The sequence below is a fragment of the Numenius arquata genome, chromosome 14 (assembly GCF_964106895.1).
Source record: "Numenius arquata chromosome 14, bNumArq3.hap1.1, whole genome shotgun sequence".
NCBI classification, from domain to species: domain Eukaryota; kingdom Metazoa; phylum Chordata; class Aves; order Charadriiformes; family Scolopacidae; genus Numenius; species Numenius arquata.
The window spans coordinates 9,319,088-9,462,932 of record NC_133589.1 but is presented as its reverse complement, the minus strand read 5'-3'; the positions used below and the strand labels follow the sequence as shown (position 1 = coordinate 9,462,932).

General features: G+C 47.3%; 4 protein-coding genes across 5 annotated transcripts; all 4 read right to left on the bottom strand.

Annotated features, from left to right (window-relative positions):
* Window positions 1-30,068: 30,068 nt before the first annotated feature.
* SYT17 (synaptotagmin 17) lies at window positions 30,069-82,289 on the bottom strand. 2 transcript variants are annotated; one of them, XM_074158525.1, is made up of 11 exons: window positions 82,240-82,254; window positions 78,806-78,823; window positions 77,244-77,392; window positions 71,981-72,129; window positions 70,932-71,551; window positions 60,270-60,390; window positions 59,319-59,474; window positions 32,911-33,076; window positions 32,321-32,414; window positions 31,428-31,559; window positions 30,069-30,149 (listed from the first exon to the last, which is right to left on the bottom strand). In XM_074158525.1, the coding sequence occupies exons 1-11, from the start codon at window positions 82,252-82,254 to the stop codon at window positions 30,069-30,071; spliced, it is 1,701 nt and encodes a 566-aa protein (XP_074014626.1). The 2 variants fall into 2 exon arrangements, with proteins under 2 accessions (XP_074014626.1, XP_074014627.1); XM_074158526.1 differs by lacking the exons at window positions 30,069-30,149; window positions 31,428-31,559; window positions 32,321-32,414; window positions 32,911-33,076 and adding an exon at window positions 43,081-44,259 and having other exon boundaries at window positions 82,240-82,289.
* A 16,346-nt stretch (window positions 82,290-98,635) lies between these two features.
* On the bottom strand, window positions 98,636-100,150 carry ITPRIPL2 (ITPRIP like 2; the record flags this gene model as incomplete). Its single annotated transcript, XM_074158751.1, has 1 exon — window positions 98,636-100,150. A coding segment is annotated over one exon (1,515 nt), but the record flags the coding sequence as incomplete, so codon positions are not given.
* A 19,696-nt stretch (window positions 100,151-119,846) lies between these two features.
* On the bottom strand, window positions 119,847-123,813 carry COQ7 (coenzyme Q7, hydroxylase). Its single transcript, XM_074158353.1, has 6 exons — window positions 123,705-123,813; window positions 123,326-123,525; window positions 122,815-122,929; window positions 122,565-122,704; window positions 121,533-121,601; window positions 119,847-120,810 (listed from the first exon to the last, which is right to left on the bottom strand). The coding sequence occupies exons 1-6, from the start codon at window positions 123,769-123,771 to the stop codon at window positions 120,733-120,735; spliced, it is 669 nt and encodes a 222-aa protein (XP_074014454.1). The 5' UTR covers window positions 123,772-123,813; the 3' UTR covers window positions 119,847-120,732.
* Window positions 123,814-124,415: 602 nt separating this feature from the next.
* Window positions 124,416-140,256, bottom strand: TMC7 (transmembrane channel like 7). Its single transcript, XM_074158497.1, has 16 exons — window positions 140,205-140,256; window positions 139,723-139,972; window positions 137,049-137,197; window positions 136,529-136,696; window positions 136,260-136,345; window positions 135,565-135,710; window positions 134,791-134,938; window positions 133,165-133,335; window positions 131,575-131,732; window positions 130,551-130,668; window positions 129,996-130,093; window positions 129,502-129,685; window positions 128,539-128,669; window positions 128,119-128,274; window positions 126,698-126,776; window positions 124,416-125,572 (listed from the first exon to the last, which is right to left on the bottom strand). Exons 1-16 carry the CDS (start codon window positions 140,254-140,256, stop codon window positions 125,513-125,515), a joined length of 2,154 nt encoding a protein of 717 aa, XP_074014598.1. The 3' UTR covers window positions 124,416-125,512.
* Between the last annotated feature and the right edge of the window lie 3,589 nt (window positions 140,257-143,845).

Sequence of the window (143,845 nt, the reverse complement as noted above, 5' to 3'; positions counted from 1 at the left end):
AAGTTTGGGGATGTGCCCTGTCACAGAAAGACCTCAAACTTGAATAGCTTCTGATAAGACATTGAGAGATGTGACATGAAAAACTGAGTTGGAAAGCAAACAAGCAGAAGTGAGTCAGTACGCTGCCTGTCAAATATAGAAATGTTTTTGAAACTGATGATAGCTGAAAGTAAAAAAATACATATTTTTTTTACAGATGCAATCAACAAAGGAGTTCCTACCTGGCACAAATTTGTTGCAGCAGTAGAATAACCCCAGGGTTGAACCAGGACCTGGGAGCTTTCAGATGGTGACTTGGCAGACAACAAGAATTTCTTCTCCTCCCTAAAAAAAGTTGGGCGCACAGCGATGCACACCCCCAGGACCACTCCTCATGCCACAGGCTCTCAGCGCTGGCCAGCCTGGGGATCTTACTCCTATTGAACTCCCCTGATTCAGCTCCTCTGCCATGTATTTGTCACCTTCCCTTACCTTTACCTGATTCTAGCTCTCCCTGTAGGAAGTTGTCCTCTGTTCCCTGCTCACTACCTGCAGCTGAGACTCAGGTCCTGATGGATACAGGTGGGACTAGTGTTATAACGAAGCCAGATGCCCTTGTCTCTGTTGGGGGTGGGCTTGCAGGGCAAAACTCTGGCTGTGCTGAGACAATTCAGGAATAATTCAGTGGAAAGAGATTTAAAGAACACATTTAGGAAATATTGAAATAAAATGGCTGTGCTATTATTTTACCTGTCTCTTCTAGAAAGCTTTCCTGACTCACTGTGTTTCTGTGGGTTTAAAAGCCAAGTCCTCCTTTTTCACCTCCTAGAACACCTCCTCAGTACCTTTTGTGAGGTGGCAGGGATGAGAATGTCTGGAGTCTCCCTCTGATGGGAAGAAAATAAAATAATGAGATACTGTTAGAGCTCACCTGACTGCCTTCTGCGGGACAGATGGGAAAATCACATCTCCCTACGTAACCCTTTTTTGTAAAGCATGATACCAATATCCCACAACATGTGCATGTGATAAGGGAAGAGCAGGAGAAGACTGTGAAGGCTTTAGCTTTATATTTAGTTTCCCAAGGTCAGGGCACCCATGTCCCTATGTCCGCCCTGGCCAGGGCAGTGCCGGTCTGTGCTGGCACACGAAATGGGGCAGTCGGTCTCAGAGAGGAAAACAAAGCCAGTGATGAAACCTTTAACCAGCTTCTTTTGGTTCTAAAATGGAGTTGAGGCAAAGTTAGACTGTACCTCTCCTGTCACTGTCTCATGTCCCTGCTGTCACCCCAGCACACAGCGTGTTTGGCCCAGCTCCTCCATCCGGACTGACTCCAGCTCGTGGGTGTAAGACCTGAACCCATAGTTTTCCCCAATCCGTGGGGAAAGCCAGCAGGCTGGAAGGGCACTGGAACACCCCACTCTTCCCACACAGGGACAGTGCATCCCACTGCCCATCAGGCACACCGAACCAACAGGGTGTGCAATACAAATATTGGTGCTGGCAGCACTTGGACAGGCATAGAAAAGGCCTGCACCCACCATCCTCCCCACCCTGCCCCACAGCCTGTCCAGGCAGAGGAGGGGGAACAGGGGCTGTCAAGGGACAGGCTTCTATATATCACGATCTGGACAGCATAACCTAACTTCTCTCTTCTGAGAAGGGCTCACCACTTTCACAGCTCCTCACTTTTCTCCTTTTCTTGTCTCTAAGTCTTCCTTCATCAGCTTTTCCTAACTTTCTCAACTTCCATCTCCTTCACACAGCCTCAAACATACAAACCAAGACTTTCTCACCTTCTTTTTATTTAGACCTTTTCCACTTTGTGGTTTTTTCCTCATCTCCCCCTCTTTCTTCTCACATCTCTTCTTTTCCACTCTCACCCAGATATTGTGCCCTGGTCTTGTTCTCAGATGCAGTCCATGACCCTATAAGTTAAGACATTAGGCAAATACATTTCCAGAAACACCTCCAACCACTTGAAAGCAGCAATTGGTCAACAGCCTGGGGAAAGCTTGCCACCAGCCAGCCGGTTCCTCTGCTGGTTGCCACCCACAGATACTATTACAGACTGAGAGGGTGATCCTAAACCTGGATTTATGTTTCTTTTGATGCCAGGAAGTCCAGATGAGGCTGTCACCCCCATCCCACCATGTGGGGCAGATGCTGTTACATCTGTGGGGTGCTGGGGTCCCCACAATCCCTCCTCCCACTCGGCTGCAGCTCCTGCAGAAACCAGCATGAAGGGGGGTTCCATTCTGCCATGCCCATGCAATTCTTACTATCATCAGCAGATGGCCAAATATTACCACACATTCATAACATTTACACCAAAAAGGCCGCATAATTGAGTAGAAAACGCCTTTCCTTGCCAGAAGCATTTATTTATAAAATGGCATATGTACACTTGGCATTTACCTTTCTATATGCAATATTACCAAATGCATGACAAATGTTAACACTCATTTCCTATCCCACACTTGACATGCTTGCCAAAGTAAAGAGCATTAAGCAAACAAGTAGTAAGCTAAAGCTCTGCCCTAACACACCTAAATATTATTTCTTATTTCAAATTTATTTTACGACAAAGAAGAAAACCCCAAGGTCTAGACCTGGCTGCGCTGAAGTCAGTGTTTGCAGCAGCTGGCGGCAGGTGGCAGAGCGAAGGTGCTGTCGCATAGAGCGGGAGGCAATTGGAATTTGAATGCAGAAAGTGTTTCATTAAAAACCAAAAAAAAAAAAAAAAAAGCCCAGTGAGGGGTTGTTTTGGCAAATGCACAGTTTTATAGTTTTATCTAGTTTGAAGAAAAGCACACAGATCTGCTCTCACGCTGCCTCACAAGGATGGAGGGGCTTTAACGTTGCATGATGTCTGAAAATAATCAATATGGGCACAAGCGCTAACATGACTAATAGGAGCAAAAAGCCAAGGAATAACCTTTCTAGCATCACCTCGGGGCATGCCTGTGCAGACAGTTGGGCGCACGACTGGGCTGATTCAGCTGGGACACGTGCCAGGCACTGAAAATGAGCCGGCTGTAGCTGCAGAGGAGCAGGAGCACAGGCACAGCAGTACCCAACTCTCCATCGTCTTTTTGGGACTACAGCAGAAACACACACCCGCGTTTTGCTGCTTTGGCCAGGACTCCTAGGCCATTGCTGCTGTTGTCTGGCAGATCCACCTCTCCAGGGGCTGGTCAAGGAAAAACAGCTTAGTAACTGGCTTTGCATCCTTTACTGTACATCAGTTAAACAGGACAAAGGGAGAGAAAACAGCTCCATCACTCAAGCGTGCTTCAAGAGAACAGTTTTCCTGAAATGCTGAGTTTCCAGTAGCTCAGGAATTGCCATTTAATCTTTAAGTGGTTAAAGATTACTCTAGGGCACCAACCATAACCAGACTGAAATGCCCCCTCTGTTATACAGTACTGTATTTTACTTTTCCTCAAACTGTTTGAGCTCTGTTCCAGCTTCTCAGCTAGCTGGGTGGTAATATTGGCCACTGGGAAGGCTTTTGGTGTCACTGTCACCTGCAGGAAACAGATAACTGCCCCATACCCACACCCCACTTAATTCTTGGCTGACATTTATCAAGACCAGTGTTACCAGTGGCCTGTAACTCTCAGTTACACGAAGGATGTAGGATAGCTTTCTAAAAATGCACGAGCTGTGGGCCAAGCTGGCAAAGGTGGCGGAATTCATGCTGGATTTCTGCCTTTCATGTTAAATCATTAAGACTACAGGTATGCACTCAGCACTTTCATGCTGGCAGCCAGTGCTCCCACCTCTTATCCCTGCCCACAGCCTAGGAGGTACGTGGAGATGCTCCAGATAAGATCCTGGGCATAAAACACACAGCAGCAAACTCTCCAGCTTAAATGGGGAGTGATGTTCAGAGATCACTTCCCTTAAGCAGGAATCTGATCCCTGCTGTAGGTTCTGTCTCACAAACAGCATTGCTCCTGAAATAGCATCTGTCCTTGCAATGACACATCCCTCCCTGATAACCAGGCAGAGGAGATCCCAGACCTCTGTTCCCTCCCTCAGCTGCCCAGACCAAGCACCTTCCCACCCAGACAGCCCTCCCCACACACGCGCTGCCTTCCCCTTCCCAATACCTCCTTTGCCTGTGCTCAGAGACCTGTGGCTCTGCATCACTGCTCTCCAGCTTGGATGCAGTCCCAGACATATCCAGTCATACATGATGAGGAGATGCAGGAACAGGAGCTCCAGCATGTCCCTAAGAGTCTTGGGGAGACAGCACTAGGATGTGCCCCAGGAGGAACATGCAGCCTCAGCCTGATTTTTCAGGTTTATTAGATTATGCCCAATTTTCCACTTTGTGCAATCTCCAGTTTTGCTCCATGTCCACATGCAAGCTTTTGATCACTCTTGAGGAATATTATTTGCACTATCCTGGAATTTAAAAAGGATTAAAGGTGCTAATGAGAGGCTGCTGCCCCCAGCTGGGACCCTGCTGAGGAAGTTCTTGTTCTACAACAGCTCAAAAGAGAGAGCACTGAGGGCCTGCCCAGAGTCAAGTGTGGCATTAAGGTGGTAGATGCTACTCTGCAGTCCCTTTCCACCAATCCACAAAAGCCCCTGTCTTTGCCACCTAATCTCCAAGACCTGTCTGCCCCTTTATGGAGACTCCTTGGGGCAGGCACTTGGCTGAGCTGGGCTGGCTGTCCCTCTGCACCATGGCCATGCCAAAGAGGCAGTGTCCAACACCATCACTGAGCAAGACCATCCCTGAGCAGAGCCTGAAGGACAACTTTGCTGTCTAAATAACCTCTTGTAGTAACTCCTAGGAGGATCTGCAATACTCTGACTGTTGGAAGGTTGCTGTGGTCTCCATGTGCAGACATCACATCGCCAGTGGCTGGGACAGTCTTAAGATTGTGCATCAGCTTGGGCTCCTGCCATTTTGGAAACCAGTTCCTAAAAGTCCTTGTTGTGTATTGTGCTTGTACCTACAGTAACTCATTTCAGGATCTTACAACTTTAAAAGGAGCCTGTCCGGGCATGGAGACTTAAAGGAATTTTTTCTTCAGCTTAACGTATTTATAGAGTTAGCTGTGGCTCAGCAATCTGATTTAATCAATTTGAGCAGATATAATTTAAGTATCAAACTTTTCAATTTGAGAAAATAACTCCCTTTGTCTTCTGAGAGCCCTATTATAACTGAGGGTATCACTGACTTTACGACAAACATAATTCCGCTCTCAGACACCAGCAATCCGGGTAGGCACTTTTAGAAACACACAACTCTATATATGTCAGAGCAAACAGATCATCTGAAAGTAAAATGGCTCACCAAAGAATAAACAAAGCATCCTGCTAATCTTTTGTGTACTGAGTTTTCTTGGCTATGGGCTGGGGACTTCCACAGAGGCTATTTTGAGCCCGAGCCCCTTTTTTGATGCCTGTTCCCAGACAGAGCAAACCCAGAGGGAAGGGGCCAGCTGTGCCGGAGGGGTGAGCCCAGGACAGGGGATGCAGGTAGCCCCCCAAGGCCGGTGGGGGCTCTCACCACCATACGCAGGGGAGATCAGCCCCATGTGCCCAAGAGCTGCTAGGTTTTTGGGTGGAAACCACAAGGTAATCTCCACACATGTGCATTAATAACCGCCCGCTCCCACCCTAATCACGCCAGCCGTGAGGCGGCTGCTAAGCAACTAAACCCCAGCGAGGAGGCACTTTTGAGATAATGCTAAAAATAGTCCCCAGCAGGCGAGACGGTGCGAGCAGCCATAGTGGGTGACGTCAAGTTTCTTACTGCTGCCCTCCCTGCCATGGCTTGCAGACGCCTTCGATGACCGGGTGAGTTCCTCTGAGCTTCCCTGGGGATCAGCATCACAGCACGGACCAGCACTGCTGGCAGTCCCCGACATGCTGCTTCTGTGCATCCAGCCCCAGCCTGCACCTGAAGCTGGGCACAGCCCCCGGCAGCATCCCTGGCCACCAGCCATTTGGGGTGGCTGCAGAGCATCGGGATGGCCTTCCCCTGCCCTGCCCACACTGGATCTGATGTAGGACACCTGATGTAGGAAGGAATGGAAAGAGGCCCCTGAGCAAACCTAGTGTTAAAAGGAGCAATTTGATTGAACTAATGAAGTCAACTGGAAACAACAAATAACATCTACGACTTTGGTGTAAACGAGAGGCAGAGCACGCGTGTCCCTGTGTCTTTCCAGTCTGTTGTTCTCGGAAGTTGAAATAACTTTTGTAGCCAGTCTGTACCAAACTCAGTTTGCATCTGTCTTTACACAGGGGTGGAAGAGAAAATAAGCCAAAACACAGGACAAGGTACTCATATCCGCTATGCAGCAGTGTTTGAGTTTCTGGGTCCAGAAGAGAGAGGAGCGGCAGGAGGCAGCCTTGTGTTTTACCTGTTTGGCCCCTAGCACATTGCCCTCTTCTCCCCACTGGCTCAGTCCTGCCCAAATTGGGCCACTACACCTTTTTTTTGGAGGCACAGTGCAAACCACACCAGGGAACTGATCCCATACAAGAATCACCTCCCTTCTGTGCTGGTTTCTTTCATTTTATAGTCCTGGAATGGTGGCTGAAGTCAGCACAGCTGCCTCATGTGACCACCTCTCAGGCACTTCTTTTGGCAGCAAGAGATGCCCTGAGCACCCCCTTCCTCCATGAGCAGCAGCTGGTCTCCACCTCCCTTAACCACATCAGGGAGATTATCAGGCTGAAAAGAGTCCCCTGACCCTCCTTTCCCCAGGTCTGCTCACACTGAGCCCTGTGCTGGCCACCCTGGGTCCCAGCAGGGCTGGGGTGCAACACAGATGCCTGCTCCTCCCAAGAGCTGTGGGCAGGGAGGGGTGCATTAGTCACAGGCGTTGATCAACAGCCTTCTCCTCCTTGCAACACCAGCTGCAGGAACAGGAAAGTCCAGGCAGGTGCCACCCCACACTTAAGGATGACTGTTGCTTTAAATAATGCATCTGATAGATGTGTTTTACTGCTCGAAATACCACTTTCTTTTAAGACGGGGGCCCAAGATCACAGGGAATTGATAAACAAAGCTGCTTGAGCAGAAAATGTGGATGCCCCATCCCTGGAAGTGTTCAAGGCCAGGCTGGATGGCGCTTTGAGCAACCTGGTCTAATGGGAGGTGTCCCTGCCCATGGCAGGGGGCTTAGAACTCAATGATCTTCAAGGTCCCTTCCAACTCTAACCATTCTATGATTCTGTGAAAATCAGCAGCAAGAGCCTCCCCTGTTCAAACCAGTAGAGGAGCACCCCAGCAATCAGCAGGACCCCACGCCGTCCACACAGGGGTGTCCCTGGGGGCTGGGGCAAGATTAACTCAGTGTCTCTGGTAACCCAGGCAAGCACCTTTACTGCACTTTCTCCTACCTCATCTCTTCCTCTGGTAAAGCAACATAAAGTCCCTAGCGCAGAGGTCTGCAAGGCTGGTATCAGGTCTCACAGCACTTCCCTTGGAGGTGCTTCCCTTCTTCCCTTACACTGCTGTTGATGACCCCGGGGTGCAGCTCTCACGGCAGGTGATGTGTTTCCACCTGCAGCCCATACACAATGTTGTGAATCGCCTCCTTTGGTTAGCCAGAATAAGCCCCAGGAGAAGGGAGCAAGGTCTGAAGAACAGCAGGTGACTCCCAGCTGGCACTGATCCACTCGCTCTTTCTAGGACTTTCCTTCCTGCACACAAAACCGTACTCAAGCTAGAAAACAAAGCTTCAAGTTCACTGCGGAGGAAATGGCCTCTCTGCAGCTGGGGAGAGGGCCATAAATTTCCTGGTGAGCGTAAGTGGGGATGTGGGTGCACATATGTCTTCCAAATACTAATGTCATTTTCAGTGGGAGTAAAAGCTAATTGATCTTTAGCATGCAGCACTTAATTTCAATGTCTTTTGTACATCAACACTACTAGTGAAACAAATACCAGATTTTACCAAAATGAGTATGTGTCAACATATTGATGACTCACATGCCCAGTTGCAAAGGGGGACTCTGAATTACTCAGAAGGATTCTGCTTCAGCACTTTCTATCCAGCGATGATAGAAATAACCCGGCTGGAAATCCTGGTGTGTCCCGGGTCTTTCTTGCTCTTGCCCTGAAGCTAAGGTCTCAGTGCATTTGGAAAGAGGTTTCCAAGTGAGAAATACCATACACGTCAGCTGCACACGTGCGGCATTGAAAATTTCAAGGCAGCGGCCACCACTAAACCTTTCTACAAACCCAAATGGAGAAGGGTCAGCCAAATCAGGATGCCTGTAAACTTTTTACAGCCGGCTTTTTGTTACCCTTTCCAGGCCATCCCTGCTGCTAAAGCACGCCGACGGTGTGACAGCCCGACGAGCACTGGGAAAGCAGAGCTGCCTGGAGCACACGGATGCCCAGCCTGCCACAGCTCCACATACACTTGATGCTCCTCTTTATGGCTTACTTTGAATTATCATTAAAAAACTGAGGGTTTGATACCTTACAGCTGTGAAGTATAAAGACAGATCTTTAGAGATATCTTGCACCATAAACGTACTTGCCTGTGCTGGCCTATAACTAGGTGATAAATGAAGCCCAAGACACTTGAAAGAGCTTCTTAATCTTTGAAAAGCAAACCAAAGCCAATAGTCCTTTGTAGTTTTATTGTACCATCCATCCAGTTTCTTTTGCTCTGCTTCCAAAAGTGTTTGTGGCAGATGGGCAGTCTCCAGTTTCCAGCCTGGCGGGGTTTGCTGGTGGGGTTCGTTGCACGGCTCCACAGGCAGAAGCACCAGCACTGCTGAGGAGGAGTGGGGTAAGGAGTGAGGAACCAGCTTCAGCTGCCCTACAGAAAAAGGGATGTAGGGGGACAGCCTCAGATTCAGTGAGAGGTGCCCAGACCCTCGAGGCATCTCCTTTCCTAACTGCGGTCCCTTGCCGCTGCAAAGACTCTCCCAGGCACCACAGCCATGAATGCTCTTTTCCAACAGGTATTACAGCATCCCAAGCCACCTCTGAACTGTCTGAGCACCAGTAACTCTCAGCAAAACCTTCATCAGTTCTGGATTTTCTGGTTTCTGTTCCAAATCACCTTCTCCTGCCACAGCCCTGGCTCATCCTGGGAAGCAAAAGGGTTTCTTCTGGTCTAGTCTCCTATCCCTGTTTCAAGGAATACAGGAAGAGATCCGAGTTTTCCACTTGTGGGATGTTTTTCAAAAAATGGCTCAAGGAAGCAGTGAGTTGGCTGAATCCAGGCTTTTGCCTGCATCCTTTGAACCAGAACCTTTCAACCATTGGGGCATGTTCAAGTCCTCAGTGGGTGAAAGAGAAAGGAATACTTCTGGGATGAGTGGTCTGTGTGCTTCTTAGTAAAAGGCATTAGGAGGCAATTGAATATGAATTTTCAGTTGAAAAGGGCCAGTCTGAGGATCTCAGCTGTTCAGGAGCTGCAACTTAAATCAGCTGGGACCTCCACTACCCCACCGAGTTATCCCCACCGAGTTATCCCCACCATGCTGGCCTCAGACCTCACCAGGTTTGCAAGCCTTTTTCCTCAAGGCCAATTCTGACAAAACATCAAATCCAAACCAGAAAATTCAGGTTGACCTTAAACTTCTACTAGACACCACTCCGCGGGCCGTCTCTCATCTCCTGGGAAATCTCTTTGCAGAGCTTTGGCGACTCTCACAAGTCCCAGACATCCACCCCCAACCTACAGCCATCCACAACTCTCTGTGGAACCTAAATCCAGCTGATGAAGAAGACCTACCACCATCACAACCCCACAGTGAGGTGGGAGGATGCTGCAAAACCAAGAGCCTGTTGCTGTGCTTTATTTTCCCCCAAGGCTCCACCATGAAATCTTCTCAATAATGTTTTTATGGCTCTATCAATCTTATTTAAACTTCAGTACAAATAAATTGCAGCACATTCACAGTCCCATCACAGCGCTCTGACTCACCCAGTCCCAGCAGACATCATATATTAAATTAATTTTGAAATGTATTCCAAAGAAATTGTTTCAGCTTCTTCAGCTAAGAACTCCCCATGCTGAACGTTAGGGCAAAGCATTGCAGGATATCTAATAGGAGGACTTTAATTAGCTGGTGATTAGCCTCATTAGGACTCAGCTCATGAATAATGTAAGCCACCCTCTCCCTTGGCTCAGGGGAGAAAACTCTTACACTGACCTCAGGAAAATGCAGCCTTGATCTGGTATTTCCTTCTCCAGGATGTAGATCCTTTGTCAGACACAGGGATGAATTCTGCAGTTCATTACACCTGGATAACTCTAATAAATTAAATGATCTTCAGATTTACTCTGGCATCACTCAGAGCAGAGTTAAGCCCACAGACTAAAATGCTTACCAACTAGGTGGAAAAAAATGCCTTTTCCAGCTGTTAATTTCTGTGCCATCCATTGCACGCAACTTCAGATACTCACATGGGAAACGTACAAGACAGAGGAAATTAGGGCCTGGGGTAACCAGCCCACCTGCTTAAGACAAAACTTTCTGTACTGCTGGCTCAGACCTGTGTCGCTTATTAAAAACATTCAGGCTTTTATTTTCCAGCTAGCTCTGGCCCTTGTGGACCACTGCCACCATACAGCAAGGTGCAAGCTCCTGTTCTCTCTGGGCTCATCTTCTGGTCCCATCCTTGATGTGTAATTCAGGGTCCTGTGGGATGCAAAAAAAAAACCCAAACAAAAAATAAACAAATTAAAAAAAGCCAACACAAACCCAGTGTTTTACCCCACTTTGCTTTGCTTTAGCAGCAAGCGAGGCTGTGTGCAGTGTCACCCCAGAGACCGTGGGTGGGAACCCACCTTCCCACAGAGCCGGGGGGATTGATGAGCTGCAGCGCTGCAACAGCACAGAGATGCCCAAGTGCCAAATATGCTTCCAAATAGCAAAAAGAAAAAAAAAAGTGTGCTGAAACCGAATTACCATTTGACTTACTGGCTGACAAGATAATTAGTTGTCCCACACAGCTAATTAGCAAATTCCTGAGGCTGTAGTAACCATCAGACCAAAAGCATACCAAACTCCTTGCTAATTCAGCCTTGCTGCATGTCTCCTCTTATTATGCATCCTTATCTCCTCTGAGCAATGCCTGTGCGGGAATAGGAAACACCTTCCTATTTAACTGCCTGTGCTCTGGAGTGGTTTCCAATCAGTGGACATCAAAATCAGCTTTGGATGCAGAAATCCGGTTAATCTAATCTGCCTGACTGGTTGATTAGTATCTGTGAGGTTGGTGTTAAAGGAAGGATGCCTTCGGAGACCAGCCCAGGCTGACTGCTAACAGCGGTGATTATGCAGGCTCACGCTTTCCCCATCCCATCACTTTGCACTCAGGGAGCTGCCCGGCAGCAGAGGAGCTTGTCTTCTCCCCAAAGCCTGAGCAAAGCAGCTGGGGCTTTTGCAGGGCAAAGCCCAGGCTGAGGCTTTCCTTCTAAATCACATCAGGCTGCTCAGCAAAAGCTGCTCAGTGACATCCATGTCCTGCAGCTTTCCTGGAGAAATCCAGTTCTTCCCCAGTCCCTGACAGTATGCATGTGCAGAACAGGAGGAGAGGGCTTGTGTGGCCCATGCAGCCCTGGCACTGCCCCAGGATGCCTGCTCTGCCCTGCCCAGCACCACGCTGGCCCTTCTGGAGCCACCAGCCAGGAGGTTTTGGGGTGGGCAGTGGTGGATTTGGCAGGGGAGGTGATGAGTGGTGCCTCTTACACACAGAGCTGTGGGGCCCCCCAGCACTGATCCCCACCCCGCATTTCCACGTGGGGAAGGAGTTGGACCTCACCAACCTTGCACCAGCTTTGTGCGGGTGGGGAGCCCCAGTGACCGGTTTGGGGACATGCCCTGGAGGTATCCTGAATTCATACTGGGCCAGGACACCAAGGTGCCAAACTCCCCTTTCCCACCTGGCATCCTGGTCTCCATGGGACAGGCACTCAGCTGCATGGACCAAAATGGTGCTGTGTCCCCGCTGGCCCTGGCTCCTCTTCACTTAAATCATCGCTGAGCCAGGGTAGGGTAGGGGAACCACTGGGCTTGCATCTGCAGGGATGCTCTGGCCACAGCAGTGGTGGCATAGGGGAGGCCAAAGAGCAAGTAGCAGAGAAGGAGGCTAAACCCAGACCTTTGCTTTGCTGCCCTTTGCAGGGTTCCATATCACTGTCACAATGATACCAGGACACTCACACCCTCAGGGGGCTGCATCTGCAGGATTTGCCAGGCAGGAGCCCTGGGCCACTTGTCTTGTGGCTCCTCGTCCCCAGCACCCACCGGGACGGACTCTGCCCAATCTTTCGCAGTCTCCCATCCCACCGTGGGAGTGGGGTTTCGCTTCTCTGGGTGCTGAAAATAAAATGTAGGGTCTCAGTCTCCTGAAAACACATTTCAGTTGAGCAGTCGTCATTTTGGTGCCGAGGTTGGCCGGGATCAGTCCCGCTCCTGTCAGCGGCAGAGGAAAGCAGGGGGTTTGGGCAGCCTGCGCTATGAACCGCTGCGAACACCATGGCAGCTGATACCGTCTGCCGTGATGACTCACCACTGTTGATTTGGGCAGAGGCAAGAAAAACAGCCTGAAATGCGCCAGTTCAACATTCATATTCTCAGCGAGGGCTATTAGCTCAAAGCAGGTCCCCATCATCCGTCCCTCCCCCCTCACCTTCTTTCAGTGCAGCATCACTGAAATTTATTTTTCTATATTGGAAAAGTGATATATTGACAGCCTTATATTTGGGAAAGCAGCTTATGTCACTGCCAGAGATGTCACATTCAAATGGATCACATCTACATCTACAAAATACCCGGCACAGTTTGACCCTCTAATCTCCCCAGGCAATTTTTATTTCTTTTTTCAAGGCTGCTCAAATATTGGCTTTATCACCATGGGAAGGACAGAGCAAATGCTCATGATAGCGTTTCAGGGCTATTTTTGTGGGGCTGTTCTCCCAAAAGCATTCACCCCAAAAGAGATGTTTAAATCGGAGTGAGCCCCAGGGGAGGTATTCCAGCCCAATGCTGCGCAGCTGCAGCCAGAACCACAGACGTGATGGAGCTGAACCAAGTGCCAATGGCTGGTGCTTCCCAGCCAGGGAAGGGATCACACAGCTCAAAGGAACCTCACTGGGGTTCAAAACATGGCATGTGGGTGGCAGCTCAGGTCCAGCCTCGCGTGGGAAGCAAGCTGTCAGGTCACATTTCCAATGTCCAGTCACAGCAGCCACAAGTATTCACTTCTATCTTTCCAATAATTTCCATTTTCTTTTCCTTTTCAAAGGCAAAAGACCATAGGTGAGCTGTTTGGAGCCGCACAAATGAAAAAGAAAGGCTGCTGCACAGACAGCTAACCTCTACAGCTGATGGTGCCCTGGAACTGTTAAAGCATAACCCATTTTCTTTGAGAGAAATCACACTGGTGAATTTTGTGGTGATGGATGGATGGATGGATGGATGGGTGAAATGAGTCATGCTTAGCTCTGGATGGTGCTCACCAGAGAGGGACCAGATATACTACTTTCTAAAGTTCATTTCTGAAACCTATTGTGCTTAGTGGTAGTACTTACTATTCAATCCTGGGCAACACACACAGAGTAAACGCTGTATAGAAAATAGAGTGCTCACTTGTTTGCTGATTGTAAACTCAAATTTTAAACCCAGGAAAGTCCTAATTACATGGCTTCAGATATTGCAGTGTGCCACTGAAGCAAATAGATAAGCCTGAGACATTCCATCATTCAATAATTAATTGTCAAATTTACAGACAATCTGTATCTATGTTGGGTTGAAACGCTACAAAGAGACACTTAATCGAGCATTTTGGTTGGAAGAGAGGGATGCTGGTGTCCCACAACACGGTAGGCTTGCCATTTGGATGCTCAGCTTGGGCTGTCAGGAGCCACCATAGTGTCCCTTTGGTCTCTTATTTCCAGGAACACAGTAACAGGAATGATACATGGTAGTGGGAATAATGGTAAAGAATACACACAACAAAATAACATAGTGCAGAAACAACATTTTCCCATGCAACACAAGTTGCCATAGGACCCCTCTATAATTCCTCTCCTGATTTGCATAGCCAAAAGATGGCAGCACTCTCTCACATATGTGCTGCTGCAAAAGATCCCCTCTCCCTACAAGTGCATACAAACGCCTATAACTAATCCGGCCGCGATGCGCATCGGAGGGACATTTTCCTGTCTCTCCTGCTGTAGCACACAACCAGACTAACAGCCATGGGGCTGCGGTGGTGGCCACGCAGGTTGTGAGCGTGCAGGGCAGGGACGATGCTGCTGCCTGCATATGACACCAGCCTTGTCCCCGCCAAGCCCTGCCACGCATGGGAGACACGGCAGTAATCATTTCACACATGCCTGGTTGTTCCCATCAACGCTGTATGGATGCTGGGCTGTCCATCCAGGCATTTGCTAGGTGCCAGTGGGAGGACTTGTTCTTTGTCTTCCGAGTGTTGTTTGGGGGAGGGAAAAAAAAAAGGAATAGCATCCTTTGCCAAATTTTGCATCTGGAATAAGCCTTCCCGTGTTGCCCCACCTGGTACAGCTCCCAGCTGTCCCCTGTGCGCACCCTCCTCTAGTTCAAGCGCGCTGGCATCGCTCGAGTAGAGAAACTCAGAGAAAACATTCAGTCTTGATTTTTGCCTTTCACAAGATAATAAATCCACCATGTGATTCCATCCACTTGCTGGGGTTTTTTTTCCCCTACCCTGCACCTATTTCTTGTCTGACTTTGCTGAGCTCATTTTAGTGCACCCCCCAGGAGCCTGCTGTGCCCTGATCCCTGAGAAGACTCCGTTCCTGTGGGATCCTGCCAGGCTGTTGCCGCTGCCTAGGATCGCAGCCATCCCTCCTTCGTTCCTGGTGCTTTGCAAACAAAAGAACCTGAGGTTTGCTTTCAATAAATCTGATGCAAAGATTTGCTTTATAATCCCTGTGAAAACAGAAGGAGGTAAGAGGGATGGAGAGCTGCAGAGAAATTCAAGTTTGCAGAGCAGATGACGGCATTTGCACATGGGGAAAAGCTGGAGGTGACAGTCCCTCCCCACTGTGGGTGACATGGGTGTCTGCACCCAGAGGAAGCCACTTGATATCAAGAAGCCCATCGGCAACGGGGCATAATGGCGCAACAGGAGCCGTGCTGTGTTAGGATAATCACATCTTCAGTGCATTAAGGTCGAAGTCAGGGCTGAGTGTTTCCAGCCCCACGGGGGCCCGTCCGGCAGATCCAGAGAGCCTGCAGCAGGGAAGCTACCCCAGCTCTGGGAGTTGTCTTGTGCCAAATTATGGAGAAAAAGCTTCATTTCTCTGGGCGTGATCTCCCCAATATGCCATGCTGCATCCAGGGTGGATAGAAACAGCGGAAACGCTGCAGCTGCTTGGCACTGCCTGCTCTAACAGGGGACCCCACTGCAGCCTTGGGCCCAGCTCCCTGCTGGTTTTCTCCTTCCCATGGGGACCTGGCTGGTGTTTGCTCTGACACCAAGCGAGGCCACTGCAGGAGCTCCAACCTGACCTGCCCCTGGCACTTACAGCCAAATCCCTCATGCACGTCCTGTTTCAGCCACAATGCTGTCACCTCAGAAGTAGTAACAGTGAAAGGTGTCACTCTGGGAGCTGGAGAAGGAAAATACATTCTAATTATGACACATTTTTACAAAGAAGAACCTCTGAGGTGAATCATGTCTGCTCTGGTGGTAGCATCAGCCAGAGATGCTCCTTTGCTGGGCTTTTGGGAAGACCTGCAGCTCCTCTCCATCACCCCAGGGAGCTTCTGGCTCAGGTTTCCATGGCAGACACCCCACTGCCACCAGTATGGGAAATTTGGGCAGAGAATTAGGGACAGAATTGATTAATGACTGCATTCATTAGAAGCAACAAGGTGGTCTCACCTTCAAAGGCTGCCCGCTGTGCCACAGCCTCCTCGGCTGTCACGGGGGGGGGACCCACAAGCTGACAGCACCTTCCCACGTGGCACCCACCTCCTCCAGCAGCCTTCAGGAGCCAGCTATGATGGGATATGTTTCTTGGGGCTCTTTGCTTAATGAAAATGCATCAAATGTTTTCCTTAGTGTGGAAAACTTGCCATGCACCAGCTGCTCACTAAGCCGGACTGCTCTCTGTCCCCTGCTCTGCCAGGGCATTACTGCTCCAGCTGCCGCTCCGGCACAAGTACCCAGAGCAAGGCACGCTAAGAGCCTGGATCCCATCTTTACAAAACAAGGAATCTGGAATTTGGACCAACTGTAAATAAAACCTGACAGAAAGCATACTAAGCGTGCTTTTTTTAGTGTTTTCTCCTTGTTTTCCTGCAGATGCGATGAGTTTCCATTACAGCGCTCCCCAGGCCGTGGGGGCAGACGCCCTGTCTGCAGCTCCCATGCAGTCATATCCTTTCCCCTCCTTTTTCTTGGTATTTTCCATGCTGTCCGAGCAGCCCCCGGGGCTGGACACTGCCCAAGGCCAGCATCTGTGCACTACCCCTGCGGGTGCTGCTGTCCCCCTCGGGGCAAGCAGAGCTGATGCTCTCCTTTCAGGTTGCCCACCCAGAGCCCGCAGGGGTGCACAGCCCGGTCACCCCTGTGTCACCCAGGCAAACCTCACCATGCGGTAACCTTGAGGTAACCCTGCTGCAACAAGGAGTACCCATCGACCTGGGAAGAAAGACATCTCTAGCAGCAGGGCAGCCTCTGAGACACCTAGAAGCTGCTTTTGGCAGCATGTAAAATATCTCAGCCCCACCGATTTGGGTCTTCCTCAAAAGTCCCTGTGCTGGTCCAGCACTGGCAGGAGTGACAAGGATGCAGCCAGCACTGCCTTACCCCTGCAAAGCCAAGGGGAGCCCGGCGATTCCACCCAGGCTGAATTTGGCCCGCAGACCCAGTGTGACCTCAGCAGCATCGCCAGGGGACAAGTGGCAATAAACATTACAGCGACCAGCCATGGAAATAGGATCTTCATCATCTCTCTTGCAAAGCGCAGAGCATAACATCTCCTAGATTTGCTTATGCTGGCAGGCATTTCATTTTGTCTCTGGTGGTACTCGAGGATGCCTTGTCTGGGTTAATGGAAAAAACAAACACCCAGAGCCATTTGGAAATTACATGTTCAAAATGAGCATAATAGAAAAACAAGAGCGCAATATTGTTTGCGTATTTGCAGATGTGCTGCGAGGAGCAGAGTGAGCATTACCGCAGTACCCATCCATAACATCCTCCGGGCTCCTCCGATCCCCAGCTTGTGCTGAGGAGTTCAAAGCGGAGTGCGGAGCTGCTTTCCTAGGGAAGAGGACCAACAGACCTAATCTCCACAGGTTGTTTATAAGCAATAGAAACTGCTTCCCTCGGATCACAGAGCACCATTGCTGCAACCCCAGGCATTGAGCAGTGTTTCAGGCTTTGCAGAGCAGCTCTCCACGGGGAGGCAAGTGGCACTGGGTGAACCGACTATCACAGGAGACACCATGTCATGCCTGGGACAACCCACACTTCACCCCAGCTGATGAGCACCGTGCCCTGGGCACAAGGACACCACTGATAACTACGGGCTCCGCACGAGCTCAGCTGCCTGGGGAGAAAGAAAGTCCAAGCAGGAAAAATTGTTATCCATGGTGGCAATCAATAACCTTCAAGAAAAGCCAGAGGCCAGTGGCAGTCATGGCTTAATAATAGTGATTTTAGGCTTTATTTTTAAACTGCTTATTTAGTATTGCAGAAGGCATTTTATGATGAAAATAGGGAACTTTCTCAGCATGGCATATGGGAGCTGTGCTGTTTTGTACCCTGGGCATCACCAGGGAAGTCAGTGAAGGGGCAAAAAGTAAATCAATGCAGAATTTGACTCCATGAAAAATCTGCCATTAGCAGAGAGCTTAGTTCCCCAAATCAGCTAGCAGGGACAAACCATTTAACTAAAATAAATCACTGCAAGGGCAATTCCAAGAACTGGGGAGGAAACTGCTTTTGTTCTTCAATCACCAATTCCACACTGACAATTGCGCTGCATCCTTTTGGTCTTACTCACTGGTACTCCCTGTTTCACAGGGATTTTTCACTTTAGGCATTTCCCTATGCAGAATGACCAATTGTTTTTATTTTGCATGTACTTACCTCTCTCTTCTTGAAAGATCCTGCTCACATATTAGTTTTCGGTTTGTTTTCCTCATCCCTGCTCTGCTGTAGCTCATGGTTTTGTTGTATCTCTGGTTGCAATTTCTCACCTGGGACATCTTATCCAAATCACACCTATTTGTTTTACTCCAGCTAGAAAACTAGTCCCTCAGCAGCAACTAATCCTTGTATGAAATGGTGAACCATTACCATTCCCACCACCCGGGAAGTCCTTGCTGTAAATCAGCTTTCTGCACCCTCGCTGCACCAGCAGGGCAGGTACCTGCCACAGCCCTGCCCTCATCTCCTCTTCGTAGTGTCCAGCTGTAGCGTCGTATTTTATCTTATCTTGGTGCCCTCCCTTAGCAAAAAGATGCCACTAGGCCAAATTCAGGTCACATAACAATTCGGATTATGGTAAAGGAATTGGAAAGTAAATCAGCCCTACCTATTTTTCCTGGCCCTGCGGGGCTGGTTGGAGGTGATAATAGGAAAAAAACAACCAACCCACCCTTTACTTTAAAAAAAGAGCAAAATGAAACAAAATAAACCACAAAAAATGACAAGCAACCAACCAAACATACAAAAAGAAACACATCAAGTATGGGGTGAAATTCAGGGTCAGGTTTAGCACCAACTTCCACACTTGGTTTCTCAGACCCGCAGAGACCAGGGAGGGGAAGCAGATTTTGTCAAAACTGCTGTAATCCACATAGTCCTGAATTAGGACATTTCAGAGTCAGCATTGCATCAAAAGGCTTGGTGAAGTTTTGAAAGCTGAGGCTTATACAGAGGGAAGCTTGCTGCCTCAGTGGGATTTTCCTCTCCCAAACTATGACAACCCATGAAATAAGGGCAGTAGCTAGATTTCCACCCATCTGAGGGACACCCCCCAGCACTGTGGTCTGTCTCAAACACCAACAAAGCCCATGGGATTTCAACTGCCATTGGACTAGACCTTGCACAGGACCAGGGATGCTTCGAGTCCAACCCTGCTCTTTCAGGGTTACCTTTGCAGCCTGACCCCAACCCCACATCATCACCCTGAATGGCAATATATTATAGATGATGACAAGATCCAAGCTGGAGATGGCCTTATCTCAGCGCTGGGAGCCGTGATTCATCCCCTGAGGCCTATAGCACGTAGAACATATGGCAAAGCTTTTTTAGAAATCCGGGATGGAGAGAGGGAGAGACAGCACATGCCAAACTAGGTAGTGTGGTAGCTTGTCTGGTAACAAAGTCAGCATGTGGCTGCAGATCGACTCCTGTATCCCTCTATGCCTGGAAGTGACACATGGACCCCAGGAAAGCCACCACAGCTGCTCTCCAGCCCAGCATCCCACCCTCCTGCTGTCTCACCCGTGTGAGCTGCACTACTGGGGCTCAGTCTGTTTGATTTTGTGATGGTAAATCCAAGACAGAAGATAGCAATAGCAAACTGCATATCTTTTGGCAAATTCAAAGAGATCAGATTCCACTTTGCAAAAAATATTTGAGTGGCTTCTTCTCCCATCCTGCATGGTCTCACTTCTCCTGAAATGCCAAGAGGCAGATTTAGCCCAAACTACAGACAGACTGTAGTTTCAACCACACAAATGTAAATCTAGAAGCAATTCCCCTGCCATTGATGGCGTTGTTCTGGATTCAGTCCAGCACACTAAAAATGAGAATCTGGCCTAGGACACAGGCAGGGACAGATGAATTATCAATATATCGTGTCCTCCATTTCCTCTTTTTTTGAAGCAATTCAAGAACAATCTACCCTTGTTAGACCTCTTAGCAGCTTCTTCTGGGGACTGTGTTTGCAACATGTACAGCTCTGGGTCAGCATCGCCACCGTGGCACCTAGGCAAGCTCAAATGCAAAGTCAACATAAGATATCAGGCTGAGCCAAATCCCATTTAAATGGAACCGTGTTGGATTCAGGACTAAACCATTTAAAGAAAATCACAAAAAATGCATCCAGGAGTACAGAAGTTCAGTAAGTCATTGGTGATGGCTGAAACTAACCATGCGGTTGTGGAAGTGGCACTTAGTTAGCATTCTTATCGCTGGGTCACACACTGATTGCTCAAAATCATATTCAAAAAGTAGCCAGAGGAAATCATACTGCTGCCAGAGATTGCTAGGGATGCAGCAGAGATGTGCTGCACTATCTGCATGATGATTGCAATACAACAGCCTACAACAGCCTCAGCCTTTTCAAGGAGACACAGCCTTGTGACAGCAGAGCCCTGGGCAGAGTGAGCGGCCACCCCCAACCCAGCACAGCTCTCACCTGAAGCAGGGCCTGGAGAAACTGCCAGAGAACAAGCAGATTGGATTCCTGATATATTGGGCCGAGATTTGATCCCTGAAGCATGTGAGGTAAAACTTGTTATCCAGTTCTGCAGCTCTGCCTGGGACTCCCGGCACTGACTTTCCCAGGGTGATGAGAAATAAACTAATTTATTTCTCAATCTCTTTCCCATCTTTTATTCAAATCCAACATCACTTTCTGTCTGATGAAGCTGCGTGTGAGATCACCTCTGCTGAGGTCAGATCTCACAACACATACAGACCTTCACCATGCTGGAGGGGACAAAAGAGACCAGCAACAAACATGAGCTGCCCCCGGAAATCTAGCCCTTGAGTTCCCAGAAGCAATGAAGAGATGAGCCAGGATGCAGCTGGGATGGATTCTTGGCAGACCCCAACACGCTCCCAGGCAGGTGCCGACTGATTTGGCTCCCAGGGCTCCATGTCTGGCTCCCTTGTCACCTACTTTAGAGACCTCTTGCACATGTCAGAGTTTCTGCTGCCATCCCACAGCTCCCCCCAGATCAGAAAACAGGTCAGTCCCCAACACGTCCAAGCTGCTTGGTGACATTTCAGGGAGCCTGAGCAAGCACCATCGCTAAATCCACTAGATGACTGTTTGCCCACCAAATCGGTGGGGCTTTAAGCACACGTTGAGAGCCTCAGGGCAGACAGGCACATGTGCAAAGCCTCCATTTAAAATGAAAAAGCCTCTAAAGTGAGTGGCTAAGCTACAGGTTAAATTTAAATTATGTGGCTCCAGCTCCCATGTACAACCTCCCCAATGCGTGGAAGCTTTGCACACCCAAATGCTCGGCTGCAAGACAGGGAGGGCTGAGACACGGCCAGGCTCTGCCCCCACACAAGCCCAGCTCCAAAATCAGCAAGGACCTATTATTTTCATCAGGTTTCATCAGATCTGCAATAATAGGCATGGGATCGGGGGAAAAAAAAAAAAAAGAAAAAAAAAAAAAAAGCTGAGCTCAGTGTGCAAAACTAATATTAATCAGGGGATGTCTCGGTCTCCCAGCAGAGCCGAGCCACACAAATAACTGCTCATCCACAGGGCCAATCCCCAAATCCCCATAAACAGAATTACCCCCAAACCTGTAAATATACTTGGTGCTGCCAAAAACCTTATTGATTATAGGGCTTTTTTTGCTATAAGCTGTTCTCAGCAGAGTGTGGAGCGCTTGTCCTTCAGCTCACCCAGCTAATCAGGCTAACGAGGCACTACGCACCTCAACTTCCTATGGTATATAATCAGCCTGAAATTAGGTTTTAGTGTAAATCTTACCAAACAAATCGCTTGAAACTTCAAGATGATGTAATTGAGCTCTTAGGCAGAAGAAATGTCTGTGGGTGAGGTCTTAGTGCTGGTTACTCCACACAGGGTGGGAGAAAGGGAGAGCGAAGTGTGGAACACGCAGAGGATGTGTATGTGTGTTTGTACATAAAACGGCTATGATCTAATAGTAATGCAACACATAAATATATGTGTGTGTATTTATACATGATTAAACATGTATATATAATGAATATATATGTATGTGTATACGGTTAAATGTTTTCACTAGGATTGCTGGAGGCGGCACGTTTGCAGGATGCTCCAGAGAAGTTTTGAATATGCAGCCCAGGGGAAACCAACAAATGGAAAATAGTAGGAACATAATCCTCATTCAACTTGCATTTGGTACCCCTAAATTAATGTATCTGCTAGACTAGGAAGGTATTGTTTAAAGTCACACTTCAGGTGGTTTTTTGGAGGCAGAAGCTCCACAAATGTAAGGGAAAATATATTTCCACTTGTAAATAAAAGTACAGTTATAAAACAAGCACACTGCCTCCATCTGAGGTGAGGTTCAGACAGCTCAGACGGTGCATTTGGCCTCTTCAAAAAGAAACTCGAGTCTGTTCTCCTCCCTTAGGACTCTGCATTTCCCCTTGTAGGGGGCATCTCTCACAAGGGTTCATTTTCTCCAACAGCTTAACAAGATCTGTGTGAAAGAAAGAGCAGGGCTTTTGCACATGCTGCCCTGGCAGCCCAGATGCAGGGGTGATGGTCACTCTCTCTCTGAGCTGCAACTCCATGATCATTCTGCACATGAAGAATAACCACCCCCCACCCCGTCCTCTTCTGCTTCTCTTTTGCAAGACATGCCATCTGGGGAGGGATGCCCTTCCCCTGCTTATGAGAAGAATTTCAACAAATTTCTAATAAGGAAAAAGTGTTAAGCATGTTGTATCTAAAAATGCCCACAAAACAAGCAATATAACCTTTAAAAATACATAGATACTAGATCCGTTGCACTAGGGTGCAGCCATTTGGCATATGCCATTAATTGTGTAGGTTCCCTTAGCGAGTGCAGACAAGACTGCTGCCACTGCTGGAAAATTCAGACATAACCCCCAAATGGCATATTAATAATGAGATCTTTCAGAGGAGGATCCATGACTCATCCAAGAAGAAAAATGGGTCATTCACTGCACCGAGCCGTCTGAACAAAACAGCAGCTTTTTTTGGGGTTGCTCAGTTTAAACCAGAAAAATGGAGACAGTAATGCAAGAGAGGATGTGGTGGCTGTAGCTGCCAGATAACATGAGCAGCGAGAGTCAGCTCTGGCATTATAAAGTTAAAAACCTCACCCTGACAGGCATTTTGTGCCTTGTATGGTTGCACGCTAAAACCAAGAGTGGAAGAAATTGTGAGCATCCTTCAACACTGCCTCACCCCGCTCCACCCAAAGCCACAAACTCACCAGTCCTTCCCCAAAAGTCACGTCTCAGAGGTACCCCGGGTTGAAGGGACCAAACCCACCAGCGCCAGGATGCTTCGTCAGCCTGATGGCTGTTGCCCCAGAAGTTGTCCCCACAAGGGACAACCCTGCAGATGCAGGGAGCACCCGGGGGCCAGGGTAACATGCAATGAAGGATGAATTTAGTGTAGATGCAGAATACACCCCAAAATATCAAATCTGAGCAAGGATTTTTGGTGTGCTGCCTACGTTACTGCCAGAGCGGTAGCCTCTCCGTGTTACCTGTGTGGTTATGGGGCACAAGGTAATAAATAATGCTGAAATCCCAATCAGGCCAGGTGTGCACAGGAGATTGGAGGGATAACATGCAAAGTGACATGCAGCATCCCTGGACACCTACAGCAGGTCGCTTGATAGAGTTAATGCAGAAAAAAGGGCAGGTTACAAAGCTGGCATTTAAGATTTCATTAGAGCTGTTAATCTTATTGCTATTACCAAATTATAATCACTTTCACAGCCAAGCTAAATCCAGGGTAACTATCCATATTAGATGAATACATTCATCATTTGCATTCAGCTTTTACTTTGTATCACGACTTTTGTGTGATGCTTTGGAGATTAATAAAGACCATGGCCCATTCTTGCGAGTGCTTGTCCTTCACACTGATGAAATACCACATTTAATTGCTTTAACTCTCACTTCTGCCATTTCCTTCCCCTCCCTCTGCCTGTGACCTTCATGTTCGGTGGCTGCTGGGTGCAACCCATGGAGAAGGTTCGCTGTGATGGAGGAGATGAGGTCCAGCAGCCCCCATGCTCCACATAGGCACCAGTAGCAAGACCGATGAGCAGACCAGGAACCTGTGAAGGTGTTACATCCTCAAGCAGACAAGCTGCACAAAACAACTTCTATCTGCAGACCTGCCATGATGTCCTGCCTCCTAATTTAATTATCTCAACAAGGGAAAAGAGGAATTAGTGGCAAGTGGATTTTTGCTGTTAAACAAATACTTGACAACAAACGCCAAGCTCTTAAACCACCACTGGATTGTGGGTCAATTGACTTTCAGAAACTCACAGCCATTGAGTCTAAACAGCATCCAAATCAAAATTAATGCTGTCTTCAGTATATAAAAAAAAAAGAACCCTTCTCTATCGTCTTCTAAGAACCACTCCTGAAAATTCAAGCCACCCTGCAGCACCGTCCTTTCCTGGTGCTCCGCAGTGAGTGCTGGCTTTGCAATACCAAAAATTAGTAAGCATTTAATCTAAGCTGGCTTTTTCCCAAACCTCAAAGCTTCCATGCACTCTGGAAGCAGAAGGGGGTGGTTACTCCTCCAGGAGCAGGATGGCAGCCCCCCATTGCGGCCAGTGGGAGCCACTCCCAGGGCCCCTCCAGCCCCACTGCTCTCCCCTCCTCTCCCGATCACACAGGGAGAAGGTGACTCCTCAAACCACCTTTGAGTTAAACCTCCTCGCCTTCCTATCCTGCAGCAGATTTCTGAGCACAGTCAAAAGAGGATATTTTATTTGAGTCCCCTCCATGCTGAGAAGGCACAAGAAGAAAGCTTCTTCTGCAAGCCTTCCCCACTCCTGTCCCCTTCCAGGGCAAGTCTCTCAGATTCTGTTATCCCAAGCAACCACACAAGTACAGGTGGATGTCAGAGGGGATGAGCAGAGCAAGCACACACTTCCTAGGCAGGGGTTATGTTACTGGGTTTCTGCAGGAGGGATGCAGCCATAACACACAGCGCACTAGAGCAAAGTTCCCATTCAGAAATCTCTTTAATAACAGCACCAGTCACTCCCGTACAGCCCTGACAGAAAAATGCTCTGTCAGCCCCCTGACAAAGAGCTTCACAAACGATGCAATCAACAGCCCAGCATAATTTTCAAGAAATACAAATGAGCAAATATCTAGTTGCCATGGTAACCCTGAGAGCTGGACTAGACTTTTTTTGCAGATTACCAAATACAGCTACGTTTTGCCCACACAGCAGGAGCATGGCACCCGGGACCTCACTCAGGGATGGCAACCAGGTGCTGCTGAGGAGTAATCTGCCCAAAGCCCCTCCATCCTGGCTAACCAACTGCAGGGGATTCACACTCACGGTGCCAGCTGTGATTCATTTCTCTCTCACGTCACCTGCGCTTCAGCTCCGTGGCCTTCAAGGCTGACCGGTTTTACGAGCAGAAACCACAGCGGGAGTTGATCTCTCGTTAGATCTGCGCTTTACGGCTGATCAGCAGTGTCTCTGACAATATGCACCCAGGAATGAAAGTTTCCAGCCAAGTTACCAAGCCCCTGCGAAGCAAAAGTAGTTAATAAAAACCCCAGCCATCCTTTGGAGGTGGCTGTGCCCCAGAGCCCTGTGCCAAAGGGGGACAGGGCTGCTGACCCGCAGACCACCGCTCCCCATCAAGGCAGTTTTTGTGGGAAGACAGGAAATCCTTGGCCACAAAACACAGGGAGGCTTTTTGGGGTACCAATAAGGAGCAACCAACAGCAAAATGGGCCCTGGTGCTGGCAAAGCAGCCCCTGTGCTAAGCCAGCCCTGTCCCCGCATCCCCCCGGCTGGAGGAGCCCTGGCAGCAACAAGCCTCTCCCGGAGGAAAACCAGCCCTGCTTGAAGATTCACTCAGCTTTTGCAATTAATTAAGGTGCCATCACACACCAGCAACTTGCACGGTTTATAAATCCACCTTTGCTCAATTCTCTGGCCCTTCTCTCGATGGCCGTCTCAGCCAGCCCCTGCCCGCCCCGGTGCTGTCCCTAAATGAGGGCTCTTCACCCGCTGAGTGAGAGCCAGTCCCCATGCTGAGGAGAGATATTTGTCTTTCAATTCTGCAGAATCGGGTGCTGGACATTTAACAACAGCCAGCACACCTCACATTTCAAACCACCCAATATTTATAATGATAAAACACAATGGATTAGTCAATAATGATTAATTCACCACTCCTAACTGTACATACGCATCTAAGCTCATGTTTAAAACATTTAGGGAGGTTATGTGATTAGCATGCTAATTATTTACAAAAGGCTGTGTATTTTAGGATTATAATTACCCAAGGTTAGTTTGGCATACAACTCTTGGCTCGAATTTGGTCCAGAAGTTATATTTTTGCTATCCTATGTCTAAGTCAGCAGCTCAGAACATGTAAGACACATTGCCTTGTTTCACAAGGTTAGGTACTTTCCTTGATGCCTCAACCATGTCCCAGCCAAAACTTCTTGATAAACTTTTGGCTTTGTTCTTTCCACATCACGAGGGACAGCTCAGCTCAGCTGTGCCCAGAAGGAGATGCATTTCCCAGCAGGTTTGTTCCTGCTGGCTCCCACCGTCCCGCTCATTCCCTGGCAGCGTCAGGGAGCAGCTGGTGTGAGGTGGGATGGGACCTCCCCCCGCAGAACAGGAGGAACATCTCAGTTAAACCAATATCCGCTGGGACCCACACTGCATGGGGCCAAATCCTGCTTGCCTTCCTTATGTCCTGCTGCTCCGTCTCTCCCTGCAGCACAGGTTTGGGATGCACCAAAGCTTGGGGTTTAATGCTAACACCACCACATAGATAGGTAACGTCATTTATCTTATGTTTTTGTGGTTTGGAGGCTTTTTTGATGATGGACCTCACAGCCACAAACACTAAATCTATAATTTACTCACTGAGCTGCTGGAAGCCTTTTTTTTGGCCCTGAGATATTTTTATTCCCTGTCAAAGGGCACCGCTCTGCAGCATCCTCGCCCCGGGGCAGGAGCTGCTCTGCTAGGCAGGCAATTAAAACCAAGGGAAACCAGGGTGGGGGGAAGGAGATACACAAGAAAAAGCCCACAATTCAGCTGTGCAGGCCTTATCCTCCCAGTTGTTTTCAGGGGAAAAAAATCTTACCGAATTAATAGAGGAAAGGACAGCTCTCAGGCCAGCCCATCATCATCGCCAGGAAAATCATTGCCAGACAACCCAGCAAAGCTGCTGACAGCACAGCGCTTGGCTTCCCAGCTCCCTTCCCAGGACATCCAGCAACGTATTGCAGGAAATAAGGAATAGTAACAGGGGAAAAAAAGGAATCAAAAGACATCCAAGGTGCAGGCAGGCCCATCTCTCCTGCCTTCCATGCCAAGGCCACTCTGCCCAGGGCTGAGGGCAATGTTTTCTCTACAGACCAAGAAATGGGTTATCAGAGGGTAAGGAATTTGTCAGCAAGAAACACTTATTTTTGTCCACTCCCAGGCTACATCACACACTGTTCATGCTTACCCAACTTTCACGCGTTACAAAGGAAGATGTTCAGCTCCTAAAAATCTCAGGGACATAAAAGGATCCTGGGGCACCAGTCGCTTGCAAGTGGTGTGCAGGAGAGGTGTGGGAGAGTCCTGCCGCTGCCAGGTTTCCCACTGCCTGCACCATATGGCAAGGCAGGACAAAGAACTTCAAGGTAACAGGGGAGTTAAGGGTTATGGGACAACGACTACGGAAAAATAAAATAAAAAACTTCAGCCTGGAGAGCTGTAGCTTCTCCCGGCCACCCAAAGCCCAGGACCATCTGTGCCAAGGGAAAGGGCACGTCCAATCTTCCACCAAGCACTGACCTCGCCAGGTCCACTAAAAGTTCATTAGGGAGGTGAAAACGCCTGTTGTTTTCTGAATTTTATTTGATTACTGTGAAACAGAAGACACTGGCAAGGAGAGAGGGTTGTTTTACAAGTAAGGATCCTGGAGCCTGGGGAGAAAGCCAGGGCGAGTTTCAAAACAAAGCCCCTGTTAACTTTGGTCCCGACTTTCAGGTCACGTATGTTCAGTTCTTTTTACCTGGAAATGAAGATGTTAATTGGAGCTGACAGCTTTCATAGGTTTCCCCATTAGCAATATTTTTAGTCACAGTAGGGCCCAAGTCTTCAAACGCTTTCCCAAGGGAAGGATTTAACCTTTCTTTTGAAACATCTCATGCCACTCGCAGGGAAAAAAAGAGAGGTTTTTTTGCTCGAGGTGTACCGAGCCCCAGCCATGAGGAATCCCGCCTCCTCTGAACAGGGGACACGGGAGGAGCGGGGAAAAGAAACTGGGGAGAGGCAGCCTGGATCCCAGAGCAGAGCCTGGCACTGTGCGGCAGCATCGCCCAGCGGGGTGCCCACCCTCTGCCCCCCCAACCCTCCCCATCTGGGTGATGGACTCTGGGCATGGCCAAGCCCAAGGGGGCTCTGTGGGGTGTGCTGGCTCCCATCCCCCTTGGTGCAGCTCATCTCCAGCGCTGTGACGGGACCACGCCACAGGAGCCAGGAGTCAGACACATGTCCCGTGCCACCCAGCTGCCCGGCACTGCTGTCCTTGTGCCAACAGCAAGCACAGGACACATCCATGGATGGCTTCTAGGGCAGCAATCAAAATGGTTCCAAAAGCTCTTTTTCTGCCACAGATCAGATCCTACACATCAACATTTTGTTAGCTTGTTGGATCCAAGAACTTTTTTTTATTTTAACAGCTGGTTTCTATGCATAGGGTTATCATCTGTATTCTTGTTTTCAGATGAAGCAAAAGCCTCGAGAAACCACATTCAACACTGTCTCTTGCCCAGGACTGAAAATTATGCAACTTGCTTAGTTTCCATGTAAATATGAATAGTGTATATATATTAAAAAATCATTAAAAATAATATATACTTATTTATATGAATTATTCATTTTTATATATTATATCAAAAATATTTTTATATAAATACACAATCAGAGATTTCCTTATTGTAGAAGCCTGCTCCAACACACCTGTTCCACTTACAACACCACTGTTACCCCCACCAACTTTTGCAGTTTCTCTCCAACTGGAAATGTATTTTAGCTGAAAGCGGTGCTGACACATGAAGAAGTGATTTGACACTCCCAGGAGAGCCTCAGTTATTTACCTCATTGTATCCAGTGTAATTGCTCTGGAAAGTCTTCGTTCTGAAATTTTATGTCTCTAAGATGGTGACATCAATGGAGACCAGACGATTTTATGAAGATACCTTTACTCATCTTTGCAGGCAGCAGCTGAGACAGAGCAGCCCAGGGCTGTCCCGGCTGCTTTGGTGCCGTGAGATCCCAGGGCTTTGCCAGAGCAGGGACAAAAGGGACACATCGTTCCCGAGAGAGGGCAAGGGGCCGGATGGGGAGACAGCCCCCTCTGCACGAGGCTTCTTGCAAAGCCACCTGGATGCCGCAGGGCTGTGTGGGACCGGGCAAGGGGCAGGGGGACCACTCTGCAGGGACCACTGGATATACTGCATTTGGCTGGGTCCAGTAGTGCCCTTGCAGCTGTGACTCCTGAAGGAGAAGCACATTTTTGCCCTGATAGCACTGCCCTTCCCTTGGGCACTGGCACCACAGCCCCACTTGCACCCAGGTCTCACAAATTCCTCCACATGTGAGGAGGAGGGTCCTGTTTCCCACTGAGCTTCCCCAACAAGGCACACAGGGGCTGCCACAACTACACACACATCCCCAAAACCTATTTATCTGGTAGATAAAAGTACCTCTGTGGTGCCAGCACAGAACAGGAGGACATCAGCAACAGCTGCAGGAAAGAGCATCATCCTGCTGGGATACAGGAGCCTGCACCAAGAGCTGCAAGCTCTCCCCACCCAGGAGAGGTTTGTGAGGGTGGGCTGACCCTCAGCTGGTGTGCATCAGACCTTCACCCACCTTCCTTTTAACTCCCTCAGCCCAAAGCACCCAGGGCCAAGCCCTGCTTGCCTGTGGATGCTGCAAAGCCATGGGGCACCAAGTGGCCCCATATGCCTCATGCATGATGTATGTGGCTGATGAGGGACAAGTGAACAGCAGGGTGCACAATCAGTCTGCCCTGGGGACCCCAACAGACAGACAGCATCAATAAAATAAACTTTCCCAGGATCCGCTTCCCCCCTAATACAGAGCAGATTGGGGTAAAACCAGCTCCTTTCACACAAGACCCCCATGTCCCCAGGGAGTCACTGCTACTCGAGCACTAGAGAGATGCAGGACCCTCCACATACTGTTTGCCGTTTATTGTAGCAGAGAGAAGAATAACACACACAAGAGGTATTTTGCATAACTTAACAGAAAATAACACTTCTCCACTCTTCGTGGATCAATGAGCAAAATCATTTCCTATACACGGCTATTTTTTTGTGCTAACGGTTTGGTGTATTGATAAAATCATGGGTTTCCTCTAATATGCTGCAATAGTTGATTTGAAATCCAAAGCTCAGGCTTGGGGGGCTCCTTTGATGTTTAACACAGCTCTCATGGCCCGTGGGGAGCGTGAGTGCCAGGTTCCTGCAGTGCTCCCAGGAGGGATTTTCACAGCCGAGGTCTGGCTGGGGATGCCGAGCAGCTCCACGGCTCTTGCTGCCCGTACCACATCCCGGCTGCTCTTCCCTGGCACAGCTGGAGAGGTGACCCAAAATGAGGGGGATGCAGGCAGCACCGGCAGCCTCAGTCCAGGGCCAGTGAGGGGATCTTGCACACAAAGGGGAAGGATCTGCCACAGGCGTTGTCATTCCAAGAGCGCAGCGCTATGTCCCAAAAAAACAAGGCATTAGCCAAAAAAGACATGAGGAGGTAACTATGCACCACCCTCGGGACTGGGACCTCCTGCTGTTGCAGGAGGCTTTCCCTGGATGTGCTCCCATTTGGACTGCTCCCAGCCATGCCCCCGCCCAGCATCCCCATCCCCATCCTGGGGATGCTGGTGGGAACACCTGGCTCTGGCTCGAACACTGGAGCAGGAAGGCAGCTGCAAATGCAGCCCCATACCACACAAAATATCTCCAGGTCGCAGGTGGATGGGGCATTTAGGTATGTCCACAAGATCTGGATACACCTGACTAGTCTCACTGGCAATGAGGATATGAGGTGAGCACAAGCAGGGTCTTCCCCACTTCAGCAAGATGCCTCTGGACAAAGTGAGGGAGGGGAAAGCTGGCAAACTGAGGGGTCTTTCCATGGGCTGCATGTGTGTGGGGAAATCAGAAAGTTTGACCTTTGGCTAAATTCAGTAATTCTTCAAAGTGGGTGATGCTCCCCTCCTGCAACTGCTATGGGAGAGGGAGATGGGCTGGGAGCAGAGGGAAGGTGAGTGTGTGTGTGTATGTACGCAGTGAAAGAGAAAACACATCCCTTCTCTGCAAAGGAAAAAGAAAATAATAATAAAAAATTAAAATGCAAATCCCCAGCCTGCCAGCAACCTCTTCAGAAAAGCACAAGCCGCAGTGGATTGAATTTATTGACATGCAAATAAGAGTTAAGGTGCCCTGGCCGCCCAGCGCGGCACTCACCGCTGCTGTGCCTGTACCAGATCTGCACGCAGTCCTCCTCCTCCGGGATGGAGTGGATCCCGTCGTCGGGCTGGCTGCCGTCCCAGTAGTGGTAGTCATAGGAGGAGCCGTCTGTCCACTCGAAGTGACCCTCCTGGAGTGGGACAAGCAGAGAACGGCAACGATTGCAGAGCTGCGTTTGCAGGGGGGGGTCCTGCTCCCATGCAGATCCCATCCCTGTCCCCATCCCTGGTGCCACACAGCCCAGGGACACAGGATGAGACTGTTACCGCTCAGCAAAGGCCAAACAGCACATTTGGGTTGTACAGCTGAAAACTTACCTTGGAAAGCCCCAGCATGCGCAGTATTCGCACCGGGGGAAGCCCAGAAATTAAACTCATATTTTTTACCACACCCACCCAGTTCTATGTTCCTTTTTCTTTTCCATTCCTTTCCCAATATCTACAAAAAAATTTGCTGGCATGGGACTGTTCTCCTGATGGTCTTAATTCTTCTGTTACATATTAGACTATATATTTCCAACGTCAGCTTTGAAAAGTTGCAGAATATCACAAGAAAACAATGAAACTTAGTGATTTTTGACATTGGAGATGTTTTCAGTTTATTTGCTCTTCTTGGACCAGCAGTACAATACTCTTTCTACTAATCAATTAGTAAAATATGATGTGAAAAATTAGTAATTATTAATCTATTAATTCTAGTAACACTTTGGAAAGCAGACTGGAGCGGATGAAATAACAACTTTCCCTCATGTGCTGCACAACAGACCCTGCGCCACCACTCAATTAATGGGGCTATAGAGTGAAGAAGAAAACCAAGTGGCTTTCCAGGGGGAAAACACAGGGAAGTGAATTTTTAAAAGCAATTTCCTGTGTGATTTCGGGGAGCTCTCACCTGCCGCAGGTCGTTGAGCCCCGTCCAGATGTCGGTGGGGATGCCCGGCACGCGACTGTTGACCAGGTCATACACAAAGACGTTTTCTTCCCAGCTGGCAAAACAGAGCAATACGGAGCCGCTGAGGGGGTATGGCAGGCAAATGGTCAGGCATGTCCCTCAGCAGTCACCCTGTGGCATGGCCAAATGGGTCGCCCTCTTCTAATTGCTGTTGATTACTTTCCCAGGTCTGTGCAAGGGGGGCATAGTGTAGGCAAGAGGTGTGTAGTGTAGAGCTGGGGAAGAAGGAGCAGGGGAAAAAGCCCATGTAATCACATTATATTTCTATCCCTTTTTCAAGAGTAAAAAATGCAGTTTTGGGGAACTGAGGGAACGCTACATCAGTTTTCCTGCCAGAAAAGGCAAGTTTTATGTTGCCTTTGTGTGCCCAGTGCATCAGACCTGCTCTTGCTGCTGCAGAGGGATGGTTAGGCTGGGACAGAAACCTGCAGCTGGCACAGAGGCTGTGCTGTGGGAATGGGACTTCGTCCCCATCTTCCTTCTTCCCCAGGCCGTGTCAGGGTGGGATGACAAGTGTCTGCGCTCCTCACCTGTGGATGGAGGCCAGCTTGGCTGATCTGATGCCAATGGAGAACTCGGCGCAATAGAGATCAGCTTCAGCCCAGGTTTTGTTGATGGGGAAGTACCGGTAGCAATGGCCTTCGTACTCAGTCCAGAAGAGAGGGCAGGAGTAGGCATGGACAGGCTCGGGCATGGCTGGGGGCAGAGCAGAGGACATCCAGCACAAAGGACAAAGCGACACGGCCAAGGTGGCGGTACCTAGCCCTGTTCCCCCCCTCACCCAGGCGAATAACCACCAAACACTTACACGGAAAAAACAATTGCTGCAGAAGCCCTGCAAAAGTTTGCAAAAGCCAGTTCTGCAAAAGCCAAAACAAATTTAGCAAAAACGATGGGTTTCTTGGTTTTAGCATCTGTCTAAATCAGGAGGGACATGTCAAGCCAGTTTGACATCATTTTAGGCAGATGGTGCTTAAAATAAATGTGCTGGCTTTTGCTATACCGGGGGAGCTGAGATAAGGGCTCCTCTCACCCCTGTCAGGCACTACCAGAGCCACTACGTTGGGACAGGAGGTGACAGCCGGGGGCTGCAGGGTCAGGGCCACTCTCTGCCCTTTTGCCCCCTCTTCCCTCTGACCAAACCCCCTCGCTGTCCCTCCTGTCCCCAGGCCTGGATGCGGCCGTGCACGTTCGCATGCGTTGGATTTTGGCCCCATAAATGGCTGGGCGAGGCGTGTGCCGCCGGCAGCGGTGCCAGCCTATCTGCCTCCCGACGCCAGATAAGAGCTGGGGCCCGTGGGGCTGAGCCTCCTCCCTCGCCACTTTTCAGCACAGCAGGGAAGTTACCCCAAAAGAGGCCATTCTGGGGGCAGGACGAATTTCTGGAGCCTTTGCGGTTTCCGCTGTGTAAATACCGCAGCAGCATTAACCCTTCCCTCCGACCTCCTCCACGTCACACTCCCCCCATCGCACGTGGGGAGGGTGCAGCACATATACACCACACATCACGCAACATGAACACACGTACAACCCCCAAATCTTGTGGTACGTACACTTAACTCTCTTAGTCACTGGTTTTTGAGCCTTAGGGAATTGCCAGCTCCCCCAGAAGCAGTTCCCACATCCCTGTGGGGTCCTGCCAGCGGGGAGGTGAGCAGGACAGGGGGAGCAGGGGGTTATGGCAGACATCAGATGCCATGAAGCTATCCAAGCAGGTAAGAGGCTCAAGGCCAGAGAGATCAGGGTGGTGCCTGACCCAGGGTCTCCGGTGTCAAGGGGCTGGGGGGAAATGGCTTTCCCCAAGGGTGGCAAAGCCCTGCCAGCAGCAGTGCGGGACATGGGAGTGGCAAGGGCAGCAGGAGCGTGGGGAAAAGGAAAGGTGAAGTGAATTCCAAGCAGATTCGGGAGCGTTTGTGGAGCTTAATCCTTCCCTGCCCCAGCAGCTCCGGGTGATAATTTTGTATTTCATCAGCTCTTGCCACGTGGGGATCTCTGAGTGTTTTGCAAAAGCTGGCCAGCCAACCTCCAGGTCCCTCCTGTCACATACCCCTTGCAGCTGACAAACCACAAATGCAAAGAGCCCTTTTTTCCTCCTGAGCAAGGCACGGAGGCCAAGCTGACCACCAAGCCCCATGGGGCTGCCACCCCATCACCCCACCTCAGGACCCCTGACTGCTCCCTCCAGAGGAGCCATGGCTGGGAGCAGCTCTGCACCCCACAGCAACAAACCCACCAAGAGCACCAAGGGGCTCTCCCACCCTCATCAGTGCTAGTTATGGGCTGCGGAGGGAAAAAGATAAGGGGCGCCGGACTGGGAATGAGAGCAACAGCTTTATGGGAGGTGACCAAACCACAGCCAGCTCAGTGGCAATGCAGGGTTCAGCTCTCTGTTTCACACCCAGCCATCCTTACGTTGGGAAAAACTTTAGAATAGCCTTAAAAAAAAATTGCAAATTGTTGCTATTATAACAATAGAGCAGAAGGACTGGGAGCCAAACCCTTCTCCCTGCGTGGCACCAGCCAGGGGTCCCTGTCCCCAACAAAAGCGAAGCAGAGCAAGGGCAGAGAGTCAAACCCATGGGACAAGGCTTTGACTTCACCACCAGGTCATGGATCTGGCATGTCCCCCCGCCCCTTTCAGGACAGGGCTGGGATCTGGTTCCAGCTCACGCTGACTCCAGGTTGCTGCTCCCTCCTGCCGAGGGCACCCCGGGGGTCTGTGGCAGATGGGCACTGGCGGCTCCCCCAGCAACTGGGATTTTATTATAGAAGCTGTGAAGCACCTTGACAAACTCTTCACCTCTAGCTGCATGGTGGCAAAATTCACAGGACTAACCCAGCAGCATCCCCAGCAAATGGGCCCCTTCACTCCTGAGTGCTAATTGCAGCAGGGCGTCTCAGTGCCCTGGCTCCAAGCCGTGTCCGCCAGCACCCTGATCGCCCAGGAAAATCACCCTGGTTTTGTTCAGAGCAGCCAAAACTGAGTCAGAGATGGAGACAGTCCTTCTTTGTTATTCCACACTGCTTCCCATTAGGTAGCATTAATTTGATGAGCTTCAGTGAACCAGAGGTGCCTGAAGGAATTTAAGGTTAAACATACCGAAAAGGAAAATATGGGAGGTCAGCCTTTAATTAGCATCTTTTCTGTTAGGTCAGGATCAGAGGCTTTGGCAGTCTCTTTGGAGGAGAACTATTGCTCCCAGTTTTACACGCAGGAACAACTTGGGGTGCTGCTTTTATCTGAGGTCTTTGGGGGCTATTTTTAGCAGAAAGGCTATAAGAAATTGGATGTATGTTTGTAAGTATATGAGCCCACTCATGGCCCTATAGGAGAACCCCATAACCCAAGCCAGCAGCTGCTGATGGTATTTTGATCTAAAAAGGGTCAGGGGAAGCATTTTGGGGCTATTTAGACCAGATCCTCACTTCTAAGCACCCTAGCAAAACATCACCCCCAGCTGCATCAGCTCCTCCACACAGGGCAGAGGCAGCACAGCCACTGCCCGCAGGACAGGGGCTCCTGCCAACCCCAAGTCATTTCATCTGTTTGTCCCCAAATACCTGGTCAAAAATGATGGCAAGAATCCTTCCTCTTTTTTGCTTATTTACAGTGCAGGAGTTTTAAGGTCAGGGCCATGTTTTAACACAGCACCAGCAAAATAAATGTCCAGATTTGGTTGACAATAAAATTCATATCAGGCAGATGTTACTAACTCAGAACAGCTGGAAAACAAGAATTTTTAGTCAGGAAAAGTTTTGCACTGCCTGGATTTGTTTCTGTGCCAACAAAACCGGTGCCTTTTTATTTATGTACTAGCTGAGACCTACTGCAGAACCTCCAGGAAAATCACTTGTCAAAATCTTGCAGAAGCTGGCACTAATCTACCAAAAGTTTCACTGCCCCAAGTGGCCACTTTCCAAGTAGAAATAATTAATTGAGAAAACCCCAGCCAGTTCCACGAGTTGTTTTTTTTTTATTCCAGGATGCTACTGAAAAAGATGAAATACCAACTGCGTGACTCCCACAGACTCAGGCAGTGAAGAGCAGGTTTTTTTCCTGACCAGCTTTATCCCAAGGTGCAATGCTGCCTCACCTCCAGCGATCCGCAGATTTGAGGTACAAGGTTTGGGGCTAGGACAAGGTTGGAAAGAGGTGCCTGTGCAAAGAAGACTCCTGGGGGAACTGCAGCTCCATCAAAGGGCTTTGGACAGCAGATCAGATCAAGTCAGTGCTGGCAGCAGATGCTCTTCTTGCTGCAGAGCATCGAAGGGCTCCGTTCCGTCAACAGCTGATGACTCACCAAAAAGCTTAGAGACGTTAGGAGACACCTCACTGAAAGGCATGGTCTTGAAAGACCCCTCCTTGGCACATCCATAAGCTAATGCTGCCGTCTGACCTGAAAAAGCAAGTGAACCTCTTCAGCTCTTGGCAAGCAGCAGGGTTTGGAGGGTGTCCATCAATGCCCAGGAGGTTTGTCTGAAGTTGGTGCCAACGGAGAAGAGCTGAGGAGATCCCCATCATGTGCAAAGCTGGGTTCTTCCCAGGGCGGAGCTGCCAGCAGAGCCACTCCGCTGGTATCCGGGGGCTGCGATGTCAGGACCGAGGGCTGGGAAGTGTTCCCCAGCCAGCAGTCAGAACTGGGGCTCAGGACAAGCATCCTGCTGCTCACCAACACAGAGTCACCTCTTACCAGCTTGGGGCAATGGGGAAGACCAGAGCAGCATGGCTTTACCCTGCCTTGGCACTGCTGGGGCGGTGGGCAGTTATAGGGGATGAGTGAGACAACAGGGCTGGGACAGGGGAGCCCCAGGACCCTCCAGGACGGCTTCAGCAGAAGCAGCCTGCAGTGAGACTGGAGGATTCAAAGTGCCAGCTGAGCCAGACATCCATCCCACCACAGCCTCCACACATCCGCCAGCCCATATCCTCTTTAATGAATTAATCCCCCCCAAAAAAAAGCATTAAAAAGGAGGTTTGGTGGGCAAGAGCACGTAGCAGGAGTTGAGACAGTGCTACTGTGTGATGCTGAGCTGCCTCAGATCACCCATGGCTTTAAGACCACGTCCTTAAGCCCCGACACCACAGTCATTATGGACAAACAATCTCACCTTCGTGTGATGTGCAATATTTATCTTTCATTAACAGGTGAAAAAGTCTCATGCTTAGCACCCACCTTCAAATAAAGCAGATGGCAGGAGGGTTTTCAATCTGTGTGTCTGGGGGACGTACGGAGCTGGAGGGGATGGTATCCACTGGTGGACATAAAGCTGATTTAATAACTGGGCAGTATTTTACACAGTCCGATGGGATTTTTAAAGCACGCTACAGATTTCCAAGTAAAATTTTAAACACCAGTTGAAGCACGTTGCAAGTGACATCCCTTCCCAAGAGGGCTTTGCTTTTCTAAGTCCTGAGACAAAAACCAAGCTGGTTTTGCAGCTTCAAGTCTTCTGCCACATACGTTTGGAGTCATGAGGCTACGGCAGACGCCAGCAGCAGCCCTCCTGCAGCCGGCACTAACAGATAGGAGTTATCTTGCAGGGGTTTTTTTTCCTCCTTAATTAGTTTTGGCGAAGCTCCCACAGAGTAGGTGTCTGGCAGGAAAGCTGGGCTTGTATCCTCTTTCTCATGAACTCACTGAACAGGAGGAGCAGTGAAAAGCAGTGAAAGGAGTCCCTTTCTGCTTACATTCCCATACAAATCTAACTCGGAGCAGCGACTCCCGCCCGCGCCAGCCCCATGAAAAAGTTTGCAAGGACTTAAGTGACATAAAGCAGCTGCCATCACCAATAGCTCAGAAGAAAAAAGGGGGAGGGAGGGGAATAAAGGGGAATCACTTACTTGTGGCCACTTTTCACATGCAGTGTGAATAAATAAATGAGGGGCCACAGTGGCCCCCTCGCCTCCTGCCTGTCCTGCCAGGCTGTGTGGTTGCAGTCCTGCACAGCTCAAGCATGTGCCTCTAGGCAGTTATTTCTGCCCACTGCCCCTGCCATCCATGCCGGACCCACGGGAGGGATGGCTGAAGGTCCATGGCATGGTGCCACCCGAGCGCACGTTGCCGAAGAAGAAAGCTCAGCCTTATACACAGAGACAAAGCCAGAGCAGAGACAGCTTCGACATCCCAGGAGAGAGAGACTGGGGCTGCTCTGGGCACATCCCCCCAGATGAAGAAGAGAGTTGATTTTGAGGAAAATCAGAGATTTCTGGAGCAGCCGGAGAAAGGGAAGAGCCAGCTGCCGACCCTGCAGGAGGTCCACGCTCTCCTCTCCCTGCTAAAGCCGCTGCCGTTTAAGGTTACCTTTACCCCAAGTCGCAATCAAGTGCTTTTCACTCACCTTGGCTGATCTTTATGTTTGTCTGGGGGAAAGCCTGGGCAGCGAACACCGCCGTGGAGAGGAGCACACACACATCCCAGCCGGTGCCCATCGCCAGGGAGGGAGGACAGGGCGCTCCTCCGGCTCCGCGAGCAGCCGGTGGCTGGGGTCACTGCTCGGTCCGGGACCTCCCGGCTGTGCCACGGAGACTGCCGGCGCGGAGGTGGATATAGGCACTGTGCTGCTCCCTCCCCCAAATGCAGCGGCTCTCCCATCCCAGCGACACACGCCTCCCCACCCTGCCAGCTGAGCCCAGGCACGCTCATTGCTTCCCACCCCAGGGGACCCATGCCCAGACCTTTGCCCAGGGCCTGGCTCGGGGGGGTGCACGTCTCCTCCCAGGGAGCCTTGTGACACGATGGAGGCTGCAGGCGAGCAGGAAAACCCCTTATCTACCCCCTCCAGTTGCTTTCTGAGCATTATTTTGTATCCCCAGTTTAGCACTGCCCAACTGCCCTGTGCCAGCTGCCTTGCCCCGCAAGGATGCTGGCAGACCTTGGAGTGCCTGAAAAACGTGCCTCTTTTGCCTGCTATGCAAGGGCAGCAGCCCTTCAAACACGAGGCAGAGTTAGCAGCTGGAAGGTGAGGGCTGTGTTGACACAGCCCATGCAGTGGTGTGGGCACCCCAGGAAGGGCACCCCGGGAAAGGCTGGCTGCAGCTGGGGGAGGCAGGGGAAGAGAGTCCCCAGGGCTGCAGGGGTGCTCTGCCTTGTTCCAGGCTTTGTGCAGCCTGTAATTGGGGTTTAACCCATTACTGCCCCATTCAGTGCTTTAACCAGGCAGAGGCAATGCTTTGACACACTAAAACAGCCTGGAAGAGCCACCAGCTGTGCCAGGGGGTCTGAGGCTGTTTCAGGAACTCACGCGATGCTCATCTGCCGGGTCTGTGCTGGGTCCATGCAGTCCTGTAACAGCAGAAAACCTTCAGCATCGGGCAGCAGTTAATATCATTAAGGGTCAATATTATCTAGCACATCTCCTTTCTGTGGTCAAAAACTTCTTGGACATGCACTTTTTAAAAAATATTTAAAAGATTTTTTAAAATATTATATAGAGTCCTTTCCTAGCTGTTGCCCTGGTAGGGAAACAGTATAGGCACAAATACCATGACATTTTTGTGGTCCTGCTCCATTTCTAATTTATGCCTTGAATCAGCATTGAATGAACTGCTTGGGAACAAAGCCAATGCTATTCCCTTTTTATTTTTAGCTACAGACTAAAATCTTCAGTGTTTTCTGGGACTTTGGTTGGGATGACCCCTGTTTTTATAGGCAAGACCCAGATAGAAACAATTTGGGGTGACAGCTTTCAGTATAGCAAAGTATCCAGACTTACTCCAGAGACAGTAGCTCATTCGATCAACTTTCATATATTGGTTTCTTTACATTAAATAAAACCTTTTCAGAAAACTCCCCTCTCCCTTTCATTTGCAGTTCCATACATTGGTCTGAAACTATATGGCTCAAGGAAAAGTCTATTGCTATATCAGACTACTAAAAATGAAGGAATTCAAGAGTATCAGAAGCCAAGGCATGCCTTCTCCCTTCTTAACTGTGCACCAGCCCCAGATAAAGCCAGTGTTACAAGCAATTATCAGCAAACTATGGAACAAAACTCTTGGAGCATATTAATCTACTCCCAAAGCACAAACGTTTATGCTGAAAGAGAGAGCAGAGATCCAGAATAACTTTAATCCTGTTTCTAACGACAGACCTGCCGCAGCAGCATCCCCCCCAGCGCAGGCAGGAGCACCCAGCCCCCCCATGCTGCCCCCCGAGCTGGCGGCTCCGTGCCCGCACGGCAGCTGGGCACCAGCTTTTCTCCCAGCACTGGGAAAGTACACACATGTCGTGCACACAGAGCTGGCTGGAGCTCCAGCACTTCGGGTTACCTTCCCATTTCACAAAGCACAAGATGTGCTTTACCTGCAGGATGCAGCCCCAGGAGCACAGCCACGACTCGTTTATTCACTCCTTCTGCTCCTCTCCCTCCCCAGGCTGTTTTCTGATTGCCCTTCAGGTCAGTAGCTCCTCAGTCTGCTTCAATCCTGCTTTTATTGACCTTTCCTCGGGGTTCCCTCACCAGTTTTTGACAGTGTATGTACATGACCACCCCCTCTTCTGGGAAACAGAGACTGCATGGATCCAAGGACAGACTTCATGGGCAAGAGTGCCTTGTGTTAACATTTCATCCCCAGTGCTGGACCAAAGTACGTGGCAGGTCTCAGGTCAGCTTCAGTGGATGCCCAGATCTCATGCTGCTTCCATGTGGAAGAACGTTAATGTTGATGGCAGCAACTGCTGAAACCACAGCCCCTCATCTGAGCCTTTTCAAGTTACAGGAGGAGACTGGCCTCCTACAGTGCGTGTTTGCCCAGGACACCCTGTGGGCTCCCTCTCCACTGTGATTTATTGATGAGACAAACCAGGAGGAAGCCAGGGAACAGAGATTTGCTATCGACCTCACTGTGGGACAGAGGAGGAATTTTACCTTACAGAGAGGCAGGTTAGAATTGAAACCTGCCGTCCACAACATGCTCGGAAAGCAGATGCCCATGGACAGCCCTGCGGCAACTGCTGTCCCCATGGCTTTGTGCTGCTAACCTACACCAGCTGTGCTGGAGGGCAGCAGGGAGCTACCTGCAGAGATCAGTAAAACACAAAAGCATTCATCAGGGGACAGCGTGCATGACCACCCCAGGGGTAAGCTCCTACCTGTGTTCACCCCCAGCCACAGCAACCGGGCGATGGTTTGGTAACAAGGTCCCTGAGGCCTTTTTTGCCATCCTCTATCCAAGACCACGCAGTGCTCGCTCCGGGAGCAGGGTGTCTGCGCTCTCCCTCTCCCCCAGCTGCTAAGAGGTGGCTTCTGAATGAAGAGAGGAGACAACATCTCTGTAGCCTCCTCATATGTTTTGCATTTCCTCCTCCACGATGGCAGGGTCACTGTATCGGACTTGGCTGTTGTGTGGAGAACATGCACAGGGATGCTCGGAGCGCAGAAGGGAACAAAACACCCACAACACAATGTAAACCAGAACAGGTCCCAGACTGAATGTGTGTTGCAGGGACGCTGGTATCAGAGTTACAACACAGACCTTCATACTAGGGTGCAAATACCCCAGATCGCAGCAAGGACTATTGATCAACATTTACCCAAACACTCAGTCTTTTTTTCTTTTTAAGACTCACCTGTCCCTAATTGTAGTAGCCAAACGACAAACAGAGGTGAAATGGATACATACATGTATTGTTTTCTTTTTTAAAAAATATTAGAAGCACAGGAGGTAACAGGAGTTTATTCTGGTCAGCATTTGATGAAGAGGGGAGGGAGACGGCTGCTGCCAGCCCCACCGTGTGGCAGCTCCAGAGGGGCATCACTCTGACCTCCAGTTTCAGAGCAGCCACAAGTGAAGGCAAAGCTTCCTGCAGCATCCAGCCCCAAGTCCCTGCCCCAAACATCCTCTATTTTGCTCAAGGCAACTCTTCAGTGAAACAGGACTTTGCTCTGAGCCAGGGCAGGTGGAGAGCACGTTGTCTTGCTCCTCTCCCAAGCAGCTGATGGGGACCCTGGGGACCGGCATGGCTGTGGGAAGGCTCTGCACCATGGGGTGAATGGAGGGGGAGTGGGCCATGGGCACAGGCCACTGCAGGGGCCACAGGCTACTGCCCAGCCATTCTGCAGGTGACTGAGGGAGCAGGATACGGTCCGAGGCTGGGGCCCTGCCCCACCTCCTCTGCTTGGTCACAGCAGCACTGATGTGGCGGCAGAGCCGGCCCATCAGTAACACCCCGAGGGTTCCCAGCCCAACACAGATAAACATGGCTGGAGACAGAACTGATCCTTCCTTCTCCAAAATGAAGACATGGAAAGGCAAGTCATGAGCCAGGCCCAGCTCTCTTCAGGGTGATGTCCTCCTTGTTTGATTTCTCCAACGGGCTGTAGGCAAGACACAGATTTTTATGCAGTCTCAATGTTGATAAATAGAACAATAAAAAATAATAATAATAATAATTTGAGGCCCACTCCTGCAAAGAGTGAAGACCCAGAGCCCGGTGCAGAGATTTGTCTGACCTGCAGCGCGTTGCTTGTCTTCTATAGAGATGGGAAGCACGCATAGCCAGACCAACACACTTGGCTTGCTCTCCCAACCGATCTCCATCAGCAAGTCCCCAGTTTCTATGAAATTACTCCTGGTTCATCTGCAGTGAGTAACAAGGGGGTAAACGCCAACATTTTGGCTTTCGTTGTGCCATAAACATAACTGATAGACCTCAACACAAAGCCGAATTCTGCTACCAAGTACCACCCCAGTCTACGTGGCACAATTAAATAGAATTTTATTTTCAATAAATATACAATCTGCATCATACCAGACAATATGCTGTGAAAAAATAAAATGTACAGAAGCAACCAACAGGACAGCTTGACCGTAGCTAAGTTCACTTGGTGACCTGGAAAACTACCTGGGTTAACACACACAACACAGAAACAGCCACGGCAGTCTGTGAGAGAATTAAAATTGTGTATTTTGGGTCTTCTGAACTGCAAAAGTCCCCACAGCAGGTTTCTTTTGCACAACACACGTTTGAAAAGACATGAGCCGGCTTTCCTGGTACAAATGCTATTGGAAATGTTTACTTTGCTATATCATCACTGTATCTACTTGACGCACACAGACTGCTATCAAGAGTGGCAGGTCTCACCACTGACGTGACATCGGATCCGTTTGACGCGGGGCTGCACGGCCACACGTGCCCCAGCACACAAATGCACGCATACGTACTAACAGGAGCTTAATTCTGTTAAAACTAGTACAAGGACAAAACTGGAGTCAGAATCGATTTTCACCACAGGTTCTACCGTTTAAAAAAATATTCTAGCCTAATTACCACGTTCACCAACGAGAGCACATGGGTACTTATATCTCCAAGACGATGAGCCATGGATTTGGACTGGAAGGACAGCAGAGGCAACTCCCAACTCTTCCGCCCACTCAACGCTTCCCGCGGCACCTCCACATGCAGCCCACGCCACCCGGGATGCAAACAGTCGAGTGGGACCAGGTGTGAGCAGCGTGAGGTCCGGCCGGCCGGGCCACTGGTGGCCCCAGGGGAACGGCCAGGACCCGGTGGGACATGGTTCGCAGAGGCCAGTGCGGCCAGTTGGGTGCCGGCAGCCGCTTCAATCCAACGGAGCTGCTGTGGGGTGTCTGTAGGGTGTGAGGTGGGGTGTTTCTATCGGTGGTTTATTTTTTTTTATCCTCGTCCGCCTGCTTGGTCTGGCTGCTGTTAGTCCTCCACCTCATGTCACCTCCAAGGACGCCGGAGAGACGCGGTCGCACTCCTCCCGGGACCGGAGGCTGTGCCACTGCTCCACGGCCGTCCGGTGTGCGTTGAGCATCCGGCGCCAGTGGTTGGACTCGGGGGCGCCCGTCGAGTACTGCCCGATCACGATCCTCCCAATGAAGTCATTGCTGCTCTTCACGTTGTGCCCGTACACTGGGGAGAGCAGAAATAGAGACCAGTCAAGGCAAAAGCATCCCTCGTCCACCCAGAGTCCTGCCTCTGGAGAGCCAAACGTCCTGCCCATGCCCCAGCACGCAGCACGCCAGATGCCAGCATTTTTGGCAGATAACTCACCACCTCAGAAACATTATAGGCCGAATCAGGAGTTTGGAAGGAATGAGATAAGCTATACTACAGATTGAAATACAACGCAAATAAACAGGACACAAATCCACAGTTATCATGGTATTTAGCAAGAAGAGGTAAAGTAGAATCATAGAATGGTTTCGGTTTGAAGGGACCTTGAAGATCATCTTGTTCAACGCCTCTGTCATGGGCAGGGACACCTTCCACAAGACCAGGTTGCTCAAAGCCCCGTCCAACCTGGCCTTGAAGCAGAACTACCTTGTGTAAAGAAATGCCAAGTGCTCTGCTGGGGCATCATGAAATGGTGAATGCAGCCAAGCAGCCCACACCAACATCTCAAACTGTCCTCCTCCAAATGCAAACGTTCATGCGCTGTTCCAGTGCTAACCGATAGCCTTCCCAACGTGGAGACAGGAATCACACATGTACAGGCTGTCAGCAGGATGTTTATACAAAAACAATTTGCCATAATTATTGCTGCAGCTCCTTGTTAAAGTCCAGGAAAGCAACTGAGGGAGAGACATCAACCCAACACCCTGTCCTTTGGATTAGCCCAGTCTCCTGGAACAAAAGACCACAGACAGCAGCAAACTCTAATGATGGGCCTGATCCCAGGAAAGGCCACACGCTGCTGCCAGACAGCAGCAAAAGCACTTTGTGTTCTGCAAACTGAAGCCCTGCCTCAGCTCATTAGAAAGTTGAACAAAAAGTCTGTGCAAGCTGAAGCCTGAATATCCACGGCCACCAGTTGGAATATTAAGGATTAAAAAATCTCCTCAGGAAAGAGAGGGATTTTTAAGAACAAATGTCTGCAGGGGCTCCAAATCCACCCAGTTGAAAGGGGAAGCGCAGGCTGGTGTGGAGCCGTGAGGCTGGCATGGAGCCGAGCGCTGCTGCCACTGCCCTGCCAGCGGTACCAGCTCTCCGGGGATGTGGGAAACCAGTGCCGGCAGCAAAGCCACCCTTGGGATCCCTGGTGGCAGCACCACCCGATGCCACGCACACCTTTCCAGGGAGGCAGGACACCGAGCACCAAGCACTCCACCTTGCTTTTAGCCACACATCTTTGTCAAGGCTGTGTGTTTCCTATTATAATATATCCCACAATTAATTAGTATTATTTTAACATGGAGCTCAGTATCTCTACCATCTCCATCTCTGCAGAGGCTGGTTCCTAGCTACTGCACCAGTATTGGAACTTGCTCCGGGTGACTCAGGTGCCACCTGCCAGTGCGGTCCCAAAATAAAGCTGCAGAAGGTTACATCTCGCTATATACCTTCCGACAGCTCTGGCACACAGTTTATGGGCAGAGATGCTTCTCCACATCAAATTATCTGGGGATATTTTTGGTAACAGCAAACCTTCAAATGTCCCAATCATTTCTCCAAATAATTGCACTAAAAACAAATTACATGGCAACTCAGAGCACTGTAAGTCTACCTTCAAACTATGGTTAAAAATGAATTGGGGGTATGTCTTCCCCTTAGGAAGACCACATCCCTCCGGCTTGTTGCCATCAATTATCTAGGGGTGATGCCATCAGCTCCCTGCGACGTGCCGCCACGGAAGTGCCCCTGTCAAGAGGCCAGGTTGGTGTTATTTAGAAAAGCCACCTTTTGAGGATGCAGTGAAGAATTTTAAGCCATCCATCTTCAACTAGTACACAGCCTGCCAGAGTTATTAATGAGTTCTCCTACAAGGCAATGGATCACAGGTGTAGATAGCATGGCTATGCTACATGTCCTGCTATGATTTCTTCTCCTAGAGAAAACAAACACTGTGATAAAATCACATAAAAATAACCCCAAATCAAATGCCTCCCTAATTTTTTTTATATAGGTGGTTAATTTCCCTTCTTTTCTTTCAAGAATGAAAGAAGATGAAGCCTAATCCTGGGAGACAATACCAAGTAATTTAAACCAAGAAGTCTTAAAGGCCATCAATTAATCACAGGACAAATTAACAGTGGGGAAGTGCCCCAGGCATACCAATTCTTCAAAAATAATCCATATCAGGATTGTAAAATGAGTAGGTGTGCTAACTGAAGAGACCTGTTATTTTACTGTTGATCCAAGTATTTTGAATTCTTATAAAGCATCTTGCTAATCTCACTGTGTCAGATAATTAGCATGTTGATTCCTTTAGGGTATTAATGGGCTAATTATACAAGCATTGTTGCTTCTATCATTAACTAGTTTAGATAGCACAGAGGTAGACTTATTGCTGAAGAACAAGGAAGACACTTTCCAAGGCCAAATGCTTATTCACACACAGACAATAAGAAGTGGCACTAGATTCCACCTCAGGTTTACAAACTTGCAGCTTCACCACAACAGCTTTCTCTAAAGATGGGAAATTTTTGTGTGCAAATTCAGCTTCACTCATCAGTTCATGAGCCTTTAAAATTCAACGACATGCCTTTCTCGGGGGCCAATTGCTTTATTCCACTCTTAAAACGGCCAGTATTTGCTGAGCAAATTTGCTGATGGTTGAGGTGCACGGAGCTGTTGTGTGGACCTTACCCAGGAGAAGGTGCTAGAAGTAGTGTTGTAAAAATAAGCCCTTTTCTTTGCTCACATTCAGGAGCACAATTTTCCCTGTTGCTATCACCATTTCTTCAAAGAACATCTTGGAAATGACAACTGTAGGAGCCCGTAAGCCCAGGTGGGCTGTGTAGCTGCACCAGCGTGGAGCCTTTCTGCACCACAGGCTCCCACCCCCTTCTTTCCCCTGCTGCAGCAATCGCTTCTCTTCTCAAACAGATGAGGAACCGTTTCCTTGAACACCAACAAGCATGCACTAGCCATTACACGTATTACACAATTTACACTCATGTCTGACACTTCAGTCAGCTCCAAAGCTCAGCAGAAGTGGTGAACATCCCACTCTCAGTACAGACCCCACATGTACCACTCAGGTACCAACCAGGATTCCCAGGTGCTCAGACGTGATCCCAAAATGACAATTTTTCAAGACAGAAGGCAAACTGCACACCATCGCAGGGCTGCCCCCTGCCCTGGCTGGAAGGGGACCTGCTGATGCAGCAGAGGTTCACAAGAAGACCCAGGAGCCCCTCTGAGCAGTAAACCCCTGCCGAGCGGCGGAGGGGCCACCAGCCTGTGGCTGGGCAGGCTCTGCCAGAGCCCCTCTGCTTTTTGCAGACACACATGTGCAGCGACCCACATACCATGGCTATAGTCCCACCTGCAGTGAAGCCAACTCCACACAAGTTCATGCCTTCAGCCTCAGGAGGAGAAAAGGTCAGGCTCTTTCTTTTCAGTTTCTTCCACAACAGGTAGAGCTGGAGAAGCTCCTGTGGTCCAGCCCCTGGGACAACAGTTGGGCGCTGCACCATGCTCTGAGCCCAGGTTACAGCACAAACGGACTGAGCTGTATTCTCTGATGTCTGAACATCCCCTTCCAGAGTCTGAAAGGAGCTCAAAGTAAATTTCAGATTAAATCTGCTCTTGGCCACAAAAAACAGTAACTCCATGGAGCTGCTCAGCAGCAGAAAATGAGGTAATTATCATTTGGGGTTTTCAGACTGACCCAGGCTCTGGCTATGGACAGGTAGACACTGCTTTCCATTTAAGAAACCTATTTTCCTGACAGAAAGCACACACCTGATCTCATGAGCTCTTTTTCCACCATCGCAGTAATTTACACAATAGCAACATCCATTTTCAGGCCAACACCAAGCAAAAAGCAATTAAGGAAGCAGAGGTCAAACCAATTCCTTCTGCAGCTGCTCTTTACTGAGGGATACGTTTGGAAACAGAAAGGTTTCTTTTAAAAAATCTCTTTATAATAGAAATGCTGAAATATAAAAGAAAATTGGGTTCACTTATGTCCATTTAAAGGGTTGAGTTTTTGAGGACAAGCAATGCGATATAAATAAAACATTTTTATGTTATGTACTTATTGATGCAGCATTCCCAAACGATCCGTATCAGACTGACGGGAGCCTGGGTGCTACGTGAAACTTTTCTTTGGGGTAGGGGCTGATGGAGGTGGGCTCCAGTGCAGGAGGGGTGGCTGGGTTGCACCCCAGCCCTGCAGCCGTGCTCCTCACAGGGCTGAGCAGCACAGCATGGTAGGTACCAGGCACTGCACAGCGCAGACCTGCATCCCGGGGGGTCAGGGACTGCCAGGAGATGCGATGGGGCTTGGAGGTCCAACACTTGGCTCCAGGTGCAACTCCAGCCTTAGCTTTCCTTTACCTCCTACCAACCTTGGTCACATAGAATTGCTTTTCACCAGCTGACAGTTCTGCTTGTTGCTACATAATCTGGCACTCGCCCAGGCATCGGATCCAGCCAAAACACCCTTTTCCTACACTGAGACTCGCAAACCAGGTACTTGTGAAGAGCATGCCTGCAAAGTAATTGTGATTTATGACTTATGTGCGGTAGTAGACTTTAAGCTGGCATTTCAAATAGTAATTCATTCTTTGATTGAATGTATTAGCAGCCTTGAAATGACCAGGAGGGAGCACTAATTCAGAACATTTCCTTAAGCTAACTTTAAGGCTATCAGTACCGCTTATGTGATGGGGGACCAGCTTTATGCAGAAGCACCTTGCTCAGCTGGGGCCACAAACCATCTGCATCTCCTGCACACCCTCTGCCAGATGTGCCCAGCAGTTACTCAGCAGTTACAGCCACGCTGCACCACCAAGTCCAGCCGCACAGTGCCTCTGCTGCCGTCAGAGCACCTACAGCAGCCTCTCCCAGAGTAACAGGCAGAGAAACCTCAGCGCACTGGAGTGCGTAGAAGCTCCGGCACAAATAATTTAACTCTTCTTCAGTCACCTACATCAGTTACCTGCAATGCAATTAAAACCATTTAACTCGGAGACAAGAAAAATAACAAGCAGGAATGTGCCTCTGTTTTTCATCTGCCTTCTTACTCAGGCTAGGCATCAAGCAGAACATCTTCACCCAGTTTATACTAGTTTGCCATTAGCTTATTTACAGCACATCATCACCCACTCTCTAACAAATTGCCCCCAAAACTATTTTTTTTTTGATTTATTTTTTAAAAATGCAATTTGGTTGCATCCTGAAGATTATAAATGCCATAAACAATTGAGCACCCCTTGATGCGGCTCACATGCACCCCTCTGACACACAACATTGCATTACAACATGCCCGCTGGCACGATTACAGAGCCAGCCCGCCACGGTGGGGGACATTTCCCAGCACAGCAGACACAGCCACAGGGACCAGCTCCCCAGGGGAAGAAACCCCCAAAGAATTAGAGGGCCCTTTTCCTTTCCACTACAGGATAAAGCTATTCAATCTAAATACTAGAGAGCACAAATCCAGCTTAATTTTTATAGCTTATCTAGAGGAGAATATTGGGTGCCTGAGCCAATCATCAGACATGAAAGCTGCTAAAAAAAAAAAAAAAAAAAACTTAGCCACAACTAGCTGTTGCCACAGCCTGTAAAAGTTTCATCTGATACCCTTGGCCCACCAGGCTAGGAAGCGAATAAGCACCTACGTGGTAAATATTCTTCAGGCAGGGGCTCTACAGCACAGGCACTCCTAACCCTGCAGCCCGGGGATGCGACTGCACCCCTGCAGCCGTGCTGGCTGCCGGCTGGCGTCGTGCTGCGAGCTGCAAAACCCACACACAGAAACCTTCAGCCACCAGCGTCCTGCTCTGATGGCCACATGGCACGCTATGCCCAGATGCATCCTCGGATTACAGCCAAATGAGGGAAAAGGGGGAAAATAAGGAGGCTGCACACAGGCAACTGAGCGGCAAAGTCTCCTCGAGGACACAGGTCTCACAACACCATGGGGTCCCTCCGGCAGGAACCGGAATCCTGTTAGCGCTGACCCATTAACACTCCCTGCACTTCCCCACTTTAGCCTCAGGGCTTGGCAGGGTCTCACAAAGTGCCCTTATTTCGCATACTTCCACCACTCAGGCAGGCAATGCTTCATGCCTCATCCCCCGCAGGCAGAAACCGGTGCCCAGCCCTGTCTCTGCTGGCTGCCGAGCTCTGCCCCCAGCCAGTGGGTCTGAGCTGGCCGGTTAAGCAGGTCTGAAAGCTACTTCTGAACTGCTTGACATCAATATTCAAAAACTGTTTAGCACAGAGGGTGCTGCTAGGAGCACACAGCAGCAGGACTAATGACACACACCGCGAAGGTCATGGGTATGGACCAAATTCTGCCCCTTGCTCCTTGAGCGTGGCCTGTAATATTTAGTAGGGAAGAGAGAAAAGCACAGGAGAAGATGCAGTGGTTTCACATTTATCAATTTAATCTCCATCAGGCTCTGATGCACGTGTAAAACTCACTTCCCAGCATCTCCTCCATGGGGCTGCTCCCTGCAATGTCTGTGTCTGCCCAGCTCCAGAGGGAATTGGAACCGCTTGAGCGCATGGCTGAATCCCACCACAGCTTCAGCATCCAGCTGCTGCTCCAAGTGGGAGAACACCACCACACCAAGGAAACTCTTTGGAAAACCATTTCCCTCCTCACCCTACTGTGAGGGTAGCCCCTGTGTGCTGGCTGGGGCAGCCTGGGAAGGGGACCCTGGGAAGGGGACCCTGCAGATGCGCCTGGCACTGCACCCCAAGCCAGGCGTTTGACTAATTAGGGTCTGGCCTCAGAGAGCAAAAGTCCTGTAGGAGAGAGCAGGGGAAATGCCAATGTACAAATGTGTCTCACAGAGATCTCAAAGACACGCAGGGATGACACCTCTTGAAATCATCTCATCAGGAGAAACTGCACTAACGGACTGGATGCATCTAGTGCAACAGCCCAGAGGATATTGAAAAGGAGTATCTACAGCCGGCTTTTCACACTTCCCCACCTCCAGTTCCTCTTTTCTGTTTTGTTTGTTGTGGTTTTTTCCAATCTTAATTCTCTGCACTATGAGCCCCAGATCCAACAAAGCACATGAATGGCTTCATGCATATTTATACACCTCACACAAACAGGCTCCAGCACCAATGCTGTACAGCACCTCTACACGAAAGGCAGGGATGGCCGCGTGGGACCCACAGCCTCTGCTGGCACCTTCATGCATCTCCTCCGACAGCCACGGGGGCCAGGCACAGGTGTTTCATCTCCAGACACTGCTCTACTGCCCAGAGCAGCTACTGCCACTGAGATTTTTCCTCATTTCACACACAGAAAGATTATGGCCTTGTGAGACGTTTGAACAATTGCTTTCACCATGGCATAAGCCAAACAAGATGAAATACTGAGGTCGAGAGAGGTATGACACTGCTTAAATTAATGGACTTGGCAAAATGAGCAGGCGCTGATGATCAGCCTGCAGAGAGGAGGGTTTGTTTGTTTCTTTAGGAGAAAAAGATTCCCCCAAAATTCTAGAGAGCTCCAGGACAAGCGGTTTCTGCTATGTCTATAATGAGGTACCATTATTAACTACATCAGTCCACTTGAAGAATCTAATTTTGCCTTCTAAGCAAGCAACAGATTGGCTCAGGAAGCATCAGCATCTTGTTGCTCTCACCAGGATTAATAGTGTTTCACTCCTCCTCGTTAAAGCAGCAACTCTGCTGCAAAAAGCCAAATTCATCCCTGGAGCATCTTCAGCGAGTGACCCTGAACCAGGATCGGCGCTGTAGGACCCCACTCAGCATCTCCGACTGACCCTCACTGTCCCCTCTGTTGTCACCCGCTCCAAGCTGACAAACAGCACCTATTGTGGAGACCAGGAAGCCGTCGATGGGGATCTGGAGGATGGAGAGAAGTAGGGACCTCCCTCCTCCCAGAAGGGTTTTGAAGCCTGTGGGAGGCTTCCAAGCCTTGTGGAGAGGCTCAGCCAGGCAGGGCAGTCTCCAGGAGGCCCAGGTCTCCCACTGCCAGCACATTTCCCCATGCCCCTCTCCCACTGCCCCAAGAGCAGGAGATGTCCTCACAAGACCTGCTGGATCACCTCATGTGGCCACAGGACCTGGTGCAAAGCAGCCGGGACCATAGGAGGTGCTGGTCAGGAGCGCTCTGCTCTCCCCAGACCTGAGCACAGACCACATGGTGTCCAGTGCATAAATATATGAAGTATTTTATAAACGCCAGACACAAAGGCCAAATTCTGATCTAAATTAAACAGGTATAAATCCCCAGAAAATCCAGTGCTGACATCAATGTTTTTTCCTTTTTTCCCCCCTTTGGCTAAGATAGGGTTACACAGGGTTAAGCACAGATTAGATTCTGCTTCTGAGCTCCAGATATGTGGAATATACAGACAGTCCAATACTTCAGAAACACACGTCTAATAGACAACAAGAAACAATTTTCTAGCAGCAAGTTGCCTAATTATCTATCCATCTAAGAGATGTTATCATGCCCAACATGATCGCATTTCAAAACAGAAACCTCTTCTTCCTCCTGCTTTCCAGCATGGGAAAAAAGCAGTCTCAGTTGCCTCAGACATTTAAGATTTTTTTTCCCCCACATATGTGTGCAAAAGACAAAGTGCCTTAATATTTTTTCGTGGGAAAGAAAAAGCAATAGGAAAAAGGAGAGATGATCATCCGAAGCAGCAAGTCAAAATATAGATGTGCAACGACCCCAAACACATGGCGGTTTCCATCCCTGCAAACAGGCACCTAAAGATGATGCTGGCATCTGAAGGTCATGCTTTCACACAGCTTGGCAAATCAAAATTTGAGTGTATTTCTGGAGAAGCCTGAGGACAAAACCATTATCAGCCTTCAACCTGCTCAGCTAATTGGGACATTTGGAAATCAGCCTGTTAATTAAAAAAATACCATTGAAAAGCCTTGTTATCTCTGCATCCCATTCATGGGACTTCTACAAATCTCATGCAACACAGGCAAACACCAAAAGCATCACCTTGTCTCCAACATCTACACCACAAGTCTGGCCACTAGAGCTGATGGGGAAAAAACAAACAGTTTTAAGGTCTGAGAAGCTTCAGCCATCTTCTCCTCAACCAGGGCTCAAGCTGCCTGGAGATCCAACTTTAGGACTCACCCAGAATGAATCTTAGTTAGTTTTATTTCCAGCTGTGATGGGTAAGTGTGGGTCCATGAGCTGTAAGCCTTTGGTGCAGCACTTTGCCCCTCTGCCTAACCTGGGATCACTTGGAAGATGAGGTCTGGAGCTAATAACCACCTTCAGCTGTGGCCTATCTCCATACAGCCTTTTCTGCCAGGCCAGGGCTGTTCTCCTGCCCCCCCCATCTCCACCACCACTGACTGCCCCAGGAAGTCTGTCATGTGGATCAAGAGCACCCCAAAACATTTTCTATCGAACATCCAAAAAATGCTCATTAAACAACATACAAAACCAAACTGGTCTGTACCAGCCCATCTCCAACATCCCTGGGAGTGAAGGGTGACAGTGGGCCAGAGCTTGTGCTCACCAGGGGCTGTCTGTGCCATTAGTGACCATTTATTCCAGATACAGACACATCCCAAAACATCCACATCCAATGAGAAGTCAGGATTTCAAGGAAGACCCAGTTCCTCTCCTCTCAAGCTGCAATGCCACAAAAGGAATTAATATGCTCAGACAGGCAGTATTTCTTTGAAAATAAAATATTTCAGCGAAAGCAAACCAAACTAAACTACCTAGAACTGCACCATTAGCAACAGCCACCAATGATGACTTTTTTCCCCCTCTAAAAATTCAAACTTCATTAAATGGTCCTTAAATTTTCTCAAAGGCCAAGGGAAAGGGAAAATGTGCCAACATATCTTGCTATTAAATAGCAACCTGTTATTTTAATCAAGCACTGCCTATTAACTGGAAGTTGATTAGAGCCCTGGGATAATGCATCAAAGTGATCCAAGGGTGAGAAGACACAGGTTGTTACAGCACTCGGTGCACAGAGACACTTGATGGTATCGTCTGCCCCTCTGCAGCAGCCACTGAAACCACGGGTGCAGGTGTGCAAAGTCTCACTGTTCAACAACGCTCCCTCAGGAACTCAAATACTTACAAAAATAAAAAATTTTAAAAATGGTACCAAATCATTATAGAAAATAGAGACAGGGTGCATTTTAAAAAATATAGAAGAGTAAAGAGAATCATATAAAAAATCCTACAAATCCTTCAGAAGACAGTGCCATTGAGCTGCCTCCTCAGCCAGTACTCATGATGAAGGTCTCACCAGCTGTCACGCAGGTATCAAGGCCGATCTCTCCATCAACAAGCAAACCCTGCCCCAACCTGCTTCCCTTCCCTGGGCAGAGTATCCTGTCCTGCTGGATCCATGGCCACCTATCACATGGGAACAGAGCAGTGGGATGAGCCCCACCACCGCTCTCCATCAGACACCATCAGCCCCGATTCTTGTCCCAGCTCCTGCTACACTCTCAGCCAGGTCAGACAGCAAAGCAGGCATTCCCTCTGCGTTTGCACAGACAGTACCCAGAGCATGAAAATGATTTTTCCCTCTTTGGAGACCTTGCTTGCTTCACAAGCCCTAAAGATCCTGTCATGTAAACATGTACAAGAGCTTATTTAGATGGAGAAAGACACACACAGTCACCACAGGACCTCGGTGAGATATATATTCCCTAACCGTGAGCGCTGCAGGTTGTATTTTTTATGGTAAGTGATCAGAAGATGTTAACGAGTCACCAAGATGCAGTTTGCCCTGCAGCGCTGGTGTTTTTTATTGGGCCATCTGGGCTTTACTGCAACGCAAACAGCATTACCAACGATTGTTATTAACAACATTATAATCATTAACAAAATACCACAGTGCTCAGATTTCAGGTGTCGTCTCACCTGCTGCTGCACAGCCCAGGCTTTCTGAAGATTAGGCTGAAATGCAGAAGACAGCCCGCCCAAAATCCATCAGCCGGGAGAGCACCCTGTCTCTAGGTGCCCAGCATCCAGCCCTCCTGTGCACAAAGGCTGCAGTCGCACCTCAAATATCCTTTTTTCTGCAGGGAAATGACCTCAGGCAGCAGCTGACAGTCCTGCTGCTGGGGCCAAACTCCTTCCCTTTGCCATGGGACAAAGAGTAACTAACACCCTTGTTCACAGGTATACGTGGCTAGGAGGACACACTGTCTTTTAAAGCCTGCCCCCTTCCTCTGCAAGAGGTGAACCCGTGACTTGTTTGCACTCGAGCAGAAGATGGCACATGGGGGATGCCAAGTTGCCAAAAAACAGAAAGTGGAAAAAAGAATCATTTCTGCTACCATATGTATATGCGCGCTCATTACCTAGACAACATATTTGATGCAGTAAATGAAAATCAAACATCTCCACTAGCTGTTGCTTCAGTCATCATTTCTTCTGTTGGGACACTAGACTTGTTATGAGTATCAGTCACTTTCCTGGTTTTAGCCTCTTTCGCTGAGAAGCTGTGAAAATGCAAGATGATACCTGCAGCAGCAATCCTGAGCTTGGATGCCTCCCCCTGGAGAAGACATCTCTACCTGAGCTCATCCCACCTCATTTTAGGCACCAAACTGGGACATGTGAGTTAGTGACAGCCCCAGTAAGCATGTGGAGCAGGAATAGAGTGGATGGCAGAAAGGCAGCTTGTACAGAGCCCTTCACCAATGTGGAAGGAGAAGCATTTTGGTCTGTACATGCCAATAATTTACAGTGTTGAATCCTAGTATGCCTAAGGGAGAGGAAAGATCTAAGAACCAGCCCACCCACCCCCAAATCTTGGCTAACACAGAGCTCATCCCGTGCACCCCATCCTGGAGGCACCCACCGCCCGTCTCCTCGTCTGGCTGCATTTCAACCCTGCGTTCGGTCCAAAGTCCATCTCTCCAGAGCACCACCAGAAGAGCAGGGAGCAGAACGGTGCTTTGCAGAAAACCATCCATCGGCAGTGTTTGCACACACACTCCTTGCTAAAGATGCAGCAAAACAGTGCATAAATTCTTACTACAGTGCACTAAACCCAGACAGTTTGATTCAAAATGCACAGGAGAAAAAACACACAGGGGAAAAAAAAAAAAAAATTAATCTTATTTTGTGTAGATAGTGCCTCACTTTGCAGTGTGGTACCAGCCACACAGAGGGAGCCAGGAGCCTGAGCTGATAGGGACTGGCACGGATCCACTGCTTTCCAGTGAAGCCAAGCCAATGTAAAGACAGCTGCAGACTATGTCCAAAATATGAAGCCACAAAAAAAGGTTCCTTTAAATTATTGAAGATATACTTACTTCTGGCTCCCATGGCTGCTCTTACAGCTCTCCCTCCATTCAAAGCATCGTCACCCACCCTTCAAGGAGGATTACTTTCCTTTTCAATTGGACTTTGACTCAACAGCAAATTTAATTAACTGACCTAATGGACTAGAGCTGTGGATTGAAAAAAAAAAAAAAACAACAACTCCCACAAAACACACAACAGAAAGAAGCACTACTGCAGCCAAAACCAACCCCAAGTTAAAACAAAAAACCTAGAGAAAAAATGAAAAAATGTGGCTTGTGCTCCTGCTTTGTAGAGATGCAAAATAATAATAAGATCCTCAAGTTGCGAGGTACGGTTTCTCCTGCTGGCAACCACTTGCTCTTTACTGTCTTTTAACAGAAGATCCCAAAGCCCTTTACAAGCTTTTAAGCTGTGCAATACCTAACATGCCAAGAAGGCAGCTATATGAGGAATACCACCATCCCCACACCCCAGAACTTCAGCCAAGCTGCACGCTGATACTCATTTTATTAAAACCTCATAGATGGACACAAATAGAAACTGGTGCTGCACTCCCCGTTGGGGACTCCACCAACATCCAGAGCATCTCCATCACTTAGGTGAACACTGAACGTGGCTCATGAGGCATCTTCACCACCTTTACGTCCCCTGAACCACGCTGCTCCCGTGACACTGCAGATGCCTGTGCAGGAGTCCTGATTCAAAGGTCCTCACAACAAGACTTGTTTCCTCTATTGGCCTTGGTTCCTCTAACAAGGGGAGGCAGTGCAGGCACTGAACCAGCAGAAGGTTGTACACACAACAAGATGGCCAACACCTCTGGCTCCAGCTATACATTGGCTACACAAACCACATCTCTCGAACAAGAGTCCTGACCACAGCAGAAGCAGCAAGCCCAACGGCGCCTGCAGCAGTGCCGTGCCCGAGCCACACATCACCCTTCAGTCCCAGAGCGGCCATGAAAACCTGGCCCTGCTGCTCTTCCAAAATGCTCTTCACTCTCCTTCCCAGCTTCAGAGCTGCTGGTGACATTTCTGGCCTGGGATTATTTACTGCAATGTTCAAAGCAAGCAACACGTCACTTCAGAAGTGAAGCACCACTTAAAAGGCACGCCACTGAAATCCGACTGCGTTACATATGATTATAAATCAGCTAACTTCCCATTGACTTATTTGAGAACACATCCACTTGCACAGAAAAAATAATCAGACATCCACTCATTAATGCTAACTTCATTGGTCGTGGTGACGAGCAGCCTATTCCCCTCACCCTTCTGAATGCACAGAGCTGCTACTCTGTTTGCCTTTTCTTCTTCTATTAGGAAAAAGGGAAAACAAAGAAAAGAGTATTTCACGCCTGTCACAAGCTCACCTGATGGAAGCTTCCAAGAACAAATTCATCGTTGCACATGCAAGGTACAGTCAGGGTGACGTGCATGCAAAGCAGTGATTAATTATAGACTTTTTGCTGAAGAAATTTCTGAGCACGAAGGGCAAAATTTACATTGCTGATCAGCATCACTTTTGTTATAACATGTTTGGAAACAAACTAATGGTTTGGAATTAGGTCCTTTGTGCCAGCTTTGACACCTGTATCTGCCATGTAAGAAAAAAAATTTAAAAATACTTCAAAATATGTTCTTTCAGATGCAGTTTCCTTCCTCTTCATCGAAAGATGGTGAGTAATAGGTGGAAAGTTGCTAAAAAACGTGTTTGTGAATCATGGGAGCCCAGCGTGGCAGAAGAGTGGGGGTCCCACCGCCCAGCCCCTCCAGAGGACAAGAAGGTCTGACCCTGCCTGAGCCCCACAGCACACATAGGCTGGGCAAAGACATAGCACGGGAGGGAAACCCACCACTTCCTAGGGGTCTCTGCAGCCCTGCCCAAGACCTCCATGCTGTGGAATGGCAGAAAAGGCCACGAGCCATGGTGGGTTCATGGCTGCAGGTCAGCCCCACTGCTGCTGCCCACCCTGCGGGCAAGAACACAGCTAGGGGGGGGACTCACCCCTGCTCTCTCCAGCACACCCAATTGCCAATTTCTACTGACTGTTTTCGTGCCTACAGAACAAAAACAGGAGATTCAGAAATTGTTTGAACATAAGAATTCCTATCCCAGCCAAACATCTCCAGTGCTGACAAAGCCCTCCAGTGAGGCTAGTGCTGGGAGTCCTCCTGGCCCACAGCCTGCATGGTCTGTGTCTTGGTCTACCTCAGCTGTCCCACGCAGGGCTTGGCACCAAGTCCCAACCCTTTAAAAATAAAGGCATGATCAAACCTGCTTACAGAACAGGTGATGTCAGTGCCGAACACCTACAGCTACATCATCTCACTGGCAAATTATGTCAAGTACCAGAAGTTATCTTTGCCAGTGTCTGAGCTCTGGGATCATTCAGTACTCCCCCCTCTCACTCTTCTAATTTTTGACTTTATGCCCAAGTTGGTTGCCACTGAGAAGTGCAATTAATGTCTCCTCCTCTTCTGCACAAAAGAACTCCCAATGGCACCAATTAAGCATAGGACCAACAAGGTGTGCTCCCAGCCAGCTCCAGCCATCCGGTGGCAATGCTTGGAACAGCTTCTGCAGAGGACAGAGTGTTAATTAAGCTTTCCTGGAGATCCCAGCGATGGCCACCCCTTGCAGAGTGGCTACTGGGACAGCCACCGTCCTGCACAGGCTCATCTGCACACCCACAACTGCTTCTTTGCTCACCTTGGAGGCAATCACAATCATGCCAAGTTGGTAACACCACCACTTTTACCTGTGAACACTAGGCTGGCGTTCTCTAGTTCTTCCTGTGGAACCTTGAAGCTGAAGGACTCATTGTAGAAGGGATCTATCGTCCCCCGCATGCAGGAGGTCTTCTTGGTTTTTGTTAATTTTAAGCCATGAACAAGCTGAATTTTCACAAAAGGGTCTGACAAGAAACACAAAACACAGGCTCTGCATTACAGGCATCGTCCGTCGGTACCCCGGTTCGTGAAGGTTGGGCACTGCAGGGATGGACCGTGCTGGAAAATGGCATTTGGAAATGACCGGGACTTGTTCCACCATGCCGCTCACAGGGATTTGCAGTGGATACAAAAGTCAGGCAGCTGGATTAAAAACGCTCCCTGCCAAAACCACAATTAATGACAGCCTTGATAGAGGCCAAGCATACTGTTCTTTTTGGAAAATGCCAATATTCTGGCAGCAGCAGTGGCTGGGGCAGGGAACATGGGAAAAACATCTGAGGACATATGCATGAAGCAATTACCAGCAGGCTCAGAAACAGCATGGAGCAATGCATGGACACTGGAAAAACCTCACACCATCCACAGAGCAAATAGATATTGTAAGTGAAACCACTGCAGCGTTAACACTCAGGCAGCGTCGGCAAAACACAGCACAGGCACAAAGGGGCTGCCTCATAGAACACAACACGGGGGGAATTCAGAACTCCTGGTTCCTCACCTCACCCTGGTTCAGAGATTTTTACTTTAAATATGGCAAAGGTAGCACACCCTCTATTTTATCTCAGGGTAAATGTTCCAAATACTTTCATTATTGGTGGCTATATATATATAAAATGAATATCCAGAGCCTTGTATTAATAGGAATTGAGCATCCAAATCCCCCTGGGTCCCCCACAAATTGCAGCCTCGCCACTGATTTGCTTTAAAAGCACATATAATCTGTGCATGAGTAATGTGAGAAATGCACTGCCCTTTACCTGAACCTTGGCTCATGTCTGTCTGAAGAAGCTGTTTGGCTCTAATGATGTCCACATTCAGTCTTCCAGCGCTGGGTAGATAATTTAGGGATAACAACAGCTCTCCCAGCTCCACTTCATTCTGCAGGGAAAAAAGAATGTGGAAATTCAGAACTGAGCTCGGAGGGAAGCGAAGAGCAGGAAGAGAAATTAAATAAATCCCATTTGTTCAAGTGCCTGAAAAATAAATTTTAGTCATTCTCTAAATTGCAACCAAGAACCATCTGGCGGTACCTCATGCTGAGCAGAAACAAGAAAGAATACTATCTCCAGGTGAAGATCATTCTTTAATTGCTGATCCTTCACCAGCTTTTCAGCAGTCATGCAAAGAGGACCTAAAAGGAGGAATGAATACAAGGTCAGTAGTTTCTACCTGCTCCATTTTGAACCAGGTGGTTCTTATCATACCAACCTCACATCCTTATTAATGTACAAAACACAGACCCATTGGAGAAGACATCCTCTTTCCTTCCCAGCCACTTGGGAAGTTCAGCCACGAGATGGTTAATGCATCCCTGGGTCATAGGAAGGCAATTCAGAGGAGACAGCCCCTTGGTATCCAGCCCGTCCTACCCAGAGACCATGACACAGCTCAACTGTGCCCTTGCTGTGCGTCAGGCTGTACCATGGCCATAGCTTCACATCAACATAGCTGCTCAGCCATTATTTCTTTTCCTTTTACCTAATGATGCTTAAAACTAGTAATTAAAAAAACAGTGCTGACATCACTGCTCCTCAGACGTGACAGTTTAAAGTAACCTCTCCCCCCTAGCATGACCTGGCTCTGAGATGCTGTTATTCTCAGATGCAAAATACACACAATGAAACAACTCTGGAGACTGAAAACACACCAGCCAGCCCGGGCAGGGCATCCATCCATCTGGCTTGGCTCAGGGCCGTGCAGGAGTGCAGAGCTAGTTCTTCATCCCAAATAGCCAACCAGCTCAAAGCCAAGCCTACACTGGATGGTCATAGCCTATTCCCAAAAGGAAAAGAGCTGTAGTAGTATTGTAATCATAACAAAAGGCTTAAATATCTTCACTGATGCCCCAAATATTAGATTACAGATATCAGAGACTAAAGGACTGGGTAGACAACAAAGAAAAAAGCTCTGAGACACAGTCACAGCCTGAACTGACCCAAAGAACCAGGTTCATCAGCAGATGGGCCAGCACATGAGGTACCCACCCCTGGCAAAGCTATCAATGGCTCTGGGGAAACCAAGGCTCAGGCTGTAGGGAAACCCAACCAGTTCACGGCTATTCAGCTACAAATGGAAAAGCACAATTTCCACCGAGCACAGATGAACCAGAGGGCTCAGACCAAACACGAGGAGGCACTTGGGGAAAAGCCCCATCCCCCTGCTAGGAGCAGCACAGCACTTCTGCCCTGGCTGGCCAGCAGCAGAGAACGGCTCCCGCTAACGGCGGCCACTCGGCTCCTCACCGAACGAACGAAGCACTAAAGCTGACGTCAGGTAATAGTATTAAAAGTTTTCCCCCAGGCACTTTCTCTCCTCTCCTGTTCCTGTTGACTACTCCCGGGGAAGGCAGCAGGACGTGCGTGGCATGCAGGAGCAGGTGGCAGGCTGAGGAAGTCCTGCACCTCCCACACTACATAATACAATTCCATTTAATTCAATACCTTTTTTTGGCTTTCCATGGAAAACACGGCAATAGGCTGCCCAATTTCAGGAGCTGGCAAAGCAACCCCTCTGTGTTTAACCCTGCACATTTAATCAGCAAAGGACATGAGAAGCACCACGCAAGGAGCAAGGTGAAGGCTGCAAGCACAGCAGCACCCTGACTCAGCCCCTGGGCAAAAAGCAACGATCTACATCACAGGTCCTAAGGCAAACCCACACGCTCTCCTCACACGCTCCGCTGCCCCTGGAGCCAGTTCCAGAGACAACCTGGCAGCATCCATCCCAAGCCAGCCCATTTTCTGCCTGATCTTCCCCACAGCCCCTCTTCCCCATGAGAAAAAACATCTGATTTCTTGCCCCAAACTCCTTTTGTCACAGCATCTCTCGGGTCACATTATGTGGCAGTCTATGACTACACAGCACACACACTCACATTCATCGTGTGTTTTCTTCTGTGGCCACAGTATTTTTGCTTCACTGAGAAGGCATCCCTTTTCTGTCAGTCTTTGCCAACTGCCATACCAGAGTTCTGTTCAATATATTTTAAGTTCTTCCGATGAGAAAGCCATTCCCCAACACAAACCTGACCCAATATGCACATAACGCTCATGACTTCGGTGAGGATAAACCATACCTACATATACTGTTACACCCAGTGGTTGCACAACGTAAAGATCTAAGAGAGTCTCGCATCCAAGGTGACTTAAACATCATCTATCCAATTTAAACTATTATCTTTGGTTTCATTTTCCCCCAAACCACTCTTCCTGAGTCTGTGGCTGGAACAGCTTGAACATTTATCATCATGAACATTCGGTAATTTCTAAATCTATTACCAGGACAGTAACGAAGTGTTGTGGTGCCCACACTACCACCCACAACAGGACCCACCTGAGCTACCCTTAGACCCTGGCTCATTTTTTATAACATATCAACAGCATTTTTAACATATCCAGTCCTACTTCCACTTGCATTCACCGCTGTGTCGGGTTCCAGGCAGGCTTTAATTCCTAGAAATTCAGGTACATTTGGACAGCACAAATTAGGAAACTAATTAGTGATGTATTACCTGCAGAAGAGACAATCAAACAGCTCCAGCTGCAAATACCAAACTTCTGGCACAGCCAGGAGGCAGGCGGGCACTGGGCAGGGATGTAGGACCTTTCAAGTCACCTCAAGTTTAAGATTTGGGGTTAATTATTTCTGGATTTGTCCACTGGTGGAACCTGTTGACCTTATCCAAGACCTGCAGGAACTAAGGGGCTTCCCTGGGTCAGGGAGGAGAGTGAAGCTCAGCAAGGGAAGGTAGATCTCTACACTTAATGACACATTTACATTTATGCTCCATTTTAAAAAAAATGCCCCACACTGTACCAGTCAGACAGGGTATATAACACCCACTGAGGCACAGGCAGGAGAACCAGGCATCTACCCTGACCTGAACCCTCCCCAGCACCATGTCCTGTAAACCCTGCAGAGTTACTGAAGGAGCCACTATAAGGTAACCATCACACTACTGGGTAACCCATGAGCCTTCAATAGGTAAAGGTAATGCTAAATCCCCAATTTTCCACAGGACCTAACCTAATAGGCACATTGGCACCTCTAGAAAAATCTTTTTTACTATCTGGGCTTAAATTTGAGTCAGATATAAAATGCTATACTCTGTAAGTGTGATCCACTGAAGTCAGAAGACAGACTGCCACCAGCTTTAATGACTCTCAGATCAGGCCTAATTTCCCAAATCTCAAGAGCACCTTCTGCCCCCTTAATGCTTTTCAAGCGTGACCAGATTTCTGTTAATTATTTTAAGGGAAGGAACATACAATCCAACCCACAGAGGCTGTGGCAGGATGGGTGTGCTCAAAGCCAGCAAGAAAGCAGCAGCCCTGTTGTGGGCAGAGCACCAGCAGCATTTGCAGCGATAATAAAAGGTGTTTTCAGAAGGAAACCCAGATCCCCGGGTAGCTCACCTCCCCGTACAAGTGACTCAGCCTTTTCAAGGCACTTAACTCGAGCAGTGAACTGCCTCTGATCTTATAAACACGTTATTTCTAGCTTAGCCGCGAGGATCTAGGAAACATGCCTCAAATCCTGCCACGGTGCCTGAGGGGATGTCAAGTACTTGAGAAAACATGGCCAGCAGCCACCACACGTTCCTTCCCAGCACATCGGACCAGCACTGACTCCACCATGCCATGCTGCACCACACTCAGTAGCTTTCTCCTGTTCTTTAGTCACCTGTCATCATTAGCAAACAAGCAAGGAACTGACAGGTTGCTCCAAGAAGCCTGAGGTACAAGGCATCCCTCCTCAGGCTTTAGCTCCCCGTGCTTTCCCCGACAAGCTCATGCCACGGCGTACCTTTGCTGATGTGACAGGCTTGCTAATAAGACACACTGGTGGCACAGTTTGTGCCAGAGATGAAGATGAGGATGCAGACAGAGCTACGGCTTAACAGACTCCTGGCTCAGCCAGCAAAACGGAGACAACTGGGGAGCACAGCGGGGTCCAGTGCGAGATGGAGAAACAGGGCCCTTCTTGCTAGGGGTCAGGCAGGAGAGTCAGCTCAGGGAGGGACGAGTGGCCACAGAGGTCTCAGGTGGCTCGCTGGACCGCAGGAGCTGCCCAGGCTGCTGCTCCAGCCCACGGACCCACTGAGCTCACCTGCACCTTGGAAACACTCTGTGCTGCCATAACCATTGCCCCCACACCCATCACCTTGTTTATAGCTGTCTTTATCAGCAACGGCATTAAGGCAGGTCTCGCTAGGGGACTGCAGGCACAGAAGCATGGCTTTTGTCACACAGTGGAGCCTCCCCAAAGCTCAGACTTGCGTAGGGGCTGAGCTGAGAAGACGGATGCAAGTATATGCACAAGAGGTGTCATCGCCACATTGTTCAGCTTAGGGAAAGGAAGTGCCCAAATTTTACTCTTCCTAGGTCTTTTCATCAGGAAAGTAAAATGCTGTTGGTTTCGCCTTGAATATATTGTTCACAGAATGCAGTGTGCAGAGGTGCCCCTCCAGCACCGCCGTGCAAAGGCATCATTTTAGTTGCCATTATTATGCTGATGACACGCTGATTTGTGCCGAGATCCCAGATGACCCTGGAAAAGCAATTTCCTGTCTGATGAGGTGCCAGAGTGACACGAAGTCTGGGATGTCTGAGACCCTCCTGAAGCTCCGATTAACATTTCACTCCCAGCGGTTCCTCTCCGCAGCTGCATTATGCAGCCAGTCCCTTGGATTTGCAGCCTTGGGCTCGCCTGGGATCCAGAACCTTCTGCAGTTACTGTTTGGGTTGAACCAGACACATATAAGAAGTTTGTTTTTTTTTCTTTTCTGAAACACAAAGAGGCTACCTCAAGGGAAGAGGAGTTTTTAATTAATGCCATTTGCACATCTTGTTTGGATCAGGGCAATTCTCTCCTCACAACCCCCCCCCCCCAGACTGTTCGCTGTGCATTGCTACACCACCAGCACAGTTCTGCAGCTGAAACCCTCCCCAGTTCCCGATGGGAAACAGAGCGCATTACATCAGCACAGACATCTATGCAACGCTCCTAATGAAGTTTCAGATTGATTTTCCTCCTCAAGGTTATCTGTGATGGTACCTCCAGGCACATTAGAAAACCGATGGTATAGAACAGTTTGCTCTAACAGGCTTTCTACAGCATCCTGTGACACACAGCAATCCTTTTGGGAAGGCTGAGCTACTAAGAACCAGAATCTGAAAAAAAATAAATATACTAACCAATGGATAAGAACAGTATTACCTACGTAACAGACACCAAGTAGATGTATGATGAAAAGGGTCACAAAATCCCTTCTAAAGCCTAACTGGCTTTGCATCAGTTTGGACGGCCACGAGAAAGCCTCTCCTGCGCAAAGACCTTTGGGAAGAAGGTCTCCTATGGAGAGGTCCTGCTCACAATCCCCACCAGCCCCTCCTCTGGGCTGCTCCTCAGCAAAATACGTCCCACAGCATCCTGGTCCTCTGCAGAAAGGGCACAGAGTGAACAGCACAGAGCGGAAGGGATGAGGTGACCAAGATGACAGCTGAAAGCAGAAGAGACATATAAGGATGAGAGAAAAATCATCAAGAAGAAAAATTTCTCAGTGCTGAAGCTTTTGAGACTGGAAAGGAGGAAAGAACCACCAAAACACATCTGGGGAAAAAATAAAGATACAAAGTGGAAGAAAGATGGTAGAACATCATAAGCCAAAATATGACAACAAACCACAGGCTAAGAGACAAAAATGTTGTCATTGTCACAGACAAGTGTCCACCACAGCATCCCATCACAGTTCCCTCAATTCCAGGGACCCACAGGGTGGTGGCATCCCGCTCCCAGCCAGGCCTTGCCCAGAGCATCTCTCGCGCTGGACACAGGTAAACTGCTAGGTCGATTTTAACATCCTGTTAATGAAAGAGCACAGCCCCATGTAACCAATTCACGTTCATCATCAGTGATTCTGCATCATTCCTTTAATTAAGCAGCCGCTAAGCTGGCACACGCCATAACCACCTGGCTGCACGGCACAATTCAAGGTAGCACCCAAAAGGAATGCTCCAAAATGAGTTATTATCTGAATTTCATGTTCCCTTCTCCCTCTTCCTTCCCAGCCAAGGCAGGGTAAGAACAGCAGCGCAGTACCTGTTGCAGGCTTATCCCCGAGATGGAAATCAAAAATTGCAGAGAGGTGCCACAGCAAAGCCACTCCGCTTGTGGAGCACATACCATTTGGAACGTAAAAAGCTGACAGCGCCTTAAATGACTGTCATTCCAGTGCACTCACGGTACAAAGATTAAAAAGCAAGTCCAATACATACTCCCTCTACTGTAAAAATGAGGGGAGAAGGAATCTTTGTGCTATTTTCCCACCACAACCAGGCAATTTTTTTTTCTCTTGTGGAATGATCTCCAAGCTCTCATTACTGCTGGTCTAAAACATTTATTCCTGCCCACTCAAATCTGCCAAAAGAGAAATGAATCATATGTCAATAAAACTTGGGGTCCTGAACATGTGTTTCAGAACTAATCTTAACGGCGAAATGTGTGAATCTGAGCCCAGCTACAGCAAGGCCTGCCAACTTCATTCATGGTAATTAAGCAAAGCCACACACATTTAAGGGGATATTTAAGGAGCGCAGAGTGTTCCTATGGGGACTGGACTCAAGAGCTACTCCATGAGCATCTACAGCACTTCAGAAACACATTAATTATCCTGCAAGAAAAAGCCTCCCAGAGCTACCAGGGATAAAGAATTTGGCAATACCTGCACTGACATTTTCTACAAGAAATAAGTCCTTCTGCTTAGTTGCTGGCTCTGATGATACACTGGACGGCAGTTTGCCCGTGTCTCCGCCTTGGACTCAACCCCCCCAGGTGCTCAATGCACGATCCAAACGAAAAAAGCACTTATGCACAGGTATGGTCTTTTGGCTGGAAGCTTAGCATCAAGTGGTTTATTGCTCTGACTCCTCAAGGCTGAGAGGACAGCACACTGCCCACCCATATCCAGGTTCTCTGACAACCCATTCCTGACATAATGAGCAAAGCAATGCTGCACAGCCCACCTCCTTACACCCAAGGTAAGTTCTCAGGCTGTTAGTTAATAAGAAACTCCATGAGGTGGTAATGAAAATGTTCTGCTATCACTGACAATGGGGTTTCACTCATTGAGGACCTGTACGTCCCATCCACAAGCCTAAGGAGCTTATCCTGGTCCAGCTCACAGTGGAGACAACGCCATCGTTGGCTGCAGAAGCTGGACCAGTCTCAGCCTGGGAGAAACCCACCCGTCCCTGCCGACGCCACACGCACCAAAAGATTGCTGGAATCTCCCATCTTTTTTAGCAGGGCTCACTTGTGCTGGCACAGTCCTGGACTGAGGCAGCATCCCAGCGCTGGGCTTGATGGGGCTCAGCATGATGGTAGGACAAGGACCGAGCGCCTGACTTTATCAGCACACTCCATGGCAGTGCTTCCAGGTGGGTACGGAAAGTGCAGAACAGATGTTCATCTTAACCAATACCATTTAGGCCACTTTCTCTGCTCTTCCAGAAACCTTGCCCCATCCCACTCCCACTGGTATGAAGAGAAAACCTTCCCCACAGCTCCTGCCATCTGGATTCACTTTCCTCCACCTCTCCCAGCTCATCATGTTTCTGTCTATAAATGCCAGTTAAAAAAAATAAATTTAAAAACCCACATATTTTGTGTCTTTCATCTTTACATATCACGTCTATGCCTGTCTGGTTTTCTCTCCTGCCTGTTCCTGGTTTTCCAAGCACCTGCTTCAGCATTTTCTCCACCACGATCTTTATCGCTGGAGGGGGCTGCTGCCAGCTCCTGCTCCATGCCGGAGCCCCCAGGCAGCCAACCCAGCCCGGAAAATTTTCATCGACTCATGATCAGAACCGTCTCAAGTTCAATCCAACAAAAAACTCATAAAGGCTGTCTGTCCCTCAACTAATCAAGCAAAAATGTGAGAGGCATAAAAAACATTGTCAACATGTCAAATCTATCGTTCCACAGGCAGAATCTTCCAACTAGCAATCAAAAAAAACCTCACAGATTTCCAGCACAAGCAGCACTGTTATTGAAAGACATTAAAACGCAGTTTTTCAAAGTAATAAGCTTTATTGTTTTACTTCTTCCAGGATTTACTTCAACCCTTTGATCAACTTTAATCACTACTAAGAGAAAATACAGCTTATTCAATGAACTTTGAAAATCTTATCACTGAGAAAACATGGGAAGATGATACCAAACATCCTCCCTGGATATCCTAGTACAAGTACTGCTGTTCTCTTTCGGTTGCAGTCTGGCAGCTAAGGCCCAGCCAAAAAGAACAAGAAAGTATGACACGACCAAAACAAGGCACTTCAGTAATCAAGGTGAGAAGGACTTTTTGCTTAAATTAAGTTTTTCCATACGACAGCAAGGCTCGTAAGTCCAGGTGTGCCCATTCAAAGGGAGTTTTCTCTTCCCCCCCTCCTCCCCTTTCCTTTTGTAAATATCAGAAATGCCAATTTCTGCATAAATAATTTATCTTGAATCCTGGTGAAGCCGACAGCACTGCTGAAAACAGCAGCAGCTTTCAATGGAACTTTGCAGAGGGAGGGAGGAAGGGCTGGCTCCGAGCTTGGCACACGAAGGCAGAGATGATCTTGTCTAATCAAGGTCTGTATTAGCTGTGGAATGAATCCATGTTACTAATAAAGAGATACATAATACAGAGAAGTATTTATCATGCAAAAGCAGAGAGGGGGAAAAAAAAGGCAAGGCTGCACGGTGTGAATCACGGGAGGGTAACAGGATGCAAAGAGGAGAGCTCTGAACTCCGATACACAACGCAGAGCCCGTGATGAACCACGAATGCCAAAAAGAAAAGAATTGTTGCAGGCATTTGTAAAACATTTGAGGAACAGGCCCAGGCAGCAAAGGGAGCCCAGGAATATCTGTCCTTGTTCATTTTCCTTACGAACAGTTTCGTAACACAGCTGTCCCCTCACCCCCAACTGCCAGTCTACCAAACAGAGCTGATCCCACTGAGATGAAGACATGTCCTACATAAAGACACGCTCAGGGACCCCACGGTTTTGACTTGTGTGCAACTTCCAAAACTTTCCTTCTCATGTGAACAATGTTCAGGCTAATCCCGTAACACTCCTACTTGTATTACAGCAAATCTAGTGGGCTTTCTTGCAGTTATCAGGGGTCTTGATCATCTCCCTTACGCACTGCAGAAGGTCTGAGCAAGCGGTAAAAGCGCTCTCAGCCCCTCTGCACGCACAGATGGGGCAAGGCAGAGTCAGAGACCCAGCTGACTTCACATTAAAAAACTGCTCGGTGGATTTTACTTCCACACATACCTGATAACAAGTTTCCACTCCACATCAGACTCTTGGACCCACACCGTAAATCAGCGGTGATGTCAATGATTTACTGCTCATCTCATCTAAAACCTCTGGCTATGCATAAAAATCAAAGAAAATGTGAACCATCCAACTTCACGCAGGGTTTTGATTCAGCAAAGGCTCTAAAACTTAGAAATTGCAACCTCAGTGCTGGAAAGGAACTGGGAGAGGCAACCCTCATACCAACCTTGCGTGGTACTCCTGTCCTCCTGTTTTTACGGGGTCCTGTGCCTCTAGCTATGTGGGTGATACTGCTAGTAGCAAATTTGGTAGCCAACTGCCGTTCCTGGTTGCAAAGCTCAGATCTTCCCATTGAACAGCCCTTTTCCTGGCTGACATGGAGGTGGTACTAAGCAGGGCCCCTTCCTGAGAGCAGATGTGGAAGCGCACAGAACCTCTGCATCTTCTCTCCCCATCCCATCGGACAGTCAAATCTAGTCCAAAACACATGCTCAAACTTGCATGCATGCAACGTGCCACCTACATCAGAGAAAATCTATGGCAAGTTTATTTCCTTCACGGACATGATGAAAATAAATCTACCACTACCTTGCAATTTTTTGCTCATGCATTAGGCCACAAGTCTGTGGAGATTTTGTCTTCTATTATGCACTTCACTGAATCAAATCATTACTGAATTGGCACCAGTGGTTCCCCTCACGTCCCCAAAGCAGAGTCATGTTAACAACCACAGGAGTGACCCAGATAGAACAGTGTCACTGCAGCCTCTGGGAATGGATGCAGGTCACTGCAGTGAAGGAGAAAGATCTTCCAAAAGGTGCAGACTTCCAAAGCAGTCTGGAGTTGTTCTCATTAAAGCTGACATAGGATCTTTTGTCATGCTACCTCCTTCGAAGATAAAAGACAGCTCCTCTACCTCACAGTATTAGTTATAAGACCAGTTACAGGCCCACATTATTTCAACCCAGCAGATGCTGTATTAACAAGATGACAATGACTAATTAGAAACCACATAACTTGCCAACAAAAAAAGGAACCACAGAAAAACAGTGAGAAAAATTGTGACAATAATCTGATAAATTCTGTTACCTGAGAACTAGGCACAAGGGCTTTCCACCAGTGTCCGCCTTTCACAAGGTCTACATCACTCAAGGGCATTGACACTTTGCCAATAACACAATGGCGTGAGAATTTGTCAAAATCCACTACGGTTAAAAGCAGAGTTCTTCTCTGGGCTTCTAAAAAGGGGATTTCAAATGTGTACCTCTCTTCAAACACCGGGTTCTGGGTTTTGCGTTTCACTCCCGTCTGCTTGGAGTTCTTCTGATCAGGAAGAAGGCAGATCTTCACATAGGGGTTGGAGTGAGCCATGTCCTGCCTTGAACCGTCGTAAGAAATTGGAGGAGGCAGGTCTTTAGCTTCAATGACTCGCACTATTAGATAATTATGCAACAGATCGTACTGTGTGCTAAAATGCAGCATGCCCAGCTGATACTTCGATAAGATCTCCTCATCTGTCAAGGAGTCCATATCATCACTATTCGAGTCAAGGGAATAGAGTCTTGGTTCAAATTTTCTAAAATAGTCATCTGGGGTATAGGTTTTTCGAAGAATAGTTGGCTGAACTATTTCTTTCTTAGCTCCTATTATTCCAAACTCGATAGGTTTAATGTCAACTAACGGAGAACTTGGCCTCCTCGACTCTAAACCTAAAGGACAGAAACACACAAACACAATTGTTAGAAACTCAACTGAAGCCAGTACAGGCACAAGTCAACTTGTGCTTCTTGGGGTACAGCTATTCTGTGCCTGTGCAACGCTCAGCACAGCAGGCTCCCCAGTGGGGCTTTTCACCATTAAATTGCCAATAATTAATAGCACCCTTAGTTACGCTGAAATGCAAGCTCAGCTACGCTTCCCCCCGCCCCCTCTCTTTTCACATGCAATTACCATGCACATGCTTCAGCAAGAAAAACAGGGCTGGCCCCTTCCACTGTGTTCCTGCAGAACTGGATGAAATTTTAATCAATGTACCTTCAACTTGACTTGATTCCCTGTCTAAAAGATGAAAGAGCAAGCACTACAGTTTGATTTTCTTCCCCACAAAAATTACATTAAAGTTGGAAGGACGACCTTACTTGAAATCCGCCTGGTGAGGCTGTAAGTGGACCGTGATGTATCTGAAGACGATCGCCTTCTGTCAGGGGAAACATCCTGAAGAGTGGGAGGCAGCTCACTGATTGTATTATCAGAGTCTCCATCTTTGTCCTCATTTTGGCTGCTTATCCTGTTAGAATGAGAGACCTTTGGGTGATTCAACCCAGTAAAAGGAGTATATGCACAATAAAAATGCCTTCTGATATTCTGGGTCTAATCTTGGGTGCACATCCCTGGACGCTGCAGGGTATCTCCTGATCTATTTGGCATGCAAAAACCTGAGCAACTGACTTGAGACCTATGTAAAAAACAGATTCTTTATCTTTCTGCCTGTCTTTCAAAGAGAGTTATATCAGTTTTAGAGTATGACACAGGCCACACGGGCACGTGTGACTCAGATCTTGATCAGAAGTATTATATTTGTCTTTAAGAAAAAAAGAAAGAAAAAACACAAACCCCAAACTGTAGCTTATTGCTGTACATTCACAGCTACGCTTTGGAAGTATGGCCTTCTCTAGGAACGAACCAGCACAGGAAACCACCATGCTCCAACATCTCCAACCTACCACACACTCCTCTCAGTAAAATAGTGCTGTGCAGCTGCACCACTAAGGTTTCAAAACTCAATCTTAGAAATACAATTCATGAAGAGCTATTTATTGACATGCCTTTTAAAATAACTGGCTGCTTTTTTTCCACTTCTACAAACCAGAGGTGATTCTCACTATATAGTAATTTTACTGCCTGGGTGTCTGGGTGGGAGCAGGGAAGTCGGCAGGATCTAAGTAACAAAGCAAGTTTCCATGAGAGCTGTAGCATCTTTGAGAAGACTCAACAGAAGACTGGCATCATAAAAAAGTCCACGTGTAATCCCCATTTCAGTTTGTTTACATATATATTTATATCTGTATGTGTTGTTTTCATATAAAACAACATTCTTTTTAAAAACCTCGGTGTGTCCCAGCCGCAGTGGCTCACAAAAGCGGTCAGGAGCTCCCAGCCTTGACTGAAAGAAGAGCAAGAGCAGACAGTAACAACTACAGGAGATAAAGTTTCCACCTGCACGTTCAGAGGGGAGCAGCTGCCGATGGAAATGAAATCACACAATGGTGTGTGACGCGTGGCGCATCATGTAAAATAAGCTTTTTCGTTAATCCATGAGACAGAGTACTCCAAAAAATAGCAGCAGATCACAAGGGAAAGCGTCAGCGTGAAATGAGCAAAGCAAAGGGGAATACTGTGTGAGTTTTGCTCCTGATTCACCCTTTCTGTGTGCATGGCTCGGTTGGGTATAAACGAAATATGTTGAATCATTTGCTTTAGTAATCAATGACCGGAGTAGAGCAATAAATATATTCAGCAAAAAGCAGTAAACTCACAGAAAAGGCCCCCCAAATATAAAATAGATTTAAATTGGAAATTCTTATCCAAACCCACAAAGTTCACAGCAGGATCCATGCAATTCTCACCAATTCAGAGTCACACAACTCATCCACATTAAAAAAAAAAAAAAAAAAAAAAAAGCCTGTTAACAATCAAAACCAAACCCTATGCTAAAAGGACATACAATATTTGCACAACTCTGCAGCCCATTAAAGGTAGTCCAAATCATGCGGTTTGACATATAATCAGTACTCAGAACACAAATAGCTTTTTCATGCCTAAATGCGGGTCTACACAATCAAAGGCAGCATTTGGATATACTTGTGTTTGAGAAGCAAATGCACAGAATGAGGAGAAGGCAGGGTGAAAAGGGAATCAGGAAGAGAGGTATTAAGGATGTTCTACAACGGGTAAACGTAATAGTGAGTTAATAACACACAGATGACCTTTAGTAAGGAAATTGCTACTGAGCCACAATAATTTTTCCTCAAATAAACTTTGGCTCTGGTTAAAGCAGCTCTGTTTCTGTTTAATCCGAACCTTTGCAAAGGAGTTGCGTCCTGATTTCAATTCAGTCTCACAGACCGTGCACCGTTTATCTTTGGGGTTTATGTAGAATATTCAATAACAGGCAGCGCCCACACACACCCTCGCTCCCAGCCCATTTCTTCAAAGACCAGGACGCAAGTGCTCCTTGTGAAATAACAAGAAGCTGCCATACAGTCAGGTCAATCCAATTAGACTCACTTCAGTCAGAATTCTTTTTCCTAAGTTGCCACTGTGAAAAATTCAGAAAAGTGAGAAAAATCAACAGTCTCCCAAGAGGAAGGGCTTAAACTTGCAGCTTTAACGTCCTCTCCTGAATTTTCAGGACAATGAGGTGTCTCAGAGCTGCCAAAGGGAAAACCTATGGGCAAAAAGTAAGGGATGGATTACTAAGAATGGGCAATGAAGACGATAAAAGCAGTTTTCCTCTGGGGACTGGGTGGGGAGGTAAGGAAGGGGCAAATTGCATTCTGCTTTACACCAGCGTCCTGGGCCCATGAAGAAGTGGCAAGATGGAAAGATCTCAGCTGAAAACCTAGATCTATTTTTAAAACACTTTCAGGTTGTGAGCAGGGAATACAATAAATTGATTTGTTCCCAAATTCAATGCATACATCTAAATGCAGGATATGGTGGCATCAAATCCGTCTTCCATTTTAAGGGTTTCCACTGAATCCAAAAGCCCCCTTTTCAAAAATAAAAGAAAAAAAATGGTGGAGGAGTCAATCAGCATACACAGATCTCTGAGCACTTAAAAACATACCCATTATACACCTTATTCTGAGACCAATTCCAAACTCTTACTCTGCTCACACATCTAACTCCAGACATTGTTTCCTACCCCCAAAAATGCATACTGAGACTTAACAGTAAGAAGATCAACACAGTGAAAATAGAAATCTTCTTCAGCTTCTGAATTCTGAGCCAGCAGAGGCTGCATAGGATCGTTTCCATCTTAAATCTGCACACACAGAACACGTGGCTCTCCCATTGATCAGCAAACAAAATACACCATTTCTGTCTCGTGCCTTTTATTCTCTTTTCCTCTTCGTCTTCCAGACTCTTGTTCTTCTACAGGCTCATTTTCTCCCCCTCTCCTCTCAATCACTTCCCCTTGGCTCCTTTCCCTCTCCGTATCCCCTCTGCTCTCTTTTCCCTCCTCACTTCACTCATTTCTGGATTCCCTCACCATTTTCCAGCTAAGTAACCCTGGAAGCTTAAAGCATCGCCATCTTCCCTGGCACCACTCTGGGTCCACCTCAGCTCAAGAGGACAAGCCAACAACCTTTTCAAGCAAGCAAAGCCCCAACTCCAGCTTCCACATCAACATGTGTTAACAGTGCCCTTACAGATCCCAGGATTTGCAGAGGAGCCAGAGGAGATGGTTATCAGTGATCCTAAGGCATGGCAGCATCCGTGCCTCCTCGCAAAGCAAAGCTAGTTCTCTCCTGTGTCCTCCTCTTCCTGCTGCCCTGTCAGGCACTACCTCTGGGAACTTGCCTTCTCTCAGCACTAGAGCAGAACAGGGAGACCCTAACTGCACCAGGTCGCCTGAAGCTGGAAGCAAAGACGGATACATAACTAGGCTGGGGTCCCAGGGACCCTACCCAGGGCTGACAGCATGAGTAGGCGCAGCATAAAGCACAACATGGTTGAAGAACTGGGTTGTTTTTTTTTTCAGAGCGTGTCATCTTCTGCTTATGGCCATTCAAGTAAGTCAATTATAGAGGCTTTCAGATGGAGCAGGACTTGAGGAAAACAATACAGGCTGGAGAGAGCATTTTATGCGTCCTGAGGTCTCCATGTTCTCTGTGGCAAAGCCCTGCTCATCTGAAGTCACCATACATCCAAGTTCTGAGATCAAAAGCAGAAAAGAGCTTGAATGTCTACAACACCGCTTTAGCCAGACAGAAGGATCCAGCAGTCAAAAACTACACCACAGGACGGTCACCCCACTGCCCCAAACACACATGACATCCCTTCTGCTCCTCAGCGCACCAGAGAAACTCTGAAGTATCCTCTCACAACAAGCCTAGCCACTTGTTCCCAAGCATGTAATTGTTCCTGCAGCAATCTTTCTACGTCCAATACTGCAACCTCACCACTGTGTTCTCCTGCGTGCAATGCTTTCCTATTTAGCATTGATTTTGTTTCCATTTCCCATTAATTGCAGGTGAATCCATTTCTGGGCATACATCAGACTCTTAAATATGCTGGTCCACATTTAAAAACCACTCTAACACATCTTGAACATCTCTGTTTTTATTGCTTCTGTATTAATTACCATCCTATTCTACATGGATTCAAAAGAGTATACAGACAAGACTGCGATTTAAACATGAGACAATTTATTTCACACAGCACCAAGAGATGGACCTTCCAGACTTGACACAGAACAGCAGCAGGTACCCACAGGAGTAGATAAAATTATCCAAGTGTTTCAGTGCCTAGGTACCAAATGCTGAGCAGCATATGATGCACTAAATAAGCATCTCCTGTGCCACAGCTTCTGGACACAACAAAGCTGTGTCCATCAAACGATCTGCTCTCACAGAAGACAGCCCAGCCCAGCCACCAGAGCAGCCACTAGATGAGAGGAGACCTTTGCTCCCTTCTTGGTTTCACTGGCTCCTCCACAGGGTCACCTCTGTGCTGCAGATTCCCAAACGAGAGGGAGTAAAACAGGGAAGACTTCACCGACTTTGTAATAGATTTGCAAATACACTAATCAAAGCCCCAGATAAAACCTGGCGCTGCTGCTGTTGTTCTTTAATGAGTAAGAGGAAATCTTGAAGAGTACTAAGATGAAGCAGGAGATCAAGTCTTGCTAAATAAAACTTTAAATGAATTTCCCCTTTAAAGCACATATGAAGTACGCCTTTCATCTGCCTATATGATAACCACCTTCATGCTAGGATAAGAAAATATTTCAAAACAACCTCATCAGCATTTCAGCTAAGTTGAAGTGCTCCAAAGGGCTGAAGGAAGAGGAAATAGGACTGAAGATGAAAAGCATCTTTAGAAAAAGGTGCACAGCTAAACCAGCTATGGGCTTGCTATGCTAGCTGACAAAACAGCTTGTCTTACACATCAGAGAAGTGTTTCACAAAGACTAACCTTACTACTTGAGCTAACAAGACTGCCCCCTTCTCACCTTGCCATTGAGTAGCCTACGTTCCCACCCTCAGCAGGAGGTTCCTCCTTTCTACATCGCATCCTCTGAATGTCCTATCCCCATTTCATATCAATACCCTCATCACAGCTGAGCAGCCCTACTCCTCAGTTAAAGCTAGGAAATTGTGCATCTAAACTTACAGCCAGGCTGGAGTTTGAGCAGGAAAAGGTCCCAGGATTTCAACTTCATCTTCATTTGTTTGACAACAGCTACAGTCGAAACACTTCTGACAACAATTTCTACAAGTCCACCGGCACAGCAAGAGATCCGAGATTCTAGCGAGCAGACCCTGAAGCCATTGGAAACCAAAGTACAAGATTACAACCCATCAATAGCTATTGAGAAATAACATTCAGCTGTATTTATGTTTGTGTTTCTGCAACAGAACATTAAGAACTATATTTATTCCATCTATATCAACAGACAAGTGCTATGCAGTTACCAGCCCAACTTCACTGATGCCATAACAAGGCAGGAAAATAAGCATTCACTGCAGGTGTTTTCCCTCTAGTAGCAATGCATTATTATGTAGGTTGGCAAGAGGGTGATTTACAAAACACTATGGCGTAGCAATATGCTAGAGTGGGAACATGCTTATTCTTTCACGCACATCAACAAACTAATAGATCGGCAAATGTACAACAAAAGGTATTAAAAACAGAAGGTAAGTGAAAGCTCCACTTCAATCCAGCAAGGGTCTATTTCATTAACACAGCAATGCGAACACATTTCGTCCCTGTAGATGTATCAGTATGTAGTATTTGTGTGATCCATACACATACAGCATTACAGCCCAACAAACCTGCCACTGAAATGGATTAGAAAAAGCACACTATCCACGTGCCTCCCCTCTGCTACGATGATTAATTTAACGAAGAACCTTCAATGATTTTTTTTGTTTGTTTTTTTTCAAGAAGTTACTTGACCCAGAAAAGTATTTCATTTCTTAGGTTTCCATGATGGCACTGGCAGCTTCATCTGTAACAGTGCTCCTCTGCTGTCACAACCACGGGGTGTGGGTACCCCATCAGAGGGGCAACCGGCTGCTGCCCCATTTCCATGCCATCCCTACAGCCTTCCCTCCACTTCAAAGCTCTGCTTTCTTCAAGAGGAGCAGAAAGCTGAACCTTAGCCCATTTCCCACCCACACCAGCTCCAACTTCTGCAGTTCATAAGAAGGCTCATTAAGCAGCACAAGGGCACTGCTAATAAAGGGCATCACTCTGTAGTCACGGCGAGGGGGGGGCGAGACATGCAACTGCAAGAGCACAGCACATGCACATCCAGGGTCGAATCGCTTTACGATTGTATGTGACCTTGAAATGTTCCTAAGAAGCTGAAGAAATAAAGCATGTGAGATTTTTCTCTGTATCTGTAGATATCCCCCCAAAATACTTGAGACATTTGCAGTGTTCACAAGTGTGCAGATACAGGGCACCGTCACACCACACAAAGGGGTTTCCTCTGAGGAACACAGACCTGCAGAGAAGCCTCCAGAGGAACATTTCTTTTTGCTCTGGTAAAACACACTGTTTTTTCCATAAACAAAATTTGAACATTGCAAGAAAAGAAAAATTACCAACCCAAAATGCGGTGCGTTACTTCTATCTAGGACATCAGTAAAGAGTCAGAAAATACAAGACAATCCCCTCAGGATGGAGTGAGGAGACAGAACAGAGAGTGAATCATCAGATTAACTCACCTCATTTATTGGTTCCAACTGTCCTTTTAGACATCCAGGATGAAGCAAAGGGGAACAAAATGAAAAAGACAAAAACAGGTTAGCAATGCTCAAATAACTTTAAATTTTCTGCCATGACATGCCCTGGCCTGGGATAAGCTTGGATTTCTGGCAAGACAATATCTTGTAGATGTTAGAGGAAGGAGAGGTCTCCTGACCAGGCATCAGCTTCTGCTGCTTCCAGTCCTTCCCCACCAAGCTTCCTCTGCTCCTCCTTTCCCAGGAGCAAAATTCCCAAACCCATCTTGGAGCATGAAAATCCTGCTCATTGCCCCTTGCTAATGGGTATCACATGCAACCATTTATTTTCTTTTCTCTAATAACCTGTCTCTAATTGCAGCAACTACTTGCTGCTGACAGCAAACCACATTCAAATTTTCCAGTTAGATGCCACAGTGCAACAAAAGGCTTTCCCCCAGATTCAGCCCATATAAATACAGCTTCAATGCCAACTCCTTAAAAGCAACGTTTCTAGGAAGGGGCACAGACTCAGAATACTCTCCATTATGTACACATCACTTGAGGTAGCTGGGCATCTTCTGTATCATCCTCAGAAGTGACTTGAAGAACGCAAAAATTAGAAATTAAGTGCTTAAAACTTGAGTCATGCACTTTAATTCAAAAATCCACGCTGCAGCCACTTCCCTCAAGTCACGGAGAAAATCTACAGGAAAGGAAGAAATCACCACAAGCCAGTTTTATTCACAAAGCCACTCTTGGAATATTCTACTTGATCCATTTCGTTGATGACTGGACATTCAGTAGCATTTCAGACGCCTGCTGAAATGTCTTTCCTACCACTTTCTGTCTTATGTCTGAGAGTTTCCTAATTGTCCTGGCTGTCTTTCTATAGAAGGAATCCCTTAAAAAAAAAAAAAAAACAAACAAAAAAAAAGAAAAAAAGAAAAGAAACATATCACCAAACAACAAACAGAACAAAAAACAAAACAAGCCCACTCTACTCTTCTACGTGTAGAAATTGGTTTCTAACTTTACGGTCCCGACAGGGACAAGAGCAGCCTTTTATACAGAAGCTGGGATGCAGGAGTTGCCTTTAGTTCCAAGAACTCTGCCATGGACCACGTTTCAGCACAAGCCTCCCTTTCAAACTTCTGGGAAACCAGTGGCTGGTGAAAAGGCCACCACTTGTTAGAAACACAATTTAGCAGACTGGAAACGCTGCAGTCCAATGTGACAAGACAGTGATTACCAGACACCCATGGACCAACTGTTTAAGAAAATCCTAGATGGCTTAAAGGGCTTTAACATTCCTTATTAATGCAAAGTTGCACCCAAAGCAAGGCAGCCACAGCTACAGTGGTTTAGCGAGGCTGCAATGGGAATATTTAAATTGCTCTAAAATGAAGCGTCTGGCTCCGTGCCACACGATCAAACGCCGCAGCACGTGCTGCGCGAAGGAAGTGACATTTCCGAATGGCCCGCAGGGACGCACAGTAGGATCCTGTCAAGGGTCCCTCCTGGTTACGATCGGCCACCGGTGACGAGAAACCACCCCTGTGTGCCACCAGTCCCCAGAGCACAGGCAGTGGTCCCACGGGCACCGTAACAAAGCGCCTCTGTGACCACCCCCAAACCTCCACCAGGAAACGGGAGGACAGAAATAAGAACTAACTATTAAAGGGCAGAAGAGGCAACAAGTAACCAGGGCCACATAGGGCTTAAAAGCGGGGACCCATGAAAGGAAGGCAACAGGACCAGCTGTGTGCACCCACCTGGCTAACGCCGGGCAGGAGGGCTGGGGCTGGGAAGGGCAGAGGTTTAGGGAAGGATGCAACAGGCGCTGGGGGATCCCAGGGAGCAAAGCTGCTGTGAGATGCTCAGCCCACCCAGGAGAAGGGCTCAGCCCCTGGGGCTAGGGAGACACCGTCATGCCCTGCCACGTCATCCCAAGCCGGCAGAGGACAACCCAGCTGGGAGCCTCCAGCCACAAGCGAACCCTTGTCATGGGCTGACCACAGCTGCCCCAGGCTATCCCCTCGCCTGGAGCTGGGTGCAAGGCAGGGCTGTACCTCTGTTTCACACCTTGCTGCAGGGGCCTGGTTCCCCCAGTCTTCCTAGGCCCACGGGGAGGGTCACCAGCTCCAAAGCCACACAGCCACCAGTCACAAACAGGCCAACGGACCAGCTGCAACATCTTGCCATAGCAGTGTCTCCAGGGATACTGCAGCAGGGTGGGTTCCCACTGGTGACAGACCAAGTCGTGACCCCACAGTTACACCCTCGGGGAAGGCTCACAAGCTGCACCACAGTGGAGACCACAGCCTAGGGACAACGGGGTCCCCTCAGCCACACATCCAAGGGTGGCCTCCCACCACCCTAGCGTGACTAACACCACAGTGTGGAGACAACAAGGTGTCCCTGCTTCCCTCATCTCCACTGGGGTGTCTCCACCTCACACACCGTGGCCTCGATGATGGCGCTGCCAAAGGGTCCACCTGGCCCCACTTGCGGTCCCCGCCAAGCCTGGGGGTCCCGGGAGCCCCACAGCCACCCAGCTATATGGGGCTCACCCCTGGGCACTGCAGCAGCTCTGCCCCGAGTGGGAGGGGGGCTGTGGGGGCACGGCGAGGCGGCTGGAGGTAGGCGGACCCACAGGACAAGGGGTCACAGGTGGCATCGACAGCGGTTGTCCCCATCAACGCCCCAGCCCCCGGGCTCCCCGCGCAGCTGGAAATGCTCCACTGGGGCTTACCTTAAAACTGGGCGGCAGCCCTCGGAGCGACAGATGGAAAACAGGCGGCTGGGAACCGCAGGGCCGGAGGGAAAAACCGCTCAGGGTGTAAACCAGCCCCAAAATGTAATTCAGCCCCGCACTACTGGGAGGGGGGGGGGGGGTCCCATCCATCGCTCCAAAGGCTGGGGCTCGCCGCTGCCCAGGGTGTCTGTGCCCCCCACCCCGCCGGGCTGTGCCGGGCTGGAGGGGCCCATTAAGTCCCCCGAGCATCTCAGTCTGACCGCGGGGCTTAGCATCCTCCACCCCCCCCAAGAACTCCTTGTGCGGGCTCGCACGCACCCGGTCCCCCCAGCAGAGAGGAGAGACAGGGCTGAGGGCTGCCCGCCTCCCCCCGCGGGGATGCGCGCCTACCCGGCGCCCCCGGGGGCAACGGGCTTCAAGCCCCGCTCCTGCCCCGGCCCCGCCTGTCGTCGTCCCCCCCCCCCGGGGACTGCTGCCGCCGCCAGCAACTCCTCCCCAGAAGTTAAGCCGAAGTTGCGCACCCGCGCCGGGCAAAGAGCACGGGGGGGGGTGGGGGGCCCCTGCCACGGCACCGGCACCCGTCCCGCAGACGGAGCGGGGTTTTCCCCCCGCACCCGCCCCAGACGACACACACACCCGCACCCCAGGGACGCGGATCATCCCGCCGCTCCGCACCCACCTGGATGTACGCCATCTTCCGCGGGGCGCGCAGGGCGCCTCCCGCCGCGCTGCTCCGCTCCGCGCCGCTCCACCCGCGCCGCGGTACGTCCCGCGGTGCGGCACCGCCCCGGGCGGGGGGAGTGGGAAGGGGGGCGCGGCTGCGGCGCCCCGCGGGCGAGGAGCGGCTCCGGCGGCGCTCCGCGGCCGCGCAGGCACCGCGGGGGCCGGGGGCGCCGTCAGGGCGGGGAGACCCACCGCGCCCCGCCGCCCCCCCTGGCTGATCGGGTCAATAAAACACGCGTGGGGTTTGCGGTCCCGGGGGGCCGGCGGAGGCTCCGAGCAGGCGGGCTGCTGCCCGGCCCGGCCCTGCCCGCGGAGCCTCCGCGGGGCTGCGCGGCGTGAGCCGCGGGTGCAACAGGTCCGCTGCAGCGCGGGCAAACACTGACCTCCAGAGGGCCCGGCGCGGAAATTCAGGGCTTGGAAACCCCTGCGGGCCCCCGGGGGACACAGCCGGGGGCGGCACGGCACGGCCCCCGCGGAGCCGCCGGCAGCGCGGAAGGTGTCGGTAGGAGCAGAGGCACGTCCGTGTTCAGCGGCGGCAGCGGGTGCGAGAGCGGTGGCCTTGTCTGATAAAGCAATTTTTATAGCAGTGTTCTCCTCCAAAAAGCTGGCTGCAGAAGAAGACGCTGTAAGCACACCAGAGTTTCAACAGGGATGTGGCTGTTTTATGAGCTTATGAACAAAGTTAGAACATACAGACTCGCATCTTCCCGGGCGAAGATGAGGAGCTGGAGTAAGAAGGGAGCTTTTAACCCACAGACCACACTGAGCATCACCTCGCTTGGCTTCGTGTCCTTGTGCTGACCTATCAGGCCCTGAACCAGAGGAGATGTGGCCCACCACTTGCGATCTTGGGCAAGTCCCACCACATCGGTGGTTGGACCTGGGGATCTCAAGTAGGAAAGTAGTCTCTTTTGAAGTCAAACTCTTGGAAAGGGAAAGCACAGGAAAGGTGGAGATTTGGGGAAGGGAAAGCACAGGAAAGGTGGAGATTTGGAGCTGTTCCTCTTGAGCACCACTGTGGTACCACACAAATTACAGGCTTCCCTACGTGCTGCTGTGAATGAAGGCTCCCACCCTCAGCTTCGGAGGAAACTCTCCAGCTGTACTGGCACCTTCCTGGCACATGGATTTACACTAAACCCTGGATGAGGCACAGGGGCAAGAGCCAGTGTTTTACAGCTCAGCCCAGCTGGACGGTCAGTAGTTATGTGCCACAGGGCACTTCCCTGGCTCACACCAACCCATCACGTTTTGAGTTTACTGTGGTGAAAGGCAAAGACATCTCCTGCTCTGGTGAAGAGGATACGTACAGCTTCAGGTGTTGGCCAGCCTAAAACCACGGGTCACTACTGCTCCTTGTGGCGAGGAGGGAGCCTCTGGGGCCGGATGGCTTTGGAAAACTCTCACATTACTGATCTCATTTAACCGCCCATTTAAGTTCCCATTGAATTCAATGAAAAACTCCCATTGACTTCCGTGGGAAGGGACATACTCTGAGTTAAAAAAATAAATTCTCTTTTTCCCCAGGGAGAGCAGCTACCACTTTAGAAGAATAATTACCACAATGGAGATAAGCAAGAAAAAAACCTGTAGGACTTAGCTGTTTCAGGCAGTTTTGAGCAAAAGATTAAACTGTGGTACAAGTTGTTTGTCAATTTTTGCTCTGCAATTCTTTTTCATTCCACTTCTTTCCAAGTGCCAGTGTTTAAAATGTCAGTCTTTACTTTGAATATCGTTGCTCTTTTCATCTTGACTCACCACCGCCTTGATGCAGCTTGCAATAAGTGAACACATGGATTATTTTTTTTCCATGTTACAACGTACGGGAGAGCAGCTTAAACTTTTCAGACAGATTTTTTTGACTCTTTAAAGGCAGAATGCTGTGAGTCACAAAAACTATGGCATGCCTCACTATGTAAATGTTATGTGCATGTTTGTACTTACCCCTTCAAAAATGTTTTGGACAGAGAAAGGAAGATCCAATGCTGCATCAATTGTCACCGACTTTTTTGGCTAATACATATAAGTATTATGAACACAAAAATAAGAGCAAAGGAAGTTTTATAGGGGGGTTCACTAATACTATTGCTTTTCACATGGAAAAATGTCCTTTTTCCCCCCACATACTTTTGTAGCAGACTGTAGTACAAAGCCATAAGATAGATGTGCTTCCCTTGCACACTCATACATATACATGCATTTAAGTGCCTTTTACACTGTTGCTTGAAGGCTTTTAGATTACAGTCTCTCAGCAAATATATTCACTAAGCAAGCACAGCTCTAACCCAAAGAATATGATGGATTCGAAACAGCAGACAGGTGGTTATTGTAAAATCTAATTTCAAATCTGCATATGGCTGATGCTCTGATTAAGCTCTGCTTCTACAGCACTCAGAATAAACAGACCCATTTGACATGATGACAACATAACCTTTGGATGTCCTTTGCTGTGCACGCTCTGTGTCTGATAAGACACATTCCATGCTTCCCACATGTAATGGCTGCAATGCAGATGGCGAGGCTTGCAAATGCAAAATGTCTATGCAGAAAGCAAGGTAATTAACACTGCTTTTGCAGAATATGATTTTATGATAGATTTCTGTTCTTACTGATACTAATACATGTTGGGAATAACATCAGCCACATCCAGAGCATGTGCTTGAATCATTACAACCAGCCCAGCAAGTAGCAAAATCTCCCTCCAGCATACCAAATCAGTTCAGCAGCTTCACAGACAAACCAAGACCAGGGCTGCCAGTATTCAAAATGCCATGTCCACATGTCTTCCAGGCCCTAGCCAAAGGCTTTCAGCTGTCTCTTGCCACAAAGTTAAGGGAGAAGAGCATCACTGAAAAAAGTGGAGAAAGAAAGGAAAGAAAAGAAATATGATGGCTATTTCAAAGGTTTTTCATTTGAATCCTCCTAAAGCAATTGGCAGCGCTTTCTGCTGCGAGGGGGAAAGCAAGGAGAGCAGTGGCAGTGCAAGATAAGATGAGACGTCTTACTCTGCTCTTCATACGCCAAATCCTTATCCATCACCACTTGAGCCTGCTGGAATAGCTGGCTACCACTCTGCCTAAAAATAAGCTCCTTATCTCCAGGTGTTTTTATAAATGGCAAGCCATTGCAGCTGGTGCTTCCCCACTGCTGTTGGCAGCCCATAAAGGTCCAGCTTCTCTCGTCATTAAAGGATTAGCTTCGTTCCCCCACAGCATCATCCCTCCAACAAAGGCATCTTCGATTCACTCTTCCAGAGCCATCTCCAGCAACGTTTGTCTCCTTGCAGGTTTCATGGAAATGCAGTTTCCCTCTGTGGTTTTTTAGGCCTTTTTCTGCCTCGGGTTTGTACCCTGAAGGGGCAAGTTCATGAGGTTTTATCCAAGATGATCTGGGCAACAGGGAGCAGGACTGTTCCCTGCACCTGGGAGAGATGAAAGGGCAGTGGGCACTGATGCAGAGACCCTGAGCAGTGGAGCATCACACATGGGGAAAAACCTGGGTAAATACCCCTATTTGGGAGCACAGGCCAGGCTCCGAGAAGCCTAGCTCCAGGACTGACTTGGTGTCAGGCTCTGTGTTGTGCTTTGTTACACATGCAGAAAATTCCTGAAGTGACCTGAGCTGAGGTCTGCTTCCTGCTGATGGCAAAGGTGCAAGCTAAACGCCGCTGGCTGCCCACCCAGGCTCACATGCTGATCCCCTCAATCCCTTCTCCCAAATTCCCACAGAGGACTGTGCCCAGGCAGCTTTGTTTGGAATAGGGAAATGATCTCCCAGATCATTCCTGGTACATTCCAGGGGTTGGCAAGAAGCCGGAGCCTTCAGCGCCTCCGTCCCAAGCTCTGGCCCCTTGAGGCATGCGAGGGTCATAGCAGCAGGGCTTGTGCCAGTGATGATGCAGTTTCCAGCAGGAACTGAGCTGACATCAGTGTGACAGACACAGATTCCAGCTAGTGACAAAAGGGGAAGGTGCTACAACCCATTTCCATGACTCATACAGCCTTTGGTCTCCACCGTCTCTAAATTAGCCCATCAACTCCATGGACGCCTCTGAATCTGTCCGATTTAAAGCCAAGTTACTACTTCCCAGGCTTCTGTGTTTTCTGTAGCCAACTGTTCTTTATATTACACTGCTGTATTGTATTACATCCTCCTTTGCTGCAATTTTCTTCAGCTCTTATGCCTTTCTGCTTTGGCATTAGCTACCTCAGGATCTCCCTCACATCTCCCATACCCGACTCACACCCGTAGCTGGGAGGAAAGTGCCAGCGCTCCCCCGGCTTGTCGCTGTGCCCTGGAAAGCGCTCTTCTGCTTCACTTCAGAAACAGCTTCTGCTGATGCTGCATCTTCTGCGGCGCATCTGGATTATTAACTGGCCACCTGGCAGCTCCCTAATTGGCAATATCAGTAAAAGCACATTTTTCTCTTTTCTTAAGTCTGCAGATAAAGTGGCTAAATTTGATCTAAAATCCTCAGATCCTCATTGCCTCATATAATTTATAAATGGCCTTGCTTATGCCATAAAAATTACAGCTACTCTCTTGCACTCACACGCTTCTATTTTGTCTTTAACATACGTTCTGGCAGAGAACTGAATGACGCAGCATAATCTACTAAAGCTATTTCTATAGTAAACAGAGATAAAAACCACAGCCAAAGGGCACACAGCCTCCGAGGAAGCAGGCACTGCATGCTATTGTATCAAGCACTCGGATCCAAGTTCCTGCTCAAAGGAAACCAGTCCCCGGAGGGAGCCATCGCCGCCTGGTTAAGTCATGCTGGGTTCCAATACGCTGACCACGTCTCGGCACCAGTCCCGTGGCAGCAGAGCCCTTGGTGGCTTTACGTGGTGTCACTGGTGTGAGCCAAGCGTTATCAACCGTGTTGAAGGCAAACGGTGACTGCTAGGTCATGTGTAAATATGAATTTGAGGTCATGTTCTTTCAACGACCTAACCTGGCAATGAAGATAGGACCTCTGTGGCCTGGGACTTGCTTGCTCGCAGGGTCCCCCCTGACTCGGTGCAATTTCAGCAGTGGGAGAGTCCCCCAGAGAAGGTACGGCACTGCCAGGACTCTTCTGCTTTGGAACTCGCTCCCTGCTTTTAGGCCAAAAAAACTTGGATATGGTATGCTTCGGGTGATGCTAAAAAGCCGGAGTATTTTGAGACTTCCGAGGAGAGAACATTGTATTTATAGGGAAGTTCAGTTTTTCAGTTGCTTTTGTAATTCATTTTGTTTCCGACTGGTTTATTCAAGCTGTAGGGCTGAGGAGTTAGCTGCTAGATTTCTTTTCCAGGCTCACATTTCTAACTGTTTGCAGACATAGGACAGAGCTATTTTTGTAATATAAATCATTACAGAGAGAATATCTCACAGTTCCCACTGAAGCAAATTCCTAAGGAAGCGAGCTCTATTTTTATAGAAAATTTCTACTTAGTGTTTGTCCTGATCTAATGACTGAGAAACAAGCAACATCAGCCTTTCTGAAGCCGAGAAGTTGTTTCTCGCTTTCTCAGGAAGAAAAATCCAGCAAAAGGAGAATCATTCCTGCCAAGAAGAGCTGGATGGGAGCTGCGGACACGGCTTCCCAAGCCCCTGGGGATGCAGCAGGACCCTGGCAAGGGGGGGGCTGAGCAAATGGGGGACAGAACCCAGGTCTCCAAAGTGACACAGCTTTAGAGATAAAGATCCTCAAGGTATTTCCAGTGCCCATCTTAAAAGGTAAGAAGATACCCTCTAGAAAGGCCAGAGTATGGGATTTTACAGACTAAGGCAAACTCAGTCTCATACTCGCTCAAGGTCACTTCTCTGAGACTCAAGGATAAAACTGTAAGACAAATGCTGAGACTTTTGGTTGCATTGCAACTCACAGATGACTTATTTTAGAAGAACAGTCTCATCCCCTGGAAGTTGTTTGAATAACCGTGCTACAACTCTTCCCATTGGATTCACACTGATTTAATAAGTCACGTTTTTAAATAGTCCTTTTCTATTCATAGGGAAACTAAAACTGGTATCAAACCTGGAAAGAGGAGGGGGAGGAATTGGCATTTACAGTTTTCTCCTTTCCAGAAGTGGCCTAAAGTTGTAAGTTAACACAGAAACAGATGTGGTCAAGCACACTTTCTTCAACCAAATCAGCTTTCTAACTGAGCCCTGGGGCTGTGCAGCTGTAAAATGTAGCAAAAGCTATGCAAAACCATTTAAATATGGCTGGTAAGAGAAAAGCTTTTAAATTATGAAACAAACGACCAAAACAGAAAAATAGAGAACGCTTAAAGCTTTTGGAAAAAACAATATCAACAGCAATAAAACCGCTTCTGAGCTGCAAAGGAACAGCTACGGGGATAAGTTTAGGATCGTTCAGCTGCAAATACCAAATCAGCATTTGCTCAAACATGCCCATGTCGACTTCAGAATTCAACAGGTTCAAAAGGGCAGGACTATTTTTATTACAAAAGGCTCCGTTTCCAATCGTCCCCTCACAGCAGCAGAGACTGTTACATCTGGTTTTCCCATCTCATTAAGCAGATGTGCAAAATACCGTATTACGCAGTAGAGCTAAACTGGGTGGGTTAAAGGGGTAATTTGCATTCTAAAGCACTGCAGTGCTGTAGCTGAGAAATACATGGAATTACTGCATGTTTCTGCCTCATAGGGACCTCGGTTTCACCCGCCTCTTTCTGTTGTTCAATTCTTTTTCCGTGTTCCCCATTCCTATGCATTTACCCTGCAGTGTTTTCACTAGGATGCAGCTCTGCTGAAGATTGACTCTGTAAATCCAGCTAAATGCAGCCAATACAAATGGACCAAGTCCTTTCCAAATTAAAATTTCTTTCTCATGAGGAATCTCTTCTCTGGGCATTAACAGAAACCAAAATCACTACATAGAGCAACACAGTGTGCTTTTCACCCCTTGGATTCAGAGCCATACTTGGAAGGTAAACCTGTTTTCATCACAGACCGAGCCAACCTCATATGCAAAAGTCTGCTCAAGTCCAGGTGATAAAATTCCTCCTTGCTGCTGGGCGTTCCCCTGGGTGTCTGACTGAAGAAACCTGTTCATATAGATTAGACGGTAACACGTTTGCTCTCGGGTTTGCTCCCTGTATTATGCAGGGGGCAGCACGTTACGTTCCTCCTCCCATATTACGCCCAGCAACTTGCAGCTGACCAAGCAGTGCTGTCAGGGAAGACGTCTCTGCCCCTCAGCAATGTCCTGGGTGCAGGTCCAGCCCCATCTGCCGCCCCATACCACTGTGCCAGTAGCTCAGCCAGCATCACGCACCATCTCGGGTGAGGAACTGCATGCCCACTGACCTCAGAAAAGCAGTTTATATGAGTCAGGGACTGCATTAGCCCTTTCCCAAGGGAGGGAGCTTACTTGTCCCCCTCCCTGCAGCATCCCCTTTTACGGGGCTGAACTGGGGACCTCGTTAGCAACGCAAATAAGTTTCCAAGTAGAAAAGGGAAAAAAGTAAATCTGATCTCATCCTGGCCTCCTCCCCCACTGGAAGAAACAGAGTGGCTGGGCCAGCGCACGATTGCCATCCTGTCCCCGTTCCACTGGGATGCCACTAAAAGGTTATGAAAATACTGAGCGGGAGGGAGAAGGGAGTTATCCATCCATTCCCTTTGCTGCAAGGGCCTCCCTCCTCTGCAGGCCCGGGCCCATCATGGAGGGGGAAAATCTGCTTAAAACAAACACTAACTTTCCCTCGAGGGGCAAAGACATGCCAGAGCAGCCAGGACGGCATCTCCTAGTATGTGCAGGCTCCTGGGTTCAATCAGAATGGCATATTATCCACCCAAAATTAACTTCTGCTCTGCAACTCTCAGGTTTCTGGAGCAGCTGTGTTTGCTAACCACTGAGGGTGAGGATTTTTATTCAAATAAAATACCTGTGCACTTCACATGCAGCTACTCTAACAGCAGTCAGGCAAACAGATACTCAAACTCTTGTGCTCCCAGAGCCCTTTGATATGAAAGTCTCATTATAAAGGTCTTTATCGGCCATAGAGATGAATTTAACCGCTGAAATGGCCTTTTTTCAGGTAGCAGACATCACAGCCCTCCAGCTGCCACAGGTGAGTGAACAGCACTGTCACCAGCTGACATTTCAGAAGGCAGAAAGCCATGCTCAAACCACATCTTCTTCCAGAAAAGCTACAAGCCCCGAAAGCTTTGGCTGAAGAAGTTCATGCAAATCCCAGAGTTAGCCCTCAGAAAAGCCGTCATGTTTCCCACCGAGGGCTGACTCTTCTGATGACCATCCAGTTAGTCTCCATCTGCTCCAAGGGGATGGCCCGTCCTTGCAGCATAGCTGCTGCATTCCCTACTTTCCCCTTTCTCCCACCATATCCCCGATAGCTTATCTACACGGGTATTTCTGTTGTTGCTCTAAGTTGGATACTAATTTCATCCCGCAGCATCTCATTATAATTAGCTCTTAATTGCCACTTAACACAGGGATCATTTCGGAAGACCATAACAATTCTTCCTTGAGGAATTATTTCAGTGTTGAAAGCTCGTTATGTGCCCCTGTAAACGTTTTGGGTAACGAGAGTGATTTCAAGAGGCAAATTTAAAATACCGCTGCTCACACAAACTCTGGATTTGCAGTTTCTTTGAGTACTACTAGCATTTCCAAGGAGAAAACCACACAAATCGGTGTGTTTTGCTACCAGGCTCCCTACCCCTGGCACCCACCATGTCTTTATACTGAAAGTGGGAACATTTTAAGGAGCACCCGTAAAATGAGAGGGGTAAATGCCACAGGACACATTGCTGCTGCTCTGCTGGAATTGGTGCTCTCAGCCAGGTGGAAGCATGGAGGACATCCCAAAGACTCTGCACTTCACAGCAGGCAGCCATTCAAACAGCCAAGGGCTGAGCAGACCGTTAGAAGAAACTCATCCATAGACACACATAAAGCTTCATTCAAGACTTGCTTTGTTCCTGAGCACGTTAGACTCCTGCAAGATTTGAAAACAGACAATTTACCAAATTCTTACCAAGATCTCCTGCGCTCTCACAGCAGAAGCTGAGTGCCAGTCCACTTTATGTAGTCATCTGCCTGCCAGGGCAGCAGTGAGGAGACAGAAAGAGAGGACTGATACTCTCTTACCAGGTAATGCCTCATATGCACTGTGTGTCTTAAACCAGCCTGCCAACAGGCAGTTTAAATCCTGCCAACAGGCAGTTTAACATCTGGTTGCAGGTTCGGTAGGGTCTGAATGGCTGCTGAGCTCAAATAGCTTCTGGGAACACACTTACGGGTTCCAAACAGAAATACTTTTTGGAGAAGTGCCTGTGAATCACAGTCCTTAGGACTAGCGAGTTTCTTCTTTTTGAAACACACTTAAACAAGCCTCCAAGCGTGTATGACAAAATAAGATGCTCAGAAGACACACCAATACCCTCACACAACCACCTCTTTGGCAGCAGCCACTCCGCCAGCAGACAGACCCAGAGCCGACAGCAGCATGAAATACCAGCTCAAGGAAGACCCTGGGTAAGGTCTGCACAACCCATTTAAATATCTAGTGAAAGCCTATAATGTGCCTGTTTGTTAATACACTGATGTTTGTACAGCTAAGCGTGGTCCTAGGAGAAGAATTTCCAAGAAGCCGTAAGTATCTGTTCCTAAATGCATTGTACAGCACAGAGAAGTCTTTTGCAACAGAAATAGAGGAATGACTCATTTCCTCTGTAGCTGCTGCTCCGGCGCTTCATTTGCACAGGCAGTGGAGCGGCTCCCTGTGCCATGCCAGCAGGGACTGGGAAAATCAGGAGCAGTTTCCAGCATACGTAAACCTAACTGAATTTCAACCAGGGCTTGTCTTTAAAACGAGTGATCCCAGATTGTCATGTGGCATAGCAGAGGAGACAGATGCGCGAATGGTTCCCAAGCACTCCCTCCCTTGATGGGAGTATTGTATTTCAGTGTTTCAATTCTGCACAGCATAGAACATTGGAAGAGTGAGCGGGGAGCTGCTCTCTCAGCTCTAAGTTTCTCTTCTCCCCTACTTGAAACTGGAAAGGAGCGGACTGAAACAGCAGTGGAGAAGTGGGCTACCTTGTTGGATTTTGCTATTGTCCTTCCGCTGTTCCTACAGCTAGCAGGTTTCTATCAGAACAGCAAGACTCTTCAGAACAACTCTTCCACTTTCTCCACTAGAAATCCATCACAAGGGTAATTTTTCATCCTTAATTTGACAGCTAGTAACCTTCACTGCATAATCCCCATCACTTCTGTCTTCTTGATTCCTTACCTCCCTTTTTTTATTTTCCCACCCAGATTATTCTATAGACTCTCTGTGGCAGGGATAGAAACCTATAAAGGATCAGAAGTATTAATGAAAACACTAGCAAACTCTTATTACATCCAGTCCAGCTCCAAGAACTGATTATTCCATATGCAGCTTTGGTCCTGGTTTTAGGGGGGGAAATAAATCCCAGGGGTTTCAAGAAATGCACAGCTGTAACTTGAGTACACAGAAATTTTCTGAGTCTCTGAATCAGTGCTGCTATACTTTAAGGGGAAAAAAATAAGGCTTCCTTAACACAGAAGACTGGTACACGATGACATTTGATGCATAAGCATTTGTAACAACCTTTAAGAGTTTTGCGTGTAAATTGTTATTTGAATCCAAACAGACTGTCGCACAGATACAGAACATACGTTATCTATAGCTCTGTTGCTGATCGAGTATTATGGTGCTTTGAATCAGTGCTTATAAAGAAGCTGCAAATATGCCAATTCTTGGTTACATATTTAAAACAGGACACCACAGGCACATGCACCAGAGCACAGGTAGCCTCTTAATTAGGCACACCATATGTTTGAGAAACCCACGACAGTAACATAATGTACAGGCAGATGTATGTATGGTCAGCCCTCCATATCCAGCTTATTTTGTAGTTGGGAGCTACTCAGACCCCTTGAGTAAGCAGAGCGCCCTCCTCTGAAGCATGAGGAGGCGCTGAAAGTGAATTCACACGCTTAAAGGGGTGCAGGTCCTTGCCCCTGTGTTAACCACCAGCTTCCCAGTGCTATCAGCCCAACAAAAGTGGGGCTGGCTGCTTTTCTGCCAGCTGCTCAAATTAATTACCATCAGTCAGACTGTCACTTACCTCAGGGAAGACTCACCAGGAAGACATTTGAAGAGGTGACACAGGAAATAAACCAGCCTAGAAAAGCAAATTTTTCACGTCTGAACTCTTTTGGAGCCGTATGAAAATTAGATGCACAAATAAGAGTCCCTTCCCCTCCAGGCAGCTTTAACTTGTATTAGCAGTACTTAATCAGCAATTCACTACTGACCTTGGCTGCATTACAAGAGAGGTATTTGCACAGGGATGGAAAGATTTTGAACAATTTATCCAATGACTTGGATGCAAACGGGCTTTTCTTTAAACACCAAGCATGCAAGCCCTTAGGCCAGTTAATTTTTTGTCAACAGATTTATCGTGAAAGGAAACTCCTATGTTTCTTTAATGATTTTCTGCTGAATAGAAACTTAGGCTTCAAACTGAGAAATATTTCAGACCAAAGAATGAATGGAGACAAGAGGATAGTTACTGCTTTTAAAGGAAGCCATTCATACGAGATAACGTTATTAAAGACGTAAAGATCTAAATACACTTCCTCCACATTGACTTGGGTGACTGAGTGTTGACACTAAAGGAATGACATTCTTCCAGCCTTTGCCAGCCATTCTTCCCAGCCCTTTGCCGTGAGCCAGCTGGGCTGCCTCAGCGCTGTACCGACTACCGCTGCCCTCTTACAGAAGCTACAGAAGCTACTCCCTGCAAGGTAAGAGACAGGCACGCTAAGATCTGGAGATAGCTATTTTCAGCCTAAATCAAATCATTTGATTTAATGATTAAAATGCTAGGGGTCCTGCTGTTATGTCTTTCTTTAATAGGGCACATCAGCACAAGCCACAAGTGTATAGTTCTGGCATCTCACCAAAGATTAATAAAAGGACAGGTAACTCGCTGGTCCATCCAGCACACAACTCCTGCTGGCTTCAGCAGGATTTTTTCCACATTTAATAAAGCCATGACCTACGCGGTTTGAAACGAAGACATATCTGTACATGCCATGCTGAAAAGCTCACACAGGTACTGTGAAACAAAGGTGAAGTCCTACCTCTTCATCATGCACCAGAAAAAGCAGATTTTATGCAGTGACCTGAAACTGGAGCCAGGGAAACAAGAACTGAATCCTTCGTAACCTCTGAGCAAGACAGCCACAAACCCCAACGTGCCCCATTTCAAAAGCCAGCAGCATCACAGACGCTGCCAGCCGCACTCCCGTCTCTCTCCTGGCTCTTCTCCCATATCCCTCTGCACAACTCCCAAGGCGTGGACTTCCTGCTTTCCCAGGGTTTTGCCACTTTGTCTCCTCCTAAAGAGCATATAAACCTGTTGATTACAGTTTTGTGGCTGTAGGTAAATTCTACTGAAAAAAGATAACAAGGAATTTAAATCTTGAGGCATAGACGCTTTAAAACAGCTGTTTATTACTACAGTGAAATATTAAAGCAAAACCACCAACTTTTTATGGAAACAATAAAAGTGCAAATGTATTTTGATATTAAATAGGAAATGAATTTATAAACGTTTGATTAAAATGGGCTGACACTTTGAGCCTATAAACACTTTTTTTTTTTAAAGAAAAAAAAAAAACAATAGCAGCTGAACACTTTAGTTTAATCTTTGGTCTGATTATTAACCAGCAAAAAATAGTTGTACCAAGAACATCCATTGCAAACAGACACTTAAAATTTACATTACTCTGCAGAGATTCAAAATCAAAAGAGGAATGTTTTCAAGATATTTAGTCAGATAAGAAATACTGATGTCTCTGAGAAATACACAGCATTTTTCAATGCAAAATGAAGTCACATATATGCATTTTGGTACTGTAAATAAACTTATTCTCTTGTAGATGTGACTCCTCTTCCAAATCAATGTTCAATAAAAACAACTTCATTTGCACAAAGTCTTTGCAAAATTACGTTGCGGGTAAAGAGAACCAAGAACCCACGTTAAGTGCTAAATAACTCTTTCTTCTGTGTTTGTGTTTCAGTTTACTCACACAGAGGCAACCATGCTTGAATCTATGATACATTATAACAGTTACGACCTTAAACAAGTACCAATTCATAACCTTGTTCTGTGTACAGTATCCATGGGTTGGGAGAAGAAGGAGAAGGCATAAGGCCCACAGGATTACTCCTGTAGGTCAAGTTGTCTGAACACCTCCATGCAGATAAGGCCCTATAATAGCTCCAGGACGCTGCAGGTACCACTCCTATCACTTTTGTTGTGGAGTAAGATGAATACCATAACAGAACCCAACTTTTATCAGCTCCTTTTGTCAACCATATTCGTGAATGCATGCTTCGTAGCAGATAAAGAAAATACAATTAATATCTCAGTTGTGCAAGCGAGTCACAAGTTAATCTAAGAGATTTTCTCAGACCTCCTACCATGGGCACACTGCCTTACTGGCAGGAAGTCCCCTCTCCTCATGATAGCTTGCCCAAGCCTAAGGTTAAAGCAAACGCATACGTTTTCTCCCATCACCAGCCATCACAAACTCAAAACTGCCTTGCTGAGCAAAAACTCACACTGAAGACCTGCCTGCATGGCTAATAAACTGAGGGTTTGCCTCACTCTTCAGCCCTGATGGATTCAACCACTTTGAAAAATATTTGGAAATACTGCCAAAGCAAAACCCACTTAAATCTCTTTTCCCTACACTCCAAGCGTGCCTGGCTTTCGATAGCTCTCCTCCAATTTTATCCCCATGTCCTTTGGCTTTTTTGCAGCGCGTCTTCACTGAGAGTTTACCATCATTCTCACTCACCCCTCAGCCCAACTTTCATCTTCTGAACTACTAATATTCTCCACCATCTCTCCTTGCCACGCATTTCCTAATGCAATTGTCTTTTCCTAGCACTACTACATTTTAGTGAGAAAGTCTTTACAAATCTCTTACAGATTTTCATGTATCACAGCAATACAAGATACACACCAAATATGCATCCCCTTTTTGGAGAAAAGGCCACTTGTCAGAGACAGGGATGCACAGTGATGTAAACAAACCAACCACTGACTGAGGTGGTTATGATGCCAGAATTAACAGCCAAAGAGTATTTATGTCATGAGTTCAGGCAGTCAAAATACCCTGGGACGGTCACCTAGTCCTTCTTTGGGCAAAAGATTCAATGGCATTGATTGCAGAACTGCATTTTATTTCAAACACCAAGTAACAAAAGTCTGCAAAAATAGTATATGCCATGGGCTACTACCATGAGAAAAATCGAAACACCAAGGTAGCTCACTTTTAGCCTTAAATACCATGTGGAAAGAACATTTGATCAATACTACCTATAAATACACCATTTGTATTTGTAGAAAGAAGCACAGTACTTCATATATAAAAATAACCCAACTTGCGGGTGTGACCTAGGCTATAATTACCTGAAAATAAGACTGCAAGAGCAGTTAAAAAATACACAGAAATAGGCAAACATCTGCCTAGGGAGTGTTTCCATTTAGAAAAATAGATTTCTATAAAGCTTCATAGATTTTGGAAATGTTTGTTTTGTGCTCTGATGCATAGAACTGTGTATAAAGCACACCAGTATCTCCACATACATCAGGGAGAGGAGTATATTGGTAACTTTAAGTTTTCCTAAAGCTTGCCAGAAGTTACACTTGGTCATTTATAATTCATTTCAGACTGCTCACCTAGGACACGGTATAGCGGGTAATAAGGCACACAGCTTCCTGAGTGCCAGCGACTCAGTAACACATTTTGGGTCTTAATGCATCAATTACTTGAGCAGGTGACCCAATAAAACAAGGATTTGAAATTCTGAATTTGCCAAGACCCTGGGTCACGAGGTTCCTCTAACCCCAGGTACCTGCACCAGCAGCTAAGGACACTTGCAGAGCTGGCTGCGTTACAACTCGCCAGGTTATTCCAGTGACTGGGACATCACCAGGCGAGAGACGTGGAAACTATCTGGCAGATGTCCATATTTACAGGACACCAGAATCCATAGCCTAAGACTGCCACTGTACCATGAATCAGTGCTAAATAATTCTCAAGTACCCTGAAATATTCCACCTCCTCCTCCCCGCAACAAGATAACAATTTGCTATAGCACAATACTGTAAAATCCCATCGGGTTATTTGGTCAAGACTGCCACAATCGGACAACTGGTCAGGCAGTCATCCAAAAATCCCACCAAACTCCTACCAGAGAGCTGGAGGGTGCAGCAGTCATCTTACAGCACTGAGATTTGGACTGGTTTAAGGTTTGTTCCAAAGAAAAACAAAACAAAAACAGAACAAAACAACAAAAAAAACCACCCCAGAATTTCTTAGTTTTGTTGTTGGTCCTTGAGATAAAGCAAATTCTAAGAAAATAATACTTGAAACTGGAAAAAAAATAATACATCTCAACAAGAACCGACAAACAAACCTCAGAGTATTTCCTTAAAAGAAGAGTTTTCTCAGGATGATTCAAACATCATCCCTTTAACAAAATACTAATGCCTCCTCCATAGCAAGTATTTAGTGCAGCCAATTATCCTAAAAGGCCCTTGTGAAAATAAAGTGCTATTTGTTTCCTTTTATCTATATTTCAATACTTCAGTATAGCCTTCACTTGAACACAGAAACACACAACTGGATTCTTCATGCTCTTATCGGAGAGGTTTTGCGTCTTACATCAATTTTACATTAACACCCACAATATATTTCTCTTGAGCGCAATGTATTCAATTACACAGGAAATTTAAAGCGTGTCATTGAGCACTTCAAACAGTGATCAACACCCATGCTCTAGTGCTCACTGCATTTTAAGAGCATCTTGGTATAACGGGGGGGTTTCTTTGCATTTACAAGATTTTTAAATCCCAAATGGATTTTCTATCATAAAAAGTGAATCTCAGGAAAAGGTCAATTTTGCCACTAAGACAACAAGTTAACATCAATTTCCAGAAATGTCAGTTTGAACCTGTTAAAGTTAGGTTTGCAAACAGCCAACTGTACGTAACACTTCTTGTCTAAGGCATTTCCCCAGAAATTTCATAGTTTTCCCATGAACAACCAATGAGATTAAAAAACAAGAATCACAATGTCACTAAGTCTTGGCCTCTGGTTTCCTAGTTTTCTCAGGTCAGGGACAAAACCACAGAACCACATTTAAACGGGTCCCACCTTCCTGAGGCAGACACGGGCTCTCAACGGACCAGCAAGCTGAGAGCACCCGCTGCCCTGGCAGGGTCCACAGGTGACACCAGCTCACCCGGCCGCTAGATCACTCTCCTGGCGGCTCCTGCCTGGCCTCGGTGACGTGCCGGCATGGGGTGGGCACTGGTCGCAGGTACCGGGGGCTGCTGTACATCCTGATGACATGCGAGGCCTGGATCCAAGTGTTGATCAGCTGGAAGGCAGCCAGGTCCAGTATGGCCCCGTCGAAGGCTGCCAGCAAGTTCACTGGGGCGGCTTCCTTGAGGAATCGGGGCAGCACCACGGCCTCAGGGAGGCTGGTGTTGCCCAGGAAGGAATGCATCAGCACCTGCTTGCGCAGGCAGTCCCTGAGGTACAGCACCAGGTCCTCCAGCCGCTCCACCAGGAACCGCTCGTCCCAGGCCTCCAGGGGCCCCTGCAGCAGCAGGGAGAAGAGGGCCGTCTTCAGCACGTAGGAGGAGAGCACCCGGCCCCACTGGGAGCAGAAGGGCTCCTCCAGGCCATGCCCGCGGAGGTCCCGCAGACCCTTGAGGATCTGCAGGCACTTGAGGTGGCAGGAGGAGGCTGGGGCCTGCTCTTTCAGCCAGCTCAGCAGCCGCTGCTCCTGCCGTGAGGTGTTCAGGCCCCAGAGAGCCTCAGAGGCCAGGGGACCCTGTGGGCCCTCGGGTGGCAGGGCCGTGAGGTAGAGCGCGTCGCCGAGGGGGATGGCGGGGATGAGGCGCACGGCCATGGAGATGTGGCAGCAGACGTAGTCGGAGCAGGGCAGGATGTGCAGCGTGGGCGGGCGCCCGGGGCAGGCCGAGAGGCTGATGCGGCAGCGCTCCTGCAGCCGGTACCGCACGGCGCCCAGGCACCGCTGCAGGTGGCCCTGGAACCAGCGCAGCACCAGCCCCGAGGAGAGGTGGCTGCGGCCCTGCAGCTCCACGCAGAAGCCCTCAGCGAAGGGCCGGTAGCGGCGCGGCCAGCCGGCCCTCGCCCGCAGGCCGCAGACGAAGGCGCCGTGTGTCCCCAGCCCCTCGGCGGAGTGCGGCTGGGGCTCCAGGTGGGGCGGCAGCCGCAGGGGCACCAGGATGTCGAAGCAGTCGGGGCTGCGCACCTTGTGCTGCTCGTAGGCGCTGCCGATGCGGACGAAGTCCCCGCGCAGGCTGAGGGCCAGCGGGCCGGGCTGCAGCCCCTGCGCCTTGGCGGCGCGCACCAGCTCGGCCACGACGCGCCCGACGTGCGCCTTGCTGTGGCCCAGCACATGGGGCGAGAGCCGCAGCTGCCGCCCGTAGAAGCTCTCCAAGGCGCTGCGCCGCGACGCCGCCGCCGCCGCCGCCGCCCGGACCCCGCCGGGCCTGGGGCCTCCGCCGCAGCAGCGGGCCAGCAGGCAGCCCAGCAGCAGCAGCGCCGAGCCCTTGAGGAACGGGACGGAGCCCGCCTCCGCCGCGCTCTCCCCGGCCGCGCCGCCCCGCAGGGCCTGGTAGAGGCAGAGGAACGCGGTGCAGAGGCCGGTGACCAGCGGCCAGAACACCCGCACGTTGAGGGTGTAGACGGGCAGGGCGCGGCGGGGGGTCGGCCCACGGGGGTGGCCGCCGCCCGGTCCCGCGGGCGGGGAGCGCCCGCCCCCGCCGCCGCCGCCCCCCTCCTCCGCCCCGGCCGCCCCCAGCGCGGGCCGCGCCGCTGCCCCCCGCCCCGCCGCCGCCGGCACGGCGGTCGCCTCACGCCTCCCTGCCTGCCGCCGCCGCTCCGCTGCGAGCCTTCCTCTTCCGAGGGAAGCGGCGCCGCGTCAGCCGCCGGAGTGAGCTCAGAGGAAATGCCACGGGCGGCGGGCCCGGCCGCGGCGTGAGGGCCGGGGGCGTTGTCCGCCCCCGGGGGCCGGACCGACGGCCCGGGGCCGCCCGCGGGGCGGGGAGCGGCGCCGCCCGCTCGTTCCCGCCGCCGCCCTGAGGGAGAGGCGGGCGCCCCGCGCCCGAACCGCGAAATCCCGGGCCCCGCAAGTCTGGGCGGCTGCTAGCCCCGGGGCAGAGCCCCTCGCAGCGCGGCCTGCGCTGGCCCCCACAGCCGAGCCTCAGCCGCTCTGCGGGCACCGAATGCACGTTTCCGTGCCCCACCCCCCGCCTCGCTGCGACAGGGCACTGCAGGGGTGTTTTTGGTGTAAAACAGTGTGTTTCTCCATCCCCAGACCAGGGTGAGGGCTGTGTCATCGGGTGAGGGCTGTGTCATCGGGGAGTGCTGCTAGGCGGGCAGCGGTGCCTGGTCACAAGCTCCGCGTTGCACGTTTTTCCTCAAATAAAGGTGTTAAAGGTCTGTCCCGCTGCAGGGGAGTCTCAGCAGCTCTGCTGAAGGGTCTCAGTGCCAAAGGGACAGCAAAGTCGTCACTGTTAATTCACCAGGGGGTGAGTGGTCTGCTGCCCTAACAGCTAACTTACAGCTAACTAACAGCTGCTTGCAGTCACATCACTCAGAAGCCTGAGTTTTTTACCTTGTGCCCAAATTATTCAGACATAGACAAACTAAGAAGGAAGAAATAACCCTGGGAGAAGTTTCTAGTTTGTTGCTCTGGGACCTTGGGTCTTGTGTTGTACAGCAGCCGCTACAATACCAGGCCCACTGCTGTTAACTGCAACTGTCATGACACTTCTGCCCACAGCTTCACCCCCAGCATGAGCCAAATGGAAGAATCGAGGATCCATCAGAAATACACACACAGGGCTACCTTGGGCATCATCCCAAGCCCATGAACAGCAGAGCCAAACATTCAGGTCAGAAGACGGGCACAAAAACATCACCACACATGCAAAGCCTCCAGGCACTGCTGTGGAGCTCAGCAGTCACGTTAAACCCCACAGAAGTCACTGGGAGTTGTCTGTCCCTAGGACTTCTCCACCCAAACTACTTCTTCAGGACCTGTATTTCCTCATATCTCATATGATGTCTCCCTCATGGGTTGTACCATCCTCACTGCAGCTGAGCTGTATTTCTGGATGTGTCTCTGTGTCCCAAACTAGCTTGAGCTTGAAGAGTCCTCTACGCTGGTGATGATTAAACCTGAGAAATGAGCATATCAAGCTCCTGCAAGTCTTTGGAGATTCCCATTACCTGAAGTTGCGAAGGCAGCATTTCAAATTTAGAGAAGAGGAAAATTGTGCCTCACAGATCCAGTCACCAAGGTGGTCTGACATTTTCCTGTTTGGGACAAGACTTCTTTATGTAGCCTTTGTCCGTCACTGTACTTCTTGACCATAGGGCTGGATTGCATATCACTCTTGTTTTCTTTCTAGAATTTGCTCCCCCTGCTTTCTGCACAAATACTTGAGATCCTTTTTAAACATGTATTTTGCTGGAAGCATGTTAGCCCTGTCTCAGGTGTTGATGGGGACAGCTTCATCATCCTCGGCTTCTATTATTTTAATAAATCACAGAATTTTCAGAGTTGGAAGGGACCTCTAGAGATCATCTAGTCCAACTCCCCTGGCTAAAGCAGGATTGCCCAGAGCACATTACTCAGGACTGCATCCAGGCGGGTCTTGAAAATCTCCAGAGTAGGGGGCTCCACGACCTCCCTGGGCAGCCTGTTCCACTGCTCTGTCACCCTCACCGTAAAGAAGTTTCGCCTTGTATTTAAATGGAACTTCCTATGTTCCAGCTTGTGCCCGTTGCCCCTCGTCCTATCACTGGGAACCACTGAAAAGAGTCCGGCTCCATCATCCTTCAACCCACCCTTTAGGTAATTGTAAACATAAATGTTTACTGAGTTTTGAAGCTGTTTGCTGAAGTTTAAGGACCATCTATGTAAGCATCCTGTTGTGGTTTAATTTCAGGTGATTAAGTTATTACTGCATTACTGCAGCTTGCTGCATCTGCACAGCATCACGGGTGGCCCCATGAAGATGAAGGAGCGGTGCTGGAATACAAGAGACCGAGCCCAGCAAGCTGTAAATGCTGTAACAAGGGACGGATCAGAGAGCCAGTGCAAGAGAAAGGCTGTGCAAATGTTTGGTTATGGTATTGGTCTTTATAGAAAACAAAACATGACTGCGAGTACATAAAAATCAGACTTCACAGGAAGAAGCTTATGTTTTATAGCCAAGATGGTGCACTCAAAGGCAAACTAGGTAACCAAGGTCAAGCAGCCTGAATTAATTCACGGGCAACCAGAGTGAGAGTCAAGAGTACACTTGAGAGCTACAGAGAGATGTCCTAGCCACTCCAACACTGACCCTTGGAGTTATAATCAGAACTTTTTTTTTAAATTAAAAATAAAGCATATATAAAGGTAAGAAACCATAGGCAATTTTGTAATATCTCAACCAGCACAATATTCCATGCCCCATATTTTCAGACAGCTGAAGCCACAACCTTGCTGCTCAGCACTGTCATTCCACAGCAGCCATATCTTTGAAAACAACCAGGAAGCAAAAAGCGTCTTTCTTCCCCACTCCCTGTGTCATAGTTTCCTGTACTTCTTCACGAAGCTGGATAAGAGGACAAAAACATTCATCATGGTGCTTATTGCCTGTGACCCAGTGCTTCAAACTCTTTGTTCTGCACCCCCAAAACCCAAAAATGTTTAAGAAGCACAGCTGTGCTGGTACGAAACTGGTCCTTCAAGATGTTTTATTGAAAAATATCATTGAACTCTATGAACCCATTGACCCATACACTTGATTTTTACCAGCCTGTTCTTTTTTACACCCTCAAGCCCAGCATGTTTCACATGCCTTCAGGTCTTGCTACAGGCATACCGATTTTTCAAGACAGCCTGCGCTCTCTTTTCACACAAGGTTGATTTGATTAGCTGCACATCCACACTCCGGAGACAGACAAGCTACATCTGCAGGAGCTGGCGCAGCCCTTCGTGCCTGTCAGGCAGCTGCTGCCCACGGGGAGACCCAGAGCTCAGCAGCACGGTCATTATCACTGTGGGACCTGCAAACAGGGGGATGGCGGCGGCTTCACCTCCAGCTGTAGGCCCCACGGGCTGGAGAAAATCCAGATGTCACCCCGGCCAGTGGGAGAAGCCCAGGGGCCAGCTGGCAGAAAGAATTTGACAAGCCACACCAGACCCACCAGCACAAACACCAGCCCAGCCCGTGCTCATACAGGCACCAGACGGTGCTGGTGCAGCCTCGCTCAAACTGCAGAGTAACGGGCCGTATGCTAATAACGTGACCTCAAAATCAGGAGCAGAGTGAATCCACAGCATTGATTTGTACTACTGCTGTTTAAATTAGCATCTAGTTCTTTCTCACCTCCTCAGCCAGTGGCAAGATGAGAGCCGTAAAGCCTGCAGCTGATAAAGGTAGTCAACAGCCTGTTTTCCAGGCCCTTGGCTGCTTCACGACTCCCTGAGCACAGGCTGGCTCTCTGGGCAAAACACTGAATGCATCAGATGTGGGAGACTTCAGAGGTGAGCGATTGCTCAGCTTTACTGTCCGGACCTTACTTGGAAAGAGCCAATTTAAGAGCCGCTCTGTCCCTCCGCTCACACGAGCTAAGGGCATTTGGTGGCTGCTGTACCAGAATTGAAGCGGTCATAAACACAAAACTGCTTTCAGTTGCCAAATAGCAAGAAGCATCATTCCTCTTTACCCCTCGTTCCCGTCCTGCTGAAATTACACTGCAGGGACTGTATTTACTTCACAATGGATACAGTTCCTCCACATTATCACAGCTTATCTGTAGTATGCATTTTACAACCTATGACAGAGGAAAAGACATAAACCATTTTGTGTCTGGAGTACTTTGCTCCTCTTGTCACTTCCAGTAGCAAGAATGTGTTGAACTTGAGAACAAGCCACAGCGATCTGCGACTCACCTCTCCTGCATGGGCTTCCAGTGGTCGCTATCAGATTTGTTTTCATCTTTCTCTGTCTCCCAAAGAAGTAGCAGCTCATTTGTTTGGATTGAAATATCTATAAATTCCACTGCTGGCCAGTTATAATGCTGATGGCTCCTCGTTTTAAGCAGTAGTCTTCTTGTTCATGTATAAAACTAAAATAAATAAATAAATAAATAAATAAAACATTTATGAGGTTTTAAATAGCAATTGTGCACTCCAGAAAAATATGTTGTACACTAATAACCATGACCTCAAAATCAGGACCAGAGAGAATTGACAACATCAATTTTTACTACCATTGTTTAAATCACCCATTGTTTAAATAGATGTTATCTAAACATTTGCTTCAGAATGCCCCATGTCCAGGATATCCTGTCCACTAAATAAGGAATAATGTTATACTTATTCACATGCAAGTCTGAGCTAAAAATAGATATCCCAGTGTATACAATCTGCATGAGGAGACTTGCAGAGCCCAGAGGAAGTGTTTGGTATATAGCACCCATTGAAGTTTCTCCCCATTTAGCAGTATTTCGTACATCTGTGTAACTGATCTGTTAGTGCTGCCCTGTGCCAGACACTGCCTGGGAGGCAGGAAGAGCAGTCTGCCCAGCGAGGTCACCACCTGAGCAGGTAGAAGAAAGTGGCAGAAAGACAAAAGGCACAGACAAGGTGACAACATTTGTCTGGTGCTTTCACAATGTTCCTGAGACACAAGCCTTAGACTTCCCACCAGGTCAGTACCTGCCCGGGGCACCAGAGCTGCACGTAGCCCATTGCAGGTGCAGGAGGAAACACACGGGGATCCCTTCCTGCACCAGTGATGTAGGGCTGCTCTTCCACAGCGGGTGGGCTATACCTCTAACTCAGTGTCATGCACTGTTAAACGCTCTGTAGCAGAAAGTACAATAATCAATTGCAAAACAATACAAAGTTTGAAAGATCAGTTGCTTGACTTCGTGCCCCAATCATTACTCTTGCAATTATTTCCTCTGAAACAAAGCTGCTAGCACATCTCCTCCCCCAGCCCACTGGAGGGTCCTGCAAGGGAGATGCCATCATCAAAATAAACATCCTTCACCTGCCATTCCTCTGACTCCCAGGTTTTATGGGGTACTCTTTGTTACAACACAAACCAACATGATCAGGTAGACATTAATCCATTTTGTGTTGTGGACTAATGAATCTCGGCCAGCCACAGCAGCAGGGTGACCCAGTCCCCACTTAGGGATGGGAAAACTGGAGAGGGTGTCTTGCTACCACAAACAGCTGAGGAGCCTCAGCAACCCAGGACTGAGGAGAACCAGACTTCCGGAGCATGTGTGTGGACATGGAGGAGTTTGGGGGTAGCGGTGTTACTACACATTCTCTCTTAAAATATTTTGTATTTAGTAAGTGGGATGTTCTTGCCACCTCTGCCAGTCTGATTGCTCACTGGCTATCAGCGGGGTGTAGCACTTCTTGATCAGAACGCCTGCAAGCAGAGTTAGCTGCTACGAATGACATATAGCCCAATACAGGATTTCCTTGCTGTAGAAGGACAGCTTCCTGAGGAATTCATACAACAATTTCTTGCCTGAGCCTGTCCTTTCTACAGCCAGAAGTACCCTGGCTCTATGCTGTGAACAGTACCAGCATCAGCTGGCTCATCTCCAACCTGTCCCATATTGGTTGAAAACCCTCAAGGACTTATTTTGCATAGAAACTTGTGTGACCAGGGCATTTATACTTACCCATTACGCTGCCATTCAGGAAGCCATGCCTATATGCTTACAGCTAAGTGGTGGAACAGGAACAAAAACCCCAGCCTATCTGCGTTAGTGTCAGTTGGCATGCCAAGCTCTGCCTGGCAAGCTGAGAGCATGGGAGACTGCTGTCACACATCCTCCAGAAATACGAAGCTGCTGGTGTTGTGAAGAAAGCCAACTACAGCATCATGGAAAGGAAACATCTTTCAGCAAGGGGAGTGCAGGTATACAACCGTCCTACAGAGGGGGAACCAGCAGTAATTGTGGGAATACCCTTAGGTGTTGCCATCAGAGATGTTTCTTACATCAAAAATGGAAACGTGAAAACCTTCCAGGTCAAGATCATAAGTCCTGCACTTGTTCTTTAAGTTCAGTATTTGATGTGATCCACATACGAATGGCAACAGTCATACTGATGTATAGCTCCCAGTGCTGTACCTAAAGGTTCCGGCCAGCAAGCCCTGCTAACCCTCCTAGGGCAGCAGAGGAGGTTAACACGCTCTGCTGGTCCTCCCAGCACCTTGCTGGAGTGTGCTGCCAAAAATCAACCCCGTGGCCATGCCTTACTGCAGTTCAGGCTCTTGCCCGAGACCGTGGGTAGCAGGACGAGGCCCCAGCCTCGGGCAGGGCAGCCCGTGGGGTGCAGGAGCCCACACAGACCTCCCCTTTCCCCACCACCCCCAGGGCTCAGCAGAGCTCGTGGGTCCGAGGACCCCCAAGATGGAGCCAGGTAACCCCCAGGTTTGACAAGCACCAGGTAGAAAAATCTTGCATCATGTGCCTGTGTTAAACTCATTTAACAAAAACCAGTTTAATACCAGTCTAATTAAACCTGGATGTGTGTGTATTCAAATGTAAATTTAATCACTGATTGAAATGGTTTAGCTTAATTAATGGTAAGTCACTTTAACATGTATTTGCACCATAACTTGCTAAACTAATGAAAACTGATTGCATAGCTGAGCCCTAATTTGCCAATTCAAGCAGAGTAATTTAAACGAGGATTGCAACAGTTTCATTATACCAGTTTGGCATTATTGTACTGATTGATTTTAAAATCAATTCAGCAAGATTGGACCATTTTAAATAAGTCTGGATCTTTAATGCCTGTTTGCTAGCAAAGTGAGGGCTTGGGAAAGAGAATTTGACACAGGTTTCAACCTGCTCGTTATTGCTCACACTGTTGGAACACACTTTTCCCTTTGCTTCACAAGGAAACTTTGCTGCTTGTCCAGCACTCCCCCCCTCCAAATAACTTTGCAATCAGTTTGGTTGAAATTGGCCATTGGGAAGGAGAGAATTCCAAAGCATTAATGTATGCAATTTTACATGAGAAAGATCCCATTAAGGTCCTCAGGCTGCAGCAGGACATCGGCACTGCCTGGCCATTTCATTCCACTTACAAGCAATAAAGCCAAAACCTCACTGGCTGCTCAGAGAATCACCTGGGTTTTTTTACCTTTAAAAATATAAGTTTTCATAAAGTAGGTTAAAACTTCCCTTCTACCACTTCTACTACTACTACTTCTACCACTACATGTATAAATTCCATCTACCAGTATTTGTGAATTTATCCTGGCAAAGAGTCTCAAGTCACACCGTGAAAACAGTTCCTTGGTGATACGTATCACCTTAACCACAACAACAAAAATAAAAGCGCTTCTGTTTTTCATAAACCAGCACAAGGGAGTTAGAGAAGAGACCTCGGGCTTGTCCCTCAGCTTTCCGCTGGTCTCAGCAGCACTGTGGCTGTCACTGATGGCTTTTAAAGAGCAGCAGAGCAGCCGCAGCCACCTCCCCTCCAGTGACACTCCTTACCCGGTCCCAGCCGTGAGCCTGCCTGGCCTCCTCGTCTTTCAGCTTTGGGTTTTTGTACCCCTAAGCTTGCCACAAAATTAGAGAAAGGGCTTTGTGCCTGACAAATAACCTGCAGCACTGAGCTGCAAAGATGAAGCTTCGGCATGAAGCGATGAAATACAGCACGCAGAATCAAAGGGGAGCGCACAACAGGGAACAAGCTCTGTTACCAGCTTACAGCCTCAAATAATGAGATGATCCTGGCTCAGCCAACACTCCTCCTGATGAGCCTGGGCTGGATCACCCACCCAGGGAAAAGGAGGGGAAAAAACCAGCACGGGAGGAAACCTGAGTGAGGGAGGATCAGTCCAGGGAAACCGGCTTATCAGCACTCGGCAATTAAGGTGGGAAAAGCTGAAGCTGTGACTCACAGCACCCGTTCTGCAGGGCTGGAGGGCAGAGGTAGCTCTAGAAGTCCTAGGCCCTTACCTCATCCCATCAAGGACAGAGATGGAAAAAGCTAATTGATTAAAAGGAAAGTGGCTTGTAGAGATGGAAAAGCAACCCAAAACTGATAAAAGGGCCTGGCCCAGCACTTTCTCACCCCTGTGTTCTCAGAGGGACTGTAGCAGAGATCCTGGGCTCAGGGAGATTTTTACCCCACCTGTGCCTGGCAGCATCTCCATTGGGAAGTGCCATCCCAGTGATACCAGCCCACGCAGGGCAGTGTCCTCTGCACTGCTCCTGGCCCACCTCATTTGGGTGGAAAGTCGCTGCAGGGATGCTGCAGGCACTGCTCAGCATTGGTTGAAATTAAAACCTTCCAGCACAGTGACTGGTATCGGAGACGTCTGCACATGCAGTTGTTTAAATCATGCCTAAAGTGCCAGCCTCACTCATGCAACCTTCCTGCTCCAAGGGAAATTCTTTACCTGCCCGGCTGCCCTGCAGGGGGACCAGTCTTACAGTGCTGGAGCCTAAGATCCCATCAGGAAGGCTAAACCTGATCTATTCCCAGCATCCCTCCCCACCGATTTGTCAGGCTGCGCTCCTTTAACCAAGATTAAACATTCCACAGATCGATGCAAAGCAACACAATTACTTCATTAGCAAGACAGCAAGTGCAGCATACACCTGGCTTTATTTAAGGCCAGTCAGACATGCTCATTCAGTGACAGCAATTTTTACATCTGGTGTCATGGGTTTCCTTATTATTACAGTGCCGACCCTTTGAACAGAGGTAGGATCATCTGCCATAATTCAATTTAAATCTATTTTTTTTGATTTACCATACAGAAGGCATCATATTCACTCCCTGGAACTGTAAAATACAAGTTGACCTTCTCATTTCACCTTGGTACAAATGCAAAACAAATCCACTGAAACAACAGGAACCGCACAGCCTCACATAAGGGAGACTGGAATCGAGCCCAACCTGCCTTTACAACAAGCTGTCTGGGTCCTTTCTGAATGGAAAAGAACACGCTCGTAATTAAAGGAGGACGTAAATGTTGGAGAAAGCATGGAGCAGTAAAAGACCACATAGAAAGTGTTGAAGCGAAACAGGCTCAGACACCTTTGCAGCATCACACGTCAGGGACAGCAGATGTGGCACTGCAGAGGGGAGACGTCACCAGCCACCCTCACAATAATTTGCTGATCCTCACAGTAGCAGGTAAAAGGGGATGCCCACAGTGGCCAGAGAATGAAGAGACTGAATTGAAAATTAAATAGGAATGATTGCCCACCCATAAACAAGACTTCTGCTCAGATCACAGCTCCTAAATGGCACGACATTGTCCTCATGTGAAAGCGTTACCCCCCTCCCTTCTCCCTGCTCTCTCTGCTGCCACGGCGTGACAGATGACTGAGGCTTGGGGAGAGATGCCTCAGGCTGAACAAACTTCAGGCTCTCTCTGAGAGCACTTTGATATTGAAAGTTACACACTTGAAATTTCCATACCTTTTGCTTCGCTTTTCTGGGATCTGATCTGACGGAAGCTTTAACAACTCATCTCTGCAGGAAGATTTTAGTCATTTAAGAAGTATGAAATACCGAGGGTTGCATCTGAACTCACTAAGAGATTTCACTTCACACAATTTCAGCACCAGCCTTTGGCTCTCGAATAAATAATTTGCCCTCTTTCTAGATCAGTTTTTGGTCAGGTTTATGAATTATAAGCCTAGGAAATATATTTTAAATATCATTCCTAACCTCATTAGAGTACAATGAATTATTCATGATGATTGAATGCTTCATTGGATTTATTTCCCTTGTTTTAATGAACGATTCATGGACTTTTGGACATTTATCTTACTTGAAGCTTTTCACCAAATACTCTGAATGAGCAATTTTGAACTAGCAGGTTTCTTGGACACCATTTGCCTCCAATATCCTCTGTCATTTTTAGTTTATGCTGTGCATACAGCTGCATATGTGCTACAGCACTGATTTAGCTCCCTGATTAGATGACTGAATAAATCATAATATAAGATTAATTGAAGGCAGGTATTTGCACAAAGAGTAGGTATCTCCCAAGCAGCCAGCCAACAAGCCCATTTACACCCTGTCAATTGATCAAAGGATGGGAAAGGAAAAAAAAGAAAAAAAAGGTAGAAATAAACATCACTTAGTTTTAGTGGCCATCTTCATCTGTCAGCAAAAGACAAGCCAACCACATCAAAATATACCTGAACAGGGCATGGTGGCCCTGTATGTGGAAGCCCAACGGCAGCCAGATTGTCTTCTCCTGGCCTCCAGCCACATCATCGTAACAGCATCAAATCGTCTCTCCTCTGCTTCAGGGAAACCCAACTCCTGCTCAGCTGTGTCAACACACCATTTGTCACCATCTCACAAAGAAGAGATGGAAGGTTTTGAGTCCAGGAAAGGCATAAATATGCCTGTGCACTCTCTGCATCCCAGCAGAGCCAGTGGAGAGCACCCAGTGGACTCGACGTGGTGAGTAGAATGGTCTTGCCAGCTCTCCTACATGTAAATGGCTCCATCTACAGCCACGTTCCAGCCACCGCCTGTCCACTTGTCCCCTACCCAGTCGCAGCTGACTCCACACCTGAAGGCAGCTCATTCCTGGTGATGGCCAGCAGGGCCGAGGCAGCTCTTATCTCTGTGATCACGCTCATTGCCCATTCCTCAGCACAGAGATATCCAGTATTAATAAAGAGGCACGCACCGATGCGCATTAGCATAGGCACTTTCACCCACCAATAATCGAAAGCAATTATCATGACAATATTTGGACTTGTAATTCGTTACCTTCAGCACCAGAGTTCGATTCTCTCTGTAACCCCCTGAAGCAGAGCTGCTGGGCGAGGGGCACAGCTGGACTCATTCCGTGACCTAATGATTTGAACAAGTAACACCTTATAAAACTATTTTAGAAGCCAAGGAAAGCAAAGCCCACAGAAAAATCAGACCCTACTCGCGCCCAGCAAAGCAAAGAAAAATGAAACACCTAAAATCCAGTTAAGAAATCGCTTGATTTAAGGCAAATACAGAGGAGTGGTGGCTACAACTTCTGAAACTTCATAGCATGCAAATCTAAACAAAGGGGTGAGAAGCAAGTCCAGCTCGAGAGACAGAATAGACTTTGATCCACTTTGGATTCTTTATTCTTAACAGCAAACAAAGGAAAGCAAACAAAACCAGCTACTGAATCAGGCCCTTGATGGTGTGTTGTGGCAATTTCAGTTTGTTGACTGTTTACATGAGAAGCAGATTAGTATCTTGGTATGTGGGAGAACTCAGGAATGAGTAAGTGTTGCTTAAGAGGAACAGGGTGAACATCGAGTAAGCGTAGAGTGTGGCATAATAATTGTGAGATGCAGCAAAATTTATCATTGTTTTTACAAGATGGAGGGATATTCTCTAGGAAATCTGCTCTATAAACTTCTCCTCTAGGCTTTATGCTACATTTTCATACCTAACATATGCGGCTCATGTATGTAATTTGTTCTATTAGTTTCTCTTGGCTGTGACAATAAGACTTCATAAGTTAAATGCGTGAAGTTTGGGTGGTTTTGTTGGTTTTTTTTTTTCAGTAAATCAGAAAGACAAATGTATTAGAGTTCTGCTGATTATTCTTAACTTGCTATAGCTCAGCCTGGAATAACTACTTAGAATGAGATGACATGTGGAGCGTCTATTATAACACATCTAAAAACAAAGGCTCTATCAGTATTACATGTATTTTGTAAGTGCAGGGAAGATAAAAAGAGGGAAAAATATAACCATGGATTTTCTTGTTAATAGGAAAGTCACTGAAAACAACACAGGGCTTTTCACACTGTTGAGTGTGAAAAAGAGTTATTTCTGTTTAAATACGAAGTCTATGGAGAATGCTGAGTCAATTGGAAAGAAATACTGAACTATCAGGTCACTCTACAAGTCACTTCAAAACAGTAGTTTCAAGTAAGCATTTTTATCCCAAGACTTTTGCATCATGTCCAAGCAAGATAAAAATCAGTCAGGCCCAGATGGCTGTTTCAGCAGCTATGAATTGCAGCCATGCCAGCTGAAAACCAGGCCATACTTGGCCTGCTCTATTTAGGGTTTTTTTTCCATGGATCAGGCAACAATCCATGGGAAGGCTCAAGGTTACTCAGACCTGCTTACCAGGATAAATCCTCTTGCTGGTCACCAACCCAAAACATCCAGTGAGCATTAGGAGAGGTGCCACATCTGTTGGCGAGCGGCACATGTTCCAGCTCATGCTGTACTGGTACTTTGTGCTGCAAGTCTCCGCATTTACAACAAACGATAAGCAAATACAGGCAGCTCTAGAGTCTGTCTATAAACACATGTATCCGTCAACTTCCTCTGCAAGGCTCAGCTCCCTGAGAAGGAAGAACTGATTTCTCATGCATTATCCTTCTAAACATATGCCTGATGTCTTACTAGATTCTCATATTTTGTGTAAACAATAGCACTTGTGTCACTTAAAATTGAGATGTAATTATTTCTCATTAGCAAGTATTGCTGCAATATTTGGGTGGGAGGAATTGCAAAGCGGACAGTTGCTGTATTTCTTTAAAAAAATCACAACATTTCAGCCACCTTCAAAGTCTTCAACTAAACTGCATTTTTCCTGCCAAAGTCTGAACAATGAGGGCTGACAAGTTGAGATGTGGAAGGCAGCTCCTCATCTGTCACCAGCAGTTAGCTTTCCAGGTCAGGGCTGGAACTGAGCCATTAAGCTATACTTGCAGAACAATCTCAACAGTGATTTTAAGTCCTGCTGCTATTCTTTTGCTGGATAAAAACACTTGAAAGCAGGGAAGTCTGCACATTTTCTCCAGATACCAGGAGCGCTGTACGGTTAGTGCAGACACCCGGGAGGTTCAACTCTTCTCAAATTGTATTTCCAGTGTATTTCTGCCACAGACTTGCTAGGTGGCCACAGGCAAGTCCCTAAAGCCTCAGAACACGTTTAGCCTGGAGCATCCAATTATCCCTGTTGCTCTTGGGCTTAGAGCTAAGCATAAACTTCCATCTCTAGTAGATTTGCACCCGGTAGCCTTCCCTTAATCCAGCCCTAAAGCAAAGCCCCTTTCTCACGGGAATGCTGTGGGCTAGTGGAGAACAGACATTGGTTAAACACGGTAAGGTCACTCCCAAGAGGAGAGCGGGACCCTGCTGCGCCTGCCCCTGGACCCGCAGCCGTCGGTGCTGGGAGACACGGGACGATACACCCACAGAGCAGAGACCCCACTGTGTTCTGGCATTCGGGCACTAGCCCTGGGAAAGCAACCGGTGTGTGTTTTCCCACCTCAGAAGCTGGGTGCCAGCTCTGGAGTACATCTCTGCCCCCAAGGAGGGAGGAAACAATCTATCTGGAAGGTGACAGACAGCTTTAAATCAGACATAGGCTGCTGTTTAAAGAGGAAATTTACTTTAATCCAGAGGTAGCAACAAAGATCAACATGATCGAGTCATCTGCCTTGGCACTGCATGACTGTCTTCTCCTAGAAGCAAATGCTCTTCTCTCCACTAAGTGTTTTAGCCATTTGCATACACAGTTAGTCTCTGACTATACCACTGCCCTCAAACCACAGACTTGGGAGAAACTCAGACAGCTCGCTCAAATGCGGCTGGCAGAGCTTGCCTTCAAAATGCACTGCAAAAAAATTCAAGTCCCCCTCACCCGCTGCTGCCTCCGCTCTGACCTGAGCAGTCCCTGGCAGGTGGCTGGCCAGCAGCCGCAAAGAAAACAGAAAAGCACTTCTTAGTGCCAGAAATAATCTTTTTATCCTGCAGTCCAGAAAATATATTTTAAATAGGAAAAACACCCACCATGTGCGTACAACTTGCTTTCATGAATACCTCAGTCTGCACATGTCCATCTGTACCATCAAATCAATCTGTCCTAGGCATGGGTAACACTAAAAAACAAATCATTGACATGCAAACAGTTGGGTAGAAAATACCTGCAGGGAAAGAAGACCGCTTCAGGCGTTCACATGAAGCCTGGAGCCTAAAACAAGTAATGAGACTGTCAAGGTGGTCGCTAGATGCATCTCTTACTTTTCTCTGTGCCAGTTCAGGAGGCAGGCATTGCAAGGAGAGCTTCAGCTTGGCACCCTCCTCCCTGGGGACACAGTCCTGCCCGCAGGCACCTTTTGCTGTGACAGCCGTGACTGCAGTGGAAACACAACAGGAAGGATGCAGCCATGCAGAGGAGGAGAGATGTCCACCCCATACCGTGCCCCGTTTCCCACCGCCTCGCCACCTCCCAGGCAGCTCTTCAGCAGAGGGCTCGGTGAAGGACACGTACACTGGGGAGGTAAGAACAGGGTGATCTTAGTTGCCTAAAACTACTCAAAGAGTATTTACCAAGATAGTGGAGCCAAACTCTTCTCTGTGGCACCACATGGCGTAACAAGCAGCAGCAGCCACATTCTCAGAAGGTTTAGAATGGACATTGGGGCAGAGAAAAAATAAAAAGCATCACTACTAGGGTAATGCAATGCTGAAAAAAGGTGCCCATAGAGACTGTGGGATTTCTGTCCTTGGAGATTTTCATCACCTAGCTAGACAAAATCAGGGCTGACCTGCTTTAGTGCTGGCCGCAGTCCTGCCTCCAGCAGGAGGCTGGATGAGGTGACCTCCAGAGCTCCCTTCCAAGCAACATAGCATGATTCCTGGACTTCCATCAGAACATCATCTACTACAAGTTAAGAAGCAGCACATGTAAAGGCAGGGCTATGGCCCTACTTTTCAAAACAAAGATATTTAGTACCAAAAAAAAAATAAAATCTTTTTTAAGATTAGCATAGGTATGTTAATATGCATCTTAACAGGATGAAACGCTGTTGCTGCCATAATCTGTATTACTGGACTCAAAGAGGTACCATTCTCTGGTCTGCTTAGATTTGGGTTCTACTCTGTAACACTGTAATATAAGGTGATACTTCTCAAAAACACCTCAAGTCAACAGGAGGCTGCGTTTATTGAAAGCATCTAACGACAATGACCTGAAGTTTCCTTCTAATGCAGTCGTTTTAAAGAACTGTTACTCACTGAACCTGTTCCAATTAACTGTCAGTTCACTTACTCAACACCAGATCAGCCCCTCAGTTCTAATTGTAAGTATCAACAAGCTTTCTTCAATGCAAGTTCTGCTGCTCTAGCTGGGAGTTCAACTGCAAGGCTGCTGTCATTCAGATTTTTCATCTCGGCCAGCCTGGGGAAACTGAATTAGCAAATAGAAAAATGGTAACTTTTCACAATCTCCTCCCTTATCACATACATTCATCCTTTAAACAGCCCAGTATATTTTTTTTTTACTTATGTAAAAAATATGTGCGGAATTCAATGCAAGTGACAAGCCACAACTTTAAAGCTGGTGACAAAAAATGACTGGCACCCATTTGAAGCGGTATCTTCCCTTAAGTCAAGAAACTAGGCTGACACGAGGGACTGTACAGGTTAAGTAACCCCTTACATGTTAAGTAAAAACAGGGAGGTACAATCTACATCACCCCCAGCACAGGAATTGTATAGCCTATCCTCAGTTGATCTGTAGCAAGCCTAGCTTTATTATGCTCAAGTGAGCCACACAGATTTACTCCAGACAAAGATCAAGCTCACTATATCTGATATTTCTTCTATCTGTATTATTTATCATTTCAGACAATGATTCAGCTCTCTGCCAAACGATCTTATGAGTCCTGTTTTACATAACTTGTGGCATAAGTCCATTCCGCTTATGTCAGCATCACCACATGAATCACAGCCATGGGGATTTGATTTTTTTCTGGCCTAGCTGCGGCAGCCAGGCTGAAACACATCCTGGCACATCCAGACCTACACTGCTGTGGCATCATGGGCACCTTGCCACCCTGCTAGCTTTCCAGAGTTGCTATGGATGGGCCACAGGTCTTCAGAGCTGCTTTGAATTTTCATAACCACCCTTCTTGCTTCGTGAGACAGAACTGCCGTTGCCGGTTTGCTTTCCTTCACTGGGTTTTCCTCCTCCCAAGCCAGCAGCCTGCAAGTGCAGAGATCCTGCTTCAGAGCTGTCAGAGCATCAGGAGATGCCCTGAAATCTCAGCACATGGACCACACCATCTGGCCTCCAAGCACCATCATTATCTTTATCTCCAATTCGGAGCAGCTTTGGAGAATAGGGGCCAGATCCTCCCCAGCACTGATTGCAGGAGAAAACAGCGAAAGGTGAGACACTGATCAAGGAGTAGATAACAGCCCTGTGGCCCCTAGACACACAGGGCGGATACCCTCTGCTTCTCCTTCCCAAAAAATGATACACTCTCTCCTTCTGGAGGAGAAAATTAGGATCAAGCCCTTGACTATGACAGGAGCTAGACACACCATCATTACTCTGAGGGGAAGGATTTCATCCCACTGCATGTTACAGTACCCTGCTTATCCTCAGGTTCAGAAGAGAGCCCAACACCCAAAGGCACAGTGAAGATCCTCTCATCTTCCTCACTCCCTATTCTGAAAATGCAGCATTTCACAGCCTCCCTGCTGTCTGATCCAAGTTCCTTTTCCTCTGTCAACAAGACCAGAGTTCATCCCGCATCGCTACGATAACAGACTTGTATAAGCTATATACTTTGGCCCCTGCCTGCCATTAACCCCTGCCAGGATGGCTGACATTAATCAGCTTTAGTTCTGCCTGAAAATAATACATAAAAAGAAACTACAGCCTTGCAGCAGCTGTACAACAGAAGTTCTGTACAGCACTCGAGCATTTCTAGACCTTTTGTAACTTCCTACCATCTTGTGTAGTCTTTCAAAATCTGAAACAGGTTTTTAAACAAGAACACATCCCTTTTGCATGAGGAAAATGAAAAGCAACTCCATTTTCTATGTAAAACAACAAAAACAAAGAGCAACCACCAGTGAGCAGGGAAACGCTTAGCCATTGGAAGTGCCAGGACTCACCCACGCTTTAACAGATGGGTGTAAATATACTGCTCCAGAAAAAAGAAGGAACAAATCCTGATCAGGAGCATAAAGCAGAATTGTTCTCCCGACTGATATTTTATGCTCGCAGCGAGAGACAGTGTGACTGTCTGACAGCCTACTCAAATGTGCAGGGTGTTTTCAGCTGCTGAGGACAAAGAACTCGCTGTGAGCGCTTTCACTCAGTTACTGCAGATATGGCCAAACACACTGACCTCATACGATGATTTCCTGGTATTTGATGTTCCCAGCCTTTGGCCAAACTAAACGCATTAAAAATGAGATTTGTCTCTCAAACATTCTTGCCTCGAGCGAGCAGTGTGTGATGGTCTTGGAGGCCACCCACATCTTGGATGAAGGATCACATGAACACTTCTCTGTGCCAGCAGCAAATCCCACAACTGTCGACCACCACCGCAGAACATCTTCAGAGACTCCCCGGTAACCACTGCCCTGGAAAATAGGAGGTTCCAGCTGAGTGCCCTCTCTCTAGGAAAGCCCCGTGGCTGTCTTGTCCAGTGTTCAACCCTGACGTAATAGCACAGAGACCAGGAAACTCCTGGGCTCCGTTTCCAGTTTCTATCACAGGCCCATTGTACAAATGGGTGCGCAACTTCCAGATTCGAGTCAAAACATTGTGTGCCCCTCCCTCCCTGGTTCTAATAATGGTCTTACAAAAGATGCTGCCTGTTTATTACAGATTTTACAATGGACAATCAAGCAATCTTTTTCCCTCTTTTTACTCAATTATTTAAGTCTGTGACTTACACAACTGCACTGTATGTTCTTTCAACGCCGCTTGTTACCCCTTTAGCCACTCTAATTAACCATTATTTTGTGCCAATTCCTCTCTTCTCCAAATTACCTGTGAATTTTCCACATGCTAGCATATCAAATGCTTTAGAGAAATTAAGGCGAGAAATCTGCTAGATGTAACTTTGATCAAGTTCGGGAACATATTGTGTTAAATATGACATACCTTTAGTGAACTCCAGTTTACACGCATCTGCTCACAACTGGCTGGGGCTGAGACAAGTAAAATGAGAATCCCTTAGAGCTATCTTCTGATTACACAGTCCCTGAGAAATCTGTCATTTCGCTTTTGAGTGTCTCGAGTCAAGTTATTCCAGTGGGTGTGCAAGCCAGTCACGGATAGAGAACCAAACGCTGCTTTATTTGGACAACGTAAATAGCATCAGGAGTTTGACTATAACCAGGCCAGACTTGCAATGGTGTGAGAGAAATTATTCTTAAAGAACGTACTAAGTGTCAGTCACAATAAATCGTACAGGAGTTTCTATACTAAGATTTAGCTTTCAGTGTAAGCTCCTTCACAAAATAAAGGAAAATAATCCTCTTTAAGAGGTCTTTCATGTCAAATTACACAGTAATCAGTACCTACAAACACTAACAACTAAACACTACTCAAAAAAGGTAGACTCAGCTGTACCGGGGTTAAAAGCTGTCTGAAGCCTCCCCAAGCTCCCAGATGCTTGGATTTGAGATGCTCCCACGGCTCTTGGATTCCTGGTGGAAACTCCGCACTTCTTACCTCTGGTCTCAAAGCAGCTACAAAGTCAGTACAGAGCATTTGGCCAGCACAACATACTGGAACCAGCAAACAGCAAAACTTGTCAAATTACTTAACAAGCCTCAATATAACTGTATAGCTTTGCCATATAAGGGAAAAGTCAAGATTGGCAATGCCAGCCCCATTCCTCGACAATAACAGGGAACACTTGCTACTGGTTATTTCTTGGTTTCCAATTCTTTCCTTTTCAACTAGGTTTATAGCCATTACATCCCACAACCATAGCTGACCTGTTCAATTAATTACGCCCCATTGCTTGGGCTAAGAAATACTGACTTCTAATACATCATGGCTTTTAACCAGAAAACAAGATGCAAGAAATTCTGCTCCCTGACCTGCCAAGCTTACCTACTCTTATTAAGAAAAAAAACACAACCAAACAAAACCAAACCCACAAACCTTTTGAAACTGGAAAACCTGTAAAACTGGGAAAAAGAATGTGTTTGCTTATGGCAGTTAAACAAGCTGCATCTCCCCTTAATTTTAGAAGCATGGATATAAGGGGAAAAGGATGGAGATGTGCTTTCTATGTGACCCACGATTTCATTCATAGGGTTTCCCTCCCTTGCCACATATAGTCAAAAGATCACGCTTCTCAGCTATAAAAATGGAAGTCTCTACAGGGACTTTTAAATGTTTGTATCAAAATATCAGCATCTTCTATATTATCCATATGCATTTGGAAAGTTATCCTACTTAATTAATGATGCAATGGGAAAACAATGGTCAGGAAGTTCTTAAGACAGAAAGAACAGCAGATGCAACATTGCACAAAATCCCTTTCATCCACCTTGCGCCAGTTTAAGACACTCTAATTCCATTGCTGTCCTTTTATCATCTCCGATTAGTATTGAACAGACCAGACATGCCCAATTTTGTCTTTTTTATTTCTATTGCTCCATGCCAGGATGCCAGCAGAAGTGCGGGGAATTTGTTCAAACATGAAGACAGCAAGAGCGTCTCTATTCAAGAGCCACTGAAGACTAGAAGCAAAGTAAGCTAAATTTGAAATCTCTAACAGAATATTAAGTCCAATTCCACAGGTGCTTCAAGTTCCTCTCTCCACTTGCTCTAGATCAGGGATCAATTCCTTACACATTCAGAACAAAAAAAACCACAACAAACAAAACCCGAAAAAACCCCACACATCCACAAACCCCCCCCAAAACAAAACCCAAAGGAAGAAAATTTCTACTTAAATAAAGAATTTAGAATTGAGCCTGAAAAAAACAAACCCCAAAACCACAAACAAGTCTTGAAATGAAAGTCCTGTAATACCGATTTTTATTCAAAACAAACTGAACAGAAACACTTATTAGTACTTCATTTACTTACCCTGAAAATAGAATTCAAAAATATCCTACTTAATCAGTATTAACCATTTTAAAATGAGCTGATGAGCTCCAGCTTATTTCAAGTACATATAAATGTGAAGGCAACAGAGAACGTATTTGTGTGTGTTTATACATACACACATTATATATATAAATCATGTATATACATACATATTTTGCTGCCACCTTGTGAACAGTCTCTGAATAAGGAGGTTTAGTTCATACGGACCCAACTCTGCCATCTTTACTCACATTTAGCTCAACTGACTTTAATATAGATAGTTTTTGAACTCAATATGACAAAGGATGGCTGAATCGGATGCTCAGTGAAAAAAATTTTAAAATAACTATTAATCTTTAGCAATTTCCATAAACTTTTGTGTCACAGGTTATTGCCACAAACATTATTGAAAATATCACTAAATTCTTTCTGATAAAAATATTGCAGCTTTGCATCCAAGTTGTATAGCTGTCTTCAAAACTGAATATGCTGGTGCCTGTAAAACAAAGAATAAAGGATTAAATGCATCTGATGAAGTGTTTTGTTTCAACTAGATTGTGGTAAGAAATAGTCAGCATTATCTAAAAAAAAAAAAAAAAAAAAAAAAAAAAAAAAAGACGAAACCCAAAAAACAACCCCCAAAAACAAACAAAGCAAAAACCACAACAAACAAAACCCACCACCACCAAAAAGGCCTGTATATATAGTCTTATCTACCCCAGAGAAAACTAAATCCAAAACAATCATCGTCGCAAATGTAAGTCAAGAGAGAAAAAGGAGAGGTCACACATCCCTCCTGCGCTATTCAAGGGAGCACAGAATGTGGTTCAGTATTTCACATTTCTTAACATGGTTGTGTTCGTCTACCAATATGATGCCTCAAGTTCCCAGCTGTATGGACAGCACTTATTAGCCTTCTCTTCAAAAATATTTAATCTAAACTTAAAATAAAATTAAGAACTGGGCAGAGGACACCTCTCCGGAAAAAAACAATCAATTTTAACACTTGACACGAGTTGCAATAGATTCAATTCTGTTATAGAAAAATGAACGCTATAATATGCAGTGTTTTCTTATATTCATCTTTGGGAAAGAATATCAAGTGCCTTATTTTCTGTGTCTCAAACTAAGAACTACATCACAGTCCCTGGGTAAGGAAGATAGGAATATCACATCTACATCCTCACCGCTGTGCCAATTAGTTATCATTGCACTTACTGCTTCCGCATCATGCTCAAGCCCAATGTCATGGTGCTCCCGCTCATCATCCCGAAATTGCTTTATCACCTTTAAAAGTTGCAGTTAATTAGTAAGTCTGCTTGGCAGAGAAATCAAGGCAGCTAGTATACAAAACTATATGCTTTTGACCATTGCATGCACCAGGACAGGCATCTGAGGCCCAGGTCTGGAAAGCTTCTCAACAATTTAAATCCCCAATTCAGGAAGAAGGGAATAATTTACAGCATTCCCCAAATCTAAAGTTCTTTTAATATTCTCAAAAAAAGCCTTTAAAAAACTAAGCTGCTGTTTAATATATCACTATCTTTTCACTGTTTAAAGAAAACCTATAATCATAGTAACTCATAACAATAATTAGTTCCCCAAATACAAATTATTCTGACAATTTAAATAAGGAAATTAAGGTCCCTGCCTTGCAGATAATCAGTAAGGATCTTTCCCTGTAAACCAACAGGGCTTTTGTCCATTCTAGCATACTCTAAATAACACCATTTTTCTCGTCAGTCTCTGACAAGCACTTTACAGGAATGCGTCCCAATTTGACGCCTAAAATACTTTGGAAATAATTTTCTTGCAGAGCTAATAAACATTAGCTCCTTACATGCTCTGACCAGTATTTAAGACTAGAACTATATAATCATATCCAGTATAACCAAAACGTTACTACACAATCATATTTTCTCCTTTTGTTTCCCCTCTAAACCCTTCCTCTCAATTAGAAGTAATCAAAATTAAAGCATAGTTCTCCCAATCAAAAGGGAAATGCTGAATTACTGAAAGCACGCTGAAACTAATCCAACATACATTTTAATTTTGGTGCTTGATCAATTTAGTGCTGCTGAAGGAAAAAACATCCTTTTAACCTAAAGTTTCTGGTGCTTTCAGCATTCTAAGTGATAGAACAAAAAGAGATCTACTGTAAATCTAAGAGCATATTATTTTAAAAGACTAAAATCACATTAGATAATTCAATGAAAGTGTTAAGCTACTTTTTAAGTCACAGTTAAATACCTGCAAGAGTTCTTTGTATTTTTCTGGATCTTCTTCCATAAGAGTTCGGATCTGGCTATTGTAGTGATCGGATATACTCTCTTCCACTGCCACCGTGCAGGCCATTGCACCTTTCTTTCCAAGCAAAGCGCTTCCAGCCCCTGTGATTGTGGCACCAAACATATACAAACAATGAAATTCGAAGCAATACAAATAACTTATGTTTGAAGACTTCACAAAACAACAAGAGTAGTAATTAACAGAAACTCACCTAAAACAAAACCTGCTACATTCCAAAATGGCAGTAAAACAGTAGGTCGAACTCTGTATGCAACCATTAATTCATTGAACTTTTTCAGGTGGTCTTTTTCTTGATTCCACATTTGCTGCAAAAGAATCAGATCATAGTAAAGTATAAAACCAGAAAAATTAAACATTTTCAATAAAACTAACAAACACAAAGAAAAGCAAACCAGCTCAGGCCACTCACGCTTTGGCTGCAAAGGTAACACTATTCCCATCACAAAGAGGTAACGTTAAAGAAGGGTAGATGAGGATAGTTATAAACGGGCAAAAACCATTCGCAAAATAAAAGTTTTGGTGACAATACAGCAGCAGTTGCAGTACTGGTAACTCCCTTACCAAGCCATCCCACCACTCTTTATAAACCCACCCGTTTAAAGGCGTTTAGAAAGAGATGCACAGCTACCAATTTCATTCGAGCATTGTTAATCAAGTGCAAATTAAGCAGAAACACAGCGATCGCTTGCGGGTCCGCTAACCTGGATAACCGGTCCCACGCTCGATCTACCCAGGACGGCCATTTGCCCCGCATAGATGCGGTTAGCCCCGTACTCCCCGGCGTGGTCCACCCGGATGATGCGGTCTATGACGGGCCTGTTGACGTCCTCCAGGCTCACCCGCGTGCTGCAGCGCCTGAGGGACACCCCTCCGGCGGGGACAGGCCACCTCCCCCGGAGACCTGCCGGAGAGACAAAGGTGACGCGAGCTCCGCCGCCGCCCAGCCGCTGTGCGGCCTGAGGCGGCCCCGGGCGCTGTGAGGCGGCCCCGGGCAGTGCGAGGCCCGCCGCCGCCGTCGTTCCGGAAGGCGCCCCAACAGGTGAGGGGTGGGCAGGCGCGGAAGCCGGCCCCAGCCCCTACCCAGCCCGCAGCGGAGGGGCCGGCCCTGCCCCAGCGAGCGCCGCACGGCCGCGGCGGCCACCTCCATCCCGCTGACCCCGACACCTCCTCCGCCGCGTCGCGCCACAGCAACGTCATCACCGGGGGCCGCCTCCGCGCCGGCCCGCCCCCCCGCCACCATCCCGCCCTATCACGATTCCGATTGGCTCCCCAGTCGGAAGAGATTGGACAGCGGACCTGTCAGTCAGGGCCGGCGTCCTCTGGTTGCCATGGGAACGAGGGCGTGGCGAGCCCAGGGGAGCCGAGACCCGGCCGGCTCCGAGTCAATGCAAACGAACGCTAAAAGAGCCTGGAGAAGAGAAGGCTCCGGGGAGACCTCACAGCAGCCTTCCAGTATCTGAGGAGAGCCGGAGAGGGACTCTTTGTCACGAAGTGCAGTGACAGGACAAGGGGTAATGGTTTTAAATTGGAAGAGGGGAGATTTAGATTAGATATTAGGAGGAAATTCTTTACTATGAGGGTGGTGAAGCACTGGAACAGGTTGCCCAGGGAAGTTGTGGATGCCCCATCCCTGAAGTGTTTAAGGCCAGGCTGGACGGGGCCTTGAGCAACCTGCTCTAGTGGAGGTCTCCCTGCCCAAGGCAGGGGGGTTGGAACTCGATGATCTTTAAGGTCCCTTCCAACTCTAACCGTTCTACGATTCTGTGAAAACAAACATCTGACTTTATATTTAAAAAATAATCATTTATTGAATATTGATTTATTTAAAATGAAGACGGGAAACGTCTAAAACATTATACACCAAGGACAGCCCCTCCCATAGGAACTAACAGTGCGCCACTGGCACGTTTCAAGTCATAACCACCGTTCCGTACAGAAAACCCCGAAGCGCAATCTTTAAACGAAGGGCACAGCCCGCGCTCTGCAGAAACACCGCTCCCTCCCGCTCCCGCAGCTCCAGCACTTCAGTTCAGCGAGAAGAAACATTAATTTAAAGAGTACGGACACATACGTTTGTGAATGCCCAATTTCCAAACTATAACTTAACTCTCAAATATTCACATTTTAGAACAAAGAGAACAGTAGTACGAACAAAGTCGTTCGTACAAGAATAAAATACAAGTAATAATGCCTTAACAGATTTAAAATGGAACTGCTGCCCCTCTGGAACAGCGAAGCTGTGCCTGGGGCTGCGCTCCTCCTCCCAGCGCTCCTTTGTCGCCTCGCTCCCTCTGGACCTCTCTGTGGAGACACCCACTGTACTTGCTATTCCAGGGCAAAATAAATACCAAAGTCCCTTCTCCAACAATATTTAGCAAACCGATTTCAAACCCATGCTACGTTTTCTTCTCCTATGCGCTACCTCACAATACTGATGCGCGTCTCCCTCTTGCTTTGGTTTTAAGAGAGAAATGAGTCGGAAACCTGTGAAACCACAACTTTCCCCTCCCTCCTGATTCTTAAAGTGTAATTTGTAAAAACAGTACAAAATTCCTAAACAGAGTTTCAGTTCTGATCACATTTTACCCAAAGCCCCTGAAAAAAAAAGACTTAAACCCCAACAACCCTGAAATTGTAGCAGCAATAAAGTGTCCTACCCACATCATTTTTTGGGCAGGTTTAACACTATAAATGACTACATTTCCAGTCTTGGAAACTGTAAGGCTCACCAGCATAATCAAAAGTAATACCAGAAGTGTCCATTACAGAGACGGCAGTGCCAGGGTGCCAGTCAGCTGCCCAGGTTTTAGGTGCTGCAGATGCTTCTACTCTTATCTAGTGGTTTTAAGATTTTCAGCAAGTCAAGTTCTTCTGGCTTTTTGTGGCTTTCAAGGGTGCCTCTGAGCTTCTGTTATCTTTCTGATTAGGAACTGCTTGTCACGACCCTCCTGGAAAGACAGAATAAAAAGTACACTCTTGGTGAACAGAAGTAGTAAAAGTTACCTACGAAGAGCTCATTTATTTATTAGGAATCAATAGGTGCACTCACCGCATTGTACTCTAATTAGTGGCTCCCAGCACACTTTCAACTGCCTGAACAATTTTAAGTTTACAAGAGCCTTGACTTCATTTATTTTCTATTAGGTCACATATTACCAGTTCTGTGTTGAGCCTAGTGAAAATATCTCACACACCTAAAAACTTAAAACCACACTTCTGAGAAGCCTGACAAGAGTGAACAAAAATAAAAAGCAGGCGAGGATTTTCAGAATTCCTAACTGACTTGGGAACCCGAGAAAGCAGAAAGGCTTTTGCTTCTGAATTTCTTACTCTTCAAAAATCCCTCCCCAGCACAGTGTTTTTCCATGGACAGGCTGTTATTGCCATATCTAAAAGCAGCACATACCCAGAAATGGGCTATTTCCTAAGTAAGTGAGAAGCCCTATTAGTGAGGCCAGGTTCTGACTAGGGCAGAGTTTGTCAGACCACAGTATATGAACGTTGCGGTCAATATACGGCAGCAGCTTTTGATGGACACAAAGAAGCCTGTCTGCGCTGGCACCGCTCTCCAGAGGACTAGTGACTTGCTCCACCTTGCGCGGTGCTGGCACTCGTGCTCAGGAATAGGCCCAGACACAACGCAGTCGAAACACAGGCCCGGAGAGAAGGGCAGGGCATTGGGTGCCTGTTTGCAAGAGCAGAGAAGAAAACAGAGGCGGGGGTTGTGTAAGATGGTGGAGGGGACAGGAAGCACGAGGTTCAGGTTCCTGTTTGGTAGAAAAAACACCTGCAGATGGGTGGATTTAAGCAAGACAAGAGATGAAGAACAGGGACACCGCTTCTCTGATATAACCAGACCTTCCTGCAGTTGCAGCTGATGCCCAAGAAAACCAACTACACTGAGAAACGCTACAGCACTTTGGTTATTTTTCCTGTGTAATTTGTAAAACATTCTTCACTGCCTGTACAAACACCAAGTGTCCAGAAGACTATGAAAACTGTTGTTTCCCTGCATGCCTGATTACTGACACAAAGAAATCTTTAGGGGTACAGAAAAGTGGGTCAAATCTTACCATAGCTAGTTGTTCCTTCAGCTGCTCGGCCACTCGTTTGTGTGCTCTGGCCAAGGCAATGAAATAGAACATAACGAGGCTGCAAACAACAAACCAACATCATGCGTTAGCATCATGCAAAACAGAATTAGAAAAAGGCTGTTATGGGCTAGAGAAATTGTCAGTTTGTGCATTTGCTTCAGATGGGAAGCTGCTGGAGAAGAAAAAACTTAATAATAAAAAAAATCATTATACAGCTGGGGTAAGTTGGGCATAGGTCTGCTCAAAAGCATCTGCCCATGTATTTATGCTGCCAGCAGGCAGGGCCAGAGTGCTAGGGGACGTAGAGGTACGGCCGCTTCCAGGCGTTACAGGTTGTGCTCCGGCAGCTCTCTCTAGACTGTCAGTTCCTGCCCTGCTCGAAGTGTATGTATGGGGGCTTTGCTTCTCAGAAATTGAGTTTCATGAGGTTTCACTGGACTAACTCTTTCCTCCCATTGGGGTTTGTAACTATGATAAGCAGCCACAGATCGGTATTGCAGCCTTTCCTGTGACCCACATTATCCACAGTGCATTAAATGATGAAGAGCAGTAGCAAGAACTAGAATGGCACAAATGCCTATATAAATAACGTATTTTCTTTTCTAAATAATAAGCAGTATGGCAGCAGTGCAAGTCATCCTCCACCTCTTACACAGGCTTTATAATAAAGTAAAAAAAAAAAAACAACAACAAAAAACCAAAACACCAAACCCAAACCAAAAAAAGAGGACTTGGTATTTCCTGTGTACACGATATCGGGTTCAGTTCAGGAGAAATCATAAACGTGTGTTATGGAAGAAAGGGCTGGGTAGAGTCTGAAATACACTGCATGGTTTCTGAAGCGTAGAAGTTGTAGAAAGTTGCCCAGAGAAGTTGTAGAGTCTCCATCTTTGGAGATATTAAAAATCTGACTGGACATGGTTCCTGAGCATCTGCTCTACTTGACTCTATTTTGAGTAAGAGGGTTGGGTTACATGATCTCCACATGTGACCTCCAACCTTAAGAATTCTATAATTCTATATTGAATTTTATCTTACAGAATGACTGTTTTGGGGGGTTGGTTTGTTGTTGGGTTGTTTGGGTTTTTTTTAAACCAAGGTTTGTGCATATGATTTGTGATCACAGAACTTGCAATACTAATTTGCAGAAAGACTGGCAGTTAACACTTGCGAAAGACAAGTGTGGGACACGGGACGTGCAAGAGGAAACGGAATAAAGCTAATGAGCGTCAACACATGGGCCAAGACATGAGAGCTGAGGATTCAGCTCTCGTGGGCTTTTATGCCTTTGACTGCAGATGGAAAATCTGGTCTAATAGCTGTTTGGTATCAGTTCAGTAAGGAAGGAAATGAACCATGCAGCTGCATGACTGACTCAGGTCTCCCTCCACAGTACTCACCAAATGACCATAAAAAAAGGCACTGCAAAGGCTTCTGATGCTATGCCGTAAAGCACCTGCTGGACAACTTTTGGAAACTCCAGTATGGTATCTGGAACAACTGCCCATGAAGTGTTAAAACTCCGGAATGGCCCGCATGCCTTGGAGGAGGGGATACTGTCAAAGAAGCAGAACATAAAGGAGATGCCACACCAAAATGTACAGATAAAACAATCCAACACAAGCCCAGCACATTTTGCCGACAGGGTAAAAGTGTCCTTTGTCTTTAAAACTGTAATTTTTGTTTATATGAACTAAATTGTAATTTATTAGATACTATATATTTTATTCCAATATAACATTCCAAAGTTGTGTGTCTGTTTTCAGGGGACGGACAACCTTAGAACACGTCAACTTCATAGCAGTTAAATTGTCACTTACTATGCTATGCTGACTCCCAAAGGAATAAAAGCCAAGACGAGCCCAATCAACAGCACCACCAAGAAGAAAAAATTGGAACTTGATGCTCTGAAAGGCCGAGCTGCAGGTTTTTGTGTGTGGATCAAACTCATCTGAAGACGGAAGTGAGCAAGACTGTAAGCAGCACATCTATACACATACATCCAAGTATACATTCCCCACCAACTGAATTTTCTATCCTCAAATATGCTACCACATAACCATCCTTCCTTTGCGGTACATGGACTGAAAAGGGCTAAGACAGGAACACTTTGCATTCAGGTGTAAGTTAACATCTCCTGTTCTAAGTAAGAATTCAATCCAGAGGGCCTCACACACTTGCACAGACTCAACTGGTGCAGTCATTTGTTGCATGATCCACGGTACAGCCTTTAGCTTTGTTCTGCTGCATCTTCACTGGGTACATCCCCTCTTCCAAGAGCTAAAGTATCAGTAAGAATTTGATGCAGAGAAGGAGCTGTCTGGTCTCAGAGCAAAGCTTCTGATATGCAGAAATCACATCTTGAAAATCCAGTACAGCTTGGATTTTCCATTTTGCTTCCAGATTTTTAGCAGCTTGGCAAAATTTTGTCCAAGTTCTAAGCTGTGTTGCTAGTAAAGAGATTATTGTGGAAAAGTGTTATAAAATAGCTTTATTACAGAAAAAAAAATATTAAAAAAAAAACCCAGACAAGCAATTGAAGAGGTAGTTATTAAAATGTTGGTTTGCTTGATTTCAAAGCAAAATTCTGCCTTCTTTTAAAAGCAAAAAAACCTACAGGAAAAAAAACCAACACAAACACAAAACACCATTACCTCATTTCCAGTACACTGCATCCTTGGGTGTTTTTAGGGTTTTTTGTTTGTTTTAAATCAACTGCATACCTATATTACAAAAACCAGAGATTTGCTCAATTTTGTTTGTTTACCACACACCTTCATTACCTTTTTAATGTAAAAGATGATGAAGTATTTTACAGTAGCTATTGCAGGGAGGAGTGGTGAAAAGAAGGTTCCAATCCAGCAGATAGTCTGCCCATAAATGATTTCCAGGACATTGTCAGAAATTTCAAATTCCCGCAATCCATACCACTGAACTGGCTTGCAAGAACAATGAGTAACTAATAACCTAAAACCAAAGAACATCATTAGTTCTAAACTGAAGCTATAGAGCTTAGCTGAATCATTTGGAACATACAAACATTTAGCATTTAAGTATTAGACAATGTAACAGAAAAATGTCTGAAGAAAAAGACTCAAATATCAAAAACTATGCAGCCATCTGAATAGCAAACAGGTGCTCAAGACACCAGAAATACGTTTGTGTTTTATTTTTAAACTGGTAATCTGGTTAAAAGTTGGGGAATTAATAACAGAAAAAAGAAAGTGTGTTTCACATGTCATTTGCAAAAGTATGCTCAAAAGGCAGAGACACTTACTTTCTAGGAAAGTCCATAAACAGGATCACAGCAAGAATTATAATAAAATCAAATATCATCAGCTTATACATTTCTTGCCCAACTTCAGATTCCCAGCACTATAAAAACAAGTCAGGAAAACCAAAATTAGGAGTCTAAATAACAAGCGAAAAATAAAGTTCAAATTTTATTAACTCTCATTTCTAAAATATTTGTTTTAGAGCTTCCATGCCAAGCTGTTGGTTTTGTTGGGTTTTGTTTGTTGGGGTTTTTGTTTTTGTTTTTTTAAGGAAAGACCATTTGTCTTTTTGGAGCAACAGGCAGTAACACAACTGTCTCCAAAACAGAGGTACCTCAAACAATCCCCATGATAGTCAGAAAGTCTATGCTAGTTTAGATAAAAGATCTTTGTAAGAACTGTACTGGTTTGCACTGAGAAGTAAGAATCAGCACCAGGTATAACATGAACGGCAACCCCAGGTCTGATTCTGAATACCTCTAGACAATCAAGTCTCATGCAAAATGAATCTCTATTCCTAAATTCAGATGATGAAAGACCAAGATAAATCTGCTTACAGGATAGAGTTCGTAATTGTATCCACAGGCCTTACACTTGTCAGTGTCACAGTTGGAGATCTGACTCCACAGCGAGAACAAGAGAACACCAATATTGGCCAACCGCACAAAGACACACCTGGAAGAAAGACAAAAATCTAATTTCAAACCTGCCAAAAAAAGTGCCACTCTAACACCTGGCTCAACTTGCACAGGAGTCCAAGGAAGGCTCGAAACACAAAAGGGTTGTACAGAGGCTTAATGGAATGACCAGCTAGATAATGAACATATTTATTTTCTCTAGTAGTAAGTTGAATTGCTTTTCACCTTCCCTGCTTTTGGCTACAGTGCCCTGCTTCTTTTTGCAGTCACTTCAGTTTTGGATCTTGACCCCGCAACACGCTGCAATTCTCTCAAGTACATTTTGAGAGCTCAGGTGACAACTCTGTGTGCAGCATTTCCCTCCCAGGTGGCTTCCGGCCTTCAGAGGCATTTAGCCAAATTGGAAATACAAAGCACAGGGCTTGACAGAGTTCAGATGCTTCAACCCAGATCTTACTGCCTTAAGCTGCCAACTGCTAGTTCTTCATGCTCTCACACTGACGTATCTTGTATCCTAAAACTTTTAATTGCTGCCTTGATCAAAGCCTTGCTTCAGTCACTGCTGTGCACACACATTTGCTCATTCAAGGAACTGCTGCATGCAAAGCGGTGTGAATACACAGTTCTGCAGCCACAACTTCTCTGACTATTTATTCAGGTTGTTGAAGATGTCCAGATCACACAGCTGAACGGGACTGAGAGAGAAACTTGGACACTGAAATGATGGCACTGTACTGTCATCAAAACAGGAGACTGTTTCCAGATTTAAAATTAGCTTCCAACTAAACATAAGTCAAACAATGCCTGCTTGGCTTCCAGCGCCCAGGCCCTCCAGTGTAGAGTCCAACCTCTCTGCTTCTTCATATTTGTATGCTTACAATACTTCTAGCCTACCAAGAACAAGATGTTGAAACATCCAAAGCCACAATAAAGATGTCTTTACCTCAGCAATGTCATCCTGATTTCAAAGGCTGGTGAATAATCTTCAAATCTGATCAGAAATGAGAAGATCAGAGGAGCAAGGAAGTTGGACATTGTGATCACCACGGAAGGCAAATACTGCACTAAGAGATTAGCCTGGAAGTTCATATTGTTGACAACCTGTACAAGAAGAAATTAGAGAAAGATAGTAGTCAGAGAAACACAGCTTCCTTTGTGGTTTCTCCAGCTATCCACCAGCCGCTCTTGTCCAGGATCTGGGTACCACCTTTTACTCTGTCTTCATCCTCCACCTACATTTGGAACTACAAGCCTGACCACTGCTATTTATCTCTGCAGTTTGCTATTACACATTCTTGCCTTCTCCTGCTCCCTTCACCAGCAATTCCCCTCATCTTCAGGTGTTAGTATTTTAGTGCTTCCCAAAAGCTTCTGTTTGAAGAGACTCATCTTACCAAGGTTTGTGACTATGTTGTCTAACCCAGCACTAAGGCAACCAGCTTCACGCCTACGCTGAAGCATAGACATTTTTCAAGTTATTTTCACTGGTGCCAAGCAGCTCCGCTGACTTTCCTACCATCTTAACAAGCTCCTCTAACTACTTGTTTAGGCAAGGTCAAGATATCAACCCTTATACATAAAGCCAATAGCAAGTGAAGCTGTTTTTCAAGTTGTTCGGTGTTGTGCTATCCTCTTTCTCTGCTCTCAATACCTCTGACACAAACACTTCTTTAGCCCGTTCCCTGCTTCTCTCTCTGCAATCCTGGCAGTTTACAGGAAGTTAAGAGTTAGGTCTACCACAAGCACAACTTTCCCCCTACACAGCCAGAGCTCATCACATCCCCAGTGAACTGAGGGGAGAGAAAAAGTGGGGTCCCCATTCTTATCAGGCCAACTCAACCCTGGGGTCCTACAGAGAAGTCAATTATAGTTGTGAAACTGCTAAAACTGTCCTCTGCTCTGGTTGTTCTGCTTCTGAACTGCTCTTCCCATATGCTTGTCCTGCCAGGGGTGAACAACCCCACCCAACCTGATTCTTTGCACTGCTGATGTAAGAACCTTTTTTTCTGCAAAGCGCTCTGTGTTCAAAGCCTTCCTGTTTCCCCACACCGCTGTAACTCACAATACAGATCATAATCTTTACTCTCCCCTTCCCTTTCTGCTCATTTTTGCTGCTGGGCAGCAGACCAGACGAAGAAACTGATCACGATGAAGTTTGTTTTAACCAGATCAGTTCCCTGAGCCAGTTCACTGCCCAGACACACCAGTGCTTGCACTAGCAGATGCCAGCGAGGTGAGAACAGTTACTTGGGAAGGCAAGTGAGGGCTGCTTTTCTTGTCAGCTGTATTAGCTCCAAGGCAGATGACACTGGAGCCTCTGTATCACAGGGAGACATTACTGGGAGGTATTTTGCACATGGTTCTCGATCTTTCTCTCTCTCCAACTAAAAAAACCCTAGGTTTGTACAAAGCATTTTCAGATCCCTTGCATGAAAGGTGCTATAATAAGATACTTGACTCTTTCACAATAGTTCCGCTTGCTGTAATCACCAGCCCCGACTGAATCTCTCCTAATGTCACGTCTGATACTTACATTGGAGTTTTCTTGAGAGAAGACAGTTGCTCTATAAATAGAGTAAAAACATCCTAATAAAACTGCAAGGACAATTATATTTATAAATATTCTCAGAAAGTAGATCCTTAGCTTTTCTGTCGTTGTCCTGTCAGCTATTTTTCGCCTCAGTCTTTCTTCCTCCAAGTCTGTCTACAAACAACAACAAAAAAGATGTAGTTTTCTGGTGCAGCACATGACATTTTATACCATGTCTTATACCTTTGGGATATGTAAATCTATAGCCTGTTCTAGGAGGGTGACGAGCACACTGGACTGAGAGTACCTTTTCATTGACCCAAACAGGCCCATGCAAGAGTGGATGCCCGTGTGCTCAGTCTCTTCAGGTTGAGGGCCCTGTAGCCAAAGACAAGTGTCTCATAATCCTCTTATCTCTAATATATCAGTAACAAATCTCTTCGAGGACAGAAAGACAACTTGTCTGTTTGTCGTGAGAGACTGATCTCAGATAGCTTGGTACTAAACTCTGAAGTGGACAAATCAGCCCGCGTATCTCGTTACTTCTGCAGGTAAGTAACCAGCCCACCATTACATCCCATACTTCCTTCTCCCACTCTTTACAAAGGAAAATTGGGGGATGGCACAGAAAGAAGTGCAATCTTGAGCAGCTTGTCACATAAACTTTATGTTTCACCTTAGCTGATGTGAAAATACAGTATCGCTTGTGAAGGCAATTTAACCTGGACAAACCCACAGATTACTCAGGTATTTTTCAAGGACATATTTCCATGAAACAGTAATATTAAGGGGCAGGTTATTCTAAGTTGTGAGCTCTAGAGACAGAAGTGTGGTAAGTGAAGGAGGCTCTGGTTATGTGATGAAAAAAGATGACCGTGAACTTTACTAGAGCAGAAAGCAACTCACTGTAATTTACAGAATCTGTAATTACTGCTTTGTGGTTTGAAGTGGAAGTATCTTTTCAAAGGTAATTGTTCCACTACACAAATCTCTGCTTCCAGTATACAGAGAGCAAAAAGAAGGTACCGATTTCACCAGAAAAGCCTTTCAGACTCTCTTTTCAGAGAGTTTTATGATTTGGGAAATCTACTAGCTGCAATAGCTAATGTGCATGTGCATCAAAGACACCTAGTGATAACTTCCAGTATCTTCTTACTGCAACAATGCTCTCAACTTGTATGAAGAGTACCATCTGAATTTTATTTCTCCCCAAACTACTGCCTACCACACCACAGACTTAAAACACAGCATACTCAAACTGACTCCCAACAGTACAAAGGTTTTGCGCACAGCTGGGATAGCTTTTCCTGTTGGATTATGGAGAAACCAACACAGGAAGCAGGACTGGAGTGTGAGGAAGAAGCAGATAAGACAAGCGGCTAAGAGGCTGGCTTCAGTCCCCAGGGGTCGGGGGGAGGGCCATCAGCCTCAGCGGTGATCCTTCTCATGTTGCACCACAATTCTAGCTACCTAGAAAGCGTGCAAGAGGATGTGGGTTGCCCTGCCCCCAATATAAACTATTTCAATCCTTCTTATCTGTATTCCCTTGGCTGCAGAACTATACACTTCTCTTTTTTAGCCACCTGAGCTATATGAAACTGTAATCATAGAAAAATGAAAGTTACTCACTTGGAGCTCATATTGCAAGCTGCGATGTTTTAGCCAAGCTGCATTTGGATCTGTAATGCAAAAGTCCCAGCCTGCAAAGACTTTGTTACAGTAACTCTGAAATTGATCTTCAGCATGCACCAAGTTCTGCTTAAATCCTTCCACAGACCTAGAGAAAAAGGCAACTAGACTTCACTCATGAAAAGACACGTTTTATCCACAGAAAACAAAACAAACAAACACACGTCAGCAACCTGACTCAAAGACTAAATGATGCCCACCCCTATGAGCAAACAGCTACATATACTAGCAAGTCCTCAGAAAGCTTTCAGCATGAGGCTCTACAGCAGAGTCAGCTGAAGCCATGACCCACACAGGTTACTTCCCTCTGCCCTTAGCCATAGCCACAACCTCCTCACCTCACCTGCTGCTTCTCTGACACTTCAAAGAGCTGTCTCAGGAGACTGAGAGGGCAACACAGACACTACACCCCCAAAAAAAAACAACCCCCAAAATAAAATTTTCCAGCAACAACTACTGTAGAGTTGAGGGTCTTTTATTTACATGTATGCATACATATGAAAAACTAGTACTTTGAATTTATTTATTTTTATTTATTTTGCTGGCCCAGTTTCCCAAACACAGACAAAGGCTACTGTAGCACTGCATCCTCAAGCAGAAGATTCTCCATTTCCACATAAACCAGTCATAGTATACAGCATGTTTCCTACAAGCAAGAATGCAATGTAAACTGTGCAATAGGTAGCAGTAAATAGACTATAACACCATCTTTACCTTATTATTATCCAGATGAGACTTAATGCAAGGTAGGCAAACGTAGCCAGCAGATATGCTAGTGGCAAGTTGTACCTCAGGGTACTGATCCATGCGGCATCTATTGTATAGTAGCCATAAAACAAACTTGTCACTTCAAGGAACCCCTGTGAAAACATTAAGTTTAAATAGAATTTGTAACAGTAGAAGCAACTGCCAAGTTAAATCCAACCCAGCATTAAGCAATCATTTTGTAAATTTAAAATTACTACTTGGGGCCCCAGCAAGCTACAACAGTGTAGAGCTTCTAAATACTGCCACTGCCACTGCCTCTACCAAACTGTTATGCAGACGCTACATGCTTAAAATCCCTCCCCTCTCCAAGCAGTGAGTCTATGACAAGGACACTGAGACCCTACAGAGAGAGCACAATAGGCAGTGTGCTCCAGAATATGTAATGTTTATCAGCTGGGGAGGAGGAGAGGCACAGACTGCAGCACGTGGCCAACCAGGCCTTGTGGATGCTCAGTAAAAGTCAGCTTGAAAACTCCCCTTCTCACAGCTAAAGAATAAACACTAATTTTACTCCAGTGATGCATATGCCTTATCGCTTTTCAAAATTATCAAAGCCTCATTCCCCAATGTTTTCACATTCTACATGCAAGACACAGAAACTTAATTTTAAAAAAAAAAAAAATCAACACCTAATTACTTACAGTGCCACTGAGCAAATCTTTAAGGTAAGTATAGAAGTAAGTCAGTCCCTTAGTACCACTAGGTTCATAAACTGTGCAGTGCGGCTCTGTCAAAAAAAAGGCAGGAAAAGTCACTCAAATGGTAATGCCCATTAGACTACAAGATTAAGTTAATTCAAGCATGGCAAGTTCCTATAAAAAAAGCATTTCTTTTTCTTGGGAGGTAGAGGCAAAACTGATGGGAAGGGAGAATCTTACAAGCAACATCAGTACATAGAGAAGATGTTTACCTATGTTCTTTGGAGGAATTTTAGCAAAGCTACTGTTGAACATTCCATACTCAAAAATGATGCTGGGAAGGGTAACAAAACTGAACATCAGGATAAAAATGATAAAATTGAGCAGGACCAGAAAACGCAGGAAGGAGAAGTAGGACTGGATGCCTGTACCAAATTTCCCTGGAAATAAAAGAAACACATGCCAATAATTAAGATGATAAAATAATTGAAAATATAGAATGAACAGATTATAATTTCAGTTACATTGAGTTAACTGAATAAACATTACTAAAGCTAATTTTAAGTATTGCAGGCTTTTAGCAATATAACTGAAATTGAAATGTGACTTTTTAATAATTTTCTCCAATATATTTCATTGTAGCCCATCAGGAATTTTACATCAGCTATAATAAAGGGAGCAGGTAACTTCTTACACACATACAGTTACATCTGAAACTAAGCTCACAGATGTAGAGCTACCAATAAGAGAAGCAACTTGAAAGAGCAGAAATTTACATAAGACAGTAAATACCTTCTATGCTGTGAATATCATGTCGCCAAAGCTCCAGGTAAGATGAGAACTCCTTGACTTCACTGAGGACTTTTTTCAATGATTTACTGCTAGTTCTTTTCCACTGTTTCCATCCAGACAAATGTTTTATATCAGCCTGCTGATAGTCCCTAAGAAATCAAGAAATACAGTTACTGAGCACAAGAAATAATTTTTCACTACAGGTAACAGGGCCTAGCACAACAGAGACTGCTTGCAGCCTTCACAGGGACAGCACGGTGTTAAAAGCTGAAGTAACGCACACTGGCCATCCCCATCTGTGTTAACTGTAACATCAAGTTAATCCAAATACAGCAAGTCCTCTCACAGAAAACACTTGCCTCTCTTGGGGGAAAATAAAAAGCGCCAACTGATAACAGCACAACAGAGAAAAAATGCGTAGCTGAACTTCCTGATGGGATCTCAGGGAAGTTGCCATTAATGGTTTCATATTTACAAATGGCTGGCAAAGGAAGAGAAGGTTCTTTCCTCAAAACTTCTGACCAGAGCACCTTCACCAAGAGGCTCTTAAATTTCTCTGAAATATGTAGCTTGGCTCTTTTAATGTCCTAGATGCAGTTGTTCAAGATATAAAATTATTTTATTTTTCTAGAAAATTTACAGATCTCAAAATCAGAATTAAATGTCAAAATATGTTGGGAAAAAATAAAGGAAAAAATAAAGAGCTATAAAGATGCTAAAATATTTAATTTGGATTTTATAATTTTAACTTCTATATCACATTCCAGTACATAATAGAAAACAAATGTTATTATTCATTTTTAATTAAATTTTCTAGCTTTTTTAAAAAAATTCGCTGGACAGTGCCAATTCAATGAATGTGAGTGTGGGGGTGTACTCTACTAATAATAAGCTGCAAACAAATCCTGAGAACGTGCCACAAACTGTCTATAATTTCTAATCACTTCTCACTTACAGATTTTCATACTATATGCCTACATTTGCATTTTAGAAATTGCTGCATGGCCAGCAACAACATGAAGGAGAGTTCTGAGTGGCTCAGAGTTTGCATTTCGTTTTTTCTTTTAAGAAACCATAAAAAACAGACAGAACTTCCTCGACACATAGCTTGAAGGTTGCCTTGCAAATGCTGTTGCCGCCTCTGATGCCATTGAAGAAGGGCAGCAGTTAAGTATACATGAGGACACCGTGCTGGAGTAGAAGACAATGGTTTCTATTTTAAAAGACTTTGTACACAACCCTACTTAAGTACAATAAGCATTTTGGCAGGAACCCAAATTAAACCCTATATGCAACAATGAAACAGGCAGCAGATGATGTCATCTTTAAGTGCAAATACCGCTACTCTCCGAAGATTTCATTTTGTGGAAACTACAGGCTGCAGCATGTAGCGTTTTAAACAAACACTCTGGAGAACTATCTGGCCCGTGTTTGGTCTGCATTTTAAATAGAGGCGTGGGCTGCATATTCATCTGTGTTACAGAAGTTGAGTGTTCAGCTTTCAGGACATTTATATGAAGCATTTTGTGTTGGCAGCTGCTGCACAATAGGCACAGAATGCTGATCTGCAGAAGTGCCAAGAAGCCCCACCAGAATCTCTCAGTGCTAAAACATGTAAACAAGCTTGGGACATCCCAGCTCCTTTCCTAACACACACCGCGGCCACAGGACAGCAGTTCTCTTTTCTTGAAGAACTGCGCTTTAGATACCCAACTTCAAATACAAATTCAATGTATTGAGCACTTTCCTTTACCACAACCTAGATCTTCCGCTGTTCCTTGCGTACAGGCTGTAGGGTCCAGTTTAACTCCAGGGTCAGCCTGTAACCCACTTCCCATTGCTCGTGCAAGCAAGTTACTCTTGTTGTCTGTGGAGCACTGGGCACTAATTGTACTTTCACCTCTTTCCTGTTTCACACTCACAACTAAAAAGTACCTGATTTAAAGGTGCAGCTGTTCCCTGACAACGTAAAAACAGATCCTGCATCCTCTCTCCTTAAAGGAGCTCTCAGCCTAGCAGTAAGACATGAGACAACAAGCAGAGAAATACAGGCAGGACAAAGCATGCTCTTTGCAATGCCCTCCCTGCTGGGGGTTACCACCAGAGGGGCAGGAACTGCTTATCGCTCGCGGCAAAGAGCAACTTAAAGAGGGATATGGAAAAAAAAATAGACAAAATGGTCATGGAAAGCTTGTTTCCACCTGTATTGAGCCACACCAAAGAAAACGCGATGTATTTTGGAAGAACTGCTGACAAACCTCAAGAACATCAGCACTAGCAGAGCAGAATTCTGATGGCAGAAAACCCACATTGACCCTTATAATCACAAAACCCCGAGGCAAAAAAAGAAAGGAAGCCAGTGAGAAACACATTTGGCTGCTGCAGGTAATGCCCAGTTTTGACTCATTTCTTCCAATTCAACCTATTCCTCCCCCTCATCAACTACTCCCTCACGCCACCCCAGCCCCCGGCCGTGCTCCTGTACCGGGAGGTGCCACAGGGAGCCTGACACGTTTTGGCGTGACTACCCGGGCAACTTCTTATCAAAACCACATGCCACAGGGTGAAACCTGCGAACCCAATTCTGTGTTTAGGAAAAGGTAAAGGTTTTTTTTTAAATAAAAATAATAATAATAAAAAAAAAAGTAAAAAAAAAAGAAGTGTAAAGATTAACCTCAATCTCCTCTTCTCCGCGATACTCAAGGGGTACTCTCTGGCGGGGCGAGCAGCCACCTGGTCTCCCTCCTGCTCCGGCCCGCGGCCCACGGCAGCGCGGAGCCCCGCGGGGCCTTGGGGGGCCGCCCGCCGCTCCTGGGTGCCGCCGCCGGAGGTGGCGCGGCGCCTCAGCGCCGACTGGTAGCTGGGCAGCTGCTGCAGGAAATCCACAGGTGCGGCGCCGTGCGTCTCCTCGGGGAAGAAGCCCTCTGCGAGAGGGAGGAAGCACAGGGGCTGAGGAGCGGGCACCCGGCCCGGGGCACAACATGGCATCTGACGCCCCCCCCCCCCCCGGGACCCCGCAGCGCTGAGGGAGGCGAGGCGAGGCGCGGGGCAGCGTCGCTCCCGTCCGTCCCTCCCCGCCACCTGCCGGAGCCGCGGGCGCTCCGGTGGGCGCTCCCGCCCCGCTCGGTCCCTGCCTCCCCGCCCCCCCATCCTTACCGCTGCCCGGCCGCCAGCCCGCCGGCTCCGCTGCCGCCCCGAAGCCGCTCATGTCTGCGCGGGGAGAAGCCCCAGCACCGCGTCGGTGCTGCCGTTTCCGGGCGTTATGGAGCCGGCGGGGTGGTGGGGCGGCGGCTGCCGGAGAGCTGGGGCTGCTGTGGCGGGGCGGGGGCCAGGCTCCCCGCTGGGGCCGCCTTCCCGGGGCGCCTCGCCCGTAGAGGGCGCCCGCCGCTGCCCGCCCTTTTTCCCGCCCTCTCTCCCTCCCTCCCTCTCTCTCTCGATCACCGGGGGGGGTCGGCGGCGATATCGCCCCTCAGGGGAGGAGCTGCTGGGGAAAATCGGCCACTTCCCTGGCTCGGCGCCGGCAGAGTGAGGGGCTTCTCGTGTGGCGCCCCGCGGTGAGGGGCCCCGGTTGAGGCGAGGGGCTGAGGGCGGGCAGGGCCCGCTCCCTCTTGCACCACGCACCCTGCCTTTAGCCCTGTTTCCGTCTCCCTCCAGGGTTTCCCTTTGCATCCTTAAACTCGTAGGTTTAAAATAAGAGGTTTGGATTTGGGGACGTTAGAGTCTTCTTGCTCCTCTTGCCTTGGGCAAAATTAATAAATTCCGTGAAGAAACGCAGCAGGGTGTAAGCGCTGCTGGTGGACCACCCTCTCCCTCAGGATGAGGCAAGGCCCAAGCACCCCGAGGGCAGGGCGGTGGGGTGTTCTGGCAGCCCTCTGACTCTCACAGACACTTGGCTTAGAAATGGGCTTTGTTTTGATGTCTTCTGTTACTATTAAATGTCCATTCTGGTGTTGGGTGCTATAAAAACTCACTGCAAACTGGTATTTGGTCAGTTCCCGTTAGGTTGTGGGCCCAAGCTCCCTGGCTTGTTCTGAGTGACTGGATCCAGTGACATGGGCTGCAGTGGAGATGACACAGCTTTATCCTTCAATGTGAAAATTGAGTATGAACTGGAGAAAACAAAGTCCGTAGATGCTTGAATCTCTTTTTCCATCTGACAGTTGAGGGTGTGTTTTATGTTAAGTTGTAGTAAACATCCCTGAGAGACTTTTTTCTTGGAATTCTTGCCTTTAGCGTGAAAATAACAGCATGTATGATGAAAAAGAAAATGAAACCTTCAGTAGTTTCAACAGTATTACATATAGGAGGGGGAAAAAGCATTTCTAGTGTTTCTTACTGTATTCTGCTGGTAGTTAAATTGATAACCAGATTTTTCTGAACATTCCTCATCCACTTTCTGCAGTACTTTTAAAAATAAGTCATCATTAGATTTCAGGATGCCGAGTCAGACAGAAGCAAGCACATTTCTGAACTGGGTGTCATCAGCTCAGGTGTGTGATTTTCAGATTTCTTTATTTGCAATGAGAATCTATGTGGTTAATGAGTTTTCATAATAAAACCATAAAATGTTATTGATAGAAACGTAAGTTCTCAAAGTAATTTAGATGCGTGTGTTTACGATCAGTAAGTTCATGTATTACTGGCGGAGGAGAAAGGTCTATCTTAAGGGGAATTGTTTTGAAATACTGAGACATGGCATTAAAGCACAGGAGCTTCCTTATTGCAGGTGTGTCTTGTCGTCGTAGAATCTAACTAATATGGTTTTTTAGCTATTTTTCCGTGAGAATAAGCTATAACTTGCCCTCATCCTTCAATAGGTAACTCTGGAGGCTAGTACAAGAAGGCAGGAATTCAAACCTATCGCTTTTTTCCATTCTCCTTTTCACAGATCTCCAGGATGATTTTTCCCAGGTGGGATTTTATGTGTAGCAAAGGCTGGTGCTGCGTGACTGGCTGCTGCCCTCCCGAGAGGCCGGGCTGTGCTTCAGCTTGAGAGAACGCAGGATCGGCTTGTTTGTAACAGAGCTGGGTACCTCAGTGAAGCCCATTACAGGGGTGGGGTTGGTTCCTTGGTTGAGCATCATATTTCATGGACTTTGAACAACTTCCACTTGTTCATTCCTGAAAGTTCAGGGGATGGAAATTGAAACCCCTCAGTAACGTTCCTGAAAAACCATTAAGTATTGTTCAGCATTCATGCTAGGTGTGCGATTCATATGCCAGATACAAGTGTGTGTTGCACCAACAGAGCCTAAGTGCCCACTTTTATTGGTCCCTTGAAGCCAACCAAGGGTGCGCCGTCGTTTGTGTTTGTGAAGATAGAGCAGGGCCAGTTGTGCCTTCAGTAGGAATAGTTATGGTGTAATACTGCCCTAGGGCTGTCACCTGGGGTGTCAGTTTTGTGTTTTATTTATGTTCTTTTTCTTACTACAAAGAATGCAAAGAAGAAAGGTAATACACTTGCTGATTAATTAGACTCTTTCCAAAACTCCATGTGCTAGAAAATTATTGGGTTAATGACCCCGTGAGAACAAATTGCAGTGAAGGGTGGAGGAATTGAAACAAGATTGACTTCCCAAGGAATTTTGCAAGAACGTTCTCTATTCTCTCCTCTTTTTTTTTCTTTTTTTTTTTTTTCCAGTTGAGAAAGCTTTTTTAGACACATGGAAATGTTTCAATGAGTTTTATGGATCACAGCAATCCCAAGTGGGAAAACAGGAAGACAGGAATGCTGAGGAGGAGAGAACGGATGATTCTGCGCGAGCCCAACAGTCACATGCAGGGAGTGCAGTAGGTTCCTCACAAAAGCAGCAGTTTTCAGCCAGTGCTAAGCATGGAAGGCAGTGCCATATACTGTTTCCCATGATGCTGGAGATCCGTCTGTCAGATTTTGTAACACCATGTGTTTTCAGGACACATTTTCTTTTGTATAGTTCCTCTTCGTAATGCTGCAGCTCAAAAATGCTTCTGAACATTCAGGGAAGTTCTGAGTGATTGTTTTAATTTTGGGGGGGTTCTTGTGTTCGACTGCCCCTGTGCTTTTGCCCCGCGGCCTGTGTGGCATGCAGGCAGCTCCTGGATCAGTAGGAGAGATCTGCAGACAAGTCCTCCGCAGTCATGCCAGGAATGTTGCTTTGGGCAAAACGTAATCATAAAGTAGTAGTAGAAAACTTCACTTAAGTCTATGTTGAATGTGTCTGGTAGGGGATAGATATGTTTTCCCCAGTTTAGGAATCTGGAAAAGCGCTAACCATTTGGTAGAAGGGATCCTCCACCATTCCACAGTACAGCCTCTGAACATGGAGCAAATTGATTTGTTACCAATTCCGCACTGGCTAGTGAGGGTGCCTTTCATCCAAAGGTCAACGGGGGTATTTTTCATTTGTTTATTTATTTAATCTTGCTGACCAGAAAAGTTACTTAGGAATAGTTGCTGGAAATTTTAGTATGTGTGTTTTTCTGGGCAGATAAAATATGCCAAAATGGCACAACAAGCTCTATTAACACAAAAGTGTCTGGGATTCTAGAATTCTGTACAGTATTAGGAAAAAAGTACCGGGCAGAGCACAGGTCTGGGACAGCAGAGCCAGTCTTGCCCTTACCCTGTTCCCTTTTCACCTGTGCCCGTCCCAGGGGTGGGCCCCACATTCGCCTCTCTGTTCAGAGGACGGCGTTAGCCTTCGGGAAGGGCACTGGGCACCAGCCTGGCAGTGACTGGTGTGTGGTGGGTGTGCTGGGGTAACCCTGAGTCCAGTTGGCAGCATCCAGCTGCCACAGAGTAAGTTAAAGTCACGGAG

Excerpts from the sequence above, each read along its gene's own strand:
- SYT17 (XM_074158525.1), bottom strand. Across the intron at positions 71,552-71,980 it reads CCTCACCAGGCGGATTTCAA|GTTTAGAGTCGAGGAGGCCA; the intron begins GTAAGGTCGTCC and ends TCTGTCCTTTAG. Across the intron at positions 60,391-70,931 it reads CCCTTGTGCCTAGTTCTCAG|AATGAAGTGGAGCTGGGAGA; the intron begins GTAACAGAATTT and ends TTTTCCCTGCAG.
- COQ7 (XM_074158353.1), bottom strand. The coding sequence starts at position 123,771 with ATGGAGGTGGCCGCCGCGGCCGTGCGGCGCTCGCTGGGGCAGGGCCGG. Across the intron at positions 122,930-123,325 it reads GCGTGGGACCGGTTATCCAG|CAAATGTGGAATCAAGAAAA; the intron begins GTTAGCGGACCC and ends ATTCTTTTGCAG. Across the intron at positions 120,811-121,532 it reads TTGAGCATGATGCGGAAGCA|GCACCAGCATATTCAGTTTT; the intron begins GTAAGTGCAATG and ends TTTGTTTTACAG.
- TMC7 (XM_074158497.1), bottom strand. The coding sequence starts at position 140,256 with ATGAGCGGCTTCGGGGCGGCAGCGGAGCCGGCGGGCTGGCGGCCGGGC. Across the intron at positions 130,669-131,574 it reads ATCAGGATGACATTGCTGAG|GTGTGTCTTTGTGCGGTTGG; the intron begins GTAAAGACATCT and ends TCTTTCTTCCAG. Across the intron at positions 125,573-126,697 it reads TGAAGGAACAACTAGCTATG|GAGGGTCGTGACAAGCAGTT; the intron begins GTAAGATTTGAC and ends CTGTCTTTCCAG.